Here is a 141,982-nt window from a genome sequence, read left to right on the forward strand (position 1 = left end):
CCAGCACAGAGCCTGCCACGGGTGTCATCCTGAGCGCCCAGCACAGAGCCTGCCATGGGTGTTTTGTTCATCAAAACACACAAAATGAAAGCTTTTTGCCAACAGCAGGGGAGGGGTGTCATTGTAAACAGTGTGACATTCGAACATAGGGACGATGTACCTACGTGGCGGCATTTCCTTGGGTTATTGAGACCGAGGGAGAGTTACCCAAAAAGTGAAGGGGAGCACTATTTTTAATGAGCTTTAGTTCAGAATACAAAACAAGGGGCTAGCTGTGGCCTCAGTGATGGTACAACCGTCAACAGTGACTTTTCCTTCCCCCTTAAAGGCAAGTTACAGAATTGTATCAGAGGGACGGGATGACACATTCCAGTCTGTTTCTGAAAAGCCACCCCGAAGCCGGGCACTGTGACAGTTTCAGAGGCCTTCCATGTCCTCTTCGCCCCACACCCACCCAATAGGGACTCAGATTCTGGGGCCTTTGGATCCAAGAGAGTCTGTGGGAGGATTTCTCTTTTGAGACTTTTAGAGTGCAAGGGTCATTTTTCTTGGTTTTGTGGTTGATCTCGTTGAACTTTCTGCCGCTGGCTGAGGAAGGGAGCCGGCGTGGTTCTTTATGAGTTCTTCTGAGGAACCTTGACTGTGACCTGTAAGAGGGGTGCGGAGAGGCTGTTAGATGTCACGCCGACCTGCAGGCGCCTTCAGCTGGGTGCTGCCCGAGCGTGAGCAGAGGGCTTCCTTTACTTCTAACGTCCGAATGGCCACCCGGCCAATCCCAGGGACCGCCGGGGCTGTGTTCCGCACGAGAGCACACTCTGCCTTCCCTTAGCCCAGCCATCTGTGGTTATCTCGGGGTGGGGCGGCCGGGGGGAGGGATCCCTACCAGCAGCTAGAGGCTAAAGTCAGGGATGCTGCTCAGCAACCCTGCAGTGCACAGGACGCCGCGCAGCAAAGAATTATCCAACCCCAAATGTCCAGTGCCAAGGCTGAGACCCTGACCTAGATCCATATTTTCCTCCCAAAGACTCAAAGGAAAGAAAGAATGTGCCGAAGTCTGCAGGTGTCTCAGTGGATTAAGTGGGAAAGCTCCAGATTCAGATGGCTTTGGGGTTGAGTCCCAGCTTTACTCCCTACTGGGCAAGAACTTCACCTCAGCTTGCCCTGTTTCCTCCTCTGTAAAATGGGGTAACAATAGGATCTACTTCATGAGATGAATCAAGTCCTGCCACTTCTTTCTTTAAAAGCTTTCTCGTCTCCCCAACACCTCAGTTCCCGAGGCCTCCAGTGTCAGCAGCTTGCTACCTCTGGCTTCCTCCATGAAACGCCTCAACCCAGGCCTCCCCCTTTCAGGCCCTCCCCCTGCCCTCCAGCCCGGCCGTAGGTACTGCAATTGCTCGGGCTCAGTCCCAGCCCTCCCTGTCCCCTCCCTCCGCACCTACATGACCTCATCCATAACTACTGTTTTCATGAACAGCTACTACAGGCCAGTGACACATCAGCGTCAACTTCAAACCTGGGTCTCGCCTCTTGTATAGACAGGGAAAACTGTACAAACAAGCAGATGCTGTATCTGAGTGTCTATATCTGTGCACACAGTTTTTAAACTGGACTTACACTGCACGTATTACTTTGTATCCTGCTTTCTTATGTTAAAAGATGAGCATTTTCCATATCAAATATTCTACAGAGATATTTTAATGGCTACTTGGTGCTCGATGACTTGGGAGTTCCACAATTAAGGAACATTTGTTACATCCGGTTTTCCCTTTTAGAGAGAGAGTGCTGTGATGAACATTTATGGAGCTAAGGCTTTCTGTCTTTCTCAAGTTCTTCAGCTACATTCCTATCACTGAAGTTGCAAAACCGGCATGGGTATGGATATGGGTCCAACCCAATCATCCGGTTTCCCTCGCTGCCTGGGCCCACCGGGCTCTGCCCTGCCTCGCAGCTCCTATAGAGCTCGGCGCACAGCAAAGCCCAGCAAACGACTGTGTAGCAGCCAAGCCTCTGGTTCTTTCTCACGAGACAAAGCGCAGGTTGGGTCCTGACCGTGTTTTGTAGCTTCTCTGGCTTAAAACAAGAAACTAGTAATCAGTACTGATGGGCTGCGACAGCAGAGAGGGCGGAGAAGGTGACACTCACGGTTTTCACTTCAGTGTACGCCTGCAGGCCATACTCTCCCAGCTCCCGGCCATTCCCAGACATCTTGTAGCCACCGAACGGAGACTGGGCCCCAAACACGTCATAGCAGTTGATCCTATAATTTGAAACAAGATTTCTGAAGTAACTCTTTGGGCATGTGTATCATACCGCTCGGACCTCCTATGTTGCACTAAGATTTTACTGAGAAAAAAATGGGTAGAAAGAGGCACAGTAAGAACCAGCCGCTTAGGAGCTGAAAGCAAGTTACGTGACATAAAGCCGTGGTCATCTTTGCCCTTCATGACCTGATCACGGGTGGGTGTCAGTAACAGGGAGCACCACGTGACAGCGTCCCATTTTTATAACTCGCTTTTGCTAATTAAGTACTAAGGTGGGTTTTTTTGGCAATTTAAAAAAAATTATTAAACTTTAATTGAATGTAAAACTCACCATTTTAAGGTGTACAAGTCCGTGTTTTAGAGCATATTTACAATGCTGCCCACTAAGTAATTCCAGAACGTTTCTATCACCCCAAAAAGAAACCCTGTACCCTATAAGCAGTCACGCCCATTCCCCCCTCACCCCAGGCCCTGGCAGCCGCTCCTCTACTTTCCGATGTTATGGATCTGCCTGTTCTGGACATTTTCTATAAGTGGAATTGTACAATATGTGGCCCTCTGTGTCTGGCTTCTTTCACTTGGTCTCATGTTTCCAAGACTCATCTATGTTGCAGCACGCGTCAGTACTTCTTTCCTATGGCCAAATAATATTTCATTGCGTGGACGGACCAGGTTATGTTTACCTCTTCATCAGCTGATGGACTTTTAGGCTGCTTCCACCTTCTGGCTATTGTGAATAATCTGCTATGAACATTCGGGTACACTCTTCTGTGGGTGTATATTTCTATTTCTCTTGGGTATGTGCCTAGGAGTGGAACTGAGGGGTCCTATGGTAATTCTATGTTTAACGTGTTGAGGAACTGCCAGACTGTTTTCCATAGTGGCTGCAGCATTTCACATTCCCACCGGCAACGTGCAAGGGTCCCACCTTCTCCACATCCTCACCAACTATTGGTACTTTCTGGATTTAAAAATTACAGCCATCTTGATGAGTGCGAAGTAGGTGCTAAGTTCTTAAGATCCTGTGAAGGGCCCTTAGCTCTGGTCTCCTACCCTGGTTACAGCTCGGTAAGGAGCCCCGGTTGTCACCTGCTTGCCCACGAACAGCTGCACAGGCACGTGTACTGCGGGGAAGGGCAATCTCCTGGAGGCCAGGGGAGGGAAACTCTCGCCTCCCTGCGGTACCGCACAGCCCCTGCGCCCAGAGCAGCTGAGCCCAGTACCCCAAATTCCAGGGTGTGAGCACTGGGCTCTGGAGGGCGCTGGCTTTGGGGATCCCTGCCTGGGTGTGAGGGGCTGCTGGGAGGCCCTTACCACACAGTGCCAGCCTGGAGCGCTTGGGACAGATAATTGGCTTTGTCCAAGTCCTGTGTGAAGACAGCGGCAGCCAGCCCGTACATGGAATTGTTAGCTCTCCCGACGACTTCCTCTATGCTCTTGAACTTCAGGATCTGCATCACTGGCCCGAAGATCTGGGGTGAGAGAGCAGAGTGGGTGGGCATGGCAGACGTGGAGCCACCGGCTCCCCAGCTTTCACAGCGCTGAGCAGATGGTTCCAGATGTGGTAACGACCCCCCGGACATGCCCTCGCAGTTCCAGAGGGAGACGACAGCTCCCAAGCTCATTGAAACACAAAAGGCAGGAAGCCAGTGGGGATGAGCTGCCTTCTGTGTGCCTCGCACTTTACATACTGTATCTTATTTCTAAGTAGTTCTGCAATGTTTGCATTATTGGTGTGCTACACATAGAATCAGTGTCAAAAAATTTAAGTCAGTTCATTCAGCAAGGCATACAACCGGATGCTGAAGGAGCAGCCGTGAACAAAACAGTCCCCCCTCTCAAGACAGTCCAGGCTTCCCCTGTACTCTCCCTGCCCTGTTCCTGGAATGAGCCATTTCTTCAAAGAATCCTGGTTCTTTCGTGTGAAGAATGGGATTTAGAAACCAAGATGTGGGGACTGAGTGTGCTGGTTGCTCTCTGCCCTGGGGGGACTTTAAGTGATCAAAATGTAACCAGGTCACTAGAAACTAACCATTATAAGCAGTGTACTGAGTGGCAGGAGCCCGGAGGAGCCCCGAGGAGCCGCCTGGCCTGACTGAGGGGTGGGGAGGAGCGGTATCTGGGAAGGCTTCACAGAAGTCACAGTCGAGCTGTGACACAGGCACAGGAACTGGCCAAACTAGAGTGGGGGTAAGGAGCAGGGAGGAGGGAAGCAGAGATCCAGGCACCGGCACACCCAGTGCCCCTTCTCATGAAATCCCAAAGGAAACTAGGGCTTCTTGAGAAAGGGCCGATCCCAGGCCTGGAAAGGTCGGAGGGCACTGCCAGGAGCTCCGAATGGTCGGAGCAGTGGCTGTGAGCCAGGCATTGTGTGCTTCAGGCGCCAGCGAAGCAGAGGCATCCAAGTACTCACGAGGGGAAAGGAGGCAGAACTCTGTGGGGCTTTCCTACCCTGATTTTGCATTTTAATATTATTTTACTTTGAATTACACATGAAAGGGGGTGGCACTATAATGTTTTCCCTGAGAGGGCCGCTCTGGGGCTTAATCCAGCTGGTGGAAGTGGGGCAAAGGCAGGGGACATGTTTTGGATACCCCTGGCTCTCCAGCGTCTGCCCTCAGACAGCCTAGCACATAGTAGGCACTCAGTAAATATTTATGAAATGAATGAGTGCATGAGACCGAGCTGCTGCCCTGTGCACATAATCAGTGGTGAAGGGGAGAACACCAAAGAGAGACTGGCCATGTGGGGACATGAGCCCTTTGTTCTAGTCCAACGTCCTACTTATATGAAGGCCACAAGAAGGGCTGGGCAACGGCATTGCTTGATTCACGGCTCGCGGGGACCAGAACACAATGGGCCTGTAGGCTGTGCCAGGGACGGAGGCAGTGCTCCCGGGCAGTGGGCAGCCATGAGAGGGACGAGATAGGGTGTGAACTGTAATTGCCCTGTCCTGGCCCAGAGCCAGGATGTGGCCCAGAGCCAGCTACTGGGTGACAGGGTCAAGGCGCTAGACTGGAGCATCCCCGAGCACCGGCCCCGCGCCCACCTCCTCCTTTGCAATGGTCATGCCGTCCTGCACGTCTGCAAACACGGTGGGCTGGATGAAGTAGCCGCGGTCAGCAGCCGCCCCTCCGCCGCACAGCAGCTTCGCCCCCTCCTCCTTCCCCGACTTGATATAGCCGAGGATCTTCTTGAACTGAGTTTCGTCCACCTGTGGGAGAAGGAGTCCAGGGTTACAGAGATGCTCGAGCCAGATCTCGCCTTGTTCCAGGCTTAGAGCCACACGGGCAAGGAGACAACTGGGAAACGGGCGAAGGTCATGAATCAGCAGGACTCGGAGAGGAAAGACAAAGGGCCAATAAACAGAAGAAATTACTAAAAATTTACAATAGCAAGAAAATACATTGATGGCGAAGGTCTGTTACACACACTGTAATATTCATACACCATTAGGACTAATCAGTACATTCTACGTCACTTATATCTCAATTTTAAAAAGGGCTGTAAGCTGGTCTAGCTCTTTTGGCAAGTAGCTTATTAATATCAGTCAAAATTTAAATGCTCATACCCTTTGAGCCCGCTATTTAACTTCTAGGAATTTATTCTACACATGACAAAGGAACCTGAACAAGGATGTTCGCTGGGGAGCACTTTGTAAAAGCAAAAAGTGAAACAATTCTAAGTATACATGAGTAGAGGGGCAGGTTAATGTAACTATGGTACATCCATATGTTGTGTTGTCATTAATAACAGATCTGTGAACTGACTGACACAGAAAGATAGCCTAAGATATTTTGTAAGGAGGAGGAGAGAGCTTATAGAACAATATATATTATATAACCCTATTTTTGTTAAAACAAACATACAGACACCTAACTATGTGTGAGTGTGGCCACCTATAGGGAATGGACATGGAGGGGAGCAAGGGAAGGTCTTATATTTTACTTTAAACACTTTTTTATTAAATTTTTATACAAATTTGCATTAGCTTAATCATTAAATAGCCACAAACCACAAAGAAAAGAGAGGAAAAAAGATGTTGAGATTCTTAGCAGCACTATTCACAATAGCCAAAAAGTGGAAACCACCCAGGGGTCTATCAACAGATGAGGGGACAGCCCTGGCCAATGCAGCCCCGTGGGAGTGTGTCGGCCCGTGCACCCAAGGGTCTCGTGTTTGATTCCCAGTCAAAGGCTTGTTGATTCCCAAAGGGTTGCAGGTTTGTTCCCTGGCCCACGTGTGGGAGGCAACCAATTGATGTGTTTCTCTCTCCCCCTCCCTCCCATCCACTCTCTCTAAACATCAATGGAGAAAATATCCCCGAGTGATTAACAAAAAGAAACAGCAACAGAAAATTAGATGAGTGGACCAGGATGCAGAGGAAATGGTGGAGAGAGGCACTGTATTTCTTTTTCTTATAATTATCATTCACTAGAGTTTTATTGATTAAAATGAACACATCCTCCTGGTTAACAAAAATCAAACAGCTCAGAAGAGTATAGAGTGAAATAAAGTTCCTCCCCTCATCACATCACGGCCCTCCCCCGCCCCCCCAGAGGTGGCCATGGTTAACAGATCCGCATGTATCCTTCTGGTAGATGCATTTTTATGGGCCGCCAAGCTCCAGGAAACAAGCATTCCCTTTTGCCCACTCCTAGTATTTATTATATGTATGTAATTTACAGAGTGCCTTCCATCATTAATTCCCACTCCCCAGCCACCCTGTGAGTTATGAAGGGCAGGTGCCAAGGATGAGAGAATGGCAGCTCAGAGAGGGCATGGGGCTTCTCAGGGACACACAGCTGGTGCGTGGCAGAGCCAGGACTTGAAGCCGTGCCTGCCTGCCTGCCTGCCTGCCTCTGAGTCCGGGCCCTTTCTGCTTCTCCGTGTTGGTGCCAGTCACCTGGACCCACCTGCGGCTGCCGGCTTACCTGCGGCCCCTGCTCAGTCTGGCTGTCAAAGGGGTTCCCAACCACCCGAGACTTGGCGCGGGCGACGCTCCGCTCCACAAACTCCGCGTAAACATCCTCCTGCACAAAGGTCCGGGAGCCCGCACAGCAGCACTGGCCCTGGTTGAAGAACAGGGCGAAGTGCGCCTGCTCCACAGCCCAGTCCACTGGGGAGGCAGAGGGACGGCCGTCAGGAAAGAAGGACCCCGTGGCCGCCCTCCTCCTGAACCCATTCGCGCCACCAACAGCATGGAGCCTGCTGGGTGCCAGACCATGTGCCCAAGCAAGAGGGACCCGGCCTCTCCCTTCTGTGAGTGTGGAGACCAAGTGGCAGGCCCACCCGATCGCAGGGGTCACGGAGCCGAGGGCGGCGGGGGGACCAATCCAGCCGGCCTGCGGCGATCAGGGAAGGCTCCCTTGGGGAGGGCACGTCTGGAGCTCCTCAGCAGGACCAGGACAAAGCATGTGATGGGAGAAAAGCGGTCTGGTCCAAGGAAGCGTGGGCCCAGCTGGGCAGCTAAGCACTCCGTCTGGCTGGGCTGCAGGGAGCAGGGAGGCGCGGCAGAAGCGGCCGGACCGTGCTGGCTGGAGGGCCACACGGGGAGCCCAGCCTTCGTCCTGAGGCCCTGGCCCAGAAACCGACCCCGATGATGACGGCCACTGCCAGAGTCAGGACCACAGCGTGGACAGCTAGTGGCCGCCTTCCAGGCCAGGCCGCCTCCCCCGGAAAACTTACAATCAGCATCTGACATGATGATGTTGGGGCTCTTCCCTCCCAGCTCCAGGGTCACTCTCTTGAGGTTACTGCTCCCCGCGGCGACCTGGATCAGGCGGCCAACCTGTAGGGAAACAGGCACAGAGACAACCTCTCCGTAAGGGGAAAAGGAACCAAACGCTCTCCTAGGTTCAGGACAGAGGACCCCACACCTCGAGGGAGAGGCCTTACCTCGGTGGAGCCTGTGAAGGCCACTTTGTCCACATCTTTGTGGGAGGCGATGGCAGCCCCAGCCGTGGGGCCAAATCCGGGAATGATATTGACCACGCCAGGGGGAAAGCCAGCCTGCGGGCAAACAGCCAGAGACACTGCGCACCTTCCCCTGCGAAGGGCTGGACGGGGAGCACGCCCCTCCCCGGGGAGGCCAGGCAGTGCGCCCGCACACGGGCGAGCAGACGCAGTCGGGGTGCGGCTCAGGGAAGCTGGACGGTGCCGCAGAGCTCCCCGTGGCTGTGCCCCTCTCGCCATGGTATTCACAGAGGACAGTTTCACTATTCAAAGGGGCCTTAAAGTGAAGCCCGAGGCAGAGAACAGGGACGAAGGGGCCTCTCTGGCTAAGCGCGGTGATGGGGGTGCTCAGCTCCTGCTCTACAAACCCCCCATCACTTTGGGCCAGAGGCGCCCCCCTCAGAAAGCCTGAACAGGAGCATTCAGAGGTCGAGAGGGACAGCCACGCACCTCCTTTATCAAGTTGGCCACGTAGAGGGCGGTGAGTGGAGTCTGCTCAGCCACCTTCATCACAACCACGTTGCCGGTGGCCAGGGCGGGGCCCAGTTTCCACGCTTGCATCAACAGCGGGAAGTTCCACTGCGGGAAACAACGGTCACTCCCCACACCCAGCTGCAGAAAGTGACTCCCCAGAGAGCAGACGCGGCAGTGACTTCCCTGAGTCCCGTCCGTCCCCCCACAACTCAATGGTAGGTTTAAGACAGGTGGGCGAGCAGGTGGAGGGTGAAATAACAGCGGCTCCGGGTCACGAGTGCTTTTCCACGCTAAGCTCCACGCTAAGCCGCTGCACTCGGTCCTCCCTACCCTCCCCCCTCCACTCTGGGTTCCCTCCCACTTTCCAGGTAAGGAAATTCAGGCTTAGGGGGACAGTGATTTGCCCAAGGTCACAGAGTTCACGAGTGGCAGGCCTGGGACCTGAACCCAGGCTGGCTCTGTGAAAGCCACGTTCTCAGTCACGAGCCTGCTGGAGACGGCCGCGTCTCAAGGTGCTCCCGACAAACCTTCAGGGACACTCACCGGGATGATCTGCCCACACACCCCCACAGGTTCGTGGCGGGTGTAGCTGAAGAAGTCCCCATCGATGGGGATGGTTTTCCCATGGTACTTATCAGCCCAGCCGGCATAGTAGCTTAAAACATAAAAGTCAAGCTTAATCAGTGACTGTCAGGGACCCGTGTAAACCCTGGCAGGAAGGAAAGACTCATACTGTCTAACTGGGCATCTCTGATAATTGCCCTTGTTCCCAGGATGACTTAACTGCCAAGGTCACAATAAGCCACCCCAGGGAACTAACCTCCAAGTCTCAGAATCACCTGAGATGCTCATAAAAAACACCAAATTCCAAGAGCCCACTTCCGACTCTCAATCTGGCTCTCCGGGGTGGATGCCCAGGAGTCGCTATTTTTAATAAACAGTTACTGTTCCCTCTCTCCCAGGTCTGTATTACATGTTTTGTGTGGCTCAGAATAGTTACTTAATCAGCCCAAAGGCACACAGCTAAAACTCGGAGGCCTGGGGCTCTGCCGAGATTCACCAGGCTGCTCTCTCTGGGGCAGCCTTGTGGAGCGAGGTTCTTGATTTTGGCCCTGTTGACATGTGGGGCTGGATGATTCTTTGTGGTGGGGAGCTTTCTGGTGCATTGTAGGATTTTAGCAGCATCCTGGCCTCTACACACTAGATGCCAGTAGTACCCCTTCCCGCCCAGTTGTGACAACCAAAAATGTCTCCAGACATTGCCCACTACCTCCCGGGCGACATAACTGCCCTGGTTGAGACCCCGTTATGTTCCCCAACCCCAACTTTTCTGGTACTGCTTCTCAGTTCACATGGTCACAGGGAGCAACCATTATTTGTACAATGATCTCCACCCAGACCACAGCTGGTCAGACTCAAGGGTCCCTCCTCCAGGAATCTGGCCTTGGGACTAAGAGACTGTCACTTGGTCCGGGCTGGAGTCACACAGACAGAAGCAAGCCCAGGTGTGGGCAGCCAGGTTCCAACCTGCAGACCGGCCTGAAGGAGGTTGGTGGGGGTCGAAAGGAGAAAGAAGCTGGGGGCTGGGCTGGGCAGAGTGAGCCTCGGGCTTTAAGAGTCCTGGCTCTGTGCTGCCCGGGTTAGACTGAATCTCTGTTACTGACCACCAGCCCTAAAAAACCTCACGCTCCTCCTCTTGTATTTCTCGGTCGCTAAAATGTTTAAGATCAAACCAACGCAAAGCTAGCAAGGGGAAGGGAATAATAAAGATTAGAGCAGAGAAAGATGAAATGGAGAATGGAAAAAACAATAGAGAGCATCAACAAAACCAAAAGCTGGGTCTTTTAGGCCAGGAAAAAAGGGAGGCGACACAAATAACTCGGAAATGGAAGCGAGGACCTTACGATCGACCTCACAGAGGTGAAAAGGGCTATGAGAAAATACTACAGACAATGGGAGCCAGTAGATTAGATAACCCAGATGATACGGACAAGCCCAACTGAAACGTAAATTACCAAAACTGACTCAAGACGCCAGAGAAACATGACCAGATTACAGTTTCAGTACTGGGATTTCCCAGGAGACGGTGTCCAGAGGAACACGTGTCTGCAAGTCTCGTGATCCACTTACATTACCCTATTTTTCCTCCCCAGCCATACCCCCGCCCCTTTCGCGCGGCCAGAACGAAGGCCAGGAAGCCTGAGCCCCTACCGGAGACATTTGAGGACCATGTCCAAATCCACCAGGTAGGAGATGACGTAGGGCTTGCCGTTGTCCAGGGTCTCCAAGGCCTGGGAAAAGAGAGCACGGTCAGCACAGGCCTGCTGGCGCGGGGATGAAACAAAGCGGACGGGCGACAGGCAGCGCAGAGGCGCGGCGTGGTCTGAGAAAAGGGCGCGTGGCCACTCTGTGCCCCTAAATGTCAAGGCGTTTCCGGGCCAGTGGCCCTCCCTCTCCAAAGGCGGGGAGAGTGAGGAGGGGGATGGGAGGAATGATGCTGCAGCTTCTCATTTCAGTCATTTCACAGACGCAATTTTTTTTCCGTTTCTACTCTATGCAGGATCCGGGTGCTGGGGATACAGAGACAAACAAGGAGCTTGCAGAGCAAAGAGCCAGTAAAGAAAGACATGAGTCATCAATCACGTGGGTTAAGAGTGCTCGCAAGGAGGCGGCCAGGCTGCGCAGTCCAGGGTGAGAAACTCCAACCTGAAGGATATGCAGGAGGTGACTAGGCAAAGGGGGAAGGTACAAACAGCGATGAAGGGAAGAGCGTGTGCAAAGGCCCTGATGCTCAAAGAAGCTTGGTAGTCAAGAAGTTGAGGCAGGCAGGAGCGCAGCGCTGTGTGTGAGGGCCACGGCACAGCATGAGCCGGGAGATGGGGCCAGACCAGGCAGGGCCACACTGAGGAAACAGGACTTTATCCAAAGGATACAGGATGCCATGGGAGGCTTAGGAGAGGAGCTCCACGGTCTAATTTGCCTTCTAGAAGGTTCACTCTGGCTGCTATGTGTAGAAGGGGTTGGGGAGAGGAAACGGCACTGCCTCCTGGTTTCTTCCACCTCTGACAGCCAGGGAGAAGGCCCAGGAGAGGTGTCCATGCCTGGGGGTTTCTCTCCTGGGAAGGCTCCCCAACATGGCTCCCCTCTCTCCCCTAGTCTCCTCCTTTCTTAGCCAAACCCACTGCATCATAGGAGAGACTCCTCTGGTTGGTACAGGGGCATATCCCAAAGGTGCCCAGCCTATGCCATTCTGACCAGTTGTCAGCAATGTGGCTTCTTCGTGGCTGTCTGATGGGATGCTCTGAACCCATTCGCCATGTGGGATGAGAGGGAAGGGGGCTGAGAACTCACTGCCAGGTAGGTCCGGTCCCGCTCGATCAGGTCGGCCAGGCGGTACAGCAGCCGGCCCCTGTGGGACGCATCCATGCGGCGCCAGGGAGAGCCCAGCTGGAAGGCGGCCCGGGCAGCCTTTACTGCCCTGTCCACGTCTTCCTGGAAAACACCCAGCGAGGCAGCTCAGCCTTCTCAGCAATAACCACCTCTAAAGACTGCGCACCCCACTGCCCAGCAGCCAGTGCCATGCAGAAACCTGCCCCCACAGTCCTTCCCAGCTTCAATGGGCTCTGCCTAGCCAGCTTCAGACTCTCCTTTCCAGGAGTTTAATTTAAAAATTTTTAAATTACTATTACTATTTAATAACTATTCATATATATACATATATAATATATATATAATACAAACAAAACATACTGCCAACACCAGAGCTAGATCTCAGGAGACCCAAATTCTACTCAACAAGATTTCCATCTAGCTGTGCACTGCCCTGCAGGTCTGGAAAGGAGAGATTGGATTAGATATTCTCAAGTTCAGGTCCAAGTCTATAGTCCACAACAGTATGAACTGTGAATGCAGATACAGTCTAGCACCTGTTTGCAAGGGAGAGTTTCTGTTGATCCATTTACTCAAAAATTTTAATTGGCATTTTTTAGTTATGAAAGCAATACACACAAGGTAAAGTCTTGATCATACGAAAACACATTAAGTAAAAAATTAAATTACCTGGGGGGGGAGAAAAAATAAATTATCCTTGCCTGCCCCGACCCTGTTCAGCCCTTCCCCAAGATAAATCACCAGTTCTCACCTTGTCCCCTTCAGCTACTTGACAGATGACTTCCCCAGTGGATGGATTGACAGTGGGGAACGTTTTCTTGCTGATGGCATCGTGCCACTCATTATTTATGAAGATCTACAATGAGAAGGCAGAAGGTTCTCAGGACCAGTTCTCAACCCAAAACTGACTAAAAAAAAAAATCAGAAGGAACAAGTATGAATTAGCTTCAGATCGATGTGACCTGTTAAAAGCACAGACCTTGGAGATAATCCGAGCTGGAGTGCCCACTCTACCAACTGACCCTGGGTAAGTCATTTGATCTTTCAGTGCCTTGGTTTCTTTGAAAAATGAAGAGTTATCCTCCTAACTCATCAGTTATCTAATCTATTGCTGTATAACATCCCCTCAAAATGTGCTGGCTTTAATTGACATTATTATCTCACAGTTGTGTCCATTGATTGGGCCCACTCATATCGTTGCAAAGAAAGGGTGCCTGGGGCTGGATGTGCAAGGCTGCCTCTTGACTCGCGCCTGTGCCACATGGCTGCTTGGTCTTCCTGACAGTATGGTGGACCCAGGCTTGTCAGACTTCTCGCATGACAGTCAGCTTGCCCAGAAAGAATGTTCCAAGAGACCAGGGCAGAAGCTGAAAGGCTGCTCAAGATCTAGTTTCAAAAGTCACATGGCCTCATTTTTGACACCGAATCCCTTTGGTCCAAGTGAGCGACAGGCCCGGCCCAGACCCCTGGGGAGGGGAGGAACCTCCACCCCTCCTCGGGAGGAGCTGCAAAAAATTTGCCACCGTCTTTCCTTTAACTCACTAGGGCACAGGGTTGTGGTGAGACCTGAGGTAGATGATTCTTTTGTCCACTCAGCAAATATTTAGTGAACACTGGCAATGTGCTAGGGCTGGGGACACAGTGGAAACCAAACCCAATAAGGACCTTTCTCCCACGGAGCTGGCGTTCTGGTGGGCACAAGAAATAGAGAAGCAATCAGTCAGATACACAGGTCAACCTCAGACTGCCGTGGCGAGGGCAGAGCAGAAAAACAAGATCCGGGGAGAGTACTAAGGAGCAGGGGGAGATAGAGAACTGAAGCTGGGGTGACGGGAGGGCCTCTGAGAAGCAGACATTTGACCTGAGCCCTGACTGATAAAAGGGAACTGCCAAGCAAAGCTGAGGGCCTGGCTCAGTCCAGGGCCAGTAGGGCCCGGAGGGGGGAGAATGGGGGGCTGGCCCGGCCCAGTGCTCGAGAGCAGGGATCGAGACTAGAATCCGGATGAATCCGGGCACTTTTCCTCCTACTTGTGTCCCATGGGGCAAGTCAAATCACCTCCTGGCGCCTTTGGGGATCACTATGGTACCCTCATAAACCGGCATGTGACAGTTCCAAGTACTTGCGTCAAGCCTCTCGTGGAGTAAGGGTGCAATGCTGTGACAATGATGTGGTAACAGGCAGGAGCCAGTCAGGAAAGGGCCTGCCAAAGGTCACTTTCCCAGGCTCAAAGGTGGTGTTTGAGCACAGTCCCTGCCCCACCATCACAGAGGAATCCACAGCTTTGCCCCTGCAGTAAAAGGCTCTTGGTATTTGGCAGGAGAACATGGGTCAACATCAGTCAGGTTCTTTGGAAACATGCTGTGTGGTTTCAGATTAGTTGGTTGATCATTAATCTTAAGGAAAACGACAACTTTGTTTCTTCCCGAAAGAGGGGCAGGGGGCTGAGGAGTGGGCGATGAGTAGTTTCAGTGGGGGAACAGGTGTGGGAGAAGCCAGGTAGGCCTGAGTTCAAGTTGGGCTGGGCCATGCCCTGGGGGAGCAGCCTCCTCCCTGGGGGCGGAGGAAAAGGAATTTCATGGGAGGAGTAGAGCTAAAGCCTGGGGAGGAGGGGGTAAGGGGAGGGCCTGGCACAGGCTCTGCCACCCTTTGCTGAGCATGTGTCCCTTTGCCACCCTGAGTTGGGGCTGGAGCCTCGCTGAGGCAGCTGAGAGGGGGGTCAGGGAGCGCGCAGAGTCTGGCTGGCCGTGCACTGTTCCATCCCTATGCTTTACTTACCGCCCCACTGCAGGTTTGACTTTGCATTTTTACTCTGGGTGCTGTAAGAAGCACCAGCCTCTACACCAGACAGTCCTGGGTTGAATCTCGGCTCTACCCCTGTGACCTTCTAGATGGTTCATCAGTCCCTGGAGATGATATGTCTGGGGGCTGATGTGAGGATTAAATGCCACAGGGAGTGTAAAGTTTCTAAGCCAGGCCCCCCGCTCGCAGTGGGCCTCACCCCTGCACATACACTACTCTAGATCCTGTGGCTCTCTCGGGCATGACTCCTAGGAGCATGGGCTGGGTAAGTCCGTGTATCTCTTTCTGTGTTGTTCCCTGCAGAGCAGCCTACTAAATCAGTTTGTCTTGAAAAAGTGTTCATTGTTATTTTGCAAAGATAGGAATTTAGGCCAGGCCAGCTAAATTCCCGCTGTCCGCAGCCCTTCCTCCTCGGCAGGGCCACGCTGTTCCCCTGACCTCTGACCAAGAACCTCGGGAAGTCCACTCCCCGGCGTCTATCTGCCTTGCAGAGCCCTGAATTTGCTGGGTCAGTCTTCCCTCCTAGCTGGTGAGATAACCCTGGGTTTGCAGGAGGCTGGAAGCGGCCTTCGGTCTGGAGTTCCCGCTTCCCTTCTCCTAGGGCCCAGCTCCAGCGGTCCTCCCCTCCCCCCGGGGGAGGGGCCTGGGTAGGAAGGTTCTCTGGCTGAGCCCAGTGAGGAGTTTCCAAGCTACTTCTCTCGAATAAGCACAAGGGCAGAATCCAAGCCAAAGGCCTCGTGACCTCCTGCCAGAAACCCAAAGCGTGACTTACATAACACGCTTACCATGGCCACCCCGGGATGGGGGGGCCTCCCAGCGCCCACTTCCTCGTTATAGTTTCTAGAAGCAGAGCGACACTCTAGCCACCTCAGGATGTGACGCTTTGTATCTGGACTGTTGTCAAAACTCATAATGCTTTTCCATCAGAATGCTCTATTTTCCTTCTTTCTTTTTTTTAAAGTTGGAGTCCTTTTGAATTTTTTTAAAATATGTTTTTATTGATTTCAGGGAGAGGAAGGGAGGGAGGGAGAGAGAGAGAGAAACATCAATGATGAGAGTCATGGATTGGCTGCCTCCTGCACACCCCCTGCTGGGGATCAAGCCCGAAACCTGGGTCTGTGCCCTGACCGGAAATCGAACTGTGGCCTCCTGATTCATAGGCTGGTGCTCAACCACTGAGCCACGCCAGCCGGGCAGAATGCTCTGTTTTCTATATATTTTAGTAAATTGTAGAAGTTGGATTCACTCATCCTCACAGTCACTACGTTTTCACTGAGTGAACAGCCAAGTCCTGCCTCCCTGAGCTACCATCCGGGGCAGGAAAGACTCAGTCAACCAGCAAACCAACAAAGTGAGAAACCACAGACAGCAGTCGGGGACAGACCCTGGGGTCAGAGGGCGCCAGAGGGGGACCTGAGGGAGAGCTTGGGGACAGGAGGAACCAGAAGGGCCCGATGGCTGCAGGTCGGGGAGCCGGGGGAGCAGAAGGGGCTGCAGGTGTGTGCCCATCACCGCCTGGGTGGCAGATGGCAGGTGTGGGGGGTGGCCGTTCTTAGCAGGGGTCGTGAACTTCTGGCTGTCACTTGAGCTCCTCAGTAGTAGTCCTCGGGGAGGACAAGGAACCTGGGGAGTACCAGCTGAGAAAGACAAGTGGGCCCGCTCCGCTGTTCAGCGAGGCCGCTTCAGGACAGTAAGTGCAGGACTCTCGTTCATGTAAAAAATAAGGCGCCTCACCCACACTCCCTCTCTCAGTGCCCCCCCTTCTTCTCTTTCGAGTTCCAGTTTTTTCATCTCCGCTTGTTGACATGGGGGCCTTGTTGACATGGGGGCCGTCTGAATGCAGGGAGAATGTCCCGCCAGACCACACCCCTGTCTCCTAACAGCGCGGGTACAGGGGACAGTTGACAGTACTCTCTGCATATTTATACAGTGAGCACACGTTGCTTTTATGATCGCAAAAAAATCTGATAAAAAAAGCCACAGGGTGAACTCACTCCAACCCCCCCCCCCAACTTACATTCCCAATTTACGTTCCCTGACTAAACCTGAAGAACAGGACTCACGCCATCCGCCAGTCCTGTGTGCACGCTTGTGCTTTTTCTCACTTCCACGTGAGCACAAGGGAGGAAGATCTCAATTAGATCCTGTGGCCACAAAGGCTCCCCTCGAAGATATTTCTGCTTGATCTTCTGACGGGCAAGTCTTTTGAGCATGAACCTCTCCTTGCACAGCCTACCAAGGGAGCTACAGCTGCTGCACTTCGGGCTCAAGGACATTTTGTTTTTAGTCTCTCTAAACATCCCACAGCATCACATGGATGTGCCTTTACCCATCACCTGTATGTGGATTTGGAGCCAAACTCTGGGCCTGACAAGCAGGTCCTCTGTTGAGAGTAGTCACCCATGGCCGGCTCTCAGCATCCTCGGTCAGCAATGACCCCTTTATCCCACCCACAGGTGCATCAACAGCACCACAGAATGGTCTGCTTAGGGGGTCCCTCTTGGGAACCTAGATGTGAACCCCAACTTTGCCACTGACCTCAGTCACTAAACCTCTCTGTAACTCAGCCTCTCCGTCTGTGAAATGGAGATAACCACAGAACCTCCCTCAAAAGGCTGCTGTGAGGATTAAACAGCAGACCAGGTAAATGCTTAGGATGGTTCCAGGTACACAGGCGGTGCACGGAACTGTTCCTTCCGTCAGTGTCCACAGGCGCCTGTGAGCCCTGCGCAGACGGAAGGCATCCCCTCCCGCCCCCTTCCCACGCCACAGAAGAAGGGAGGGAAGCTCGGCCAAGGGCAGCCACTACACTTACTGCACACACACGAAAGGAACTCTTTCATAACGATTTCCTTCTCTGTGAATTCCAGCTCTTCACCTAAACTCAGAGGTTGAAACAAAGTATCACAAAGCCCTCTTTGAACAAGAAGTCGGCCACTGGGAATCTGTGTGGTCCTCGAAATCCCCTCCTCCGTTTGGTCCAAGAAAGCCAGCTCCTCGGGAGGTGGGCACTGCTGGGGAATTGCACCAGGAGGCGATGGGCCCCCACCCTTTCCCGGTTCCCAGCTGTGAAAGCAGCGGGCAGCGCCCGGTGGCCCTGGCCTCTGCCTTAGCAAACTAATGAACCTGAGCTGAAAAGGCCCCCGCCTTTCCTTGTGGACTTCCTTCTGGAACTTCCTTCTGGAATTCCTTAGACAAGAGCATGAGTCGAGGGGGAAAGAGATGCCCAAGAAAAAGACCTAAAAGTTCCTGCAAAGAGGGACTTGCAAAGACGTCCTTCGAGTGGGTGATGATGGAGGCTCTGCGCAGACACGGGGGCGACTAAGAGGCCTGAACACCGAGGACGACAGGGGAGGGCTGGAATACTCAGCGTGGGCGCCGGGAAAGGGGCTGCGGAGGTTGCAGGAAAACCAGTAAGCGACCAAAGTCACAGCTGGATTATGCAACAGGGGCGCGCTGTCAGAGGCGGCGAAGGGGCCCAAATGCTCGCTGGAAGGGGAGGGGGCGCTAAGCCCCACCGCGGCTAACTGGGTAAACTGAGGCCCAAAGAGGCCCAGGGCCTTCCCACCCAGCGGGCTCGGTCCCCTGGAGAAAACAAAGCGCCGGCGGTCCCCGGAGGCCTCACCTGGTTGTAGAAGACCTCGGGCTGCTGGTTGGGGGCCGGCACCGCCTGGGTGGCAGCCGACAGGAGGCGGCGGCCCAGCAGGGGCGCGCGGCGGGCGGCGAGCTGGGCGGCGGCGCGCAACATGCTGCAGCCGGGCTGGGGGCGCTGGTGCGGGGAGCAGGCTCGGGGCGCTGGCCGCGGCCGCCGCCTCTCCCCGCCCCCGGCGCGCCCGCCAATGGGCAGGCGCAGAGCGGGGCGCGCGGGGGCCGTGCTCGCCACCTCCCCGTGGTCTCGGGCGGAGCTGCCCCGGCGCTGCCCGTGTGCCCGCCCTCGGAGGGGAGCGGGTGGGGATGGCGCTGGGGACGCGCTGCCCGCCGCTGATGTCCCCCCCGGCCGCGCCCCCGAGCGGCGCCCCGCGCGTGTGGGATGACCGGACCTCGCGATTTGGGCGCGCGTGGGTTGCACCTAATGTGTACAGGCCTGAACCGCAGGGTCCCTGGCCCTGACTCCTGGCGGCTTACAGTGGGAGAGGCTGAGGTTAAACCAAACACGAGGTGGGTTCAGATAGCGACCAGGGACCGGAAGGAAATTAATAGGGTGGAGACGCGGTCGGGGCAGAGGGAACCGATGGGTACATCCCATGGTCAGGACGTGACATGGGAGACCTGAGATGTGAAGGTGAAGAGCTAAGAGCATTCCAGGGGGAGGGAACAGCACGCGCAAGGGCCTGGAGGTGGAACCTCCCTGGCACCTGTTAAGAGAAACGGAAGGAAGGGAGCCCCGTGAAGAAGGGGAGGGTGGGGAGGGGAGGGGAGGGGAGCGAGGGGAGATGGAGAGCTGGGCGGGGCCAGGCAGGTAGCGCTTAGGAGGCAGGGGTGAGGGGTTTAGAACTAGGAGGACTTGATTTGCATCCTAAACGTACTGGTCTCATTCTGTGGAGAGTGGACTACAGGAGGGCAGGGGTGGCCATTAGGACCTTGCCATCTGTTTCATTCCTGGGCACTGAGGGTGCTGGGAGGAGTGAGATGTTGGAAAGGGAGCGGGATGGGTAGGGGTCGACTGTGTGCATTCCAACCGGATGACCAAGGTGTGCCAGGTATGTTTTGACAGTAGAGGAGCAGAGGAAAGGGGCACATTTAGGCAGCAAGTGACTGGGTAGCAGTTTGAGGCTGGAGCCCCAGGACCTGAGGCCAAAGAGGTTGACCAAGGCCCAGCTGTGATGTACCAGGCTCAGGTGTTGATCCACAGTCTGAAAGAAGCCAGCAGTGTGTGTGGTTGTTTTGCTTGGAAGTGCTAATGTGGTATCAAAAGGATATCGAGATAGTTAACAGAGCTCCCACAACAAATATGCTGTGAAATGCCAGCGGCTAACGACAATGAAGTCCCTGTTCCCATTGAGTCTCACTGGGAAGGTCCCCTCCAGGCAGGAAGGAGGGACCCCAGCGCTTTTCTTTGTGTGACTCTGATGTCATCACCTGATTCCCAAAGTCACAACCAGAAGAGGGGGAAAAAAGCATTAAGGATGGCACATGGGACGGTTTTGTGGGCTGAGCCTGTTTCATTAGCTAGACTTCCGTCGCTTCCGTTCCTCCATAAACAGGAGGCTGGGAAGCCAGTCAGTCAAGCTGTGTACCCAGAAGGAAGAGGAAATGGGTTTGGAGATCAGCTGCAGAAATAAACTGAAAAATGAGCCTCCCTCTCTTCTCTGAAGGCACCCCCCAGGCTCCGCTTCCCCTTTCCCCAGCCAGCTTGCTTTCTCCCCTGGATGAGGTGGGGGGAGATAGCTCTGTAACAGCGCTCAGGGAGTGGCCCATTTCCTTTAACGGCTACATAGAATGCCATGGGATACATGTATCATTTTTATTTAATGAATTTCCTGTGGATGGACATTTAGGTTGTTTCCAATCTTCTGCCAATACAAACAACTCTGAAATGTATGTCCTTGACATTCTTGAGAAATCCATAGAACTGCTTAAGAAATGAAACTGCTAAGTCAGAGGCTATTTACAATTTAAATAGAGATATTATATTACCCTTCATAGAGGTTTGATGAAATTACATCCCACCCGCTGTCATGTCTGAGTTCCCTCACACCTTCACTGATACAATTTATCAGATTTTTTTTTTTTTTCAGCTTTGCTAATCAGATAGGTGAAAAGAAGCATTTCTCTTCTTAGGAGTGAGCCTAAGCACCTTTACGGATATGAAGCCATGCGTCCTTCCTCGGCTACAAGCTAATTGTTCGTGTCTGTTGCTCATTTTTTTTAAATTTATTGGACTGGTTGTTGGTTTCTTTTAAAATTGATTTGTAGGTGTTTTATATACATATCAAGGCAATTAACATTGGGTTTGTCATATATGATGCAAATAGTTTCTGCCAATCTTCACTTATCTTTTTACTTAGTTTATGCCTTTTGTTTTACAGGGGGCTTTGTGGGCTTTTTTTTTTTTTGCCAATCCTTTTTGTTGTTCTTGTTGATTCTCACCTGAGAATATTTTTTCCTCATATGATTGTGGCACATGTGGCTCAGTCTGTCCAAAGCATTAAATACAATTAACTCTCAACCCGCATTTCTCCCTGACAGTCTGTGTTGGTGCTTCTCTCTCCCACCATTCTTTCTGTTTTCTTGCTTTCAGATGTCTTTGTTCTGGTTTTTTCTCTCTCTTTTTCTCTAGGTCCAACTTTCTCTCTTGTTTTCCACTATCCCTTGTCTATGGACTCATTGCCAAGAGTGGAGCTGACAAAAGCAAAGTATCCTTAGAGGGCAGCCGAGTAAGGAGAGGTAGAAACTAAGTCTGTAGCCACGTGGCGCCACAGAGGGCAGGCAGGCAATACAGATACAGACGCAGGCGGCTCGGAGACTCTGCCAGTGCTTCAGCCTTGGGCCTGTGCAACATTTTGCTCTGACCACAGACAGCCCGGGCGTCCTCAAGGCCTCGCTAGGAAGCTCTGAAGGCCTGGGTGGTGACGGACAGGGGCCGTCTCTTGGGCAGCCACAGAGGACTGAACTGGAAGAGCAATGGAGCCTCTCCTTTCAGCACAACTCCCAGCGTGCCTGAACAGGCCCCACGTAGGCGAGCAGCTTGGAATTGTCTCTTTTCGCCTCTAGGATTATTCTGGAATTCTCTGACAGTATCTGAAATCAGGACTCAGGGCGCACAGGCAGCTTGCGGATGCCAAGACCACAGTCTGACACACTGGGAATGAGGCGGAGGGAGAGCAGGAAAGGGTGAAAGAGTTGGCATCTTTTTTTTTTTTTTAAATATGTTTTTATTGATTTCAGAGAGGGGAAGGGAGAGGGAGAGAGAGGGATAGAAACAGCAACGATGAGAGAGTCATTGATCACCCCCCACTGGGGACTGAGCCCACAACCCAGGCAAGTGCCCTGACCGGGAATCGAACCGTGACCTCCTGGATCCTAGGTCGACACTCAACCGCTGAGCCCCAAGGGCCAGGCAAGTGTTGGCATCTTTGATGGGACCCTGTGGTCCTGTGACTGTCACAGGACTGCTGGGAAGGGCTCAGTCTAGCCCCCTGTTTGCCAAGAAAGCAGCATAAAAATGTGTGTTCAGTTGCTTTGGGACAGAATACTGCTGTAAGAAGAAACAAATTATTAGTATGTTATGATCACATTTTGTTCCCTTCCCCAAGACAGGCTAATGAGGCAGGTCCAACCACCATAGGGATGGTGTCACAATGCTGTGCTCCACAGGTAAAACCAGCCAGGCAAGATCATTCGCACCCAAGCACGCACCCCCAGCCACACACTGCCGTCCTCCCCCTCCCCGAGGAGCACACTGCCAGCCAGTAATGCCTACTGTTTGCTGAAGGCGTAAAGGATCTTGGTATACTTTGTTCAGATCCTCTTAAGGCCCTGCCCCACCCTTCCTTTTTTTTCTTCTAATTTCGCAGGTGGTTCTTTTGGAGCCCTCCGCAGTGGTAGGGAACCTTAAACTGGCTGCAATCCTCCCTTATTCCCTCTTTGTCCTGGTGAACTTTGAAGAGCGGAGGATATTTTAAAAACTCAAATGAAGTCCCATCAAACCACTACCTAAACTCACATTTAGAATCAGCACCAAACTCCTGACCAGGGTCCCCGTGGCCCCACGTGACCGGGCAGCTCCTACTCTCTGCTCATCCCACACGCAGGGCCAACTCCCCAACTCCCCAGGCCTCTGCGTTCGCTGCCCCCTCTTCTGGAGCACCCTTGCAAGTCCTTGTGCAGGTCTGGCTCAAACGCCTCTTCTGGAAAGAGCCTCCTCCTGCGCCCCAGCTCCCCAACCCCCCAGCAGTGCCTACCACACTGCCCCCCACAGTCTCAGGCACGCACCACCATGCCCCACTTGAGATCCCAGAACAGCAGCTTTACCTGCTTTGGTTTCCTGCGCATTCCCCAAGGCCGAGGACAGCGCCAGGCCCGGAGCTGGGGTGCGCTGACAGTGGCGAGTGGAATAATTGAACAGAGTTGGAGGCCTGGCGGGCTCCTGGAGGCCGCATCTCTGTGACTCTGCCTTCCTCAGGCAGCGTTCGCCGCCCTGCCCGAGTGCCTCCCACCTTTGCAGCAGCATTTCTGAGGGAGACGTGCAGTCGCCCCCAGCACGGCTTCTGTTTTCATCCCTGCAGCTGCACTAGCTTGTGAACTGGTTAGGCAGGGTTGCCCCCAGAGGCCACCAGAGAATTTCTGGGGGTCATGTGATATGTCAGGTCCCTGGCCAAGGCATTCCTTTCCAAAACGTGCTCGTCCCCACCCCCGCTGAGGCCTGAAGCAAGCACTGAGGCGGCTGGAACGCTGACAGTTTCTGCAGAAGGCTCTTTGTCAGTGTGGCTGATGTGATAGCAGTTAGTTTGGGGGTTTGATTTGAACTTGACCTTTCATGAGCAACAAGCATTATGGTTGGAGAGGCCTGCCTCCCCAGACCACTGGGGCAAGAACAACTGGGTAGCCCTTTCACAAGCCCCCCAAGGCTCTCCAGTACCCAGAAGGCAAGTGGCTCTGGCTGAAGCAGGTGGGCACACTCCTGGGTAGAGCAGTCCCCTTGACGAGGTCAAGTCTGCAATGCAACAGACAAGGGGGATAGTCCCTGCCTGTCTGGTCTGACCTGAAATGGGCAGCTGTTGGCCACATCCCCATGAATTATGAGACAAGGTCCTGACAGCTGGGGGCTTGTCTCCGCGTGCTGCCTGGGTTCCTGGGGCATCCATTTCTGGAAGAACTCAGACCTTGAGTAAGCGAGGACACTGCTCTCTATGGTGTAATGGCCTATTGCCTGCCACCTCCCCTCCCCCCATATGTTCTGACTGCGGAGCGGGTGGTGTGTGCAAGTCACAGGGGGCCTCACACACCAGACAGCCACAGTTCTTTGGTAACAGTCATGTGAGCAGTGGTAAGGTGGCCCATTCGGGACCTACCCCACCAGACGTCCCAGCGTCTATGCCCCCCACACGGGACTTCACCTATGGACACAGGAGACAGCTTGAGCATGGGGCTGGTGCCCTGCAGAGGAGGTGGGGGAGGGCGCAGGAGTGTGCAGCTCATCTGCCAGTCTGCCAGCCCTCCAGCCACAGTCAGTTTCCAGGAAGAAGATCCAGGCCTAGGCGGCATTCATGAGCACTGCAGAGCCAGTCAACACGATGGCTGCACAGATTACTTCCAGGACTCCCTCGACTCCAGTGATTCAGCCCCTCTGGGCTGCCAGGCAGGAACAGTTCTTTCCATCTGAGCCAGCATCTGGTCCAGGGCTACTCTGGGAATTAGGTGCTGACCGTGGGCACCTCACACTGGTGGGGGGCGGGCGCTCTCTGCTGACTAAGGCCCAGCTTTACGTCTGGGTGCCAGAGCCCCATGGTGGGCAACTTACTGCAAAGGGCATTCTAATCTTTGAAAGTCACCAGCAATCAGAAAAGCTTATAAGGGATTCCTTATCGCTTTTGTTTCTTTAGTTTAGCTTTAACTAAAAAAAATTATATATAAAACATAATATATCTCATGGCAGAAAAAGTGTAAATTTTCGGACAAAGTTAGAAAAGCCTGCTATCCCATCATCTAGTTACTTACAGTGGTTATCCTTCTAGACTTTTTGTATGCATTTTTTTTATAAAAACGGAGCCAGACTCTCCACACTGCTTTGTAGCCTGCTTCTTTTCATTCAAGAGGAAGCACTCACACAGGCCTTCGTGAGCGCCGGCCCTCTCCTAATACCCACTCAGCCGCGTGCTTTAGTTTTATTCTCCCCTGTGGAAAATAATGAAAGGGATTAGAGGGAAGAGCGCGGACAGCCAAAGATGAGGTGTGTGCCAAAAATCATGACGTGAGTCTGCACCATCGGGCTGGCTGTGGGGGGCCATGAGCCCAAGGAGACCTGGGACAGCTCAGTCCTGGCACTGACGGCAGCAGTCAGCTCACCCCCCAAGTCTGCATTTCCCAGATACCCCACGGGTGCCCCCTGCCATCACAGTGGGCATTACTAATGGTACAAGGACGCATCTCCTGAGGACACGCTTCATGCAGACAGGAGACTGGAGGATCCTCCAGCACACCTGAGAGGGACCGGGCCAGGACACATGGTACAGCCTCAGCCACCCTGCTCTGGTGCCTGGAGATTCCCTGAACCAGCATGTACTGTCTTCTAAGGCTGGGTCTTCTGCCTCCCTGTCCATGTTAGCAGCTTGCTAACAGCTTTTGCTCCCTCACTGACCCCAAGTTGGCTCCTGTGGCTTGCACCAACACCCAGTGTCCCTCAGGCAAGGGGAGGGCGACAAATCACGGTGCACCCACACTGCAGAACTCCTCGGAGGTCAATCTCCAGGTGCTGGCATGGGAGGGGATATACAGTTAAGTAAATAAGCAAGCAGGAGATGTGCATGTATAGATAGTTTCATTACAACATAGAATAATAACACATGTTGGTGTACAATAGAAAAGAGGAGCTGGGAGCCTAACACCAAATTGTAGACTGATTATTTCAGAGGGTGGAGAGTTTTAGAGAGTTCTTTCTGTTATGTACTTTGTCACGTCTGAGCTTTGGTTAATTTTGCAATAGGTTTGTAACTAGAAAAAAGTAATAATGCTATTTTTTAAAAAAGCAGATGATGGTTGTATCATAGGCACAGTATGTGCTCCTGAAGACCTCGAGTACTTAAGAACTAAGACAAGTCAAGACTAACCCTGACACAGAAAAGTGGGTACTTCTGTTTCTCAGCTAAAGTGGTGTCGCCGTATGAGGAGAGCACAATTTACGACTGATTCAGCCCTTTAGCTTTGACAAATGGATTCTTTAAAGAGAGGCTTTATTAACGGATGTATTTAATATGACACTGTTTCAGATTTACCGAATTCAAAAACCGCATAAGCCCATTGCCCCGGGTTATACACCACAGGCAGGGAATGGGGGGGGTGGAAAGCGAAAACCATTCAGCTCAGCGCCCCGTCTCACCACTGCCTGGGGAGGGAACAGATCTGCCACTTTGATGAGGTCTTGCTCACTCTTGAAGGGCTGCTTTACCTTGAGCTCTTTGACCAGTGGGAGGGAAGGGGTCCCCCTTTCTATGGAGGCCTGGTGACCGCACAGCTCTGGCTCAGCCGGGTACACGTATGGTTCCATGAACTGCTTTAGCTGCTGACGCGGCTCCCTGACCGGTGGGGACAGGCCCACTGGGGAGATAACCGGAGCTCCCTTTGCGACATGAGCTGAGGAAGATTATGGAATGGGGATATAGCTCCTCCTTCCTGGGATGCTCGGCAGGGCCCGTGGGCCAGCCCACGTGTGGTAGGACCTCCTTAACGGCACTGTGGCTGGTGTCTCTTTGAAAATCCGGAACCCTTCTTTGACGGCAAACTCCCAAGCCAGGTCAGACATGAATTCAGTAAGCTTCCCGCTTTGTTCAGCAGCTGCCGAGCTTGCTTGCCCTAAGCGAAGAAAAACAGTGGTTACTCCCAAGCCCCTAATGCTGCTACTAACACACGAGAATATTGTTATATTAGCAGCTACTGCCATTTGCTGAGCGCTTACCATGGATGAGACACGGTATTAAGTGCTTTACGTGTGTTATTATAGCTTACTGGATTGCTGGAGCAATTTGACTGTTTTAATCCCCACTTTAAGACAAATATTTGAGTCTTGGGAAGGGAGGAAATGTGCCCAAGCTTTCATTAGCAGCCTGGGAGCCAGAAGTCAACCTCAGTTGGTGTGTCTTCTGCTCTTTATCTCTTCTTTTCCTAAAGAAACTAAATCGGTAACACCCCAAATGACTTCTGCTGTCTGCCTGGGCTACAGGAAGCCCTGGGCTACCCTGGGTTACCCAGTGTCACAGTGGTTGGATTGAGAGCCAGTTTCTGGGCACCGCTGTGATAGATCAACACCATCGCCAGCATCGCAGAACCCCCTCTAGTCATGCTCTTACCATCTCTTTTGCTTTCTTTAATGTGCTCATCAAGAATTTTCAAAAAGGGTTAAAAAAATTTTTTTAACTAAGGTATAACGTACATACACCCTCTTTCTGAAGTGTATATTTCTGCGAGTTTAGTCAGGTAACCGCCGCCGTTATCAAGATACAGAATACTCCCATCATCCCCAAACTTCCACAGCGTCCCTGTGTACCCGACCCCTTCCCCGGCCCCTGCCAACACTGCTATCTGTTCCTGTAGTTTGTCCTTCCAGAATGTCACAAATACACCACAGGGTGCATGGTCTTTTCAGGGAGGCTTCTGTCACTCGGCATAAGGCATCGCAGACCCATCCGCTGGTGTGTGTATACTGCCTCCTTGTGGTGGGCCTCTCTACCCGCTCTCCTGGGTTATTTTCAGCATTTCCATGCTCTGAACAGACTGTTTCCCTGATTCTCTATGGACCTTCCCGGGGGCCTATTTTTCTTCTGGCTCCTGCCATGGCCAGCTTCTCAAAAGAGCCATTTTCATGCAGCCGTGGTGTTAAAGATGTGCTATTCTTTACAAATCAGGAACCAGATCCATTTGCTACATAGCAGAGTGCAAACCACTGGACCTCAAGTATGGACCTGAGGCTTAGGGGGCCACGCGGGAACCAGACAGCCCCCTTCCCTGTGTCGCTGATGCACAAGGAGGGCCGAGGAGCACAGTGGGCTACGTTTTCCCTCATTACTCAGATTGTGCATGCCACTTCAATGGATTATCACATTTTTATAAAACTTGGAGAAAGTGAGAGAAGGTAGACATATAGAAAAAACTGGGTGGCCCAAGAAACTCTTAACAGTAGTGTTGAACTTTGAGGAATGCTGCTGTGAAGAAAGGAAAATAATTTTATATTCTTCTATATGACTGAATTCTTATCATATGTTTTTACTTTAAAATTTTTGTGGGTTTCAGGGGAAAGAGCTGATTTGGACCCTCAGGCTGGCTCTCCCAGGTCACCCACCCCATTACCTGTGAGTGAGCACTTGTAGACTCCCTGTAGGATGGCAGCCACTCGGAAAAAGGAGAAGGCCATGTAGAAGTTCCAGTTCTCAGCAGGAGAGATCCCCATGTGAAGACAGTACATCCTGAAATACTCCTCTGCACCAGGGATGCCCAGCTGACTCAAATCATAGTCCCTCAAGCCTGTGGTGACAGAGCCATCCTGGGCGTCAGTGACCCCACACGCCTCTGTAGCCATAAGTATTTAAATTCTGAAAGTCACTTCCTCCCTTGGAAGTCAGCTCCATAGCCAATTCAAAGGGTTAGCTCCTTATTTCCAGGGTTCGTCCTCCCTCAGATGGCTGCACTCCAGGCACAGAGCTGGTGTTCCCAAATCAGCTCGTAACAGTTTGGGACTAAATTGGCAGTCAGAGGAGTGAGGGGCCTCCAACTCCATCCACCGAGTGTGCCCCAGTGCTTTGGGAACAGAGCTGGCTCAACCCCTCCCTCTCCCACGAGCAGGTCCTACCTCGCAGTGTGGGAAAACTGGAGGGCAGGTAGTGAGCCATGCAGCTGCAGGCCACATCCGCAAGGGGATCGCCCAAGGTAGAAAGTTCCCAGTCAAAGACAGCCAGCACCTCGTTCTTCTCTGGATGGAAGAGCAGGTTGTCCAGCCTGAATAAGCCACAGAAGGAATGGAGAGATGGAGCTAAGATGGATCGCCAAGGGCGTACTTTGTGCTTGTCATTTTCCATTTACTCTTCTGGCCCCTCTGCGCCTCTGGAGCCTGAGCTACAGAAGCTGTGGCCATTTCCACCGCCTCCCTTGCCCTCTGGCTCAGCTGGGCTCAGCCAATGGGGCCCCCAGCAGGAGATTGGAAGGGGCCAGCTGCATTCCTCTACCGAGGGCCACAGCTTGGTCAGGTAGCCCTCTCTGCATAGCTAACCTCTCTGGGTCCTGGTAATCCCGCCTTCCCTGGGATGATTTAAAACAGGTCTGTAAATTCTTTGACATGCCTTCCACAAAAGGAAGAGTCTAATTCTTTGCCTCCTGAAGCGACTTGCTTCTAACAAATACAATGCAGGTGGGAGTGATGCTGAGTAACACTGAGGCTAGGTCAGAACAGGTGATCAGCTCCCGCTCGGCCCTCTCTCTCAGAACACACACTTTTGGAGCCCTGAGCGTCCACGTAAGAAGTTCTCCTACCCAGAAGCTGCTGTGCTGGAGAAACCATGTGGGAAACCACAGACAGAGGGAGAGGCCCGAGGAGTCTAGCTGTTCATGTCTCCTCTGCCCCAGTGCCAGGCCTGTGAGTGAGCCTTCAGGTGGTTCCAGCCCCCAGCCTCAGAGCCACCTCAGTTGAAACAAGCTCTCCTGTCCCCAGACTGCAGATTTGTGAGCGGAAAACCTGCTGTTGTAGTTTACAGCCATGCAGTTTTGGAGGAGCTGGTTATGCAGTAAGAGTAACTGGAGCACACCCTTGCACCTTGAGGCCTAAGTGTGGTACTGACCCCCTCAGTTGCACAGGATAGCGCCCCAGCATAAAGAATTATCTGGTCCCAAGTGTCTGTGGAGCCAAGGCTGAGAGCCCTGCCTCACAAGGCCGTGCACAGGGAGATCCTTTGTAAAGGGACTAATTCGCAGCTATAAACTGGGCCAAGAGCAGCTGCTTGATTTCCTCTTAAGATGCCCTTCCCACCACTTTTCACACGTAAACAGTAACCCCTCATCGCATCTACCTGAAGTTCCCATGCACCACTGCGATCTTCTCTTGCCTGGGGAGATGAAGCGGCAGCCATGCGATGAGCCTCTCCATGGCCGGGATGGTGCTGGTTTCCGAGGCTCGATACTGCTGAATCCAGGTCTGCACCTGGTGTGGGGTGTCGTCCCCTGAGTGAAAGAGAATTAGAGCATGATGCGCGTCCCAACAACCTCTACAGTTTCAAAAATTACCCTGGGCGGTGAAACCCTTTGTAACAGTCCGTAGCATCTCCGTGGTCTGACGGATGTCCCACAGGATGCTCCTGCTGCCCCGGGGACAGCCGCCGCTGCTTTGTCTTGGCTCCGTTGGTGTGGGCTGGCGTCACTCCCGGCCATGTGGCCTCCGAGCCTGGTCGCTGGCCTTCTAGGAGGTCCTACGAGCCCCCTGAGAGCTTTTAGGAAATCTCTCTTTGGCTAAACAACAGTGATCGGCTAAGAGCACGGGCACGGGGCCGGCTGCCTGGACCTGAGTCCCAGCTCTGCCGTTGTCTCTGTGCCTCGGTTTATGCTTGTCGATGGCATGGTCCTCACAGAGTTGCCGGGAGGGTGAAACATAGAAAGAAAGCCCTGAAGCTCTTCCCAGCACCGGGGGTTTGCTATTACTATTTAGCTGTTTGCTAAGAAACCCAAGAGATACAACAGCTGAGAAACTTGCAAGTTACACCTGGGACTGGACACCGAAATTCCTTTTGGAATTGTGGAGTTAACGTAGCTCACAGTCAAGGTCTCCAGCTGATTTAACCTCTCTGAGCCTCCCTCCCTTGCTTCCTCTGTATGAGTGTATTGACGCTAAATTCTGTAGACGGTCATGAAAGTGTCTTAAATACCCTGGGCCAGTATCAGAAAAAAGATTTAAACCATTTAGTGAGACAAAAGTTGCTGGGGAGAGAGATTCTGTAGTCCGCAGAGAGATCTACCCTAGGACAAAACGTCTAGGTGAGCAACACCTCCATTCCAGTGAAGTGGATTTCCAAGCAGGACGCTAAGAAACCCACCTCACAGGCAGCAACCGCTTGGCGCATTAACCCCCTGACACCGTGCAAATCCCGAAAGCAGAGGCCACAGTGAGGAAATACTCAGCATGAAAGACAAGTGGCCCGGTGCTCACCGTGTTTCCCGTAGTCTTCTAGGCCTGCAGCCTTGAAGTCCACGCTATGAATTTTGCACAAGACTCTGTTCATGGCAGCGTATATGGCCCGCCTCTGGCTGGGCGGCAAGCCTGGCAGGGAGGGGTCTTTGTAGATGAGGCCTGGGCAGTACTCCATCAGGTAGAAGGGCGCGCCGATGACCCTGGGAGGGACACAGACAGCGTGTTCCAGTGGCTCACAGTGTGGAGGCTGCTGGTCGTGGCACTGCTCCTTCTACCCTGTGTGTGCTGTGGGTGCTGGGGAAGGATCCAGACCCAGAGCACTGGGCAGTTCCTTGTTCCACTGCACATGAGCACAGGGGTTAGAAGGACTCCCTCCCAAGCCAGTCCCCACACACCGCCCTGTCCATACTTCAAGAGAGCGAATATATATGGAGTGCCTGGCGTATGTGTCTGTTCTAATGAGGGTTCGATAAATATCCCTTCTTATTATTGTTGTTTGGTCATTACCCAGTGGTATGGATGGCACATATACCGGACTATAGGGTTAAGGTGCCATGGTGAAGGGCCAGTTTTCAGTCATTTTTAGGAATAAGTTTACGACTCTAAAAAATTGTTTTGAAACTTCTACCATCATAACTTCATCCTGAGTTGACATGAGCTAGGTATTAAGTTATATTATTAAATTATAGTTAATGATCTTAGGTGTAATAATGCCGCCGTGGTTATGAAAGAAAATGTCTTCACTTTTAGGGGATGTATGCTGCCTGCAACTTCCTTCAAAGGTTCAGCTAAAACTATTTTAGGCATATACATAAAATATACTTAGTTATAAAGTAATTACATGTAAAATAGTTACATATAATTATAATATATAAAGTATTTTATAATTACTATTTATATAAAATGATTTTATATATGCAATCCATGTACACACCTATGTATACACACATATATAAAGGAAATGTGGCAAGATGTTAACAATGTTTAATCTAGATGAAGTGTAAACTGGTGCTCACTATACTATTATTTCTTTTTTTAAAATACTATTTCTTTCAAGTCTCTGTATGTTTCACAATTCTCATAATTATATAGTTAGGAAAAAGGGACAGACTCAAAAAACATATTATAGCCCTAGCCAGTTTTGCTCAGTGGTTAGAGCGTCAGCCCATAGACTGAAGGGTCTCGGGTTCAATTTCAGCCAAGGGCACATACCTTGGGTTGCAGGCTCGAGGCAACTAATTGATGTGTCTCTCTCACATTGATGTTTCTCTCTCTCCCCCTTCCACACTCTCTGAAAAGCAATGGAAAAAATATCCTCAGGCGAGGATTAAAAAAAAAAGATGTTTTCTACCAATTCTCACAAAAGCAGGCATTTCTTTACCTTTCAGGATAACTTACAGATCTGTGTATGAACTTCTGGGGGAGCTGCTATACAGTCTCTTTTCTCTCCTACCAAATTACTGAAACAAACTGGAATCTGAGTTAGGGTACCGGCTTTTCTCTTCTGTAGCGTGAACAGACAATGGAAAGAATACATCTGAACGTCACCTTGAATCTTCACAGAGGTCAAGGACTCTGGGGACAGGCACTCCAGCATTGGCAAGGGCTTTCATGATCCTGCCGGAACAAGGGGAGATGAGCACCACTGCAGGCTGAGCTGATGAGGCTTTCAGTGATTTTTCTGATTTAAAAATCAGTCCGTGCAGAAATTAAAATATAATTCTAAGAAACATTCAACTGACCCAAAAGTAGGCAAGATGTTCGACTGACTCTTGTTTTAGTCTTAGTAAGTGGTAATTTCCAAGGAATTTGTCCATTTTATCTAAGCTATTGAATTTACTGATCGTCACTATTTCTTAGAGACTCCCCTAGTTGGAATTATTAGGTCCAAAAGTATGACTACTCTAAAGTTTTTAATAAATTGTGCCATAGTGTTTTCCAAAACAGTTGTTCAAATGTACAGTTGGAATTTTATAAGCAGATACCATATTAGTTTCATATTCAAATGCACATTTTATTCCTTTACTAAAATGGGAATTCTGTGCATCCCAGGATTTTTGGAATGTCACTCTAGCGCTCCAGAATTACTCAGCACCTCTGGGAATGGTTAGAGGGAGTTCACAAGCCGGATGCATAACACAGAGTGGTGGTTTTACACTTTAGGGTCTCTCTTCCATAAACACCCACTGTCATTACGTGACACATATACAAATGATCAGAAAGAGCTCTAGGTTTTCTCCTCTCATGAACCCCCGAGGCTTCATAATCATCAGTTGTCAGTCCCCGCAACACTTGGAGAAGTCAAATTTTAGGAACCAGAAATTCCAGAGGAGAGACGGTGAACAGAAAGAAGGAGAAGGGGCCAGGAGCCAAAATCGCATCCTTCCTGCTCTCTGCAGCTTTCCTTCTGCAGAGCAGCAAGAGACTGGAAGAGGAAGCCGCCCAGGAGGGTAAGACGAAAGGTCTTAGAGTCTTTAAGACTAAAGGGTAAGGCTAAAGAGTTTCTTAATGAGGCCTTTTTTCATCTAAAAGATCCAAAACAGTCTAGTCTCCTACAGGTTTAGGTACAGAAAAGAAAACAAACTTATGAATGAAACTAGGTTACTGTTCTCACTGGAAATAATTCTGGAGAGCCACACGTGCAGCTTTAAAGGTCTCAAGGCCTTGGCGGAGAGCTGACTCCATGGGGCCGAGCTCGGAGGCTGGGGGGGCGAGTGCACCCTGGCCCGAGGATTTACCTGAATTCCCTCTCCACTGCGTGGGCCAATGGAAGGAGTGTCCCCGGGGGCTTCTTCCTCAGAACCAGCTGATGGTCAGCCAGCCGGATGTAGTAAGTGAGATTCGACTGCCCGTGATCAAACTGCAGGACTTCCAACGGGCCTGCAAGTTTGAAAACAGAGAACTCAGACCAGCTCTGCAGAGCAGCCCTGGAAGGACCTTCTTTCTTTCTCGTGAGTGCAGCGTGCGGGAGGCACGGAGGGATGGCGCCGCGCCCCAGCAGCTCGGTCCAGAACCACAAGCCACCACAGTGTGGCGGGGCCTCTGGATTTACCGCGATGTTCTCACTCTGTACGGTGCCCAGTTTTGCCCTTCTTGCCAGCTCCTGCTCCGGGAAGAAAGGACTTTTGTTTATAACCACACGCAGTCATGCAACCCATCTCGCTAAGTGGGGCGCTTGAAGCCGAGGTTGAAAAGCGCCCTGTGCGTCCCTTAGTCCGTGCTCAGCCCAGCTGCGCCTGACACTGGGGACAGCTGGAAGGAGCCGAGCAGAGGCCCACAGCCGGAGCCAGAGCTGCTTTCGCGAGATGCGATTTCCCACCCAGCACCTTGGACTCTGCGTCTCCCTTACAGAAACATCCTAATGAGCCCTCAGCGTCATCATATGACTACGCTCTGGACACAGATGAATTTCACTGGATCAGAGGAGCAGGAAATGGGAGTTTGCTCGAGTTATCTGGCTTGTGAGAAAGGGCCCCTCCATCGGGCCGCACTACCCTCAACGAGCCTAATGGAACAGAGGGCCCCTCGGCTTTGCAGAGGCGCTGAGAACACGCCAGTCGCTGGGACACCTCATAATGGGAAGCGCCACACAAAAGGCCTTTTTCAGGGATCAACTGGGTGAGGCGAAACCTTGTCACCAGGTAGAAATTCCTTCAAAAGCACATGAGGCATCTGTTTTTCTGAGGCTGGAATGTGAAGAGGGGTGGGACCTCTGAAGAGATGGAGACAACGTGTCACATTTTCTATTTATGCAGCTTTTAGGTTACCTTTACAAACAGGCTGGCACTTCAAAAAAATTAGCATTCAAGCGCCCCTGGGCGCCTACAGTCCCCGGGCTCCCCTCCTCAACAGCTGTGGGCAGGCTTCTGCAGCCCGTCACACTCTCGGTGGAAGAGCAGGCAAGTATATCTTCGGGGATCCATAAAAAGGGGGTGAATGCTTTTCTCAAGTGAAACTGAGAGCAGTACTCAGATCTGCTGGGCTCAGTGACTGTTTTCCTCGCCACCGTGCCTGTCTCTGGTCCATTCCAAAGTTAGAACTGGCTTGAAAGCCCCGCCTTGGAAAGAGTTCCCAAAATACAGAAACATAAATACCTGTGGCTTGGGTCCCCAGTAGGTCTTTGAGGTACTTCTCCAGGGAATCCTTTGGAATTTCCATTGTCTTTCTCACAGGGCGAGTGTTTGGAATCACCGGTCTCAAAGTAAAACCCAAAAGCGTTTCTAATTCCTGCACTGCAGCCTCTGGGTTATTAACCTGGTTCAGAGAAAACACTGAATATGCCACCGGTCAACCTTGACCTCTCTTCCTGCCTGTTCTCTAGGGTGGCAATTTTTAGAAGGAAATACCCAAGAGCTCAGTTCTCAGAGCAAAGGCCTCAAAGGCAGGATATTCAGCTAATGAGGAAGCCGTAGAATGAGTTTCCTCTCCCCATTTAATTCCTAACCACATTAAACTTTCTATCTACTGAGGAGAGTTCCAGGTAAGACCCCGTGGTGCTCCCTCGTGCCAGGAGGAGCGAGGACTGTGCTACAGCATCCACTCTGTCCCTGTGAGCCCATGAGCGTCTAGAGGAAAACTCACGTGTGGAAAGCTGGACCAAACCCTGCTCACGGGGCCTCTCGTGCTTCACGGTCGTGACCTGGGGTGGTCCGTGTGGCTGGTAGCTGCTGGCTCCCCACCCAGAGGAGCGTCACTCGGACAGCGGACAGCCTGACTGCCATCCCGAATGTCAGAAGCCTGCCCTTGGCCTCCTTGTATAACTCTTCTCAAACTGCCTTCTTAGTACGTGTCTATCTTACTTCCCATTAAAAATACAAGCAGCTAGTCACACAGATTTCATAATAAAAAGACTACAGCGACATGGAGGAAAACCACTTAAGGCAGCTACAACTATGAAGGTGAGAGAACTGCCCAGAAATGCTCACACTGGTGTCTGGAGCACAGTAGGTTCAAAGAATAGTGACATTACCTTAATGGTGTGAATGCCAAGACTGGCAGCTGCTTTGATGTTGTGTCCAAGGTCATCGAGGAAGATGGCCTCCGCAGGCTGCAGGCCGAGCCGCCCCAGGCACAGCTCGTAGATCCTGTGGTCTGGCTTACAGATGCCTTCCACACAGGACTCCACGACCTGAGGGAGGGACAGGAATAGATAAAGGTCCCTAAAAGTGGTGCTCTCACACTCATGCTGGTATTGGTTTTTAAAGCACAGAAGGCAGGCAGTTGAGATTTTGTTATAACAAAGAAACTTAAGAGTATTATGGTAGAAAATGCTGCTTGTTTAAGTTGAGTGGTTTGAGGATACTGGATTAAAACCCAGGGGCAAACTCAGAAAGCCCAAGTTCTGGTTCAGCTACAGTGACCTTGTGCACACAGCGGGGCCACGGCAGAGCCAGGGCGGAATCGCAGGGGGCCTGTTTCATCACCAGTCAAGTGGGAATACTAATGGCCATCTTATCTCTCTTCGTGGTTGTTGTGAAACTTAATGAAACTTGAATGAGTTCCAGAATGACAAAGCGTTTTGCTAATGTTAGCTATTGTGCCCACACCAAGCAGAAGAGAAGCTGTACCTTTCGGTTTTAGGGAAAGTATTTCACCATGGTTTTTTTTTTCCCCCAAAAGAAGGCACTATTTACTGTTATAAAAGAAACACATGGCTTTGATGTCTGTATTTCAGAAGTTAAAGAACAGCCATACTCAGTTTATACAAATAAATCCCACCCAAGAGATCATCAGTGGAAAAGACGCTTTCTGTCCTGTGAAGAGCCTCCTGTATCCTGACAGCCTCGCTTCCGCTGTGTCTCTGATCTGGGAGGGAGGGGGGTGAGGGTTCAGGAGAACCCTGAAAAAGCTGCCTCAGTGTCAGGCTCTCTAATCTAGCACCCCCTGAAGTCCCTTCTTACACTGTCCCCAGGGCTCAATCTCCTATAAAGTGGGCCTCAGGTGGCCAAAGAGGCCTATAACCAATAGCCTCTGGTCCACCCTTAGAACAGAACCAAATCCCCGGCTCAATGCTGGAGTGACGCACGCTCTCCAAGACCAAGGACAAACCTGACGGCCCCTCCCTCTGCTCCACGTTGGCATTATTCAGGGTTAGCGAGGACTGCGCTTTCTGGTACATGTCCTGAGTAAACGGGACCTCTCTACTGACTCTTCCTGGTCTCCTGAGGACCTGAATGAGCTAAAAGAACACCAAGAAGCTCCTTCTAAAGAAACCATCAGTAGCAGGTAGCAGAGAAGCTGGTGTCTCAGACACCCATCAACGTATCACGCACAGGGAAGCACACAGCAGTACTAGCGGAGACAAGGAATTCTGTTGGATAGTGCTATTTTAGGACATAAAATCCAATAGAATTGACATCTAAGGATTGATGTCATGGAAACAGGGCACCATGGTTGGTCTTTGAAGAGAAAAGGTCAGAGGGCCCATTAAGAGGGCTGATGGAAGTGTTATGTGAGGACTCAGGTTCAAGTCCGGAATGGAAGGAAGTCTCTAACCCTGAGGTTTCAACCAGCTATCGGATCCCATAAATGTCTGACTGTGCTAAGAGCTCAGTGATTTTAAAAGCCCTCTTTTCAACCCGTTATGTCTAAACCTAACTCATTCAAGTGTCTGAATAAAAATTTAAAAACCCATTCACTCAGGACCTGCTGCAGGGCAGTGTTAGATGCTGCGTGCTGAGGCCAGGACAGACTGTTTGATTGTTGCTTTGGATCACTTCACACTTACCACATCAAACTGTTTCCGGTCCAGGGGCAGAAAACTTTCGCCATTGGAAAGATAGAAATTATTGCTCAGGACGGCAGTCTGAAGGCCTTTTGCCCGAATTCGCGTTATGGCCTCAGTCATCACTGGGAACTGCTTCGCCACGTGCTCGCTGGTCAGCAGAGAGAGGAAGGAGCCCACAGGCACAGAGGTCTCTGACTGGGAAGGGGAGGGCAGGGGCCGCGCAAGCGTGAAGAGCAAAATCAGCTTATCAGCGGCAGAGGAAACACGGTTCCCAGCTGCCTGCTGCTCCCCGGCGGGAGAAGCCCTGGCCTTTGGCTCCTTCCTGCAGGACCCTCTTCCTTGGCCGCTGTGCAGAACTTTGCATATAAGATTGTAACCGGTGACTTAGAATTAGAGTTCCAGTGGTTAGGGAATGGAGTTATTTATGTCAATATTCCAGTTAAAGGAGTTCTTCATTTCACTCATGGGCTGTCAATTTTAAAAAGCAGCAGGATACCGTAAGAGGATACACTAAACTCTAAAAGTAGATGTAATTTAATTTTTAGCAATCCGGGAGACATTTAATGATTTTGTATGGCCTCAGCTCACCATTACGAACTTCAGTTTCTGATCAATTTTTTTTAATTCAATCTGTGTGGGTTTTGAAAACTCTTACTTTATCGGGTTTTAAAATCTGCAAAGGCCTGCCTGCTATCTTATGCACACACACTCACATTTTACAACAGCTTTAATGAATTGCAATTCACATACCACACAACTCACTCATTTAAACCATACAATCCAGTGGATTTTAATATAGTCACACAGTCGTGCAGCCATCACCACTATCAGTCTCAGAACACTTTCATCACCCTAAAAGAGACTGCACACCTATTAGTAGTCACACCCTCCATCCCCCCAGTCCTCCCAGTCTGAGCAAATCACTAATCTAGTTTCTGTTTCTTACAGATTTACCTATTCTGGACATTTCATATAAATGGAATCGTACAATGTATTTTTTTTTTCCCACTGGCTTCTTTTTTTCACTTAGCATAATTTTTTCAAGATTAAAATTGTGGTAAAATATACATAACGTAAAATTGACTATTTTAACCACTTTAAGTGTACAGCTGAATGGCATTAAGTACATTCGTTGCTGTGCAACCATCCAACCATCTCTACCATTCAGCCACAGAACTTTATTTACTATAATTTTTAAATTATACTTTTAGCAGGGTTATTGTGAAGGTTACATGATTTAATATAAAGAGCTTAGAAAAATGCATAGCACAGAGCAAAGGCTCAATATTATTATTGCCTGAAACAAGCTTTCTGATCAAAGCCATTATACAGACAGCTCCTGTTTCAGATGCACAACAGCTGATGGAGGCGCTTAGTAAAAGAATATTTTTACTTACTCATATATACTGTTAAAGTGAGTACCCAAGGATAGAATAGCTTAAAAACTTACAATGGATTATTAGATTTTTACTTCTTTATTTGCAGTTTAATAAATATGGATGAGTGTTGTTACATCCATTACTGAAGGCAAAAAGAATATAGAAATTCAACTATGTTTACCACTCACAATTTCAGAGCAGAGCCTCCCAAATTCTTGTAAGAAATCCTCTGTTGTTATTTCTCCTCGCATAAATTTCAGCCAGGGCCCATTTTCGCCACCTGAGATGAAGGCCTTCAATATAGTTCCGGAAGGGATATGATTTTGTGCCTCCCACTCTATAGGAAATAAAAGATGCAATAAATGAAATCCACTAACAAACGGCTGGCGTTTAGGGAGCTCAGGGGAATTACTGTACCAGTTCCCATGGCATCGCTATCGTGCCAAGTGGGCTCTCCTGGGAATTTGGAAAAACTCAAGAAATGCAAATCTCAGCCTTAGATCTCCAAGGGAATAGCAGCACTAATTTGTGTGACTGAGGGAACATTCTTGCTAAGTCTCATATCCTTACCACCTGCTTGAGATGACACTGGACACTGCATTATAAATTTCCTTCTCTGGTTTCTCATTAGGTGGCTCATATATATTAGGCGACTCACACAGTCCTGGCCACATAGGAAGAAAGTACATGTGGTAATAAGCCAGATTCTGACAGCACTCCAAAACAAACTCTTCATTTCGTAAACTGTGGAACTTTCTACAGTGATGGAAATGCTGTATCTCCAATACAGTAGCCACTAGCCACCTGTGGTGACTGAGCACTTGAGCTGTGGTAAGTGCGTATCCCAGAGGGCAGGGACTGTGTCTGTGGCACTGAACACAGTATCCCTTCACTCCTAGCCACTGTCCAGCACATACTAACTGTTCCACAGGAATCTGTTTTCTGACTGAGTGAAGTTTAAGCAAGTCATCTACAGAGGAGGCAGGGAAGGGTAGCTGCCAGCAGAGGGAACAGAACTTGCAAAAGCACTGGACTATACATGTGTTGGGAAACTTTAGAGAACATCAAGTAGTCTACGGCAGCTGAAACGTGGACACACAGCGGGAAATGGTGTGAGGATCCAAGGCTAATCATGAGAGGTCCTGAATACCAGGCGAAAGCTTCTGACCCTCATGTAAGGGACAAAGTGCAGGCACTCAAGGATCCAAAGCGGGGGAGTCAAGGATAAGATCTGTGTCTCAGACAGGCAATTCTGGGGGCTGCGTGGACAGTGGTGCAAACCCCAGAGGGCCAGAGGCAGAGAGAGCAGTTAGAAGGCTGATGTGATCATGCAGGTGGGAGAAGACAGGGACATACTTGGGTAGAGGCAGCGGGAGTGGCGAGGAGCGAATAGGTTCTCAGGATATTCTAGAGAAAGTCAAGAAGATTCCTGCCCGGTGGTCTTTATGTTCTCTGTCTGCCAAGTATGAAGGTCTGGGGCGGGGGAATGTGATGACTTGTGGGGGTGTCTGGAACAGCCCTGTGGTAAAGCGGGAGGAATATGAGTGGAGGAATAAAGAGGCGGAGGGCCCAGCTGCCCCTGGAGCTAAAAAAAAATAGCTCACTTGGCCAGTTTGCATAGCTGGGTAACTTTTTACCCAGGAGCATAGAAAAATCTGCACTTGAGTCCATTTAGCATGGAGAACTGCCAGCCAGCCACAATAGGTCAAAAGGATAGGGACAGCTGTTTGGCCCGTTTTCCTTCCTGCTGGCTACATGAGAAAGTAATGGCAGGCGGTGAGGCAGCCAAGACAGACTTTGAGGTGAAACTGGAAATGAACTCACAGCAGAGCAACACAGCAGAAAGAGCCTGAGTCCCTGATACCACGGAGCAGCACGCTAGCCCCAGGCCACACACCTGGGCTTTCTTGTGCAAAGGAAATAAACCCCTATCTTGTTTCAGCCACTGTTTTGTTTGGTTTTCTAATGCCTGGAGCCAAAACTAGTCAAACTTAAGTCAGTTGAACTAAGTAGGAAAAAATGTAAAACCAGGAGGGGGCTGACAAAGAAGGGATCAGAGACCAGAGGTTTGCTCTGGCAGGCTCAGGAGGAGGTTGCTGGAAGGGGGAAGGTGTGATCAAGGGCGGGGGTTTCAGCACTCAAGATCTCAGAAGTAGTACAGTTCTCAGGGAACCGTAACTAATCCTACCAGTAACAGTGGCAGCTCATTGAGAATTGTAGGTGAGCCGAACACTCACTGTGCTAAACAAGTACTTTCCGTGGAACATCTCATTTCAATCTCCCCAAACCCCAAAGAGGTAGGTACTAATATTAGTCCCAAGTTAATGATGAGGAAACTAAGACCCAGAGAAGGTGACAAATTTGCCCAACATAGTCAACCACTAAGTGGTGCTTGGAATTTAAGAGCCAGAATATTACCCACTGGGACAGTGGAACACTGCTGCCCAGATGTTCCCCTCTGTCTTCCCTTACCACCCTCCACTCCCCCACTCCCCCACTCCCCCCGTCTCTGGAAGTAGAATAGAACCAAGAGCTCACCTGCAGCCAATTTCCCTGGAGAAGGAATGAGAACTCCTCCCATGTCAAAAATGACCGCTCGGTAGGGGCCACCTCCAGAATGTGTCCATCGCCAGGCTCCCTGCTGCCCACACTGATTGGGCTTCTTCAGGAAGGCTGTCCTCCAAGCCCACCGGAGATGCGAGGACTGGAAAAGCAGCCTTATGTACATGTTGAGGCCAAAGCTGTGAAAGAAGGCACAGGACACAGTTTGCCTTCACTGCCTCCGATCCAGACCTCAATCCTGGAGCTCAGAGTGCCAACTAGACATCTCCACTGATCTCCAAATGCTGCAAACCACAACCAGAATTGAACTCTATCTCCACCCTCCCTCCCTGACTACTCCTTTTTCTGGGTTCCTTAGCTCAATGAAGGGTTCCATTCACTACACACACACACACACACACACACACACACACACACACCTATAGATACATGTAGAGACAAATCAAATGTGGCAAAATGTTAATCAGTCAATCTAGGTTAAAGGTATATGAGGAAGGGTATTGAGAGATCTTATACTATTCTTTAAACTTTTCTGTAGGTCTGATATAAAAAGCTGGGGGGAAAACAAAATAATTAAAGCAAATTCTATTTGTAGTCATTTCCTCGTGAAAATCTTTAAGCTTTTTATGTGATTTCTACAGTTAAAAAGCTTACTGAAAATCAGGTTACAGCGAAACAGGTTGGTAAGACAGCTTACAGGTTTATGAGAGTCACTTTAGGGCCACCGTAAAGATTCAATAAACCAAGAATCTAAAGACAAGACTCTTAAACGCAGTAAATCTTCAAGATGATATACCGTGTGTCTCATGTAATCGGAAATTTGCTGAATTGGGCAGTGAATTTTCAAACGAAAAATTTAGAGGTTGTGTTTTCAGTTTTATTTAATGTCCCTATGCCAAGACCGAAGTTTATAATGGAAGGAGAAGTTTATTTATAGGCTCCTAAAAGCATCAACACTTTTTGTGCGAGGGCTTAACAGAGACGAAAGGTGTCTCTGGGGCCTGAAGAATTGAATTTCGTCGTCACTGAGGACACCGTCGTCTGCATATTCCCACTAGTGGACGATCGGGCAACGCTCCCATGACTGGCATGTTCATTGTTTCCACTGAGAGATGACATTAGTAAAACAGAGATCTGCTACTTACACTACGCTATCATAAATAGGCACACACACTGTGGGTTGTCATACATTAAAGAGATGATTTAGTAAAGAGATGGCGTTGGCTCTGGAATCAGATAGGCCGGGTTCAAAATCCTAGCTCTGCCACTTACTAAGTGTGAGATCCTGAGCAAGTTTCTCTCTCTGAGCCTCAGGTTCCTCCTGTATAAAATGGGACTAATTTTAGTACCTGTCTCATAAAGTCATTGTTACTCTTACGGGAGGTAAAGTATGGAAAGCACTCAAGTTAGTTCCTGGCACACTATTAAATGCCACCTACTACTGTAATGAACCTATACAGTGCTCCCCCGAGGTCTCGTGTTGTATGCATATGCTATCTACACATGGCATATGTACTTTCACCTACGCCCGTGACTCTTAACGGGACAATTTTGGCCCCAGGGGGACCGTTGGCAATGTCCGGAGACGTTTCGGTTGTCACCACTTGGAGGGTGCCACTGGTCTCTAGTGGGTCAGGCCAGGGATGCTTATAAACACTTTACAAAAGTGTTTATCCGGAAGAATTACCAGGCCCCCAAATGTCAACAGTGCGGAGGTTGAGAAACCCCGATATAAACAGTGCACTCCGAAACGTGTTTCCTAGCGGGTACCTGCTACGTGCATATATACTCTGTATACCCGCACACGTGCAGGATGTGCTGTGACACACCCAGATGTCACCGCCATTGCATCCCTAGAATAGCGTCTGCTCATGTTTGCGGCACAGGCACTGATCGTGGCTCTCCATGTTGACCTACGTGCTGAAGACACACTGGAAAGAATGCTGAAGCTCAGAGAGCCTGCCGTACACGCAGCCACAGACCGTCCACTTCATCCTCGCAGCTGCACGAGGACAGCGCGCCAGCCTTACCCAAACCCACCGATCGGCCTAACGTGGGGGGTGGGGGGAGCGCCCGCAACGCCCACGACGTAGCCGCTTCCCGAGCTCTTGGCGGTGGCGTCCCGGGGGGCTCGGGGTCCACGCCGCCACGCCAGTCACGTAGCCGCCACCTCAGCCAATCGGGGCGCGCGCTGGGGCCCGCGCATGCGTAACCCCGCGGGGTCAGCGACGGCGGCCGGGAGGCGGAAGTGGAGGTGGTTGTGGCTCTGAGGGTGGTGAGAGGAGCTGCTGCGCCGAGGCGGCGGCCGCGGCGCTGAGGTGGTGGCGGCGCTGCCCGCCTCAGGCTGCTCGGCCTCTCGGCTCGTCTCCCAGCCTCTCCTGAGCCCGCCGGGGCCCGCGCCGGCCAGCGCCTGCCCTATGAGTGTGTCACTGGTTGTCATCCGACTGGAGCTCGCCGAACACTCGCCCGTCCCCGCCGGCTTCTGCTTCAGCGCCGCGGGTGAGTCCGCCGGCCTCGCCGCCTTCTCCGTAGCCCGCGCCCGGGCCCCGAGGGGACCTGGGCCTCCCAAAGTACGCGCCCCGGGAAAGGCCGCGGCGAGGGCTGTTACCTCAGGAAGCAGCCGAGAGGGGGTTGGCTCCCTCTCATCCCGTCCTTCCTTCAGAGGCCTTCCCGGGGGTCGCCTCCGGGAAGCCCCTCCTGGGCCTCCCTCCTGCCACCCCCTCTCCCCGCCGGGAGCTCTGTTTACACCCGGCGCGGCGCGTCTCCGCCCGGGGGTAGAGTCTGTAGGTTGCTTTCCTCTGCGCTTTGTGGAGGCAGGGACTGGGCTCCCAGCGACGCGGGCTGTCCCTGGTTTAATTACATCGTTCCTCCTGGAAAAAAATAATCCACTTAGGCGCCTTGTAACAACGGCAACGATTATCACGAACGTTTGTGCACATATCACAGCACTGTACCGCGTGCGGTGTCTTTTATCTAAACAGCAACTCTATTAGGTCAGCTAGGTGGGTGCCGCTCTTCGCAGACTGGGAAGCTGAAGCCCAGAGAGTCAGTGACTGGCCCGCCCGCGAGTATCTGGGAGGCGTGAAACGGGGGTGTTCTCGTTCAGGGAGCTGGGCTTGAGAGGCCCAGGTCTTCCTCGCCAGCCGCCTGCCCTCCTCGGGTTGGGGATGCAGCCCTGACTGTTCCTGGGACCTCAGTCAGTGACCTGACCATAGCATTCACTCAGGAGGTACTTAACCGCATGCGCCCGCCCTGTCTGCTGCTGGAGCCTTAGTTGGTGTGCAGAATGGGACGCGGTCGCTGCTTTGGTGGAGCCAGCAGTTCAGTGGGGGAGGCAGAAGCATGAATTACAGGGTAAATGTGGAACTACAACGGTGAGGGTAAGGAAGGAAAGCCTGGAAAACTGTTACAGGAGGACCCCTTTGGCTCGGGGAGGGGAACCGAGGCAGGTGGGGATGGTGTAGCCGGGAAGCTTTCCCGAGCATGTGAATTTTGGAGCTGCAAGTTAAAGACCAAATGTGATTTAATGAGGGATGAGCCCTTTTCAAAGGCTAAAAGTGATCTCTGACTTCAGACCTTCACCAGATCTACCCCAGCCACATTGTCACGTCTACATGGGTGAGTCACTGATGCATTTAGTCATTTGTTCAATAAATCTTTAAAGAGCTTCCAGTGTGTGGTGTAAGTGGTGGGCAAAACAGGCCTCGTCTCCGCCCTGATACAGCTTATATTAAGGACATTTCAGTCGATTCTCCAAATTCCTTTTTTGTGTGTTTCATTGATTTAAGACGGTGAGCACAGATTTGCATGATATGAATCATGAGTCTAAGGCAGGGTGTTTAAGAAAACCACCCCTAAAGGTTTTTGGAGGTTTTATTTGTTGATGATGACTCAGTTCCTTCATTGTGGGCTCAACACACAGTTGCGCTTTACTAGGTATTCAGCAAGGTTGGTTCCTCTGGGTGTAGTCGCTGTCAAATCTTTAAGCCATTACTCTCATTGAATTGGTGTAAAGTGAGTAATTTCCCTAGAACAGTCCTGCATTTCTGCATTTATTGCACCGAGTGTTTATTGACTGTCTCCTGGGCACTGCAGCAGCCCAGAAGTGAGATGTACACTGCAAAGGCATCTTAATATCCTGAAGGAAAAGCAGCAGAGAGAAAAGGGAGACCTACCGGTGGTAGATACTTTAAGAGTGGAGAGGAGCCTGTTTTATTATCAGGTATTAATCATTCGTGTATTCTTTAGCTGGGGAAATGTCCGATGAGGAGATCAAAGAGAAGACACTAGCTTCAGCTGTAGCCTGTTTAGAAGGGAAGTCGCCAGGGGAGAAAGCAGCAATCATACATCAGCACCTTGGCCGCCGAGAAATGACAGATGTGATCATTGAGACCATGAAGTCCAACCCAGGTATGCTGCCTAAAACCCTAGACTCTCCTTTGTAACATAAACCCCTGGTTGCCTGTTGTACACATGTTGGTCAGTGAGCCCATTGTTTTGACCTCTAGCATACTTTTGTCTTTACTGACTGTGCCTTGCACGAGATTGTCAAGCCACATTTCAACTTCCCCAAATATTTCTCCTAAATTAATCCTAACAAGCTGGGTTGACAACTCTATTCAGTGAAGAGAGCTACTTACCACCTAGGTCAGTGGCAGATCATGAATGAATCCGGATAAGCATGTTGTGTCTCCCCCTGCTCTGCCAGCTCACTCCAACCAGGGGAGTGGATGTGTACTACATCTCCAGCATGGAGGTGGTCAGAACTGGTAGGTTTGGTTTCCAGACTTAATAGCTGTGAATGTTTGTCCCACTTAAAAGTGCATGATGTAAGGCACCTGCTTTTATTATGGCATTGCTTTTATTATGGTAAGAGCCACCTTGAGGGTAGTAATGAGGTTTTTATGGGGCAGAGAACACTTTCAAGTTGAGATGCCCCCAAAACATGGCTGTCTGTGACTATACTTCTTAAAGCAACACATGACAATTTCTGTTAAAGTTTGTTCCTCTGCCTCAAAATTTTAACCTAATCAGAATCCTTCAGCATATTTCCTATCAGTTTATAACCTGCTAATTTTTGATTTGTGAAAGATGAGCTGAAAGCTACAATGGAAGAAGGAAAGTCTTCAGAAGCATCCCCTACTGCACAGAGAAGTAAAGATCAAAGTAAAGAAGGCATAAATGCTGCTCCTGATTCTCCATCCAAACAGCTTCCAGACCAGATTTCATTCTTCAGTGGAAATCCATCAGTTGAAATAGTTCATGGTATTATGCATCTTTATAAGACAAAGTAAGAAAAACCTTTTTCCTTTTGAGTTGGTCTATTTTTTGCTTTAGAGAAGAGAAAAATATTTTGCCCTGAAGGGAAGTGGGTATTTTGTTTCAAAAAGATGGTATACTCTTTTGTGTGTTAGAGAATTCTTAAATGTTTTACATTTGGTTAATCTTGTAGATTGGGTCTTCTCCTTATAAAAGAGATGTGTAAATAAATAGCCTTCCTAGGAAAATATTCCCTGAGAAGGCAGGCATGCAAGGTGATTGGAAAATTGAAAGGAAAGAAGATAGAAAAGAAAAATTATAAATGATCCATAACATCGCAATAGTCTCATATCTTCACCAAATCTTTATGAAAGAAACTAGGAAATCAGGTAATGGATAGCAATTTCATCACCTCTTTTTACCCTTTTCTGTGATCCAAGCAGAAGGCTTACAGGAGGCCAACAGAAAGGAAGCATTTGGCTAAATATAAGCTGGGCCATCAGCTTCTGGGATAATTGGTAGCTGACTTTTTTAAGGGCTGTCCTTGTCCTAACTGGTATGTTAAACTCCTACCAGGAAACAGCAAATACTCAGGTAGCCATTTGTAATCGCAGCTGTTGAAGTGAGTTTGCAGCATTTCAAAAGCAAATTGTAGTGAGGGAGGTTTCTTTCCTTCTCCTCTATTCCAGCTGTTCTGACCCAGCAACACTTTCTATAATCTTCAGAGTCACATCCACATGGTTCAGAATTCTCATTCATATATTTAGAGCTCTTTTCTCTTCTAGATCCTTTAAAGAAGTCCATAGTTAGAATTGTGCTTCCAAGTTACATAATGAGAGATGATTATTAAAAAAACTAATGAGAATAAAATACAAACTGCCAATTTGCCTGATACAGATTTGGAACCATAACAAGCCTTTAAACAGAATATTAAAAATTTCAGTGGTGGTATAATGTAGAACGTTTTGAAGCTTAACTTAAACTCCATGGTAGATATGTTTAAGGGATTCTGCATTTACCCATGTAGTGTGGAGTTTTAGTCAAAATAATAAGGTTAAATGATATGTGAAGTATTACAAGTTTTATTTTTTCCTATTTTCTTGGACATAAAAGTTGTCAGTGTTGTGTGAACTAACCATACCTCATCTATTCAAGACAGTCTAATTATTGTCTTATTAGTAAGATGACCTCCTTAAAAGAAGATGTGAGGCGCAGTGCCATGCTGTGTATTCTCACAGTCCCTGCTACAATGACCAGTCATGACCTTATGAAGTTTGTCGCCCCATTTAATGAAGTAATTGAACAAATGAAAATCATCAGAGACTCTACTCCAAATCAATATATGGTGCTGATAAAGTTTAGTGCACAGGTAAAAGTTAAGATATTAAAAATCTCTTTGCCACAGAAACTGTGTTTTTGAAACTGTATGATACTAGCTGTGTGTGGTTTACAACATTTTGTACTTTAGAGTCGTATGCATCTCCTAGGGTATTGTAATTCTAGAAATATTTTTAAATTCATTAGCAGACACTAAATTCTAATTCATACCCATGCTTTTTTATAAGTCAGATTGGGTATGAAATCTAGGATTGTGTTTGTTTATTTATCCAGTAGTAACTATTCCAGTAGAACAATGGTTTCCAAACTTTTAAAAGTTGACACCAATTATTAATTTTCCGTTATAACACTGTGCCCCTGCTTCTAATTTTTTATTTTTTGGTGACGAGGGATTTTTGTGACATTCCTTGAAGTATTAAAGATGCTTTAGAGTTCTGATTGGAAGTCACTGCAACGAGAAACTGAAACACTGAAAGAATGGCGATAAATTTTCAGTTTTTAAAAGCACTTATGCATTATAATATGTACTTTTTGAAAGAAGGTCTGCCATCCACTCTTTCACTAGTTGCATTAAGCAACATTTTTCATGTGTCTCAGTTCTAAAGATGTTAGCAAGATAGTCTCTTGGTTTTACATGTCATTCTAATGAGTATGCATATTTCTTTGTGAATATAAAAATGAGGGAAGCTTTAGGTATTTTCCAGTTTATTAAAGATCTACCTTATCTGTAGGTTTCATTCCATTTGTTTTTTTTTAAATAGCTTTTTATATTTGTCCATTAGTTTTGAAATGCAGCTTTGTCAAAAATTACTTCCATCTCACCTCATTGATAGACAGGTTTCCTGAATTCGGCCCAGATAAACAGTTTCAATTTGCAAATTGACAAAAATGGGCGTGCCTGTAGGATCATTTGCCATTGCCTCTGACTGGTCACCAAGATTTGTGGGTGAAAAGGAGCCCATGACACAAGGCCCACTTTGTCATTTCCTTCTTCCTCATAGAAATCCAGAGTTGACAGCAGTAGCAGCCATTCATTTGCCATGGGAAGGAAATTAAGAGAAGTGAGAGTTGGCTTATAGTGTGTACCTGTTCCATGGCCCACAGAAAGAACCCTTAGTGAGGAGTTCTGTGTACAAGAGGGTGCACAATTGTTTTCTTTAACTTTTCAAAGCACCCTACCATTGAAGGAGACATTTAAAACAAGTGTTTCAACTATCCTGGAGACATAGACTTAAATTGAGAAAGGAAAAACGCTTAACTGCTTTCATTTGTCAAGAGACCTTCCAAGATCACTGAAGAGCTTTGCAAACAATGGGCAAGTGGTATGATAATCCTTGTAAATCTGGTCACAGATGGAAAATTAGGATAGCAATGATGATATGCAGCCTTTATTTACTACTCTTCCATACCACTCACCGTGCTAAGTGCTTAATGTGCGTTACCTCATTAAATCTCTCTACAACCATTGAAGTAGACAAGTACCGTTGTTACCCTTGTTTTACAAATGAGGAAACTGACTGCAGAGAGGCTGGTGATTTGCCCAGGGTTACACTGCTTGAAATAAGTGACTGAACTGGGATTGAGCCTCACTTTTAATCCCTAGGGTGTATCCCTCTTCCAGCAGGAGTGGGATGAAAGTGTGGGAAAGGGAAGACAGTCACTGTCTGCAAGAAATTGTGTAATGGCAATAATTTAGTTACTGCCTCTATTTAACAATTAAGGCAGCATGTAACACAGGAAAAGTCACAGAAACAGATTGGAGAAAATGTTTAAGAACATATTAGACTTGTTAAATAGCCTGAAGCCTAGTAAACCCACAAATTTTCCTGTAACAAGTGCTTCATAGTGTGCAGATAATGCTGTGGGAATTTTCTGTTAATAGATTTTCTTTGTACTCACACACTGGCTCTCCACCTCTGTCAAGTTGGTGGGTGTTTTCTGAGACTTTGAAACAGCTTGCTGCATGTTCTTCCCAATGGGGACAGAACCCTTGACCTTGGTATCATGAGTTGTATTTATTACTAATGCTGGATCTTTGGGTCAGAGGCTCATCCTATCAGGGATTGTTTAAGGCCTAAAAACACCCTCCTGCCATAAGACTTGATGTTGTTAAATTAATATTGGGCCCTAATGAGAATAATAGACTCAGTAGCTACCAAATGTTGAACACTTACTACATAGATGCCAGGCCTGTGCTAAGTGCTTTTCATACATTCGCTCCTTGAATCCTCTCAACAGTGCCATGGGGTAGCTGTTGTTTTGGTACTTTTGTAATTGAGACAAATGTGGCTAAGTCACTTGCCCAAAACTACACAGCTAGTAAGTGCCAGAGTTAGGAATTCAAACCCAGGTGGTCTGACTGCATAGCCTGGGCAGCTAACTGTATTCTCACTCCTTTCTTTTTCTCATCAGAGACTTCTTATTAAGAACTAATGGGCCTTCTTATATCTTTTATAATCTCTTGAATTTTCTTTTGGCCTCGGCTTTATGCTGGAGGTGTTATAAAGAGATGTGCTTACAGAGTTGTACTGTGACCTTGAGGAAACCTAGTCTCTAGTTAATTTGTAATTCATCAGGGCACAGGAAGGCAGGAGGGGTTTGGTTTTGTAGTGTGTTGGCTCGTTTTCACGTGGGTGCTGAGGATAGCCTTGAAGAGCCCTATTTTGAGAAGTGAAAAGATGGTCTCAATACTATAGTGATCATGACAGTAAAGGAACCTTGATCATAATGGAGTTTTCTTTTTCTTGAATTTATTCTGAAAACAGTAGGAACAAGGACCAGGAAAAAAACAGAAGCCGGGTTTCTTTAAATTGTGGGCTCTATACAATGCTAGCATTTTAAATAAAAGAGTTGTTTCTTCTGTGTATTCTGCAGTTAGCTTCAGGCTGTTTTGTGCATATCAGTGGTGGGCCGAAGTGGGAGCCACATGTATTTTTTCCCCTGCTCTTGTTCTAGTGCATAGACAGTGCCTGACATGCTAGGTGCTCAGTAAGTATTTGGAAAAGTGAAGCTACATTTCCAGTACCAAGATTTTAAGAAGAGATCAGTGTTCAAAAGGTCCATTTCTTTGGTATAAACAGCTCCCTCAAGAAAGGATTAATTTATCTGGTGTTGAGTAGATTTCATCACATGCCCAGTGTCACAAACTTTGTGCCTTCCTCTGAGGAGGCATAGTTGCTTAGTGAGCATTTCCAGAGCTGGAGGTCCGAGGAGGGGTCTCCCTTTTTTCACTCAGCTGGCACGGCTGCAGCAGCTCCTGGTGGTGCTTGGGACCCTGAAGAGCTGCCCAGTGGCCCTCATTCAGTACATGGATCCATTTGCTCACTGTGCTGCTTCCTTGTCCATGAGCAGTTCAAGGAAAAGCCATTTCTCTTAAAGAATGGGGGAAGAAGCCATTAGGTTGCCTCCTCTTAGTATTAGAGAGAAGTATTATCCAAGAACTAGCTTTTAACATTTTGAAGTTAAAATGCACTGTACCCGATACACTAGGTTGTTTCCTGAAAGAAAACCCCTTCTTTCTCCCCGCTAAATATAACTATGGTCAGAATTGGTCATCCTTCCTCAGCTGTTCCGCTCCCTTGCTCATATTAAGAAAGCATAAATAATCAAGAATCCACACTTGACTACATCATCAGGGTGACATTTAAAGCTGCCGAAAAGCTTACAAGCTTTTGCTGTTAAGATTCAGAACCCCATGAGGGTAGCCCTGCAGGACAATTTTTGCCTGGTACTGACTTGAACCTATTCCTAGATGTTAACAATGTGGCATTTCCTTTCGCAGAACACCCTTCCTCCCCACCAGCAGCCTTGACAGGGCCAAAGCACACAACTTCCCATGTTTGGGCTAATGGCCACGGAGTGAAATCCAGACAAGCTTTGGCCTCTCAGCTGCCTCTAAAAATTGCTGAGTTTAAAAACTGAAGTCATCTCTGTTGCTTTCTGCTAAGGCTAGGCTAGAAGGTTCGATTTACGTGTGTCCATAGTCGCAAATGCACATGCGCTTTGCAAGGGACTGTTTCCGTATGGCATCCACCTTCCACTCCAAAGGAAGGGGAGAGTATTAGTATTTCAAAGACTAGCTCATCTTGAGTTTGGCCAAGAGTTTTGCTTTTGGTATTATACACTAGGTTGTTTAAAATCTCTTAATGGGATCCTTATCTATCATGTATTATTGTTTATTGGTTTATTGAAGAAAAGGAGTTAGTTTTTCACTCCATACCAGTTCCATTGGTCCTTTATTTTTTTGAACATAGATGCTGACATTTTTTAAAAACGACTATTCCCCAACAACCGTCAGTTATGATTTGGTTCCAAGCTTTGCAAAAATAAGTGTTTTACTTTCAGCTGCTGTGAAAGTGCTGACTAGAGGAAAAAATACTGCTATCAAGGGAAATGTTGACCGTTGCTGGTCAAATATTAAAATTATACTAGCTGTCAGCTTATTGAACATCAGTAGCTGCTGCTTGTTTTCCAGTAAGCCCATCGTGTATCAGGAAGAATCGTAGAGATGTAGGATATTGAGCTGCAGAGTTCGATTAGCCTGTGAACCTGCTTCCTGCTTCCATAGATGTTACTTTTAGCTGTAGTTCTCTTTCTCCTAAGTATAAGTTTTAAAAGCCAGTGAAGAGAGTAATTGAAGCTATGCATCTTGAATGTAAAGCACGTTTTCAGGCTCTTAATTTTTTCCCTTTTCCCCATTGATGTACCTAGGCGGATGCAGATAGTTTTTATATGGCATGCAATGGCCGCCAGTTTAACTCAATAGAAGATGATGTTTGCCAGCTGGTCTATGTGGAAAGGGCTGAAGTACTGAAATCTGAAGATGTAAGTATGAATAATCCTTATATTTGATATACATGCCAGAATGGTATAAAGTTGAACGTTAAGGTATCTACGGAAATATCCAGAATAGGCCAGTCCATAGAGACAGAAAGTAGATAAATGGTTGCCAGAGGCTGAGGGAAGAGAGGAATGGAGAGGAACTGCTGATGAGTACGAGGTTTCTTTTTAGGGTGATAGGAATGTTCTAGAATTAGGTAGTGGTGATGATTGCGCAAACTTGTGAATATACTAAAAAAACAACCACCCACTTTGGTGAATTTTATCTCATTTAAAAAAAATTGTCCAAAAATGTAAAAAAAATAAAAGAATATTATCTGTATTATTGAAATTGAGCATTCATCTCCAGATCAATAAAACATTGTCTGGAGCCTGAAGGAAGTGTTTTTGTTTTAAATATCAACCTTAATCCCCATCGTCATTCTCCATTCTGTTTTGATAAGTTTGTAATTGCTCTGATCTGCCACCCTCCATGGGAACCTTTCCTACAATATGTGCTCACCTGAATCATTTTATAAAGTGGTAGATTCAGCTCTGTTATATTTTTTAAATTCCTTTTCTTTCAAAGTAGACCTAAAGGTCTGTATACCTAGAAATCAGGTTCATGGAAATAAGTTCTGGTTACATTGTTCTACCATTAGATTAGGTGCCTGCCCCAGTCAGGGCACATGTGGGAGGCAACCAGTCGATGTGTCTCTCTCACGTTGATATTTCTCTCTCCCACCCCTTCCATTCTCTGAAAAGCAATGGAAAAAAATATCCCCTGGTGAGGAAAAATAATTAGAACTGGTGGGTGAAGAGCAAGGCTTATGTGAGATGTTTCACTGTAGGGTGCCAGCCTACCAGTGATGGACCTGACTGAGCTCCCCAAGTGCACGGTGTGTCTGGAGCGCATGGACGAGTCTGTGAATGGCATCCTCACCACGTTATGTAACCACAGCTTCCACAGCCAGTGTCTGCAGCGCTGGGACGACACGACGTGAGTACAGAAGTTCATCTCTCATCCTGTCAAGCCCACCATTACCCTTCCCCAGATGTCAGGGAAGGGCATTCTGGGAGGGTTTCCCAAATATCTCAAGAAAATAAGATGACAACTCAATTATTTTTGAAAGGGAAGGCAGGAAGAATTGAATAAACTGTTAATTATTTTTTAATAGACAGATGAGATGGTGTATCATAGAATGCTAGTTGTATAGTACAAACAAGTTTATTTTTTCTTCCCTTTTTCTTTTTTATTCTCAAGATCATACTTACATTTCAGAAAGACCATTCTGGTACATGGAGAAAAGAATTAGTTTATTGTTTTCTTATCCAACCACTACTGTAGCTGCCATTTTTATTGGCTTTTTGTAAATTGAGACTTGAATACTCAGAGAGCACTGGTATCTTCTTCCACATGATGTTCATTGTATGGAAAAAGGTCATATGCATTTCAGGAAGTACATTAACTTTTTTCTTTTCATTTATTTTGTTGAAATTTACTACAGAGTTTAGTTTCAACTCTCAGGAACAACCTTGAAAGGATAGGATACATTGTAAATGATTTAAACCTTTGGGAAGTGGGGATGAGGCAGATTGTTTAAAGTTAAAATACCTTATGGATAACCAGATGTGAAACGAAATTAGTAACTTGTCTCAAGTCCCTAATTCTAACCTGTTATTTAATTCTTTGATTATGTAAGCTTTAGACAGAAGAGTGGGGAAAGGTATGAGGCAGATCAGGACTTCTCCCTTTTCCTCTGCTTTATCAAGATTTTTGAATTTTTTCATTTTGTTTGCAAATAGTTCCACAGTGTATTTTGACTGCTACTTTCAGTCATGATAAAAGTATATTAGGGAGGATTTAAAATTCAGTGTTTGGCTTTTGGGTTGTATGACAGCTGTTTTATATTTAATCTGTCTCATTCTCATGGTGTCCTGGGTAGGTGCCCTGTTTGCCGGTACTGTCAGACTCCAGAGCCAGTAGAAGAAAACAAGTGCTTTGAGTGCGGTGTTCAGGAAGTAAGTGCTGGGTGGCGGGAAAGAAGAATGAACCCAGCTTTAATTGTCGGGCTTTCTTCTACCCTGCCCGGCTTGAAGTCATGTAAAGTCTGATTTAAGACGGATTTTTGTTGTTGTTGTTCTAGTGTCAGGCAAGAAATGTAACTATAAAAATTATTTGACTCCAAAGCAAAATACTTTATGCTTTTATTCTTTGTTCTTTGAAAAAGCCTGCACTGTCATTGATGAATTATGAACATTTTCTTTGCTATTTGCATAGAGTTCCATTAAAATCAGAATGAGAAAATGACTGACCCATAGAAGCATCCTTGCCTTTTGGGTTTTAAACATATTTATTCAGAACTCCCATAGAAACAATTCTAAATCTGTGTCGGTCCCCTTCCTACTGTGAGTGGGGCAGATCATGTATTTTTATATTATTAAGGTCATACCTTCTTCTCGGCAGAACCTTTGGATTTGTTTAATATGTGGCCACATCGGATGTGGGCGATATGTGAGTCGACATGCCTATAAGCACTTTGAGGAGACCCAACACACGTACGCCATGCAGCTCACCAACCATCGTGTCTGGGACTACGCTGGAGGTGAGCACCACTCTCATCCTCTAATTCGGGTTCATTCTCTATGGAAACATCTCCCTCAGCACTTCTCCACTCTCTCACAGCTTGAAACCTTGCTGCTGACGGCTGTGGCAAACTCAAGCCGTGGCAAACTCAAGCCGCGTGGGGCACCACTTACTGTGAATGGCCTGCATTGCACATTATAAAGGGAGTTAATACTTCCACTCTTGCTCTCTCACTCTTTTTAAAATTCAAATGATGTAGCCCACTTTTAAAGAAATACTGCAATTTAGATCTGTGAAAACAAAAATTTTGTCCATTAAAGTACCATGGAGACCCTTTTCATTCTGAGAGAAACATGCCTGGGTCGACTAATCCTTTTTTCAGATAATTATGTCCACCGACTGGTTGCAAGTAAAACAGATGGAAAAATAGTCCAGTATGAATGCGAGGGCGATACTTGCCAAGAAGAGAAAATAGACGCCTTACAGTTAGAGGTAAGATGAGTTATTATTAATTACTAAATAGCTGTTTCTACTGCTTTTTACTATTGTAACTTGGGCTTTTAATTTTGTCATTTACTCTGCACGTCAACTTTTTTTTAAAGTTCTATTACTGCTGTGAAGGATTATTAAAATATCTTTATCCTGAGTTTCTTCTTTGAAAGTCTGTTTCACTGTGCCTTATTTTCAGTGTGATGATCCGAGTTGCCTCAAGGTCAGGGTTAATGTTGTCCTCTAGCTGCCATAAAACTGGAAGTTAAGAATCTTCCTGTTGGCATTATAGCAGTGGTTGGAAACTGTGCAGACTTGGTCAGAATGAGGAAACCCCAGTAGTATCTTTCCATGCCCGAGGAGCTATTCCCTATTTATTGGGCTGGCATTTTATGAATTAGAGGTTTATATACACAAATGTATACGCAAAGTATATATTTTCTGAATTTGAAGCTTATACACACAAAGCCATTTTTGTGTGTTCGTATATTAGAAGAAACATTAGCACAATCTGATTTTTCTCCATAGCAGTAAATCCTGTCTACTGTAAAATTGATGTTGCATAAATTTTATGTTAATGAAGAGAAGTTTAACATGAGTCCTGTTTTATATAAATTTTTAAAGGCTTGTTTTAAAAACAAATACTTTGCCCTGCTGGGCATGGCTCACTAGTTGAGCATCGACCTAGGATCCAGGAGATCGCGGTTCAAGTCCCAGTCAGGGCACATGCCCAGGTTGCGGGCCCATTCCCCAGTTGGGGGCATGCAGGAGGCAGCCAATCAGTGACAACTCCCTCATCATTGATGTTTCTATCTCTCCCTCTCCCTTCCTCTCTCTGAAGTCAATAAAGGTATATTTTTTAAAAACACACAAACCCAAATACCTTAACCTTGGGAGGAAATAGAATTTGAACACTTGCTCATCTCCAGGCTTTTGAGGTCTGATAGATCAGTAGAGTGGCCTAAAATAAGGCTGATGTTGTTACCATTAATAAATTATATTGATATGACCAAAGTTCAAACCTTTTACATTAAGTTTTTAGATTAAGTAACCCTTCCATAATAACTGTAAGTATGTCCATTCAGTGAATATTTATTGAGGGCTGCTGTCTGTCAGCCACTCTACCTGGTGGTGGGAATGCAGCATTAAACTCCCTGCCCTCTTGGAGTGTGCATTCTGATGACACGCACGTTCTCCCAATTGTCCTTTCTCTCTGTTACACTTTCCATCTCTTCTCTAGCCTACAAACATATTTAGAGCTCTTCTAGTCTCCTAGAATAGTCTTTCCAAAATACAGATGTGATCTGGCACACCTGGGCCCACATTCTCAATGTAATACCCCAGAGACTTCCATAGACCCCATCTGTTCATACCCTACACCCCAACCTCATTGGTGTTACTTTTCATCTCTGAAGAGACCTAAACATCCACAGCTTACATCAAAGTCCAATCGTTCTCTGGAATCAGACCTCTCTCTTCATTTCTCTCCTCCTGTCTGTTAAGACCTCTCTCAAATCTCACTTCCTTTCAGAAGTCCTACCACATCCTACTGTCAGAAGCTAGCTGTCCTTTCCCTGTGCTTTCACAGCACTGTTCATTCATCCATGTAGTCAGGCAGCAAATGTTTCTTAACATGCAGCTTGTGCCAGGCACTGAGGATACAGAAATAAAGGTAGAACCCTTGCTTTCAAAGAGCCCAGTCAAGGAAGATAGGCAGATAAACCAGCGATTAAGTGCTGGTGTTTAAGTGCCATTAATGACAGGCACAGTGCTGTGGGAGCTGAGAAAGGCGCTTAGCCCACGGCTGGGAGAGACAGGGTCAGCCTCCTGCGGAGGACAGGCCGGTCAATAGATGAGCTGATTTGAGTTACACTTTGGTTTAAATACTGCATGGTCCTTAAAGTCAGCTTGAACAGAATCCTAAGTTTTTTACTGTACATTTCTCTGTTTGTCCCTGACTAGACTGTAAGCCCCAGGAGGCCAGGAGTATCATTGTATTTTAGTGGGTAGAGCGGGACCAAGGTGTAATATGTATCGATGGTTCCTGTTACTCTCCTGTAGGTCATTCACAGTCAGGTTTTAGTAGTGTTTCAGAGACTGAGGACAGTGACTAATGGCTTCTTGTTTATTCTCTATATTTTCCAGTATTCATATTTACTAACAAGCCAGCTGGAGTCTCAACGAATCTACTGGGAAAACAAGATTGTTCGGATAGAGAAGGACACAGCTGAAGAAGTAAGTTTTTGGCTTAGTGACCACTGAAGTGCCATGTGGAGGGCAGCCTGATGCCGGTATGGGGAAAGGCAGAGTACAGGACACAGCAATCTTTGAATATTCCTTCTTAGTCTGGTAGACAGGTAAAGAACTGTTCTGCCTCTAGAAAGAAACCTTTGTTCTACGTATGTCAGTTATCTCTCAATAAAGCTGGAGTTAGGGGGAAGAAAACAGAAAACAAGCATGTGGCATCAGTTGGCTCACCCCGATAACCTAACTGTAGGTAAGGATTCCAGGGGGAAGTGGTAAACACCTGAATTTTCGTTATATTAGAGACTTAGTCTGTGAAGACGCTATTGTGGGACAAGCACTTTAGGCCACAATGAGAGTGAAATTAGTCAAGAAGAGGAAAAGGAAGAGACAGAAATACTCTATTGCAAATGCATTCAACTAAGTATAATTTCAGAATGGGAGCGAAGGAGATATATATTCTCACCTAGGCTTACCAAATTAAGAAGAATCTATTGAACTCTTACTGCAAGCTGAGCTCTAGACCATAATAAGTTAAGGAAGAAATAAAATACCTGGTATGCACCCTAAAAAAAAAGAAAACAGAAACCTTGAATTTAAAGGCTTTACTATTTGGGGGTTGAGGTTGTTGTTTGTTAACTTCAATAAGGTTTTCTAGTGCCTTGTGTAATTCTATTTAAAAAATAGAAGTATGTGCATGAGGGTTTGTAATTTGAGTCAGCCAGTTGGTTTGTCAACTTGGGAACAGCTGCTTTGGGAGCTGAACATGGGCCTCTAAGGCAGCAAGATGTTACTTCAAAGTTGATGGGAACAAAATTGGGCAGAAATGCTGGAACTTCAGTGGTCACTGTGGTTCCTTACTGGTCCAGGACAGCGATTTTCAGCTGGTGTGGTGTGAATTTTTAAAACGTGCAATACCTATTTAGTCAGGGGCCCTGGCCTCTTTTCCCTTAGATTGTCAACTTAAAAAATGACAGCATCCATTTGGTGTGAGTGAATCAAAATTAAACCTATATGCTTTTTTGTCAGATCAGTAAAATATGTATTTTTTGGTGTGCTGCAGAGTTTTAGTAACTAGTTTATGTGTGCCACAAGATGAAGAAGGTTGAAAATCACTGGTCTCGGGCAGTGGTTTTCAGATTTTGACAAAGATGCCATTTTTTAAAAGATGCCATTCACTACTCCAGCCTTTAAAAGAGAAAGGTGGTGCGATGTTGGTGGAAACCTGGATGGAGGGCCCAGAGCTCCACCTGCTTGGTTCTCCCTTTGTCTCCGGCATGTACAAAAAAAGGGAGTTTGAAAACCAGTGAGCACTGCAGGGTTCATGTATAGTTAGGATGCCAGGAACCATTTTCTGGACCTACAGACAGTATTCATAATTCATTGATTCCCTTAGTATTAAAAAAAGGCTTTGAGATTTTTTCAGTGCTTATCTGAATAACTTTGTGAATCCCCACCAGTAACTCGGCCTTCACATGGAGACTGCAGAACTGGGCTCGGGGCTCACCTCCGAGGAGGATTATCCTGGAGCTTAGCAGGCAGGGCCGAGCTCTCACTTTATGCCAGGCTCAGGGGCCCTAGTTTCTGGGTATGCCTACAAATGAGGAGAAACCAGGTCTTTTAAAAGAAGGCTTAACACTAGCTTTGAAATGATGTTTAGTTAAATGTTCTTGATGAAGTTCTTATAAGAACCTTCCAAGCAATGGAAATGCCTTTCCAGACACATTCAAGTTCTGAGTTGGGCTTGATTGGAGCACATGGAGAAGGACATGCCCCTGACAGCACTCAGGACAGAGCACAGGTCGCTGCCACTTGGTGTCAAGTTATGGACTCCCGGGGAGGAGGAGCACTGGCAACCTGAGCAGCCTCACTAATGGGTTTTTCCATGGGCTCTACCAGCGTGACCACAAAAGTGCTTCGTGCAGACCCTTGAGAGCTAAGCTCAGGATTCTCTCCCTTTTAAGATTCTTTAGGATTAACTACATTCTCTAACACATGCCCATGAATAGTCTCAAGGGGCAGGGAAGCTAAAAACTGAAACTTGTGTTTACGTTTAGGTAAGGGAAGATGGAGGCAGGGGCAGCCCTAAAAGAAAAAACTCAAAGGGCTTGGAAAGGATGCTTTGTTTTCTAATAACAACTGTTGCTATCTATAAGTTAATGGATGATGCAGCCCTTTGTTCCTGCCACTGTCCTCCTTTTGACCAGTCCTCTGTCCACTGGCACCTCCAGCAATAGAGCATGTGCGAGGATTAACAGTAACCAACCGTGGGCTTCACTGACAGAGATTCTTGTTCATGGGTCTCATAAAAAGTTAATGTGTGGGGGGGTGAAGGTTGAAATTCACTGTGAGCTTCAATTATAATAGTATTCCTGTCCCCCAATGCCTTAGGTAGTACAGTTGTAGCATGTGAACAGTCTGTTCTAGAAAATGAAGTTCATACCCACTTGAAGATTCTTAGTTTTAATGGGATCATATATGGAGAACACAGAATAGGCCATCAGGACAGGTGCATTCCCCAAGTCTGTAGACTTCACACCTGAGTGAATCCAATGTCTGCCTAGCTAGACTTCAACAGACTCAACTAGGATTGCTGCCATCTGAGACATAATACACTAGAACTTTCAGTTCTCTTACTTTTTAAGACAGTGTAAAATGAATTAGTTCCAAATAAATTGCCTTTATAAGTGAACTCAATAAAACAAGAACCGATTATGTTCCATATGGCTTCATGGTACATGAGAAATGTAAGAGTTGGGGGTGGGGAACCTCAAACAATCAGTTACCACACATTTCTTAGATTAGATGAGCCTCTTGGATCATTTGGATAATGGCTTTTGGAATGTAGACTTAGAAAGAAACGATGGTGAGTCAGGAATGGGAGCAGAGGCCCTGCTCCAGGGTCTCTCACAAACCGTCCCCTGCTCTGCTGCTGAAACTCTTCCTTTACTTCCGAGCAGCTTCACTTGACACTCAGCAGCTCCCGAGCCTTTGTTCATCCTGGTATAGAGAAAAGTAAGGAAAAAAGGATTTCTCGAATTTTTTATTCCTATTACAGGAATTCTTTAAAATAATTGTCTCACCTTTTCTGTGTTTGGTTCGTCAAAGTTATACACACGTAATTGGAAAAAAATTTTTGAGAAGTTAGCCCCAAAGACCACATAGCTTTTTCTTTGTGAAATGAAACGGATCTGTTTGCTTTTTCAGATTAACAATATGAAGACCAAGTTTAAAGAAACAATTGAGAAATGTGATAATCTGGAGCACAGACTAAATGACCTTCTAAAAGAAAAGCAATCTGTGGAAAGAAAGTAGGTATAATTGCCTGTTCTTTAAAGTGGGTATTTTATCTTAACAGGCAACAAAAACAGATAGTTTCCATCATTCCTTAGGAAATACTCATTTTCAGGTATATCACCAGGTTTTTTAGGGGTCTACCTATATGTGTAGCAAACTTAGTGACTTCCTATTTATTAAAAAACATGGTGTTTCGTGCCAGATGGATGCCGTGAGGAATGCAGTGTTCTCTCCTGATATCTGTGTGCTAACGGCATGTGCAGATATCTTCCACATTTGCCTGAAGAAAGCAATTTCCTTGTGTGCACAGCCTGTAACTTCTCTGAGCCATGGTGGCTGAGAAATGGCATTTAGGAAAGACTGTGTCTAAGCTGGAGATGGCATGTGTCCCAACCTTGGACAGGAATTAAAGGCCAAAGGTGTTAACTATGGAGCAAAAGACTCATGAACAGCATGGCGAGACGACAGTTTAACTCTGCTGCTGTTATGTGGGAAGATAGTGACTGATTGAAATTGCCTTTCTCGTTTAAGTCATACTCACAAAAATAATTGGATTTTTATCTCTAGATAAATAGATAAAAATAAATTTAAGGGGGCTAATTGTTCTTTTAAATGATTTTTTTAAATAGACCTTTTATCTTGGAATAAGTATAGATTTACAGAGGTTGTAAGGATAGCACAGAGTTCCCGTATACCCTTCATGTATTTTCCCCATTGTCTAATGTTGAATTTTTTAAAATAGTTTTTTGTGTGTGTGTGGTAAGAATCTATGTAACACAAATTTTCCATTTACCGTTTTTAAATGTACAGTTCAGTGGCATTAAGTACATTCACAATATTATACAACTGTTACGACCATCTGTTTCCAAAATTTTTCGTCACTACAAACAGAAACTCTTTACCAAAGGTGGGTTTTTTTTAAACTGTTATAAAAACACTACAAAATTAGTAGAAATAAAAACCAGAAATCCTCCTACACTTTCAGGTTGAATTGTATTAAAGAATTAAAAAGTTAAAACTGGAAGTTTTCCTCGATCCTGATATCTGGAGGTTACCATTATTAACAGTACCAGTGAATATTTATTCTAACAGATCTTTTGCTGGACCTGTATAAACATTTCACATACATAGTTGTTGTTTTTCCTACAAAATTAGAATAATACTAGGTGTCCTATTTGGTAAAGTACTCTGTTTTGGAGATTTTTTTCATGTTCTCACATTTAGGTGTATATTGACCTCTGTCATGGCTGTATAATATTCCATCGTGTGGAGGTCCCATAATAGTTTCAAGTGGTTCTCATAGATGGACATTTAAGTTGTCTCAAGTCTTACACTACTGTAAACAACGTTGCAACGAGCATCTTTCTCCATGTGTCTTTCAGCGCAGTCCTGAGTATATCCATTTTGTAGGACAATTTCCTAGAAGTAGGGTGTAGCTATGTCAAAGGGTATGTGAAATCTTGACTTTCTAGTTAGCTCTAAGTTGACTTCGAGAGCTTGTACCAGTTCCCACGCTAGTGCCATGTGTGAGAGCCCCTCTTTCCATGTGTGAGCTCTTTGGCATTCTAATACATAAAAATTATGTTTAATCTTGTGATTCTTTACTTATGAGTAAGATTGAGCATCAAGAGTAGGGCACTCCCTGTGTTTGAAAACCCTCTCCAATAAATGCAATAAGGTCAGATCACTTGACTCTCCAAGAATGTCACTTTTCCTCATAACTTCCTTATCACCACTTATCCTCTCTAACCACCTATTTAACCACTGACTACAAAACAAGAGAAGCAGTAGAAGTTTTAGCATAAACCATGAATTACAGAATAGTATTTGCTATGGAAAAGTTTCTATGCTAAAAAAGAAAAATTGTCTCAAAGCTATACTTGGGTTAACTAGAGCAAAATTCTTGTTTTGTGTAGCTGTTGCAATGGCAGCAACCAGACTGTCTGAACAGGAAGGGAGGAGTCTGCCTTAAATGGATTCGGAGGTCATGGCTCCTCTGTTCAATCCCAGAGCAGAAAGGGGACTGTGTCAGAAATTGAAAAATGTGCTTTTGTCTTCCTTTGTTTTGCAAAAGGTGCACTCAGCTAAACACAAAAGTAGCCAAACTCACCACAGAGCTCAAAGAGGAGCAGGAAATGAACAAGTGTTTGCGAGCCAATCAGGTCCTCCTGCAGAACAAGCTGAAGGAGGAGGAGAGGGTTTTGAAGGAGACCTGTGACCAGAAGGATCTGCAGATCACCGAGATCCAGGAGCAGCTGCGTGATGTCATGTTCTACCTGGAGGCGCAGCAGAAGATCAACCACCTGCCTGCTGAGACCCGCCAGGAGATCCAGGAGGGACAGATCAACATTGCCATGGCCTCGGCCTCAAGCCCCCCCTCTTCCGGGGGCAGTGGGAAGCTGCCCTCCAGGAAGGGCCGCAGCAAGAGGGGCAAGTGACCTTCACAGAAACAGGTGTCCCTGAGACTGCTTTCCCTGGCACAGCGAGGGTGTGCTGGGGCCTAAATGTGAGGGTGGGCCCTAAATAAGTACAAGTGAGGATCAGGCTGCAGTTGTTTGGGTGTTTTCATTTGCTGGTGTTTGGTGTAATGAATGTAGAGGGTTGATGGCTAGGAGAACGGATGGAAGGGGCGGTATTTTCAAAGGTGACTGGTTTTTCAACCTAATAGTTCACTAACCTCAGACATTCTAATGGCCATTTTGCCTTCCTACTCAATGCCCCAAATCTGCTGTGCGTTTTTCCGTTGTATTTATTGAGTTGGTGTTTTTGACATTCAGTTCTGGGGTTGGTGGGTAACGTTCCCTGGTACTAAAGCACCAAACCTCCCTGAGTCATAGCAGCTGCCTTAGAGAGAGGTTTGCATTGGCAACTGAGGATTTATGAAAATTCTGGAGCATTAGTCTCATATTGTCATCCCTCCCTGCCTCTGGGGAATTGCTTCAAGCACTGGTTGAATGTTATATGAAAGAGACTGGGCCTGTAAACCAGGCACTGGCTTGTCTCCAGCAGCCATATCTTCTTGCTCTAGGGCTAGCCAGGAAAAACAAACAACCCGGGGCAGACTGAGTAGACCCAGTGTAGGAAAAATGGTGGTGTTTCCACTTTGTTTTTGATGACTCTACACCTCCCTATAAACCTCAAATAAGGAGGAGACTTAATCGGTGACTCCAAGACTCAAATCACAGAGTGAATTTCCTTGCATCCAGCAAGAATGAGCAGGCAGATTTATCATCCATGTGAAAATGTAGAGTGAGGCCTCTGACTAGCTGATTGTGTATTTTGCTGGGATCAGTATTTTTTGAATGTTTACAAAAGATTGGGCTGCATGTTCAGGTTGCGGCTAGAGGGAGCTTGGGCAGATTTTCAATTATGCTTTCAAGCTATAACCAAAGGCTGTTTCTAAATCCGAAAATTAGAATTTTAACAGAGCCCCCTTTAAAACAGTCATGTGATGCTTGTTGTGGGCCAACAGAGGAGCTGTGTACTTTCTCTAGAAACATAAATGTCAAATAATTCATAATATGCAGTAATAAGCAAAATTAAACTAAGAGCCGTTGGAATTTAGTTTCCAAAAGAGGTAAGCTGGATAGATTAATACATACTGTTAAATGATGAGTTTGTTTTCTGCTTTATAATTATCCAAAGTTCAAATTACCCCATTTCAGAATTTTTTAGCCTATGGTTAAGCCTCATCCCCTTTGACCTAAATGTCTTACAAGTTCCTTGTTAGCACACCAACTGTTTTCCTAATCACCACCCATTGTTGTGGGATGTGCTGCAGCATTTCCCAAAGAACCTTACCTGTAACTTTGCAAAATGAATGTACTTAGACATTCTCAATTTTTACATAGGACAGACTGTCTGTAAGTCCTTGGACTTACCAGATATCACAGATATCTTAGAGCGAGAGTGGGAATGTAAAGCATAACCTAATTCTCTTTCCTATAGAGATTCTATTTTATTTAAAATCTATTTTTACACTAGTTAGAATCCTGCTTTTTTGGCCAAGTACTTGTCTTGCATGTCTGACCTTGCAGAAGCTGGGGTGGATCGTAGCATACTAATGAAGAGAATTACAAGTAGTTTACAAAGTTCGCACACTCCCCGTTTCCCTGTGATCACCTCCATCAAGCAGCTCTACCACCAGCTGGGAGAAGGCAGATTTTCTGTACAGGTGGGATAAGTGCTCTGAAAGGCTGTACCCAGAGGAATGAGCAAATAGGCAAATGTTTCCAAACCACTTGAAGGTTTCTAAAAAATGTGGCAGAAAATATCTTATTAAGATATGTAAAGAAAATGTTTTTTAAAAACCAGTTAAAGAGTTACGTTTGGATTTGACAAAATTACATATGATAGAAACTGTCAGTGTTTTCTTCAGGGTGGAAATGAACCACGTAACATACCCTTACTACTTTGAACAGTGACATTGCATTAAAGTAACCAAACTTTGAAATAATTCTGTTTCATGTGAAATTTGTGTCTCTCTGACATTTGCTGGGAGTTTGTATCTAAATACTGTAAGAACGTATCAGTGGCCTGAATTTCAACATCACAACAATGTAGTGAGCAGCCAGATTATATTCATCTTTCCTCCCTTTGCTCCAACTTCCCTAACTATCAATAAGTACCTGAAAAGAGACAGGAGATGAGGAATTATTTTAATTCGGAGGTTTGCAGTAGGAGAAGACGCAGGCGCAACTCATGAAAACTAAAAGCCATGAATTTATACACCTAAGACTTTCCCAGACCCAACCTGATGCTGAGATTGCTTTATTTTTGGAAACTATTACAAATGTGACTTGTTAGGATACACTGGGTAAGATAAAGCACGGAGGCAACCACCCCCTCCTTGCTTGCACCATGAAAGTGTCCTCATCAAAAGGGCTGAGAAACAAGTAGCCAGCCGAGTGTGGAGAACTTGGCAGATCACGAATGAACAAACCTTCTGTCACCACTTGGAAACCCCTCTCCCAGTGCAATTGGGATCCACAAGCTACAAACACCACCCTTAAGATTTGGCCACTGTGCTTGATGCCACATTGCTTGGTCTGGTGGCAAGCTCTGGCTCATGTAATGAAGTCCATTGGGCTTATCTAAAAAAAGGAAAGCCACTCAAACATTTGAGGAAAGCTATTTCGTTTTCTCCAGGATAAAACCTGTCTCGGTGATTCTGCTGTGGTACTTCTCTCTTGGCAGCAGAAGGGACATTTTTCAGGAGTCTTGAGCCCTGACTCCTGCTGCTTTGTGGCGCCGAGGGACAGCTAAACCACTCAGAGACATCACCTTGGCCCAGTTCAGGAGCCACCAAGTAAGTGTCCCCTGGCGGGCCTCTACTGCTGGCCAGACTTCATTCTTGCCTGGGAAAATTTCTGAAATGGGAGTCCTAGAAAATCTACTGAGTGGCCTCACCAACAGGTGGAGCCTTTAATGTTAAATGGTAAAGTGACAGGAAAGAGGGAAGTGGTAATAGGGAGAAAGGCCTTTCCCTTCAGGAACCCCGAGTTTTACCTCCAGAGCCAAAACCAAGTGTGTCCTCTCAAGTTGATTTCCCCCCCAAATGCTGTACTGCATGTACTTCGGTCAGCTTGGAGCGAATGGAAAGATGTTCTTTGCATTTGTGCATTAGGGGACTTGAGGGAACTTATATAAGGTTGCTTTTATTTTTTTACTCTGGGGGGTGGCTGTGGGGAGGGGTTGTGGCCTGTTTATCCTGATTAATCTCGTATCGATTCCTTTATGTGCTCTTTTCATTGTTTACAGTTAATGGTAACATTTTGCATCCCTGAAACTCTCATGCCCGCCCCAGAATGCTCAGGCACTTTTAATCGATAATGGGTCCCATCAAACATTAATTCTGAAAGCTGTAGTTCCAGAAGCCAAAACTATTTCAGAATCGTTTTCGCCAGTACACTTCTGAAGCAGCCTCTCCCTGCAATTCTGGAAGCTTAGGAGAACATGAAAGGGGTGGCTGCAGTTGGTTCTTAATCTGGATTTTGCACTCTTACTGCATTAAAGAAGGCCAGGGGGAGAGGAACAATCTGTTGTTTTATACAAGACGACGACAGTGGGCTTTGGGGGCCCAATGTTGAATGGCTTTGGGTCAGAAACTTCTCACTGGAATCATCCGGAAAACGTGGGTTGGTGCTTGGCACGGGGCTGCGCTGGTGCAGATAACACTCGTTACTCCGAGGCTGATTACCAAGCACACGGAGTCGGCTAAAGCCGCTTTGCTGCTTTTCAGACGGTGTTCCAAATCCCCTGACCCGAGGCTCCTTTCAGATTCAGCCTCTCAAAATAAACGCAGCGAGGTTTGTCCAGAGGGTGAAGTCAGTCGAAGAGTGAAATCACCTGCAAGGTCTTAGAGCATGAAGGTTTATGATAATACTCAGGGTAAATCTACCCTAGTGCATGACTGATGGTGCAATTTTTTTTTGAGAGTGCAGAATTTTTTTTTGCTTTTGCTTTAAACGTATGTTTTTCTTGATTTCAGAGGGAGAGGAAAGGAGAGGGATAGAGAGAAACATAGATGGAAGAGAAACATCAATAGGCTGCTTCCTGCACATCCCCTACTGGGGACGACCCCGCAACCCGGGCATGTGCCCTGACCTGGAACCGAACCACAATCTCCTGGGTTGCAGGTTGATGCTCAACCACTGAGTCACACTGACTGGGCGGACAGTGCAATTCTTTCTGAAAGATAAACCTGTAGCACTGAGATTACATGTTGAATAGGAAAAACAGTTCCGACTCGGCCTCCACGTCTTTTGCCATCTTTGGCCTTGAAGCAGCAGGTCCCAGAGTAAATCTTGTACTTCCCCCCTCCCCCCACTTAAAAAGGAAAAGCCCACTGAGACCCCCCCCCTCCAGCTGTATCAGTTCCTGACTGTAAATTCTCAATCCCTTGGTTGTGGCCCAATGGGCCAAAAGCTCTGACCTTCCCCAGAGGACTGGGAAAAGTTGAATGTCATTAAAAGAAAGAGGCAAGAAACTCTCCCCTATCACTTTACACCATTAACGTAATGCTTAGCACCAAAGGACTTTGGGTGCTAACTGGAAAGAAGAAACACAGACTAGTTTCTGGGCAGAAAGAACATGTCACAGGGAACAACCTGGAGGTGAAGAGTGAACAAAAATTTTTAGGAGGAAGGAAGAGAGCCGCTGTCTTGGAAACATTCCAGCAGAACACAGATTGTGATTTATCGCACGTAGCCCGAGGGTCCTTCAGCAGCATTTTCCAGGAATTGGCTTTTGTGAAAGACTCAGCCTTCATCACAGCTATGCTCACTCACACATCCTAACTGATTAGTTTGTGCTTACACAGAAACTATGAGCCGGAACGGGTTTGCAAATGGGACTGCAATGGGAGAGCCACGTCACAGCTCCCCCCACCTCTCCGCTCCACCTGTCCTCAGGGGGAAAAATTTTAAATCTTCTTTTCAAAATGCACACCTCCGGAACACAGCTTCGTCGCATTTGTTTCCACGCTGTGGAAAATCAACACTAACTGGCTCGGATCCCAAACAGGGCCAACAGCAGAATGCTGAGATCCTGCAGCCAGGAAGAACCCGGAGGCCGCCTCCGGCCACCCTCCCCCCACCACATTCGACTTCAATTATGTGAGAACATGCCTGGGCTGGGGGCTGCTGCCAGGACTCTCCTGGCCCTGCTGGAGGAGGCCCCGCGCTGTGGGCCCAAAATCTTTCCTAAAAGTCCGTGCAGGATCTCTTGGTTGCTGCCAATACTGCACTTTCTCTCTGGCGAGATTCCTGGCTCTTTTGATCCCCAGTGACTCTAAAGCCCTCCCCCCCGTTCCTTTCTCCCCATCTGCTGGGTACTCCTCTCCCTGCAGCCCCACTGCCCCTCACAGTTGTAAATGTTCCTGCTTCTCAGGACCAGAATCATCTCAAAAAAGATAACCCACACCAGGCTGCACATACACACACACACCCATCTATCTTCTTGGTTAGCCCTCAGGAGAGAGCTGCCTTTTTGGTGACCTCTTAAAACCAGTGTTCTTTCCACCTTCTGAGATGACATTCTTGTGGGAAGGGAGGTAATTGACGACAAAGAACACTGATTGGATTACTGTCTGCTTGTGGGAACCCAAGTGGACTAGAAAAACCTAGAAGAGCATTCCTATGAGAGACCTCTTTTCCAGTGCTGGTCACCCCAAGTAGGCAATCTGGAGGGGCCAGGCCTAAAATGTGTTTTATTTGGTAGGACCCAAAGCACTTGCTGAGAATCATTGGCCAAATCAAGTCCTGTCCTGTCAAAATGTCCGACTCCAAGGCTAGCTGCGCTTCTTGAATTTCGAACCACTTACCGAACTACAGTTTACTGGGCAGAGTACCTGCCATGTACTGTTTCATTCCATCCTCAGCGCCAGCCTGTGAGGTAGGTAGTTGCCCATTTTACAGATCAGGAAGCCAGGGCTCAGTGGGAGACAGCTCAGGACTTGACCGGCAGCACTGACTCGAGGTCACATAGCTAATATGTGAGAGGGTCGTGCGCAACCTCAACATTGACCCGGAGATCTGGGCTCCTTGTCACTCTACTCCCCTAATTTTGAATCTTAGGAGTAGAAAGGACACAGTTCCCAGTTTCTGTTCTGTGGTTGCTTTATTATTATTTTTTTTAATCCCCACTGGACGATATTTTTCCTATTATTTTCCAGAGAGAGTGGGAGGGAGAGAGGGAGAGAAACATCGATGTGAGAGAGACACATCAATTGATTGCCTCCTGCAACTGCTCCGGGGTCGGGGATCAAGCATGCAACCCAGGTACATGCCCTTAACCAGAATTGATCCACAGCCTGACACTCTAACCACTGAGCCAAACCAGCCAGGACTGTGGTTGCTTTATAGTTCTCTGCTTCACGCAGCAGAGTACTGAGTTAAGACCTTTTTTTTTACTATATCTTTATTGATTTCAGAGAGAGGAAGGGAGAGGAAGAGAGAAACATCAATAAAGAGAGTCATGGATTGGCTGCCTCCTGCATGCCCCCTGCTGGGGATCGCGCCCACAACCTGGGCATGTGCAGTGATCGAACCTTGATCTCCTGGATCACAGGTCAATGTGGTAATCGAACCGGTAATCGAACCTCGATTGACTGGATCACAGATCAGTGCTCAACCGCTGAGCCACCCCGGCCTGGCAAGACCACTTTTGTGTGAGTAAATAAACCAGTCCTGTATACCCACCCTGTTCATGGAACTTTCTAACTTCTCACTGTCCTCTCTCCCACTTCACTGGGACCGAGCCAGAGCTGATAAAGGAGGTTGTAAACAATGCCAGTGACTTTCCCCACGGTACCCAAGGGCTGGCTTTGGGAAGTCATTGCGATGCCTGTCATGGCCCCTTCACCCTGGGAGGCTTGGGGCCCGGTTCACACCAGCCAGCCGTTTAAGCCAACACCTCGGTTCTTTTATACAGAGCTTCATGGAAACCGAGGTGCTTCCCTAGCTGGAAAAGTTGCTTCTGGAACAAAACTGTCTGGACTCTACAGAGTCCTTTCTTTGAGAGCGTAGACTCAGTTACTGCCCCCAGAGGCACAGTCAAACAGGCGTCAACAGGCTAACTGGAAACTTTAGATTCTTGAGCGCTCAGCCTAATGCATGGTTTCAATTTATTACAGAAAAATAGGGAGAGAGAAAGCCTAGAACAAAATTTTTATAAACTACTGAGGGATGCTATAAAATAGCGTTAATTTGGCAGGTATAAAGTGGTGTGTGTGCTGCATGCAAATGTCTCAGAAGAGCTTTCTTCTTTTTCCAAAATATAACAAGTCAAACTTAATTTATAATATAGATCCAATACCTATTTTGTTATGTGACTCTTATTTCCACTTATGCTATTTATGATTATATATTCTAAATGCTATAAGACAATAGCAAGAGCGTTATCTTTTAAAATATCCAAGTATATTTTTTGTATTATTTTTATTTTTGAGGTGTAATTAACATATGATAGAACGCAGCTCTGAGATGTGCAGTTGGATGAGTTTGGAGAACTGTATACTGCTGTGTGATCAACACGTAGAACATTCCCATCTCCCTCCAAAAGTAGGATGTTTTATTTTTTACACAAAAATGTAGAGAGAGGAGAATTAAAAGCACACTTGTCTCAACAAAGGAAATCATTAGCGGTTTAGTGTTTCTTTCAGCATTTTCTATGCACATTATTTTTAAATGGTTTATTTGTCTTTTCGGTAATTACTTAAAGGCCTACTAAGTGCCAGGCACTGTCTAGATTCTGGAGATGTAGCAGCAAACAAAACAGTCCCAGTCGTTGCCATCCCAAAACAAACAGATTTCATTCAGATCATGAAAAATGCTAGGAATCAAAACGAGGTGGTGTAAGGGGATAGGAGGCAGGGCTATTTTTAGGTAGGCCAGTCAGGGAATGCCTCCATGGTCGATTATATGCAAAAAAAATTGCTTCAGTTGGACTTCTGGCCTCCAGAACTATGACAATCAACTGCTGCTGCTCCGAGCCCTGTAGCTTGTGGTACTTTGTGATCATAGGAAACTAGCACCCTGGGCTTTGCTTCTGTTCCCTCTGACAGCTCTTCTTTTCCCCTAGCCAACGCCTATTTGTGCCACCAGCCTGACTTCCAACTCTGCTTAAGAGTTGGAAAACCCATTAACAGTTTTCCTGGATCTCAGAATAAAATCCAAAGCCTTACCTAAGCCTACAAGGTCTCGTGTGCTCTGGCCCTGACCTGCTTCTCTAATCTCATCTCATACCGCTCTCCTTTTATTCCTTCCCGGCTACCCTGAGACTTACACAGTGTATTGCTTTGCTAGGGCCTCGGTAACAAAGTGCCACACACTGAGTGATGTAAACAACAGAAAATTACTGTCTCACATTCTGGAAGTCAGAAGTCTAAGATCAAAGTATCTACAGAGTTGGTTCCTCCTGAGGGCTGGAGGGAAGGCTCTGCTCCAGGCCTTTCCTAGTGAGCAGAGATGTGGTGAGTGTACCGCCCAGCTTGGATAGGCAGCATTGTGGGTGCAGAGGTTTGTGCCCAGGCCTGGAGTTGGCCTCCCTGGGCTCAGACCCAGCTCACTACTATCTGGCTGAGTGATGTAGGGAAAGTTATTTGACATCTCTGATGATAGTAATATCTGCCCCTCACAAGATGGTTGTGTAAGTGGCTCCTTTCCTGCTCCCTGGTAGCTCCTGTGCTTATCTCTTCCCTTTCCCCCAGCTAGACAACATGCATTTTGAAAGCGGGGACCATTTTCCTTCGTCTGCACTAAGGCCTGGCCCAGAGGAGCCCCTCAACACAGGACTGTTGGAAGGGATGAAGGAGTGAACACGGGCCCAGCGGAGTAAAAGCAAGCAGACTTTGAACGACTGAAGGCAGGTAAGGGGCACCGTCACCTGTACCATACTAGCACCTCCCACACCCCCGGAATGAATTGGGAAGGACATGAGAAAAATGCACAAAACGCCTGAGGGATTCAGAAGGCAAGGTGATTATGGCTGAGCAAGCCAGGAATGGCCTAGGGACACCATGGCCTGCCCTGTGGCCTCTGTCCCCTGAATGGAAAGGCAATTTTGGAGAGTACTGCCTCGAGCAAATTCTGCCTGAGTTGGAGGAATGGATCCATGAGATACGCCTTCAGCTGCACGTAACAAAAGCCCAGTTCAAAATGGTTTCCACTATGAGGGGATTTATCATCTCACAAGGCAAGACTGGAGGTAGGTCAAGCTCTGCATTGGTTAAATGAGCGGCTCAGCAACCTACCCGACAAAGACCTGGACCAGAAGCACTCCCGAGAGACTTTCCCTCATGTTCCATGAGGCCAACCGTGATTCACCTCCCCAGCTTAGGGAAGGGCCTCACCACCCCAGTAACTCAAAGAGGGTGACTGTCTGGACAGTTGTGCTGCATTCCATCAAAGAGATGAATCATGATGAGTTGTAGCCGGTCGGATCGATCCTGTTCCCCTATGCAAGAGATTGGTCAGGGATAGTCATATGATTTTGGCCGATGAGATGGCATGAGAAGTCAGCTGGAGGTTCTGGAGCAGGTTTTACCCCCCTGGGGGGGTGGGGAAGGTGAAAGTGAGAATGCTCCTTTTGCTCCTGCCTCCTTCCTTCCTTTGCAGGATGCTTGTGCGGGGATGTGGTGCTTGGTGTCACAGCAGCCATTTTGTGACCCAGAGGGACATTTAAAAAATTTTTTTTAAAAATTAGGCGGAGATCTGTTGCTTTCACTTTCTCCCTCCTCAGTGCAGTTTCCCTTTGGAAACTTGATCCACATAGCACAACTCTGTAAATATACTAAAAACCACTGAGTTGTACACACTTTAAAAGGGTGAATTTCATGTCCACAAAGCTGTAAAAAGAATAGTCCAAGTTGGGCATCTTAGGGAATGTGCCAAGCTAACAGCGTCTCTTCATTCATTTCCCTCATTCCTTCTCCTTCCTCCCTTTCTGGCCTTCATCTACCTGGACATTTTCAAGCACCTACTATATGCCTTCCCGCCCCCCCTTTTTTTTTAAATCTAGTACTGTTGGGTGTTCTGATAACCATGAATGCCCTTCAAGGAATGGGGGGAAAGGAGAGGATTTTAAGGTCAGCCTGGGGTAAATAGTGTATTTGTAAAATGGTGTAATAATATTGCCCAATAAAACGAGATCAAAGGGTTTAATCAGGCCGAGGAGAAGTGAAAGTTGAAAAATCACTCAAAGACCATGCCAGAAATCTGGATGAAAGCCGAAAATCTCATCACCATGCCTGGGCGTCTCACCCCTAGGAGCAGGGCTTGGCCCGTTCAGCGTGTGGCCTGTTCTTTCATTTTCCTGCGACACAACCTCTGAGAGGCCCTGCGCAGCTCAGGAGCATTTAGCGCAGCTCTCATCGCCGATCAAGGACAGTGAGGACGACCTTCCCAAGGTCACGCAATTGCGTTTCCAGAGAACCAGTCTATGAGTCAGGGTTCATCCAGAGAAACGGAACCAAGAGAATATCTGTATTCTATTAAAAGCTGAAAGTTGGTGGTATAGTTCCAATCTGAGTCCAAAGGCCTGAAAACCAGGAGAACTGATGGGATAAGTTCTAGTCCAAGTCCAAAGGCCTGAGAAAAAGGAGTGCTATGGTGTAACTCATAGTGTGAGGGCGGGAGGAGACCTGTGTCCCAGCTTGAGTGGGCAGGCAGAGAGGGTTCTCTCTTCCTCTGCCTTTTTGTTCCATTCAGATCCCCAGTGGATTATCTGCTGCCCACACACATGGGAGAGGGCAATCCGCTTTACTAAGTCCACCAATTCAGATGTAAATTTTTTTTTTAGAAACACTCTCACAGGCACATCCAGAAATAATGTCTAATGAGATATCTGGGTATCCTATGGCCCAGGCAAGTTGACATAAAATTAACCATCACGACCAGCGTTGCAGAAACTACACCTGGTGCTGTTTTCATCGGGATGGTTCTAGCAGTCCTGAGTGAGATGACCAAGGACTGGAGGTTTAAAAGTCATCAGATTGCTAAAAGTAGGCTTCTCAGCTTTCTTCTGAATCCTGGGAGGCATGTTGTTGTTTTTAAAAAAAATTTTTTTAAATTGATTTTCAAATATCCCATCTTACTATGATAGGTTACCAAAAAAAGGGCCACAAATCGTTTCCTCCCTGCATGCCCTTCCTTTGCAAAGTGATTTTGCAGCTCATTCCAGTCTATTTCCCCGCTCATATCTGGGTGTGGCCATGTGTCTTGCTTTGACTTAATGTGACATTAGGAAATGGGACACAAGAACAGACCTGAACAGTGCCTGTGCCTTGGGGATTGTCTTTTGCTGCTCTTGGGAACCTTGTGACCACCACCGTGTGAACACGCCCAGGCTAGTCTGCTTTATGATTAGAGACATGTGGCCACGTCACCCTTACCTCCCGCAGTGGACAGAGAGCCAATTGCCACACGTGCCAATAGGCCATCCTAGAGCATTCAGCCCTAGTCGAGCCAGCCCAGAACGGAAGAATTGTTATGCCAATCCACAGAATTTTAAGAAATAAAATAATGTTTGTTGTTTTAAGCTACTATGTTGGGTGGGAGTGGTTTGTTACACAGCAAATGCTAACTGATACACAAAATATTCAGGATGTTCATAAAAAGGCTTACATGATGTACATGAATTTTTAAATTTTTTTTAAAAAATCAGGATTCCTGAGTCATTTTCAGGAAACCGGAAGCCTAGCATTTGCTTCTTGCTGCATGAAGACTTGCCCGGTATTGACCCTCTGAGGACAGAAATGAACCACACATGCAATGGAAGAGAAAACCCTGATCAAAGGAAAGTGAAACCAGTTCTCATAGGGCCTCACTCAGCTCCAGCTTACTTTAAGCCTGCAAAAGGCTAGTGACTAAAAATAGTTCCCAGAAGGCACCTCATGGTTTCCCCACTCCCTCTGATGAACAGGCCTTTCTCTTCTATTTATTTTTTTTAAAAAATGTCTATTGATTTCAGAGAGAGGAAGGGAGAGGGAGAGAGAGAGAGAGAGAGAGAAACATCAATGATGGGAGAGTCATTGATCGGCTGCCTCCTACATGCCCCCTGCTGGAGATTGAGCCCACAACCTGGGCATGTGCCCTGACCAGGAATCAAACCTCGATCTCCTGGATCCTAGGTCTGTGCTCAACCGCTGAACCACCCCAGCCAGGCATTTCTCTTCTATTTTTAACATGACCTAGGATTTACTGCCCAGAGCTTGAGCGTGGCAGCTTGCAGTTTGAATAAAACAAAATTAAAGTGGTAGAGACAGGAACTGATCTGAGCGTGGGGAATGGAGGAAGGGCAGCATGTGGGGGAGCTGGCAGCAAGTGACCTTGGGTATAGCTCATGCCACTTCTCTGCTCTGGCATTGCCATCTCTGGGGCGAGCACCAGAGAAAACAATGCAAATAAAAGTGCTCTGTAAACCATGAAGTGCTATACAAATATTAGTTATTCCTTCAGATGCCCTACCATTTTATTTTGTTATTTTTTTTTTTTGGAGAGGCAGCACTTGTACATGGTAAAATACATTTTCAAAAGTAAAATTTCAAATAGTCAAAAGGTGTATGGTAAGTACGTTGTCCATCTCCCTCGTATCAGTTTTTTTGTGACCTGTCTAGAAATAGTCTATGCATATACAGGTAGTAAAAAAATATATACATACACACACACATCTATACATCTATATATCTATACTCTCCCACATACTTCCCTTTGGTTGTTTATTTTTTAATCCTTACCTGAGGATATTTTTTCCATTGCTTTTCAGAGAGAGAGAGAGAAACATTGATGTGTGAGAGACACATCAATTGGCTGCCTCCCACACACACCCCAACCGGGGCTGGGGATCGAGCCTACAACCCAGGTTTGTGCCAGAATCAAACCCAGGACCCTTCAGTCTGCAGGCCGACGCTCTAACCACTGAGCCAAACCTGCCAGGACATTCCCTTTGATTTAAACACAAGTTGGCTTATACCATTAAAAATATTCTACGCATTTTACTCATTGTTTTATTATTTTATTTTTAAATTTTCCTGCTGTTTGGCTTAACAACGGGTCTTTCAACCCCCACCCAGCTTTACTGAGGTATAACCAGCAAATAAAATTGTACGTATTTAAAGCGTACAACGTGGTTTGATATTTGTAGACGTTGTGAAATGATGACCACAATCTGGTAAATTCACACATCCGTCTCCTCACAGTTACCTCCCGAATTTTCTGTTTTTAAAACAACAGGTTCTTAAAGATCCTTTTGGATCAGTACGAAGATCTACCTCTTTGTCATCCAACAGCTGAGAACATTCCGTATTCCCTTGCACTTGGGACTCCGTCCCCTGCTGATTTCCTGTTCTTTGCCCCCATGATTATCCCTGTACGTTCAGTGTTTCACCCTCTTTGGGAGGGAGCTATTTCAGTTTTGATAGGCACTGCTAGCTCGTCCCCTGCAGATGGTGACTTTCGCAATAGTGAGCTCCCTCTCTAATCAAGAAACAGGCAGAGGTCGGTGGTGCCAGCTCCCTAGATGCTTGCATTTGATGAAACCAATGAGAGAAGTTTATTTTTCCCAGAGAGCCCCTTACGCCTTCATTATTTCATGTAGCTAAGTGGCTGAGAGCCCAGATGTTGGAGACAGACTGCCTGGGTTCGAATCCCAGCTCTGCCATTTAATGAGTGCGACTGAAGGCAAAGTCACTTAACCTCTTTGTGCCTCAGTCTTCCCATCTGTCTGATGAGAAGAATCCCATCTACTTCATGGGGTTACGTTAGGGTTTCTCAACCCACCTCAGCACCACTGATACTTAGGGCTGGACGGTTCTCTGTTGGGCGCGGCAGGGGGATGTCCTGTTCACTTAGCAGCATCCCTGGCCTCTACCCCCAAGATGCCAGCAGCATTTCCCCTTGAATTGTGATAACCATAAATGTCTCTAGACATTGCCAAGTGCCTCCCAGGGCGGGGGGGGGGGGGGGGCAAAATTCTCCCCTCCCATTGAGCATCTGTGAGGATTATATGAGTGCGTTACATCAAAAGCACTTAGAACAGAGCTGGCACATAATAAATGTGATATAAAGGTCTGCAGTTATCATCATCATACCAGAGCCCCAGGGCTTCCCTCATGGGAAAGAAATCGTTTTGATAACATGGGGGCTGGAGCAAGGCGATGAGCATTGTGAAGCCCGCGTCCGATTCCACTCCGGAGCTAGACTCCGAGGCCCTATTCTGAGATCGTGGTCAGCGGCCTTGGTATGTATTATAGTCTGATCCCTCAGGGGTTCCACTGTGGGGCTCCCGGGACCCTGTAGCAAACCTAAGGGGACCCGTGCTGATGGCCTCGGGTGCTGCACACGTCCATTCCACATCCCCGCCCGAGTTCTCCACACGGTGCACACTTCGGTTTTCCACGAACCCATGGCCCCTGGAACAACAGGCTGTCCACAAGGCTCACCCCCCCAAAAAGGGGGCAAGCCAAAACAAAAAGGGAAAACGCAGAAGAACAGAAAAGACCGAGTTTCTGTAAATTTCTGGCTCTGTGCAGCACAGGCGTTTCCACTGAAGAATAAAGAATTCTTTCTTCTGTATCTCTTTCAGCTGGCACCCAGCTTTTGCCTTCTGAATGTCACCGCATCACTATTCTGTCCCACAAGGTAAAACAAAATGAGCAACTTCACCACCAGAAGTGTGCTTGCTTGTGTGGAGGGAAAGGGCTCATTTAAAAGCTTTTTCAAATAATGTTGCAGTAATGTTGCTGTGTTCCCTAGTATTTTACCACACAGCCTCAGTTTTTTCCAAACCTGTGAGAAAGTTGTTACTTTGCATACAAGGTGTATAAATAATACCTCTTGGAAGCAGCCTCCCCCCCCCCACACACACACATACACAAACTTTTTTTTCCTTCTTTTTATTGCTTTTAGTCTTGGGATTCCTGGAGTGTCTACAAATAGATTAGCCTCTAAGAATTCCGAGTAACCATGGTTAGAAAAAAAACAACACTGGTTTAATTAGCCATGGTCCTATTTTTGAAATTACATCTGCTCTCTCTCTTTTCTTAAATGAGGATTGGTCTTTGCAAAAACTTCAAGAGGATGGATTTTTTTTTTAGTTAGGGGGGAAGGGACAGTGCATGTTAGTTTTGATTTGAATTAATTTTCATGCTTTTGAAAGCAAAATCAAGAGTATTGAGTGAACAGTGTAGCATCATCCATTAAACATGATCAAATGAAGAGCGCTGAAGAGAAATGATTGCAGAGAAATGAATTGCTGGAAATACCAGATCACCGGATGTATGCCACTGTTCTGAGTGATAGCAAATCATTCTTTGCATTTGTGCTTTGCATGGCTGCATCAGTTTTTTCATTCCCAAATCCCCAGACTTGATTAATCATTGAAGTGATGAAAATTAGAGGGCCACGTGGCTGGCTGAAGGGTCATTGAGAATCAGAAAGCAAATATAGAATCCACGGGACTACATCCCCAAGTTTGAAAGTCTTTATATGGCTTCTCACTTGATACTATTTTTCATTCCTGAAATAGTGGTTGAGATGGCCATTGCTTTTTTAGAAGTTCAAATTTCAGCAATACTTTTAAGTATATATATATTTTTATTGATTTCAGAGAGAGAGAGAGAGAAGCATCAATGATGAGAGGCATCAATCAGCTGCTTCCTGCATGCCCCCTACTGGTGACCAAGTGCAAAACCTGGGCATGGGCCCTCACAGGGAATTGAACCGAGACCTCCTGGTTCATGGGTTGACACTCAACCACTGAGCCCTGCCGGCCAGGTTCAGCAATACTTCGTAATATCAGAACTCTTTCAGGACAGTGTTCCTCACTGCCTTCGATGGTAACTCTCCAGTGATACTTGGTTTTGTTTAAATCGCTGCCCCAAAATCATTTGGGGTGGGTGGGTACTCAACAATTCAACTTTTATTGGCTATATTAGTTCCTGACTTCAGCAGGAATTTGGAATGCACGTGGAAATCACTTTCTGGGGTCATCTATATTAGTTATCTATTACTGCATAAAAAAACTACCCCAAAATTTATTAACTTAAACAACAAAAGAGTTAGGAATCTGGTGTGGCTTAGCTGAGCATCTCTAGTTCAGGGTCTCTAACAAAAAACTAATTAAGGGGCACAGGACAGGGCTGAGGTCCTATCAAGGACTGACTGGGGGATGATCTGCTTCCAATCTCACTCATATGGCTGTAGGCAACCATCTGGTCCTCACTGCTGCAGTTGGAGACGTCAGTTCCTTGCTGTGTGGGCCTCTCCATAGGGCAGCTCATAACATGGCAACTGTCTTTCTCTAAAGCAAGTAAGCGAGAGGGGGCCATCCAAAACAGAAGCCACGGTCTTTTTCTAACTTAATCTTGGAAGTGAAACCCCCTAATTTTTTCGTTAGAAGGAAGCCACTATGTTCAGCTCATACTCAAGTAGAGAGTATTTCACAGGGTTTGAACACCAGAACAGGTTCATATGGGGTCATTTTTATTTTTAAATATATCTTTATCGATTTCAGAGAGAGGAAGGGAGAGAGATAGAAACATCAGTGATGAGACAGTCATTGATCGGCTGCAGCCCGCAACCGGGGCATGTGCCCTGATTGGGAATTGAACCCCGATCTCCTGGATCCTAGGTTAATGCTCACCCGCTGAGCCACGCCCGGCTGGGCCGTATGGGGTCATTTTAAAGGCTGCCTGCCATAGCACTTGTCTTAAGGTGCATTATCCTGTCATAAGATAAAGCCCTCGGACACCACGGTGGCTGGTAAATAACCACGACTTCAGGGCAGTTCAGGCGAAGAGTTTGCAATAATAGATATTCCCTGGCTTTGGCTGGTAATGGTTCCATAAAGAAAAATGCGGGGGGGGGGGATGTAAAATAGAAGTTCTCTCCGTTTCCATCTTAATATGAAAGCAGAAATCAAATTTTAATGATGAACCCTCAAACATTCCAGGTGTGAATGTAAAATGGCACAGCCACTTTTGGAAAAAAGTTTGGTAGTTATCTTTAAAAAGTTAAATATAACCCTGGCAGGGTGGCTCGGTTGGAGCATCGTCCGGATGTGCTGGGGTTGTGGGTTCCATCGCTGGTCAGGGCACATGCAGGAATCAATCAATGGGCGCATAAATGGATGGAACAACAAATCTCTCTCTCTCTCTCCCCCACCCCTTCCTCGTTGTTTAAAAAAAAAAAAAGTTAAATATAAATTTACCATATCACCGAACAATTCATGCATCTACTCAGGAGAAATGAAAATGCATCCACATGACCACATAATGTTTACAAATGTTCATGGAAGCATCATACATAATAGCCCAAAACTTGAAACAATCTAAACCGGTTGGTGAGTAGATAGATACACAAATACAACCAAATACTACTCAGTATGTATCAATGTTTCACTCATTATCACTAAGGCATGGATAAACTTGAAAAACTATAGAAAGAAGGAAGACAAAGACCACCTATAGAGGATTCCTTCTATATGAAATGTCTAGAATAGATAAATCCGCTGAAAGTTAGTTATTGGGGCTGAGGATGGGAGCTCGGAGCAATGGCAAATGGGTCTGAAGGATCCTTTGGGGGCGAGGGAAATGTTCTGAGATCAGAGGTTATGGTTGCACAACGCTGTGAATTTTCTGAGAATCACTGAATTATATAAAATGGGTGAACTTAATGACATGTAAATTACACCTTAATAAAACTGATAAAGCTTTCTCGGGGTAAATGAAATCAAGTTCAGCTGTGTCAGCTTCCGGCCTTCTTACTGCACTTCCCTTTTTCCTCCGGTCCGTCTGGAAGTCGGTCCTGAGATTGAATTCTGGGAACTTCGCCCCGGATATGGCTAATTGTCAAATCATTAAACCACAGAAAGTTGATCGTATTTCTATCATGGCCCTTCTACTCCCCCCCCATCTGTTTTTTTTAGTCTCAATTTCCTTTGGGTTAATTTTTAAAGGATTTTGCAACTACTGGTTTAAAAGAATACTACCCCCCATCCCAATATCCTTTTCACCTCAGATGGGCGATAAAGCTGATTTTCCTCAGGTGTTTGCAGGACATAATGATCATTTCGGCCTGGGCTTGTCTATAGAGATTAATTTTCAGTTTGGCTGCTGGAGACGCTCGTGGCTCCTTCTCCAAGCTTTTCTGAGTCTTCACCTTTTTTGCCTGACAGTTCTGGGACGCTGAGGGGGAATTACGGTGTTTTCCTCCTGACATTTCCTAAAGTGATTTCGCTTTTTAAAAAATGAGATTCTTCACTTTGGGGGGGGGGGGGGAGGGAGTTACCTTACTTGCTTCCAGTTTAATTGCAACACATTTTTAAAAAACGGACTACCGAGGGACTACTGTGCTGGCTAGCAACCTAAGTTAAAGTAAAACTTCTAAAGGGGCCAAGGTCTAAAGTTCGCACATTCTTGCGAGGTCTGTTCCGTCTCCACCGAAGGAAGGGGGACCCCGTTATCGACAGCTCTGCCAATCACGTTCATTTCCTTCCGAGTCTCGGGAAGGAGAAAAAGTTCAAGCGGGGGGGTGGCGGGGACGGGTTCACGTGAAGGTCAGACACCCAGGAGTTTTCTGGTTACTATGTTGCAGGGGCGGAAAAAGTGGGGAAAAGGTAACCCGATGTGAGCGGCCCCGCGAGGGTGCTTGCCTCCAACCATTAGCCTCGGCAGGAAAGGGGGGACGGCCTGCCTTCGAGACGCCCCGCGACCCTGAGCGTGCCCGGTGCCGGGGGTGGGGGGGGGTGTACAAAGACGACTACGGGATGCTTGAGCTCAAGGTGCTTTGCACGTATCGAGACGCGGTGCCCGCCCCGAAGGCGCTCGCAGTCCTTTTTTTAGGCTGCATCAGGTGGGGGCAATCTCGGGTTCTCCAAGCAGCCTGAGGACGGCGAAGGAACGCTGGGGGGCGGGGAAGAAACGCTCCCCTCGCGTCTGCCACACCAGGCCGGCCCTGCAGGCGAAGACAGACACGCCCTCTCCGAAGGGCAGACCCGCCTGGAGGAGGGCGGGTCCGGGCCCCGAGCGGCCGCCCGGCCCTCGCCCGACCCCCGCGAACGCGGCCCAGCGCGGCGCCCGCTCCTCACGTGTCCCTCCCGGCCCTGGGGCCGCCTGACGTTCTGCTTCCGTCCGACCCTTCCGACTTCCGGTAAAGAGTCCCCGTCCTGCGCCTCCGCGCCCACCCGGCAGCGCCACGGGGCGCTTCTCCGCGCCGGGCCCCCGATGCGCTCGGCGGCCGCAGGTCCTCGGGGCCCGGCCGCGGCCACCGAGCCTCGCCGCTTAGCCGCCGCCAGGTGGCCCGGGCGGCGCTCGCTCCCGCGGCCGGAGCGCCGGGGCGGCGGCGGCGGCGGCGGCGGCGGCGCGGCGACGGCCCCGTATCCCTCCGCCGCCCCTCCTCCGCCCGGCCCCGGCCCCGGCCCCCCTCCCTCTGGGCTGCGCTCGCCTCCCTCCGCCTCAGACTGTTTTGGTAGCAACGGCCACAGCGGCGGCGGCGCGGCGCGGCCCGGCTCCCGGCAGCTCCTCGGGTTCGGCGGGCCTGCCCGCCCCTTCGTCGTGCTCCTGCTCCCCGTCGCGGGCCCGAGCGCCCCCCCGGCCGCGCCAGCCCGCGCCTCCCCGTTCGGCGCCCGCGCGTCCCCGCCGCGCTCCGGCGTCTCCTCGGCGCGCCCGGCTCCCAGCTGTCCCCGCCCGGCGTGCGGGCCGGTGTATGGGCCCCTCACCATGTCGCTGAAGCCGCAGCAGCAGCAGCAGCAGCCGCCTCAGCAGCAGCAGCAGCAGCCGCCGCCCGCGGCCGCCAATGCCCGCAAGCCCGGTGGCGGCGGCCTCCTCACGCCGCCCGCCGCCGCGCCGTCCTCGCCCGCAGTCTCGTCGTCCTCGGCCGCGGCTTCCTCCTCCTCCTCGGCGGCGGCGGCGGGCGCAGGCGGCGGGCGGCCGGGCCTGGGCAGGTGGGTGTCGCGCCCCAGCCCCCTCCGCTCCCGCTCCGCTCGGGGCCGGACGAGCCCGGGCCTCGCGTCCCCTCCCCCGCGGCCCCACGGCCGTCCCCGCCCCGTGACCGGCGGGCTCCGGAGGGGGGGGCTGGGCCGGGGGCCCGCAGTGGGGGTGGGGCTCCCCGCTCCCGGCCGGAGCCCGGGGGGTGGGGTGGGAGGCGCCGCGGGCTCCCTCCGGGAATGTCAGGCCGCGTCCACCTCCTGCAACCCCCACCCCCTCCCCCAAACGGTCAAGATGGAGGGACCGGGCAGCTCCCCGGGCGTGAGTGTTCGCGGGCGGCTCGCGGGTCCCCGCGCTTGTCAGCCCCTGTGCCCCCTTCTTGAAGCCGCCTGCGCCCCACATTGGGGGGGATGCTTGGGCAGCGCCCCCACTCTCGGTTTAGACGGTAACGTGGAAGGCTCGTGAGGTCTGGGCTCCGTGTCCCGAAACTTGCCCGCTCCCCCAGTGGGGATGGACGGGGGGGGGGGAGTTAGGGCTGCGCCCCCCCGCGCCCCCCGTAACCGGGCAGCCACAAGGCACATCTGGAACCGCTAGGGCCTGTCCAGTGTCCTGAACCCCCCTCCCCGCCCTGGGGGAGGCCGCAGGGCCGCCCCGAAAGAGGAGGGCGGGCAGTAGCCCCCGCAGCCTCTGCATTTTAACCTCAGGGGCGGCGGGGGCCCCCGAATTCCTCGCAGCCGCCCCGCGCGGGCTCCCGCCGCGTCCCGCCTTCCCCCACCTGGGGAGGGGCCGGGCGCCCCCGCCTGCCCCGCAGGCCGCCTCGGCGCGGGGGGTGGCCCAGCCGCAGTGCCGGGGGCAGGCGAGGCCGCGGGAGAGACGGCGCCTGTGGATAGCGGGGGGCGAGGGCCCGGCCCGGGGCGCGCGTCCGGGGGCCGGGCCGGGGGCCGCGCGGGGCGGCGGCGGCGAGCGCGCACGCTGCGCATCCCCCCCAACCCCCGCCCCAGTTTTTGAAATTTCGAGGGGCGAGGGATCGCAGCAGGCGGCATGGTGGGGTTCCCGAAGGCAGAAATGCGGGTGTCGCTGACTTGCGTGGCCTCCCCTCTTTATCCGTAGCCCCATCACCCGGGTGTGCGGCAGAAACGGGGGCGCAGTGTGGTCTCGGGTAACGGGTCTGACTCCGGAGGGTGTGTTTGTGCGGGAAGGCCTGTGGCGCGCGCGCGCGTGTGTGTGTGGGGGGGTGTCAGTTCGTGTTTCAAGAACTAAGAGAATGCTTAGCGCCCAAACGGGGCAGCGACCGCCGGGAGACGCCATTCCATTGTGGCCGGTGCCCTCCACGGGGAGGGCCGCCGCGCTGCCCAAGGGCACGCGGGCCGAGGCGCGGCCGCAGGGCGGCGACCGGGCCCTGGGCTGCAGAACTCGGGGTGACGGGGTGTTTCCCACCCCCACCCCCCGCACTGGGCTTTAAGAATCCGTTTCCAAAGAATTTTCATTTATGGCAGAAGTGACCCATCAAGATGGAGCTGCACTGATTTTTGGTCGCGCGGCTCCCTGCGCTGGGGGAGGGGGCGTGGGTGTTCCCCCCCCCCCCCGTTCCCTCCTCCGAGCGCCTACCGAAGCTCCCGGCTCAGCTGGTTCACGGGAAGGGCCTGTTTCCCAGCTTTGTCCACTTGGAATTCGGTAACCTCAGTTTCCCTTTCTCAGTGGCGTCCACAGTGAAAAATGGAAAAAATTTGAGTATAATTGTTCTAGAAAAGGGTGCATTGATTTTTTCCCACCTTCTTAGGTATCAGAAATCTGGCAGACTGTGTTCAACTCGTTCAAATAAGAATTAAAACTAAGGCTTTTAACTTGCATACGCTCTCTCTAGGCCTTAAGTTCTTTTACTTGAGGCATAAACTGTAGCCCTGACTCATTTTGATAAATACGTAGTTTTGTTCAATGTGTTGGATTCCTATGATGTGAACTTTTAGTCTTGTGCAGATCTTTAGTTAATGTACTTGTAGAATTCTTTCTATTTGAATCACTGTTACTGGGTTCTTTATAGACCAATTATAATTTCTCAAGCGTCCTCACTTGTGTTCGAGCGTATCGGCAGTTAAAATAAGTTTCTGGGACCAAGGGTGAAAGAAAATGCAGCATTGGGTTTGCAGTGTTTAGAGATAGCTAAATATTCTTGAAAGTCTAGAAATCCACTTGTCTGCTTTAAATAATACAACATTTCTCACATTTTACTTTTGGAGGGGGGTGAATAGTGGATTTGGGTGGCTTTCAAAAACTTATTCTGTCATTGTCATATGGAAGGTGGCTTTTTTCTCTTAGAACAGTGTAACCACAATGTTAAATTTTACCTTAATCCAATTCTTATTTTGGCTTTTTACCTTTTCATTTTTATGTAATTTTAGTGAGTGGGTGTCTTGTGTTCCGCTCTTTTTCCTCAACATTTAAAAAAAAAATTTGTATTAGGTTTCTTCGTAACTGTTATCTTGTTGGGAATGGGGTTTCCACATTTTTGCTATTATAGACAGTGGTGCAGTAAACATCTTTACACTAATAGCTTTTTTGTTCAGTCTAATTATTTCCTTAGAGAAAGTTCCCAGGAGTGGTTTTACTAGGTCAAAGGGCTTGAAGGTTTTTATGGCTCTTGCTAGCTGGGCCATATTACTCTTCAGAAGACTTGTGTAAGTTTGCAGTGCTGAGAAGGTGGCTCTTCTATAGAGTGGTGTCTTTGTAGTTTGTCAGACACAGTGAGGATTTTCAAGGGAAAAGTTGCACTTACAGGCAAAGTGTATACCTTATTAAGTGCTTCTGTTGATTATATTTGAGTTTGAACTTGGTTTCTCTGAGGAGTTAATGAAATAACATGTGAAGCTGCTTTGAAAACGGACTTGCTACGGATGAGGGTACATGGTTTACCTATTGTGTTGGCTGTGTCTATTGAGTAGAGGAACGCAAGTCCTGAGGAACTTGTTCTAAAGCTTTTTGGTGGTTTGTTTTGTTAATTTTCTTCATTCATCAAAGTATTTTTTATTAGCTGCTACCTACCCTATGACCAGTTTATTGTTGGTAACTTTTATGTAGTTTAATGGCACTATTGGAAATTAGCATTGGTTAACCCATACCTTTTCCTTTTCCCCATTAGAAAAAAAAATAGTGGGTTCACAATTGATAACCATCGTCTCAATTCTAAATAATCTAACATTAGAATTTCTTTGATGGGTTTAAAGGTGAATAAAGACTTTATTTTGGTAATTTTCACTTTAGTGCTTTTACTGCTTCTTTCTCTGAAGGCCGTGCAACTTAGAAATTATTCTGCATTTTAGTGTAAATTGCTCGTTATGTTTCCATTTAAATGTCAGTGAGATGTTTATCTCTTTAATAAATTAAAAACCTTTAGAGGAGCCTAAAAACATCTACATTTATTCACATAAATGTATTGAAAATATATGTATAAGGCAAGTGTAGGTGCTTGGGATATATCAGTGAATAAAAGCTGCTACCTTGATGTTTACATTCTAATGTCATTAACCAGACCCATAAACATGACATTAAATTAGCAAACTGTATGTACTATTAGATTAGAGGGGAGCATATTAAGGGTGTAATATGGGAGTGTGGGGGAAGAGGGTTGCAATTTTAAGTGGGTTGGTGGGCCTCATTGAAAAGGTAACATTTGAGCCAAGTTTTGAAGGAGGTAGTTTGCCATTTGCTTCTTATCTGGATTAGTCACATAACCCCATTTGTAATTTATAAGGTTTAAACTGCATCATCTTTTGTTAATTTTGTTCTTTTATGTGGTTACTGATAATAACCAAATTTGAAGTTGGACCAAAAAAAGTTAATTGGCATTTAGGTCGTTAGAGGCAAGTTGTGAATGACTGTTTAAAGAGGTACATTTTGTTTTTCTTTTGGGCTTATTTATATTACCTAATCAGTTTAATTTTCATTCCAAGTACCTAGAGAAAATATACTTTTTAAGATTGGGCAAAAACCTACATCATATTGCTTATCAAAAGAAAACGTCTATAGTTGCTTTTAAAGATTTTGCATTCTTAAAAGTCAAAACATTAATGATATCAGTCATGGTGCTCCTTTTTTGGTTAAATGTAAACTTGTATTTTCTGTGTTTCTCTAATTAGAGAGACAGTTAGTTTTACCCAGGGGATGTTAACTCATATCATAGCTATTTAATAGCCATATGTTTCAACTTAAAGGAGAATCTGATTTTATTTTTTTTGACTTAAATAGCTACAGCTGTGTTAGAACTTACATTCACCATAGCAGAGTGTTTTTATACCTTGAAATGGATTTTAAGTTTTTAGAAAAAATTTTTTTTCTAGAACTGTAATTTTCTATTTTGGCTACATAGTAATAGTATTTTGATTCTGTGTAAAATGTGGGGCCTCAACAAAACCCTCTTTTTGTAGCGATTTCAAATGATTGTGACAACTTCAGTGGTGATGTAAATAGACCTTATTAACAGGCCTACCTGCTACTGTATCTTTTTAAATTAAGCTACTTTTCTTTTTTTAAAGCCTATAGGGGTCATCTATGACTGTTACCATACCAAGAGGTTGATAACAGTGGTCTTTTTAGCAAGAGTGTTACTGACTGGGAATTGAACCATGAGCTCCTGGATCCTAGGTCGATGCTCTACCACTAAGCCATGCTGGCCAGGCAACATCCCTCTCTTCAAATAAATGTAGACATAGACATAAACAAGATAATGGTGTATTTTAAAGAATGTACAACCGTAGATAGTCCTTGCCCTTCAGGATATCTTTTTGTAACATTGAGTTTGTCTTGCTAAAATAGGAAGTCTAGTCCTTTATCTTTTAAAAATATGTATGTAATTTTGTATGTAATATGTGTTATGAAATCTTTAATGTTAAGTCCTTAGTTTTATTACTTTAAATGGTTTAGTAGTGTTATGGATTTGGGTTGTTTATGAAAATTTGCCACAACTATTATTAACCTTAGGTTTTATTTGCTGAAAATTATTTGCAATTGTATGCATATGAAAATTTGAAATTACCTTTTAAATTAAAATTTTTACATAGATTGCTTATACTCTAAGCCTTGAAGTTGAGTCAAGTGGCTATAAAATATCAATTTCATGCCATGATTACTAGCTAACTGCATTTGGGAACTGGATAAAGTGGCATTCTGTAATGGAGTCTTTGTAAGTTCCATCACTGTGGTATGAGGCTTGTCTGTACTGTAATTACAAATGAGTGGCTTATTTTTATCAGCTGTACCTGAACTTTAGAATGTTGTCCCCTTGTAAGTAATACCTTCAGAGGATTTATCTAACAGTGTTGTCAGTATTTATGATTGCCAGTTTATGTTCATAATGCTTTTTATAAGTCACATGTTAAAAAATGTTCTTAACAGTAATTTTTGTAAATAGTGAAGATTAATTTTGATTATCGTTTTAGTTAAAAAAAAAAAAAAAAAGGCTGGCTTTGAACCAAATGATGCATTTTTCTTTTTGGGATCAGAAACTTTTTTGTGGACCTTGTGTAGTTTACTATTTTCATTCCTGAAACACACTTGAAAATCAGGTAGAGAAAAGATTTAAGGTCTTTGCAGATTACAGAAACGGGAGCTCTTCAGGGAATCTTTCAGAGTTTATTTGCTTTTACTTTACACATTATTCTGTGTAGTTTACAGATAATGCCAACAAGTAGAAAGGTAAAACTTTTAGAGGTAAATATATTGACAGCAATTAGAAATAATGGCATGATAGGAAGTTAAGAGATGGGAGACTGATAAAAAAGGGACACAAAAGCTCAAAAAATGGATCCATGAGTTGCTTGTTACGGGGATACGTTCGGAGAAATGCATCATTAGGGGAAGTGGGTGCCCACACAGATCTAGGTGGGATAGCCCGCTGCTGTGATGGTATGTGCTGTACTCCCCTACTCCTGGCCGCACAGCAGGTCTGCGGACGCCAGCTTCGGCTCAGGCACCTGAGTAATGCACTGTTAGGTGATAGGAGTTTTTCAGCTGCATTATAACCTTATGGGTCCACCATCATATTGTCATATTGGTCCCTCGTAGACTGAAATGTTGTATGACGTGTGGCTGTATACCATCCTGGTTAACTGAATTTTCAGCTCTTTGCCGTAGTACATACCCCAGAGGTGTTACTAGCTTATATAAAGGACGGTGTAGTTACTTGGTGTGCTTGTGAGGGTGATTGATAATACAAGGTTAACCTGCTTTTCATATCTCTCAAAGAAATATTTTTTTAAACTGCAGATTATCCCTTAGATTGTAAAACCCACTGTAGTGGGTCATGACAATATTTAGAAAAATGAAAACAGAAGAAGTTAAAATGCATTGCATTGTTACAGGCTTACGAATGGTTTTAAAGAACTTCTGTTTCACTTCATGTATATAAACTGTTGCAACATAAACTAATTTTTCATTGGTATAGTCGGAGTCACCACGTAAAGATACACTTAGATGCAGTGACAGGATTGAGGGGAGGGTTTTGCAGTTATGTCTGGATGGGGTTGCCAGATTTAGCAAGTAAAAGTGAAGGATGCCCAGTTAAACCTGAATATCTGATAAACAATGACTAATTTTTTTAATATAACTATATCTCAAATTGCATTGGACAAAATTATTCATTATTTATCTGAAATTCAAATTTAACTGTACATCCTTTTATCTGGCAACCCTAGTTTAGGCTAGAATTGGGGTTCATTCGTAGTGACTAAAATCTGAGGGTGGGAGCTTCATCTTGTTGACTCCCAAATCCCGGTCCCCCGGGGCAGGCTTGGCGCTGAGAGAGCCACGTGATTGGATGAATGAACTGGCAAGTCACTCACTCTCAGGTTCAATCTCTATATCTGTCAAAAGGAGAAAAGAATACCTTCCTTCAAAAGCAAGATACTACATTTTTATTACATCCCACTCTTGGCACGCAGTAGGTCCTCAGTATTTTAGAATCACACAGATTTGGAGTTGGAAGTGGTTCTGGTGGTTTCAGGTCTCATCCTCACAGGCACAGACATTATTTGTCAGAGTTCTCCCATCATTGGCTGCAGAGCGAGCTTTAGAATCTTGTTCCCTAATATAACATTTGTTTATTTTTTTTAAATTATTGATTTGAGAGGGGGAGAGAGAAATCAGTTTGTTGTTCCAAGTATTTATGCATCATTGGTTGCTGCTTGTGTGTGCCCTGACCAGGGATGAATCTGCAACCTGAGCATGTGCCCTGACCGGGAACAGAACCAGGATCTAGATCCTTAGGTCGATGCTCAACCGCTGAGCCATGCTGGCCGGGCTGCTTGTCCTTTTTAACTCAGAAACTTTAGTTCAAAATAAAGCTCCTCTGGAGTGTTTCTACCGGGCGTTTTTCCTTGCCTCTCTGAGTAGCCTGTCGTGATCCTTAACCTCGGCGGCAAATAGGTTTTACCTCATACCAGTTCTGATTGGTTGGAGCATTATGTAGAGACTTTTGATACTTCTTTTGGCTTTAGTGTTGTGCATAGAGAAGGAGGTGGGGTGGTTTTATCTGTCCTGGGACCTGAGGGTGTTTGCTGACCAGCTTAGCCAGACCCCTGACTGGTCACTTCTTGTCCAGATCTGTACACACCTCACAGCCGCGACAGCTGCCCCAGTCATTTTGTCCTGTCCTCTGTCTGCTGAGAAACGCCGCGTGGCGCTCACTACTAGCTGCGTCAAATCCAGGCTGTTCTGCCTGAGTCGAGTCCCTGCGCAGACCGCGCACTGCGTTTATTCCCCGCACAAATCAGGTTCCCCCAGGCTAGGCCTCTTGTCCTCTTCAGCATCTGTCTTTGAAGGCTTGGCCAGGTCGCCTCTTGCACAGTGTCTCACCCTGTTTGCTCCAGGAAGATGTGGTTCCTTCCTTTCCCGTAGCGTCGGCATTCATTGCACAGCACCCTGGACTTCAGGGCAGCAGCTCCTCCACTGAGAGCTGTCTCCTTAGGGTAGCCTGCGATAGGAGCAGAGCTACACCCCAGAACAAAAGTGGGTTAACGCCACCAGCGTTTGTTTATGGTCATTTCACAGCCAGCCATTCCTGTCATTTTAAAATTCTGTGTGTGGACTGTGTTTAAACTTGGTTTGTTGTCAAAGTTACCACTTTGAACAAGTGCAGCAGAACTGAGCATTGACTGTGTCAGCATTTAATTGTGATAGAAATGAGAGGTTTAAAAAATTGTAAGGAGTAAGGAAAATGATGGCTTGGAACAGGATGAGTTATTCTGAAGGACAGATCAGAAAGTACCACCTTCAGTGAGTAATAATCCACAAAAGATAAAGAGAGTTGATGGATGGAATAGGAGAACTTGGAAGTTCGAGACTAAAGATGGGAGAAGTTTGGGAGGGGGTTAAAGCAGTTAAAGCGGGACCACTGACTGTCACCTGCAAGCGGCGCTGCAGCCTCACAGCCGTTGAGTAAAGGGTCTGAGGCATCTCCAGTGACACCTGAAATTTTTTAAGAGAAGGTTATCTTTTAGGAAGAGATGCCCAATAGAATGTTCACATACTGGGTCTGCCTGCTTCAAAACCTCCCCCTGTCCATTTTGGACCTAGGAGCACATGGATATAGAGAAGAGACTTAAGAAATTTTTTCATTACTCAGTGCACTGTGATTTAGTTCAAATTACTAGACAGTTGTTCCTTATTGTGGTAGATTGCTGTTTAATGAGATGTGTTGAGGTATAGTTTACATAAACTTCACCCTTTTTGTGTATAGTTCTTGAGTTTTGACAAACATGATTACGTAGCTGCCGCCACCACACATAATATGACCCCATAAAATTTCCTTGTGCCTCTTTTCAGTCCCTTTCCTCCAGCCCTGGCTATTACGGACCTGTTTCTTGTCATCATAGTTTTGTCTTTTCTAGAATGTCAATACCTGGAATCATACAGTATGCAGCCTTTTGTGACTGGGGTTCTCGCATAGCGTAATGCTCTGAGGTTCATTGGTGTTACTGCATGTGACAGTGACAGCAGGCTCTTCGTCTTTGATGCTGAGTAGTCCATTGTACGCATGTTCCGCAGTTTGTTCAAGTGATGGACATTTGCGTCAGCAGTTTTTGGCTGTTATAAATAAAGCTGCTATGAATATTTGTGCAGACTTTGTGTGATAACAATTACATAACAATTACATTTCTCTTGGTTAAATATATAGAAATGGGATTTCTGAAGTTGTATGGCAAGTATTTATTTAATTTTAAAAGTAATTGCCAAACTGTTTGCTGAAGTGACTGTACTATTTGTATCCCCCTCAACAATATATGAGATTTCTTTTTAATAATTTATTTTCCAATTACAGTTGACGTACAACATTATATTAGTTTCAGGTTAAGATTTCTAATTGCCCAAATTTTTGGCAACACTTGTTATGTTAATCTTTAATTTTAGTCATTCTAGTGGAGGGGTGGGGAACCTTTTTTCTACCAAGGGCCATTTGTATATTTATAACATCATCTCAGGCCATACAAAATTATCAACTTAAAAATTAGCTATGAAAAAAGTTCCTAGATTTATTGTATTTTGAGTCCCACCTGTGGTTGCCTTGGCAGGGCCAGACCAAATGATTTTGCTAGCTGGATGTTCCCTACCCTGCTCTAAATTTCACATGAAGAGGTCCCGTCCCGTCCCCCCCCCCCCCCCAATTCATGGATGTGCTTGAATGTGAGGAAAGGAATTGTATCAGCTCACCAACTGTACAGGTGCTCAGTAACATGCCAGATGTTCTTAAGCCAAACTGTGTGGAATATCATTTAAGTCTCACAACTTTATGAGAAGATACTTTTTTTTGAGAAGGTAATATTTTTTAAAATATATTTTTATTGATTACAGAGAGAGGAAGGGAGAGGGAGAGATAGAAACATCAGTGATGAGAGAGTCATTGGTCAGCTGCCCCCTGCGCGCTTCCCACCTGGGATCGAGCCTGAAACCTGGGCACATGCGCTGATCAGGAATCGAACCACGATCTCCTGGATCGTATAGGTCGATACGCGACCGGTGAGCCATGCTGGTCTGGCAAAGGTACTGTTTTTTTAATCACCATTTTATAGATGTTGAAGTTGAGACCCAGAGAGCTGAAATCATGAGGTTAATGTCCCAGAGCTGGGAAGCGATAGGGTCAGAATTTGAACCCAGGCAGTTTGCAGACAACTGAAATTATTTCTTGTGCAGATGGTAGTTTTTCTGTAACACTGATTCTAGATATTTGTGACGGGATTAATCTAGTAGTTCTGTGTAAATTTAGAGATGCTAACCCTCTTCAGTTTGCTAAAAAAAAACACCCACAACTAGCTAACCCTAGAGTTCTGCTTAAAAAACACCTCTGTGTTTGGGTTGTCATGACCTGCTTCCTACTGCCACCTTATTTGATTCATCTTTGCAATGAGGAAATCGTTATTCAGTAAGTATTAGTTATAAAGCTTCCCTTTTTATTAAGAAAACGGAACTGGGAAGAACAAAATGACTCACCTGAGTTAACCAGAAGAGCTGGAATTAGATTTCTAGTGTTTAATTGTCCTTGACAGCTGTGGTTTTTCTGTACTGTAAAGAGAAATTGAATTAGCACTTGTCATAATTCACATAAACTGTGTTCTGTACCTATTTACCCTACAGTTTAAGAGTATTTACTATGTGCCAGGCTGTCTTCTTAAGCCCTGGGCACACAGTGGTGAGAGACAGAAGTGTTTGCCCTCATGGAGTTTTTATTCTGGGGTTGGAAAGTGAACACATAATAAACAATTTCAGATAATAAGTACTATAATATACTAATACTAGTCAACTAGGCACTAAAATGGTGATTTAATAGTGGTTAGGGAGCTACTTTTGATGGGGTGGCCGGGGAAGGCCTCTCTGAGGAGGTGACGTTTAAGCTGAGATCTAAGTGTAACAAGAAGCAGTCTGCCATGTGACTACCTGGGGGAAGAGCATTACTACAGCTTTATGGGAGGGAGTTGGAGGTACGTAGTGTTCTTGCTATGCCAAAAAGTATTAGGTACATCTGTACAACTAGTCGGTCCTAGAAATCTGGATCAATGAAATACTTGGGTTGTATAAATTTGTTACCCAGGCCTGTTGAAGTAGCTGTAGAAACTAGTGTCTGACAGGACGGGTAGAGTGTTGAAAAATAGGTGATGAATGAGCAAGCAGGATGGTGAAAAACAAGATGTTCTCTCATCATATTGCATGGTGACAGTACCAGCAGGAATCCCGTGGTTCCCCCAGCAGCCCCAGAATTTGGAGCCTGCTGATACAGAGTTCATTACCACAGGTGGTTCACTTATTCACCAATGCTGGACATTCGGGCTGCTTTCGGTGTTTGGCTGTTATGAATAAACCAGCTTTGATTTGAATAATTATCTAGGAGTGGGATTGCTAGGCTGGCCTGCGGGTTGAACTTTGTGAGAACCCCTGCCAAATTTCCCCCCGAATGGCTGTCATTTCCCTTCCCACCAGCAGTTCGTGAGAGTTCTAGTTGCTCAGCATCCTCACTAGTAGTTGGTATTGTCAGTCTTTAATTTTAGCCAATCTTGCTTGGTTAATGAGTGTGTGTTTTGCACAATTGTTGGGTTTTTAATTGTTTTTATTAAGTTACATGAGTTCTTCAGTATATTCTGGGTATAAGTCTATTATACATTTTGTAAGTATTTTCTCATCTGTGGATTGACTTTTCATTTTAACAGCATCTTTCAAAGAATAGACTATTTACAAATTTGATAAAGTCTAATTTATCAATTTTTTGTTTTTATGGTCTGTATTTTTTCTGTCCTATCTGAAGTCTTTGTCTAACCCAAGGTCATAAAGATTTTCTCCCATAGTTTCTTTTAAAAGTTTTATTTAAACCTTTTATGATGATGTCATTGATCCATTTTGAGTAGGCCTTGCTAAGCTCTTTTATTTGTAGTAGCTTTTTTGTAGATTCTCTTGGGGTTTTCTGCATAATGATCATGTGGCCTTTTTTAAAGACAGTTTCCCTTCTCCCTGACTAGTCATTGTGCCTTTTCTTTTTCTTACCTTTATCACACAATCTAGAAGCACCATTTTGATCGTCTCATCTATTTGTATCTGAATCTAAAGTATCTTTTTTAAAAAATATGTTTTTATTGACTTGAGAGAGAGAGAGAGAGAAACATGGCCCTTAGAGAGAAACATCGATTGGCTGCTGGAGCCCGCAATCCGGGCATGTGCCCTGACTGGGAATCGAACCCCGATCTCCTGGATCCCGGGTCGACGCTCAACCTCTGAGCCACGCCGGCCAGGCCACCTCCACTGTTTTGAGAGCACTTGTGTGCATGAACTTCTCTACACACAGTTGCAAATGAGGTTCCTTTGGGAAGAGAATCCAGTCTTATGTTTTATTTTGTTCTTAATTGTGGTCATATATACATAACATGAAAGTTACCATTTTAAAAATCTATTTTTATTTATTGGAGGAATAACTGGCTAATAATGTATACATTTCAGGTGTACGACTCTGTAACAGCATCTGTGTGCTCATCGCCCAAGTCTCCGTCCTTCATCTTGTCCTTGACCCCTTACCCTTGTCGTCCTTGCCACCCCCCCCCCCCCCCCGCACTGCCTTCCCCTCTGGTAACCACCGTTCTCATCTGACTTATTTCACTTAGCGTAACACTGTCAAGATACATCCATGTTGTTGCAAGTCGCAGTATTTCATCTGTTTTTATGGCTGTGTAGTATAATTATTTTTATGTAGTTTAGTGGCATTAAGTACATTCACATTGTTGTGCTACCACCATCTCTTTTAAATTTCAAAACATTTTCACCCCAAAAGGAAGCCCTGTACCCTTTAAGCAGTGCTTCTTATTCTGACCATCCCTCAGCCCCTGCCATTTGCCAGGCTGCTTCTGTCTATGAATTTGACTACTTTACATATCTCACATAAGTAGGATCGTACAACAGCTGTCCTTATGTGTGTAGCTTGTTTCACTTAGCATGTCTTCAACGTTCATCCATGCTTAGCATGTACCAGAGCTCGTTACCTGTCAGCCAGCTGTAACAGTTACCAACTTATGCCATCTTATTTTGTTTTTAACCCCACCTATTTCCTTCCTCCTGTATTATTTTGAAGCAATTTAAACTATTATTTCTGTAATTTTTTTTGTGTGAATTTGAATCGCATTTTAACCACATTTAATAACTGTTGGAAGCTTAGAATCCTGGATATAGTTTTGTTAAATCTGATCAATCTAATCATAAGTATATTTAAAACTAGAATGTGGTCTTGGCTTTTCTTTGAGATTTGTTTTGTAACTAAATGAAATATTAGGATACTTTGTTTCAAAATACTAAAGAGAGAGAGAGAGAGAAAAAGTAAAGCATAATCTGAGTAGATTCAAAAAGAGAAAAACAATGCGTTTGGGGTTTTATCAGTTTCAGAGAATGCTGCTGTGATTTGCTGCATTCCGCCTTGGGTGTCCAGCCACCTGGTGTGTCGGGGAAGCCAGTGGTTTCCAGGCTCTGTACACTATATACCACTGGGAGTCCTTTATTATTTCCCCTGTTGAACTATTTGTTCTAAATAAATTGGATTGTCAAAACAATTGCTCTTTATTAGTCAAAGATATAAATGTATAATCAATAAAAAATAGTGTGACTAGTATAAAAGAGTTTTATGTAAATAGCTTTGTGGGGATGCCACAGGAATTTAAAGGCATTTGCTTAAGTCTTTTAACTGCTGCACCTCAGCAGCCACTAAGATGAGATAATCCTTCTAAACAAGATTTAGCCATTTTTTTAGCCATTGGCTACAGACTACAAGTAAATAGAAAAACCTAAGAAGCTCAAATAATGTTTGAAAAAGATGTACAAACTTGGTTAGGCTTAATTGTGAGGCTAGTTTATCCCCTGTGATTCAATTTCAGAGAGGCAGCATAACCTAGAAATGAAAAGCTGGACTTTGGATCACCTGGTTCAGGTACCACCTGCTGCTCATGAGCTGGATGATTTTGGTCAAGATGTTTAAGGTTTGGTTTCATCACCTGTAACGTAGGGGTGAGAGATTTGACATTGTGCTTACTATAGTGTCTGGTTTTTAGTCAGTTCTATAAATGGTAAATTATTGGTGGTATTCCTTAGACTTTAGGAAGTTCTCTGTGCTGTGTGTGAGGCACAGAATCACAGAATCAAAACGTTAGAAATGGAAGGAACCTCAGGTGATTTGGATCAAGACATCATTTTCTAGATGAGAGAAGGTAACAGAGCTGGAGACCAAATTAACCCTGGCCTCAGAGTGCCAAGGTCAGTGCTACTTTGCTGGGAATTGGCACCATTCAAACTGCTAGACTTTTTGGACCTGAATTGTGCTTCTCATTGAGTGTTTTAAGTTTGTAGCTCAATTTGAGACTTGTGATTTTATTAAAATGAGATTCCAGTTCTGTTATTTCAGAGCAACGTTTATGAGGAATATAACATTTCACTAATGGAACAAGCCTGAGGGTGTATTATGTTCTGTAATTAAATTAACTTGAAAATAGAGTCCACATTACTGGAAATTACTTGACAGGAGCTTCATTGGTGTACCGCCTTGTTTCAGGAGAAGAGGGTGCCAGGGAAAGGCCCTTGTTACATAGGTTCTGACAGCCACTTACTATTTAGAAGTGAAAGCACTTTGAATGGTTTGACTTATTTTCAGATGTTTTTCTGCAGTTGTTAACACAGTACCTATTCTTAGAGGTGAAGGAAAAATATGGGAGGTGACTTGATGTCGGTCACATCAGGAATAGAATCTCTGTTTTGCTCCCGGGTAGCTTTTTATATCAGAGTGGTTGGTTACTTTGGAGTAAAGATTATTATATTTAGTATTGCTTATTTCTTCTAGTAGGCTATTTTTATTTTTTACTTCATTTGTTTGAGTTTGATAAAGTTCAGTTTCTTTCCTGTTCCCTCCCTTCTATGACCCATACCTGTTCTGGGCCTCTGAGCCAGCAAAGCACAGAGAGAGCCGTACTGTTCTTAGATAGCTTATAATATTAGATGACCCCACACCACAGATCCATCACTTGTGCTTTATTTGAATGGAATTATAAGATATTTTAAATTTGAAAATATGTTTAGCCTGTTGAATTTAATAAACATAATATTTAATCTTTTCAGAGGTCGCAACAATAACAAGGGACTGCCTCAGTCTACGGTGAGTAATTTGAATGTTATTTGTTTGGAAAAACTGGCAACTAAAATGTGATTTCAAAACCGTAGAACCAAAAACCAAGGCCAAAAAAACTCCCCCCTCTTCAATTTTTCTCTCTCTCCTCTTCTTTAAAAATATGTTTTTATTGATTTTAGAGAGAGGAAGGGAGAGGGCAAGGGGGAGAGAGATAGAAACATCAATGATGTGAGAGAGTCATTGATCGGCTGCCTCCTACAAGCCCACTACTGGGAATCGAGCCTGAAACCCAGGCATGTGCCTTGACGGGGAATCTAACCAAGATCTCCTGGTTCATGGGTCAACACTCAACCACTGATCCACACTGGCTGGGCCCCCCTCTTCAGTTTTATATCTATATCTTTTATAGGTCAGTACTGATGGGTATAAAATTACTAACTCTGTGGTTTTTGATGATGACTGTATAAAATGTAAACTTATCTATAAATAAATTTTCCATGCATAGCAATGTCATTTGTTCTTTTATAAATGACTAGGGGGAAACCTAACTCCTATAAGATAAGTGGAGCACCAGAACTGGAGTTTGCAGAGCTCTTGGAGTTACTGATTTTGAATTAATGTGCTATCTTTTATTTTCATTTTTCTCCCTTTGAAAAGGACCTTTTGGTTTTAAATTTCAGAACTTTATCAGTGAAGTTAAATTGGGCATGAACAGGAGAAGGTGTAAGTTCCACATCATGGGAGAAATAAATGAGACGCTCACTGATTTTTGAGACTTTGTCTTTATTGGGCAAATTTTTGTCTTTAGAATCAGGAGGACACATGCTTACCTAGTGTGTAATAAGGAGTGCTTGGCTGGTAATCCTTAGAGTGCTCTCATTGATGCATATGTGTTGGGAGCAGATAGTCAAGGATCTTCTACAAAGACTCCCCCAATCTACCCCATTTATTTATCACAGTTTTCTTAATAACCCTGTTCATTGTACAGGCCTGTGAGTTTTGGTGCGTACAGTTGTGTAACCACCACCATAATCTAGATAGTAGAACAATTCCATCACCTCCAAAAATCCCTCTTGCCCCTGTGTAGTGAAACCTACTCCCCAACCATTGATCTCCCTTCTGCTCTTATGGTTTTGTCTTTCCTCATCTGTGTAAGTTCACTTTTGCTTTTTATATCATGTGCAGTCAAAACATTGTTAGTTGATATGACTGGTTTCACTTTTGAAAACCTAAGCTTCTATTCTCTAAGGAAGCAAAAGACTGTAGTAAACCAAATCTTTAATGCATGTACGGTATTACAAACCCAATTAAACATTTCATAACAGAGTAAGTGTTAACTTCAATATATACACAAGGATAAAGACTGATTGCTAATAGTGTTTTTCTTAATATTCCAGATTTCTTTTGATGGAATCTATGCAAATATGAGGATGGTTCATATACTTACATCAGTTGTTGTAAGTTATCAGATTATTGGGGAGAAACTGCCTTGGGAGTGGAATAAAGTAATTTCATGAAGTTCAGATGTGGGTGAATGATTCTCTGTGTAACATTTCTTAGATCACGTTTAATCAGGGTAATTTAGAAAAAGATTAGAGTTCTACCCGTTATTGTAACTCACTATAAAAAGCATTCTTGTTAACCCTGCTGTGTACATAATAATATTAGTAGCTGTTTACAGCACACTATTTTGTCACCTAATAAAGCTGGAATCAGAATACTTAGCTTCAGTATTTAAGTTCTTGCTGTAAATTCTGAGCAGGATCCTGTGAAGAGTCTTGAGAATTGTGCGTTGTTGATGTTTTAAAATTTTTTTATTCTGTTGAACACCTGACACGTGGAATGAAGCTATAAAAAGTAAATTGAAAACAATTACCACCGTGACTGTGTGGCATGCTGTTTCTTTGATAAATTAATTATGTGTTTTTAGGGATCCAAATGTGAAGTACAAGTGAAAAACGGAGGTATATATGAAGGAGTTTTTAAAACATACAGTCCTAAGGTAATTTTCACTCTTTTTGTAAGTGTGAAAGCCCGTGAATCGTTAACTTCTGTATGTCAGTTTATAGTCAGGAGGTGGGTGTGTTTGTCATATTTTCATGCTCGGTGCTTTACCTTAAAAGCACTTTTTAAAACCACTTTGAATGATTTTGCTCTTCAGTTTCAAATACTGATTATTTTATAGATGGTATGTATAATCAACAAGACTTCTTGCTCTGTGTGCTTATTTAAGTATTTTGGCCTTGTCAAACATTGTGGACCAGAAGAGGGAGAGGTGGGTGGTTCATTTGTTTTCCTTTTTATTACTGTTAGTGTGCTTGAGGCACACCATGGTCGCAAGGACCAACTCTTAGGTGAGAAGATATTTGAATGATGGAATGGGAAACAGGCTGTATTTCTGAGAAAAAGATATAAGTTCTCTTGGGATAGATTATTTTTGCTGAAGGCATGTAAGAATAGTGCCTTGATGTGCTAAAGAAGTCCTGTCAAGTTTTATTTTATAAAACTTGAATAGTTACTTGTGTTTTTCATTTCAGTGTGATTTGGTACTTGATGCTGCACATGAGAAAAGTACAGAATCCAGTTCAGGACCAAAACGTGAAGAAATAATGGAGAGTATTTTGTTTAAGTGTTCAGACTTTGTTGTGGTACAGTTTAAAGACATGGACTCCAGTTATGCAAGAAGAGGTGAGTTTTGATTTCCTAAGTTTGCTTCATGGTTTATGAGCTTTGTTAAGCAACCTCTACAGACTTTTTAAAGAAATACAGGCTTTTTAAAATAACCTAATTAAGACAAATGGGAATTTCAATGCATTTTTGTTGGAAAATATTGAAAACTTTAGTGGAAGATTCCTTGGTACTTTTACTAAGATAAATAACGAGAGTTTGTGTTCTACTAAAAAATAGTTTGTACAGGATTTTCTACAGTTTCTTGGTTCAGCATGCTGCTGATTTACTCGGCTGAAAATTTCTTGTCCCATTTGTTCTGCAGTGCTTTAGTTTTTAAATTTTTGTTTTATAATGCTTATAAATAATGCTTATCATTCCATTATACTTATAGTTCTATAAATGCTTTAGTTTCAGTTCTATAAATGCTCTGGAAAGAAATCAAAAGCACAAGGCTAAGGGAGAAAGGCAGAGAGCTGTGAGTAGAAAACAGTTATCTAATGACGATAAGTGGTAACATAGAACCCATGTATTTGAGCATTTATTATTAATATGTGATAAAGATAATACTTAAATATAGAGTAAAGGTGGGCTATTCAGTAAGTGGTGGTGGGGCATTTAGGAGGAATTAGATTCCTACTTCATACCTATCACCAAAATAAAACCTGAATGGTTAAAGAAAAAAAAAATTTTTTTTAAACCCTATAGGAATTCTAGAACAAATCTATGAATTTATATTATTTTGAGGTAGGGAAGGACTAACCATCAAAGCAAAAATTTATAAAGGAAAAGATTGAAATATTTGATTATAAAAAAATTAAAAACGTTATGCAGAAGTACCGTAACATTTAGAAAACATGGTCCAAACTGGGGAAGGAGAATTAGGGAAGTTTTACAAATGGCTGGTGGACATGGGAAGATAGTTCACTTCACTAGTAATCAAAGAAATATAGTCTCAAAGCAGTGGGATGTGACCGTTCACTTCTGAGCTTGCTGAACAGTAAAGTGAGAAAGATTAATACTACCTTATAAGTTGTTTCCTGAGTAGTGAGGGGCTCGAGAAACGACTCATACTCTGCTAGTGGGGCAGTGTAAGTAAAACAAGGAACGTTCCTGAACTCTCTGGTGGGTAATTGAAGATGAGTCCTGGACACTTTCAGGAAGACAATTTACTTGGTAGTGTTGTGTGATGCTAGTATACCCAGTACTGTCTGGTTTTAGTTTTATTTTCTCTTGCTCTGTGGAGTCTCACTGCTGTCTTAGGAACTGCAGATATATTAAAACTAGTCATGAAGCAGGGCAGTGAAAAATGTGGGTAAATTGTCTCCATTTTAATTTCAATTCCATCTGACTAAATAGGGAAATTATCACATCCTTACCCAGATCAGCCCTGGCAGTTTTAAGTGAGCATTGTGCATTTGAACAGTTCTTCTAATTTATATTAGAAAGGAACAGTCTGAATCTTTAAACTGTTCTATATGTTTGCCAAGGAAACAGAAAGATGTGCATATAGCTGTAAGGATGGGAATTCTTTGCATTTATTTTCTCTGTATTTTTGAACAGGTTTGAGAGTGAGTTTTTGTAAGAAGACTACTGTGGCTAATAGTACTGGCGGTTCAGTTCCTAAATTCTGTTTTTTGATTCCTGAATATTTCTGAATTTACTTTTTCCCCCTAAATTTTCTACAAATTACTTCATTTCCTTTTTCTCTCATTCTTTAACTTTGAGATGAAAGCAGTAGCTTTTATAAAAAACTGCTCGAACAGTGATTAGAGCCATTTTGCCCTTTGCAATGGCACAGACTAAAAGCTTCTCCTTCCCCTCAAAACGGGGCTCTGAACCCGGAGCCAGAGGAGAAGCTGAGAGCAGAATGCCCACTCCCAGTGCCTCACCACAAAGTATATCTTTCTCTCGCCTTCGTCGTTGTTAGAATTTCTTCTGATGTCTTTTGGAGATAAGGCAGGAATGAGAAATCTAACATTGTGTGGAATCTGTCAGCTGCTGGGATGAGATGATAAACAGGCAAGGCTCTTTTGTTTGTTCTGGGAGTACGTGTGCTGCAGGGACAGGTCCCGGCTTCCTGTCCCGCCCGACCCTACTGTGTGCGAATTTAGGGTGACCTATGCTGTGCTTTTATTACTTTATACTAGTTCTTCCTGATTCATTCTCCCCTAAAAAAATTCCATTTGAAGGAAGAACTTTGGGACTGACCTTTATGAATCTAACCTCAAAGTCTTGAATTTTATTGTTATATAACTGTCATCTCCATGGTATATCAAATGAACCACTTCTAATATAAAATAGTTCTGCTTGATAGGCCCAGAATTACAATTAGAAAATAGTTGTGGTCATTTAAAATAAACAGTATCCACTCCTGCATTTTTTAATAGGCAAGTGCTTGTCTGGTATATTTTGTAATGTAACTATGATTTCTTGGTATTTACAACAGAGGCTTTCAAGTTTCCCATAATTTTGTGGCTAAGACCTGATACTTTGAAATGCTACTGGGCAAATGATATATTTTACAAAAATTTGTTTTCAAGTTGGTTATTTGGAGCAGAGCACTATTCCTGTAGAAACTTAGCCTTCGGAGCTGCTACATCGCCATCCCATTTTAGCAGCCTGCTTTCCTGACTTTTGTCATCACTCGTAACTGTTTCTATTCCAGAATGCCTTCCAAGATCTACTCTGACCACAGCCAACGTAACCCCTACTCTCCTACTCCCTTTCTTCTGTGCCCCTCCCAGGGCTCTCTGACCCTTCCATCTGTTTAAATGAAGAGATGAGGTCATGTGTCTGATCCTCTGGCCTTCCATTTTTAAACTCCCCATCTACTCCTGTGGCCAGCCTGCTGGGCGTGGCTGGGGAATCCCATTGTGGTGCAGCTCAGTTAGGAATGGAGGGTTTCTAGCTCTTACTGGAACTTCAGGAGGGCTCAGTAGACCTTTTTTAACCTGTCTCTGCAGCCTTAATAACCACTTCTTTCAGTCTCTTACTCCAGCTACCTCATTTTTATCCACAGCAGGAAACTTTCTTCCTGCTTTTTAGAACATACAGACACAGTTCTTAACCTGGATCCATAGATTCCCAAACGGTTTGTGGAGCAATTCAGGGTATCGCTGAACTTGGATGGGGAAAATGTTATCTCAGAAAATTACTTACATTTGTTGTCTCTTTGAAATTGCCGTGGTTATTTACTGTTAGATCTTATTGTTTACTGAATTAATAAAGAAGCACATATTACTATGGCACAGATTTGATTTTTTAGATTTTGATAACTGCACTTCATTGTAATTGATTTCCTATGCATTTTATGCAATTAAATCCGTCAGCTCCCCTAAAATGCCAAAGGAGTACACGGATAAAAGAAAAAAGGTTAAGCCAGAGGCCCCACCTCCCTGCAGTCCTCCCCTATTCTTCCAGTCCTGCCTGAGGACATTGCCTCCGCTCCTGCACCTGGTTCTGTCCTTCCTGCCCCCCCCCCCCCCCCCCCCCGCCCCACACACACTGTGTTCATTATCACCACCTTGTTTTTTCATGCTGTTCTTTAATGTTTTCTGTATAATAAAATACATGGTTCAGTATATACTTACAATGTTAAAATTCATAAAATAGATGAGTAGAAAATACAGAGGTAATCTCACCTATGGACCTGTGTACAGTTCAGAGAAATTTTATTTTTAATGCTACTCTAGTCTATGTTACAGCCCCTTTACTTCCCCTACTTAATCTTTGCTTGTGTTTTTGAAGTTGCTTTTAAAGCCACAGCCTCTTGTTCTCAGAACTATGTTCTTAAACTTTAGCACTTTTCACATGTGATTCTAGAAGATTTGCTTCATGTATATAACCACTCTTCTGTACCTAGGAGCTCCTGCAGAAAAGGCAGGGGTTGTATCTTAGTCAGATATAAATTCCCAGCTCATCTAAACTCAGTGATACTCAATAAATGCTGAAAATGGCCTCTAATTTGTGAGGTTGGCGCACACTGAGACTGTTGTGTATAGATTGGTTCATGTATAACTGATGGTACATGATGAGAAAATATGTTTTTAAAGTCATTGAAAAAAGCCACATTATCAATAATTGTCAAAACGGAGCAATATTATTGAAACGAGATTTTTTATTTACCTAGAATTTCAGTGTTTAACAAAAAGCAGATTTAATTGAAAGATGAAATGGATAGTTGAGGATTTTGGTGAAGACTTTTTGGGAAGCCTATTTGAGGGTTTCTGATGTTAAGTCTGATAATGATTTTTAAACTTCTGGTTGTATGGCATTTTGTCGTTTTAATACATTTAATTTATATTTATTTTATAGTATGTTACTAGCATTTAACTTATCTCACCGCTATTCTAGCTTTTTAAAATATTCTCAGACAACTCTGCTTTTTCAGAGTCCTAATTGACGTAGAGGAGGAAAACTTAAGGAGATCCTATTTCCCTGGTGTGGGGCTGAGGGGTACCTATAAGGGGGTTGGGGGACAGACTGGTTGATGCCTTTCTTTCCAGTCACCACCAGGTGGCACCACTGGCTCAAAAGGAAGGGAAGGCTTTGAGAGCCCACCTGCTATAGGGGTAGAATAGGGGACTTAGAGGGGGGTCGGGGATAGTCTTGTACTCCTTTTTCCTTATAGTCCAGAGATTTTTGTAAGTTGAGTGTTTATAAAGCAGGGAATTACGCACATGATGAATTTCTATCCATTATTTCATCTGATAATTTTTGTGTTTTTTTTTTTTTTTTTTTTTTCTTTCTGTACCTGTAGTTGCTTCAGAAACAGGTAATATTTTTCTAACAGTCACTTTGTATTCTTGCATCTTGCCTTTGTAATGCTTTTGTTTCTTACCATAGAGGATAATGGAAAATTAATATACTCTGACTTATGGCACTGGAAAAATACATGCAAATTCCCACCATTGCAATTAGATTATAGTCAGTTGATTTTTTGAACTTTGCAGACATTCTTGATACAACATTGTACTGTGTAATACCAACAATGGGTTTTTTTTTTAGATCCAAACATGGCTTTTGATAAAAGCATTTTTAGAATTTACAGTAGTGGGTATTGGTAACAGTGTGGAATGAACTATCCAGGTCTTGCTTCCTTCTAGCTAATGATACAGTGTTGATCCAAAATAAAGTATTTATGACCAGGGTGTTCCCAGCATCCAGACACGATAGCCTCATTTTGTGCTGACTCCCTACTTCTGCACATCTTTCCCTAAATTCTTCACTCATGTTCATAAAGGGACTTTCTTTGGGGGAAATTTTAAAAGGAGTATCATTCCTTATTAAGAGAAACACTTTTGCTTTCTCCCTTCCCCCATTTCTGCCTTGAAAGAAAACTGTAATGCTAAGTAAAAACTTGAATAGTTAATTCCTCTTATAAGGTTGGTGTTGTAATCAGAAGATCTAAGATAAAAATGTAGCATTGGAAAGAAATAGGGTATTTAATAAATGGCCTCCTTATTCTTCTTGTATATCCCAGTTTTTCAGTTTCAGGACAGCTTGGCTCAGTCTCTAGTCTTTCCAAATACTTCGCCCTCCCCTCCCCCCCTACACCTCTGCAGTGAGAAAAAGTCCATTTATGTGGTTTTGTTAAAAAAAAAACAAACAAAAAAAAAACTTGCTGCTTTGAGCTTTAATTTTGTGAATAAAAATAATGCTACTTTTAATACCGGGTTTCCATCTAAGTATGTGCTTTATTCACTTAAATATATGCTTTTCTAAAATTAGTGTGATTAAAACATTAACAGGACCTAAACTATGAATTAATAATCCTGTTGCTTCTTGCAGAAGATAACTGGTTTGGAATTTTCCTGTAGTCTAATTTTCTGTTCTAGTTTTTTGGAAATTGAACTAGTGAATTTCAGCCTCCTAATGTGAGTTATTATGTGATGTTTTTTAGAGCATTTCACAATCTTGAAAATACACATGGCAAAAGTAATTTCTACCAAGAACTTTTGTAACTTTAAGGTGCTGTAGAGTAGGGCTTGACTCAGTAACTGAGTGTCCTGTAAAACCAGGTTTTAGGACCACCAGTGGCTTCCAGCTGAAGATGGCATTATGAAGATAGCATCAGTCTGTTAGGATCTGTTAGAAAGCTTTTTCAAAGTGCAGCCCTCTTCTATTGAATAGTGTGTGGCTCTGGGGATTCCCCATGTATGCTCTTGGCTCTTAACAGCAGGAGTTGTGCTGTGGGTAGAGCTAGCAGCTAAGCCCACTGGTGCAGTTACGCTTTTGTTTCCTAGTGGTGTGCACACCCCTATCCACCTGCACACACACCATCCACCCCTGGTTTGGGATGAGAGGAGGTAGGAGCTAGTTAGGTTTGTAGTGCCATCTCTAAATTTGCTGGCAGGAATTTCTCATTTTGTCATCACCTTGCCCACTAGGGAGGTGATATAGTTATAGAAGCAGAACCAAATCAGAAATCCCTCTGGAATTGGGAGGAGACTAGCTGTTGATTCCTCCCTTCCTCCTCTTCCTTGGTGGCAGCTTGCCTAGGGGTGAGGGCACGTGACTCGGAGCCAGCGTGCTCTAGCAGAGCCAGAGCAGCAGAAGTACCCCGGCCTAGCCTTGCAGTAGGTGATACCCTATGGGTCCAGCCATTAAATGAAAGCTTTTATCTCCAAAGCATGTCCTAACACTAGCATTGCCCAAGTGGACCTTTATTTATCTGAGTCCTAACTCCCAACTAGAGAAAAATTTCCTTTGCCAGATAGCTGCTGTCGATCCATAGATCATTCCTGTCAGCTGAACGTACTGATGCCATGTTGCTTTCACAAGCTGGTGCTTCTCAGCAACATTAGCACAGGAGAAGGGCACAAGTGAGAAAGAATTGATGGGAAGTTCAGGTAGGCCCACCTCCGGAACCCTCTGGGGACAAGTAACACTGCAGGGCCTGAGCTTTGTAAGGGTGGCTGCAGGGAAAAACGGGTTCTATGAAGGGGTAGCTCGCTTAGAATAGCTCCAATTACCAATGGCAAGAGGATGTTAGGACACTGATGCTTGCATGCAGACTTGGGATCAGAAAGTTAAAAAAACCTTCCTATATTTGGCTGCAGGAGCTCTGAGTATATATCCCTACTGGGTTCATTAAACAAAAGAGGTTTTGTTTCAGGTGGATGGACAGAAATTTTCTGGATTACTTCTAAAACACAAAGTAATTATTTTTCTTGTAATTTAATGACTTGTGAATACATGAAAACGTATTTCATGTGACTTAAAATTATATGAAAAACATCTTCGTTAGTTATCTATGGTGTCAATTAAGTTTTTGGAAGGTTATAGCACTAGAAGCATCAGACATCTGAAAGCATGTTGTTAGTGAATGTTATTCTTTCTGCATTAGAAGTTCCTTTTTCATAATTATTTCTTAACAAGCATCTTTGTTGATCATTTGTGTGTGTACAGTGTAGTCTGGTTGGTTGTGTGAACTTTCAACCAAAAACACCCTTTTCCAGATGCTTTTACGGACTCTGCCATCAGCGCTAAGGTGAATGGTGAGCACAGAGAGAAGGACCTGGAGCCCTGGGACGCGGGGGAGCTTGCGGCCAGTGCAGAGCTAGAAGCTCTGGAAAACGATGTGGTGAGTCAGGCCTTGGGTTAGCCTCGGGCTGAGGCCCTGCGATGGAGACAGCCTGCCGCTTGGGTTTAACTTAAGTATGTGGTGGTTGTGAGTATGTTTAAAGCAGCAGTTTTATTGTGTAACATAGATTGTTGACTGTATCCCCCCCCTCCCACGGGGCAGTAAATACAGAAACATGGTTTTTTGGGATGCTTATGAATTATTTCTGTGTTTTTCAGGTAAGTCATAATAAGCCCCTTACACACCTAAACCGCAGGAAACTGGAAGTGCCGGCATATTTTGCTTTGCATGCTCGTCCTAGTAAGGCAGCCCAAGGCACGGGGTATGGTGTCTTAATTGTCTTTGTCAAAGTTGTACTTTGACCTGTCCGGAGAAGTACTACTAAGTATTAAGGTACATAGTTAGGTAACATTAGAATTAAAGCAACAAATAAATTTCTTGTGGAGAATGATCCTAATTTAGACCAATAATCTACTTATAAAAGCCTCTTGGCAAATATTTTTACTTTTCCTATAACACATCATCTATAAATCAAATGCTTAATAAAGATTCTGTCTTTAGGACTCTGTAAATAAATTTTCTACACTGTAGAGATAGAAAACAAAGTCTCTTGCCAAAAATGAGTGTTTAGGTAATTTGAATTGAATGAAGAATCCTCCATTGAATACTACAGAGAAGTCTTTATAATAAGCCTGTGATTTACCTTTTAAGTCATTGTTCAGTTATAAATACATAGGCAACACTCACTATTAATTTTCAAACTTTAAAGAATCATATATAACCTGTGGAGGTTCTCAGGTCTGTGTGGCACATCACTTGTGTAGTTTCGTCCTGACCAGGTAGCTCGGTTGGTTAGAGCATTGTCCCGATGTATCAGGTTCAGTCCCCGGTCAGGGCACATACAAGAATCAGCCAATAAATGCATAAATAAGTGGAACAACAAATCTATACTTCTCTTTCTCCCTCTTCCTCTCTCTAAAATCAATAAATAGAAAACTAAAAAACAAAAACTAAACTGCTTTTGAGAATGGTAGTTTTCTCATAGAATTGTAGAGTTATCTACACTGAGGTTACAGGTTAGGGCACCAAGGCCTAGAATTTCCTTGCTGAGGACCTGTAGCTTTCAATGGCAAAGCTGGTTCTGAAACCTAGCTCTTGTGACTCTGTCCAGTGACTGCCTGTTCACTCGGTCACACTGCCTTCCCTGTGAGCGTGTCCAGGAGGAGGGGGCAGGGGGCAGGGATCTAGCACCAGGCTCCACCTTGAAGTAGCGATGCAGAGGGAAAAGCTTTGACTTCTCTCTTCCTTCCCCAGAAACACTGAGAATATTTTTGGCTGTCAGAAAACACCCCTTGTCCTGCACAGACCTGATAATCAGTCAACTCAGGAAAATTTCCAGTAAATACCCTATAGAAAGATGGCTGTTAGGGAGTAGGGAAAGGAGAGAATCCTCACCTGAGGGCTCATATTTTATGAAATAACTGAAGTGTTCTAAACTTTTACTAATAACCTCTCAATTATTTTGTATAGTTAATTACCAGCTTGTAGGGCTGATGTAGAAAAGTTTTTCCTTAACACATTGTTTGCGGGTAGTTTTCATCACGCGTTCTACTACCAGTCAACGTAAAACGTATAAATACGTTTCCCGCATACAATGTGTTAAGACATTTCTGAAGGAAAATTTAGCCTATTTTAGTCTGCTAGATTGTGCTAGTGTAGTAGGAGAGAGATTGTTACTGCAGAGACTGACTACACTGAATTGAAGACAAATACTTGGTCATTTTGAAAAATGAGCTTCATTTTCTTCTAGTCTAATGGATGGGATCCCAATGATATGTTTCGATATAATGAAGAAAATTATGGTGTAGTGTCTACATATGATAGCAGTTTATCTTCATATACGTAAGTTTAAAAAGTTTGCTTTTATTGCATTTGCTTTGATTATAAACTTAAATTATGATGTTGAATAAATTTTGTTGGATTTTAAATTAAACAATTCTGTGAAAGCATTACCTGTTATTGCATGAGCTGATAAATTCCCACTAAAACGGAATGCATGTGGCTGACCTATACTCTAAATTTATGCTCTAAACAAGCTTTATTTTTGTTCTGTTTTTACATTGTAAGAACTAAATTTGCAAGTGTAGAAGTTATGGGGGAATAGTCCATTTAACCATTTTGGGAATGCTATGTTCCTCTAGGGAAAAGGTAACAACATAATTCAAATTTTGATTTACAAATAAACAGATCACTGTGACTCTCTTACAGTTTTACCAATATTTCAAACTCTAAACCCCCTTAATAGTTGATTGTGACAGGTACATAAACTATGACTTTGAAATGCTCACCTGGTCTTTCCTTTTCCTCGTGTTTCAGGGTGCCCTTAGAAAGGGATAACTCGGAAGAATTTTTAAAACGAGAAGCAAGAGCAAACCAATTAGCAGAAGAAATTGAATCAAGTGCCCAGTACAAAGCCCGGGCAGCCCTGGAAAACGATGAGAGGAGCGAAGAAGAAAAGTACACGGCGGTCCAGAGACACCCCAGTGAGCGCGAGGGCCACGGCGTCAGCACCAGGTACTCAAGGGTCGTGGTGCGGTGCTTCGGGTGCACAGTTCCAGGGCTGTGTGAGAGCGTGCGTCATTGGTGTTCATCTTCTTTAGTGTAGAGTAGGGAGAAAATGCAAACGGAATTGCTTTAAGGTTCTCTTAGAAGATTACAGGAATCTTGGAGAGCACCTTCGGGCATCAGCCCTGTGTTGTCCAGCGTTGGATATACAGCGACGGCGAGGCCGAGGTGTGGAAGAGCTCATTTAGGTTCTAGGTGTGTTCAGGTAACCGGGAGCGTCCAGAGTGAGCAGGAACTAGCAATAACCTGCAGGGTCAGAGGCGGCAACGTCTTGTGATAGCCTCGACCTGTCACCACTCAGAGAAATAAGAGGGAACTCCTCACGTGGCAAAAAGCTGTGTGGAAGAGCCCAGCCAGCTGAGGAGAAGGCTAGTGGTTTCGTGTGTCTGGGATATAGGGGGAGTGTTGAGGGGATGGTGTGAAAGGAGCTCCTCGGGGACGTTGAGCACTGGCTGAAACATGGGACCAGTTAGTGAGTGTTTTGAAATAGTTCAAGTGTGAGAACTTGGTAACCAACTAGACCAGGGCTCGCGATAGAAAGGCTAGAAACGCCAGGGTGACCCTGAGGTTTACTTGATAACTAAATGGACTGGTGGTTGTACTGGTAATGGAGATTGAAGACATCTCTCTCCATTATTTGGTTTAGTGTTTAACCTTTTTATAAAGAATTCATTTCCTTCTGCCTAAATTACTTTTAGGTTTGTTTCATTGGCCTGGTGCCTATTAAGATAAAATAATTTAGAGGATCTCTCATTTTCAGGGAAAATAAATATATTCCTCCTGGACAAAGAAATAGAGAAGTCATATCCTGGGGAAGTGGGAGACAGAATTCACCACGTATGGGCCAGCCTGGATCGGGCTCCATGCCGGCAAGATCCACCTCTCACACTTCAGATTTCAATCCGAATTCTGGTTCAGACCAAAGAGTAGTTAATGGAGGCAAGTATTTTGACCAAATTTGTCAATGTTATTGATTAAATGTGTAGCTTTCTAAGTTATTACAAATTTGCATAATGATAAGAATTTGATTTGCATACCTTAATCTCTGTGGAGTAGTTTTCACTTCAAAAAAATATTTAAATTTACCTTTGTGGGTATCAAATTAGTAAAAATTAGTATAAGCCGTTGGAATACATTTAGCATAATGAGAAATACTCATGTAAGATAAAGTGCTAAATTTAACCAAAGACATTCACTTGGCTAAAAAAAAAATTCGCAAAACACTCCACATATAAAGAAATTGGAAACTTTGGATAGGTTCTCAATTTTAAAAACACTGGATAAAATTATTTACACAAAATTTAAATGGAAAACCCTATAGATTCACTTTCATTTACTGTTTGTGTATATATTTATATCTGCACACTTCAAGGAAGGGTTTGAGGTGACTTGTGACACAAGACATGACCAAGAGTCGTGAAGAGCAAAATGTTTTCATTGTTTCTGAGCACACCTCTGAGTGTAAAAGTGGTGGTTGTAAGTAAAGTAAAAGAAACTTGCATCTTTAGTAGGAAAATACTTTTCTGCTCTGCCTCTAAGTCTAGATTGAATAGAGCTCATAGGTCATGGATCTTTCATATAAGGCTGATATCCTGCTCAGCAGCACCGGAGACATTATGGAAATGCAGTAATTAATAATAGCAATAGTATGTTACTAAGTTAGGGGGAAAGTGGGTGGCCAAGTTTAGCTGTTTAAGTTTGGAAGGTTAGGAGAAAAAACAGAGAACACTAAGTTTCCAATTTCATTTGTTTTCATTGAGTCTTTCTCCAGGATTCCTCTCCAACTGAACACTCCTGAGTATTCTGTGTACTTAGTATTGGGGGTGAAATTTCTTTGCTCAATGAGTAAAGAATTTCAGGGTTCTTGAAGAGAATTTTTAAAGTAAAAAACCTGAAGGGGGCTGGGAAATGTACGATACTCAAGTGTGTGGCAGCCTGTGGAGAGGAGACCTGGACTGTTTGCTAATTCAGGTAAGTGATATGCTGTGTTACATGTTAGCTGTATTTTGACCTGTGCGTATCCATCAGTGTCAGTTTATTTGGTGATGACTGCTCTGTAGTTGCATTGTTTATTAAGCAGTCTCTTAGATAAGTTAATTATCTTTTAGATAAGTAAAGCTGCATAATTATACAGAAGGTGTCCCCCCTTTTCTAGTTTGATAAGATTAAAATGTTTTTTTTGAAAAGGCAATGAATATTAACCTTTGTCACTCCCGTGACTCTAGAAAACACGGGAAGTAATGTTTTATTTCTATTTAAATGAACTTGCTTAATGAGATTTCAGACTGAACCTTATGATCAAGTATAAACTAGATGAAAATCATAGATGGTGATGAGAAACCAGCATCTTTAATGGGATTTTATAGCTGATGCTTATTTTCATTATATTTCAAAAGCTTAAACTAACGTAACCCTTATTCCTGAGCATTGTGACTGATGTGGGAAGTTCTCTAGTGTATGCTGTACTCCTCTTACTTACTGATACTGAGGAACAGTTAACAGAAGTAGGATTAGTAGTCAGAGTCTTAACTGTCTTCTTCAGTAGTGTGTGTAGATCCTAATTAACCCTTTGGGAACGTGTATTCATTTAAACAGATTAACTATAAGGAGGTTAAAGTAAAATGTGAATTTATGTCAGTTTAAGTTATGCTAAAACTTATCACAGATCAAATGACTGTCCTCAAAGGGTTAAAATGTACAAGAAATCATTTTTGTCATTTTACTTTTTTTTCTGTTTACTTTTTTCCCTCATTTTTTTCTTTAGTTTTTATACTTTCCTTCATATCATTTGTTCTGTCAGGTGTTCCCTGGCCATCGCCTTGCCCATCTCCTTCCTCTCGCCCACCTTCTCGCTACCAGTCAGGTCCCAACTCTCTTCCACCTCGGGCAGCCACCCCTACACGGCCGCCCTCCAGGCCCCCCTCGCGGCCATCCAGACCCCCGTCTCACCCCTCTGCTCATGGTTCTCCAGCTCCTGTCTCTACTATGCCTAAACGCATGTCTTCAGAAGGTACAAACCACAATTTGTTCATGGTTTTGTTTGTCTTTGTTTAACTCCTATGTGAGTTTATAATTAGAAAAGTTTCCTCTTCATTATTTGATAACCTATAATTTCTGTGTTTTAACTTTAGTTTATTAAAACTATTTCTATTAACCTTTTATTCATTGGAGAGAAATTTGATAAAATGCTGTGTGAAGTTATGAACTATCCTGAATTGTAAGAATGGGGTTTATCTCTGCCTGGTAATGATGCTCCTTCACGGCCCCAGAAGGTCTGCCCAGGCCTCTACCCCTAGTGTACAGTGTCTGTGGTGGGTGATGGTGAAGAGTCTTGGACTTTCTGTAGAACTTGTCATTTTACAGCCCCTTGGCCAAGGTACTAGTGACCCTACCTGTTGGCCGTAGGCAGGAGTAGTGAATTAGGGATACTTTCTGAGATGGACAGTTCCATGTAGCTGCCTTTGTGTGTCAACCCTTAGATTACAGTAGTGTTTGAAAGTCTACTTGAATCTGGAAGAAGTTCTGGATCTAAGTTAAAATAGTTAATAAAAACCATGTATGAATTTTAATCTTTAGGTATTTTTTTTTTGCCCTTGTCAAAGAATAAAATCCTGTAATTCTTGTTCACTGTGTGATGCTAATTCTCCATTGCTGCATATCACATATATGCATATGTTGTAGAAAGGTCACATTTTAACTTAAACGCAGTACAGACATTAAAAACCTGTTTTCTGAATGATAATGTTCTCTTGATCAGAAATTTGTGTTAAAATTTTAACCTGATTTATTTAAATTGCCATTGATTAAACGCCTGTTGAGACTAATACGGTTTTCTGGCATAAAGTGCTTCCCTGGAGAAAACTGCGTTGGCTGCTTTTTTTTAAATCCTCACCCAAGGATATTTTTCTGTTGACTTTTAGAGAGAGTGGAAGGGAAGGAGGAGGGGGAGAGAGACACTATGCGAGAGAGAGAGACATCCATTGCTTGCCTCCCACACATGGTTGGGGCCAGGATCAAGCCTACAACCGAGGTATGTTCCCTTGGCCACAGTCGAACCCGGCACCCTTCAGTCCTCGGACTGATATGATGCTCTAACCACTGAGCCACACCAGCCAGTGCTGTTGGCTGCTTTTTAATAAATTGTTGCCATCCAGTAAGAGAAGTCATGTGGTTTCTACTAAAGTGGCTGTCGTGCTGATCTGTGGCTTCCTTACTCAGAAGGGCCTGTAATGGTGGCCACTAAACAAAAAGTTAAATTCTGTCCAAGTATTGTCACTGGCTGTTGTTTAAATAAGTGATGTTCCTATCATGAGACTGTGTTGAATAAAACAAGACTCCTTAATGGGTGTGAGCATTTTTACCACATTGCTGGTCGACTCAGTGATCAGGCAGGTGCAGGGATGCTACTTTCAAGGTTTCTTTTTAACTATTTGAATTAAAATGTCTTATAATCATGTAGTTAGGTGACACTGAAGCATTTTTAAGCGTGAACTTCAAAATTAAAACTATTAAATATGGTGGTTTTCTGTGCTTAAATACAGGGGAACATATTTTGTTTCTGTAGTGTTTGATATATTATCAAAAAGAATGAGTTTTTTAAAGTTGCAGTTTGATTTCATTGAGCTATGCCAACCTACTTTATTGGTCTTTTTCTAAGAGATGTAAAAAAATATGTAAAAGTATGCAAACACCCAATTCTTAAATCATTCTTTGATATAAATCAGTCGTGTCTCCTGTTGAAAATTATGATATATAAGATTAACATTCTTTTTACGATTGTATCCATGATTAAATTCCTACTGAGGACACAGATTAATCTGACATTATACAAAGTTTGGCAGCGAGGTGAGGGTGAGGAACTTGGGCTCTGACATGAATGAGTTTGCCAAGTGTTGGCACTGTCAGGCTTCTCTGATGACAGCTATTCTGTCCAGTTTTTTACCTGTTTTGTTTGAAAGTACAATAGACTTCTCTAGAAATAAAAATAATGGGGTGACAGAATTAAAGATGTAGAATTTTGGTAGTTCATATAGTGCAAGTTTCTTCCCCAAATTCAGTTATTCTGGTTTTAAAAGTCATGCCTTAACAGTAGACTTCTCAGCCCATAGCCTGTTGAGTCTGAGGAACTGCTTATGGGTGAGAACTGGTGAAGGCATGGGCTGTAAAATTGGTCACCATGGCAGAAGAAGTAGATAAACCAGGATTTTGGAGAAATTTAAGGAGGGTATGTACATACATTTCAGTAATACAAAAATATATAGGGATTAATAGTTAATTAAGAAGTAATATAGCAAATTTGAGGGGAAAAGCTAAAAGTATATGGTAGAATAAGTTATTCCATCATGTAGCCATAACTTCCGTTAACACTTTATTATGTTTATTTGTATATGCTTACAAATAATGGATATAGGTTAAACAAATTGCTAAAATCTTTAAGAGTTACAACATTTATTGTTTGATTTCTTACCACCAACTTCATCCCTCCCTTTCTTTAAAAATAAAGAGAAGTAAAATTTGTTTATGGAACTTCATGGCACAATTCTATAAGAATATGGCCGAAAACGTGTGACTCCCACCCCTTCTTAAACCAAGGAAAACGGAGGGGGGAGGGGGGAAATATGTGTGAATGGGGCATATGTGTGTTTAGCAGAAAAGTTTACTGATGGACATTGTGGCATTTATGTGATGTTCACTGTTCCTTTCTTAGGGCCTCCAAGGATGTCCCCAAAGGCCCAGCGACACCCTCGAAACCACAGAGTTTCTGCTGGAAGGGGTTCCATTTCCAGTGGTCTAGAATTTGTATCCCATACCCCACCAAGTGAAGCAGCTGCTCCTCCAGCAGCAAGGACCAGTCCCGCGGGGGGCACGTGGTCATCAGTGGTCAGCGGGGGTAGGTAACGCTCAGCTTAGAGCATGATGACAGTGTTCGTTGTGTAATTCTATGAAATGTTAAAAGGGCTGAGCTTGTGCTGTTTAAGGAAGTATAAGTTATATATTAAAATTAAGTAACTAGAAATTGAAAAATGTATATTTTTATTCTGGGCTCCACAACTTACTCTCACCATATGTTAGAGCAAACCTTGCGATCATTCTGAATTTCATTTTCTCAGTGTGTAAAATAATTTTTGCCTAGCCCTCTATTTATGGACTTGTGGTGAGATTCATGTGCTACTCATAAGTATGATTATACCTTTTATATTTAAAGTACCACTGAAATATAAGTCAGATACAGAATGTAGCACTGTTTGGAGGGACCATATTTCCTATCTTCATAGCAGCTTGATTCATTCCACATACATTTATTTTGGGCTTACAGTGGTATGTGTTTCTGTAGCATCTGTATATGGCACTAATCCCTGACTGTATTTCCCTTACAAGGAATATCAAACACATAGGAGGGCCCCAAGTTTTATCTGTGACTAGCCTACAGAATGTGCTGACAGCAGCTGTAAAAGTATAAAAAATACACTTTTACTAGATCTTATAATTAAACTAAGGCTGCTCTTTCTACGTCAGTTTTGCTGTCATGATAACTGGAGAGTTAAAGTATGCAGTGATTGCGGTTTTGGTCACAATTTATCAGTGCATTGAACCTTTAAAAGAAAAAGTATCTTTAAGCTTAACAAACAGAAATATACCCAGCTCTGGTAAATGTCTTCAGTTGATACACACCGCTCAGCTCATGAATGTGTAATTATCTTGTAAATTCCTTTGCACTTTCTGTTTTCTTCTTTGGTCTTTAATTATAAGGAAATAACCATTCAATTAACAGAACAGAATTTCTAAAAATTGTGTTTCTTCCTTTCTGCCATCAATCACTCGACACATTCAGATGATCTGGAAATGAACTTTGAGGCTAAAACATGATTATAGGAGCGAAAGAGTGAAAACATAGTTGTTAGAAATACATACAGAACAGTTAACAAATTTGTTCTTTATAATTAGAAGAATGGCAGGTGTTGAAGAATAATTTCTCTCCCTGACCCTTGTATGTTAAAAGTAAAGAACCACTAATGTGAAGCAAATTGAACCATTTTCTCTAAATCTTTGACTCCGAGCTCTACAGATGGGTTTATAATGGAATAAGAAACCTGTTAGATACTCTTCCCCTCTTGGCTAAATTGGATCCCCGACTTCCTTAGTTACAGCAGAAGATATTGACGTGGCAAGAAAGAGCATGTACAGTTAGCCACGAGCTGCTGAAAGGTGTCTGAATTCATGTCGGAAGGAGAAATGTATAAGCCTACTTAGGGATCCCCCCACATACCTTTTTTAAAGAAAGCATCTCACTTCTTAGTAGAGAGTATTGCTATCTTTATTTTATTTTATTAATTTATTTTTTAAAATATGTCTTTATTGATTTCAGAGAGAGGAAGGGAGAGGGAGAGAGAGGGATAGAAACATCAATGATGAGAGTCATTGACCGGCTGCCTCCTGCAGGCCCCCTGCTGAGGATCGAGCCCACAACCCAGGCATGTGCCCTGACCAGGATTAAACCTCTACCTCCTGGATTCTAGATGATGCTCAACCGCTGAGCCACGCCCAGCCAGGCATCTTTATTTTTTATCTTGCCTTAGAAATCCAATTTCTAACTTCATTTAAAATACTGCCTTTAGAATTAACATTGAGTTAGAAGGGAAAACTACAGTTCTGCTTAGGTCAGTGTAGTCTCAGTCACCAACACTATTCCTAAAACTTTGGAAAAGAAAAACGGTGAGGGATAAAGAGGAATTGGGAATGGGGTTGGGTAGGACTGTTCTTACCTAGATCTTCAGAGAAGCCTCTTTGAGGAGGTGACATTTGAGCTGAGAATGTAATGGGTAACTTTTCTTTTTTTTTTAGTTCCAAGATTATCCCCCAAAACTCACAGACCCAGGTCTCCCAGACAAACCAGTATTGGAAATACTCCTAGTGGACCAGTTCTTGCTTCCCCCCAAGCTGGGATCATTCCGGCGGAAGCTGTTGTGATGCCTGTTCCAGCTGCATCTCCTACACCTGCCAGTCCTGCATCCAACAGAGCTGTTACCCCATCTACTGAGGGTACGTAAGAAGGGCTTCCAGTTCCGTGGTGGTTCAGTGCAGCTGTAGTTTTCCCTTCTAACTGAATACATTAATTCTAAAGGCAGTATTTTAAATGAAGTTAGAAATTGGATTTCTGAGACAAGATAGGTGTCACTCTAAAATCACCACCACCATTACAGGCTGAACATTATATGAAAAATGCTGTGTTTTATTCAAGGGTAGGTATTTGGGTGCACATTTAAAATTTTATGTAAATGAAGTTAGCTGTTGAAGTAGTACTGCTAATTTCATGTTATTTTTATTTTTAAAATATATCTTTATTGATTTCAGAGAGAGGAAAGGAGAGGGGGAGAGAGAGAGAGAAACATCAATGATGAGAGAGTCATTGATCAAGCCCACAACCCGGGCATGTGCCCTGACCAGGAATCGAACCCTGATTGCCTGGATCCCAGGTCGACGCTCAACCACTGAGCCATGCCCGGCCGGGCTCATGTTATTTTTGAATGTCTTGTTAAGAGGGTTACCATTCTTGAGTAGTAAATAATAATATAAAATAAAATTATTGCTGTTTCATATGCCTGCAGAGGAGAAAAGCCTCTTTAAATGGAAATATTCTTTTCTAAAAAAGTAGGAGACAAAAATTGTTGCATATTTTCCCATTTTACTTTTCTAACTTCTATCTAACTTTGAATTTTTAAAAAAATTATTTTCTAGCTAAGGATTCCAGGCTTCACGATCAGAGGCAGAACTCTCCTGCAGGGAGTAAAGAAAACATGAAGCCCAATGAGACATCACCTGGCTTCTCAAAAGTTGAAAATAAAGGTTAGAGCTTTAAAAATTCTTTAGCTAAAACTGTAGAAATAGGAAGGAGGATATCTGATCACATGCCCAATATAGAGTGTTCTTGGTCAACACTTTTTCTTAGTATTGTGCATATTTAAATGCATGTGACAAATGCAAAGTCTATAATTAATATGTTAAAATTTTTATTGTTTTGATAGAACTTATTTTCATTTCTAACATCCCATCCTAAAAGAAATTTAAGTTAAAGATTAGAAATAAATTTGTACCTAATAGTTATTAATTTTACAGGTATATCACCAATTGTTTCCGAGCATAGAAAACAGATTGATGATTTAAAGAAATTTAAGAATGATTTTAGGGTAAGTGTTGCATTAGAATGTTAAAAAGTAAATATTAAACATCATTAAGATTTTTGTTATCTCTTTAAAGAAACATGGGTTATGAACAACCACTAGGCATTGAACCGTGTGCATGGGAAGCTAAGCGTTGGTAAAGTTGTCTGCCTGTGCTTTACGGAGGGTGATAAAGTCAGGAGATTTGATGAGAATAATACAGATACAAAGTGAAAGGGAATATAACTTTGATATTGGAAGCTACTCTAACATAAATTATTATTTGGGATTCATTTGGTTACTTTATTCGCTAAAGAGCAGAGCAAGGCTAGGAGTTGATTATCCGATGTGAATAGAAGATATCCTGTACCCTGGGGTTCTGATGTAGCTGCACATTTACATTTTGTGCACAGATTTCTTGTGGTAGAAATCTTTGATAGGCTTGCTGAACATACTCTAATCTTGCCTGAATAACTGTTTCATTCTTTTGCACAATATTTGCTAATATACTACTGTGCATGTCAATGTATATTTTGAGACCCACTCAAGAGATCGTCCTAAAATTCTACAGATAGGAAATGTGGCAGAATGCTGAAAAGCATGAATTGGGTCTTAGTTTTCCCTTTTGTAAGATGATAGTAACATCATCTATATCAAATAAGGCTGTTGTAACTACTGACTGAGTTTGTATATAGTTTAGAGCAGTGTCCAGCCCATAGTGAGTACTGTAGATATGTTTACCTTCATAGGAACAAAAGCCTCCTTTGAGTGCGTAGGTGACTAGGTTGTGTTGTATAGATATCCTGTTACTGATAAAGACATTACTCTTACAGTATGAAACAGCCTTATTCAGTGTATTTCATGCTTACAGGTAATATTTCATATGTGTTTGTGCTCATGGAGAAAATTGATTACTAGAGTTACTTAAACTATTTGAGTATAATTATTTCCTTTATTTAGTTACAGCCAAGTTCTACTTCTGAATCTATGGATCAACTGCTAAACAAAAGTAGAGAGGGAGAGAAATCAAGAGATTTGATCAAGGACAAAATTGAACCAAATGCTAAGGATTCTTTCCTTGAAAATAGCAGCAGCAACTGCACCAGTGGCAGCAGCAAGCCGAACAGCCCCAGCATTTCCCCCTCAATCCTCACTAATACAGAGCACAAGAGGGGGCCTGAGGTCACATCCCAAGGGGTTCAGACCTCCAGCCCGGGATGCAAACAGGACAAAGAGGAGAAAGAGGAGAAAAGAGACGCAGCTGAGTGAGTACACCTGTCACGTATCACGCCCTGTCATGTGCTGACCTTCCTTGAGGTGTCCAGGGCTCCCCAGCTCGAGAACTTAACCTGGACGGTGCGCTCTTTCATAAGTAGCTCTCAGATGACAACCAACTTGTCTAAACAAAGGGCATCTTAAGTAAATTAGGTCATTGCATCCTGGACTCTTCCCTTCTCCCCCATTTTTGCATCTGTTGGCAAAAAACAAACAAAAACAAATCTAGGCATAAATTAAGAACAGCTTTTCTGTAAATGTACAGGGAGTTGGAAACTTACTGGCTGTTGGACCTTTATCCCCTGTATGCTTGTCAGAAGCCATCCCCTGGCTGTGCTGCCAGCGGGAAGAACTGCCACTGCCAGCAAGAGGGGTCTCTGGGGCCCTGCTCGGATAAGTGGTCCATCAGAAACTGTGTTGTAGCTGATGGTTAGATGCGTTAAGGTAGACTTAATTTGGCACGTCCAATATATGGATTATCAATTAAATGGACTTGTAAGGCCTAGCCTCAGAGCCTAACTTAAGCACCGTGGACTTATTTGTTCTGGGTTCCCTACAACACAGTTACAGCTGAACTTTTGGAATGCAGCTTATTGATAAGTTGGGGTGCTTATTCTTGATGTAAGGCAAAAAAGATTTTATTAGTAATATGTTTTCCTGTGGTATGTCATGTAGGAAATGCTTTGCCACATTAAAAAATAGTGCATGCTAGGGAATTGGTATATTAAGGATTGAGTTCCAGGATGTTTTATAAGGGGCTACTACTGTCGTTTCAGTTAAAGTATTTGTTGATTGCCTTTGAGAGAGACATTATATATCATACTTTAAAAAAAAGTCGTCCTGTTTTGGCCAGCCTTGACCAGGTTAAGGAGTGGTATACACGCGTCTGTGTGTGTGTCTTGTTTAATGCCAATCCTCATCTGAGGGTATGTGTCCACTGATTCTTGGGGGGCGGGGGGGGGGGGGGGGACGACGACAAATATCCATGTGAGAAACATCGATCGGTTACTTCCATATGCACCTCGACCTGCAGTTGAACCCGCAACCTAGTTATGTGCCCTGACTGGGAATGGGGCCCACAGTTTCTGGTCCGTAGGAGGACGCTCCAGCCAAGCCACCCAACCAGGGCTCTGTGTGTCTTAATGAGGTGGATTAATGATCTTTTAGGGAGAATTGTTTAAATATGTAATACATGTTTAGCAATTAAAAAAAAAAACAAGAGTGTCGAGTATAAGACTTTAGAGACACGTAAATTCCATGCAGATTTCACTGGCCTGTGTGTTCTGGTTTAGGCAAGTGAGGAAATCAACATTGAATCCCAATGCAAAGGAGTTCAACCCTCGGTCTTTTTCTCAGGTAAATTTATTTCCTCTTTGAAGTCATCTAACCTTTAAAAAAATGGATTTATTCCTATTAGTAATATTTCTTTTCTCATACCTGACATCTAAATTCAATTATAGTATGCTAAAACAACTTTGGTTTAAGTCCCTTTTCTTATGGTCATTAATGAATATTTTTGAGCCAGAAGAAAGATCTTTGTTTTGTCATCAGTAGATACTGTCGGGCAAATCTTTCAGACTTTTTACTCAGAATTTGAAGACAGCTCTCAGGTTCATAGATATACTGTTACTATTTTACTGAATTTATAAGGAAATAGATTTCTTTTAAAAAATATTTTAAAACACTTTCTCCAGTTTCTTAAGTCACTGCTACTATTTTTAATAGTATTATTGAATAATTAGTGAAACTTGACTTTAACTTTCTACCAAAGTGTTTTTTCTTTTATTTAAAACCTGTGAAATTTATATTCTATAAGTCTTTTCATTAAAACTTAAAATTAAAAGATGGGGAAAATCAGTCTTCAAGTTGGAGTAATAGCGTTTCACCTTACGAGAGTTGGTTTTTGTTTTTGTAGCCAAAGCCTTCTACCACCCCAACTTCGCCTCGTCCTCAAGCACAGCCTAGCCCATCTATGGTGGGCCATCAGCAGCCAACCCCAGTTTATACTCAGCCCGTTTGTTTTGCACCAAATATGATGTATCCAGTCCCTGTGAGCCCAGGCGTGCAAGTAAGTCATAGAACCTAACGCTCCTTTGCTCCCCATGCTTATTTGCTTTGGACACCGAGGGCTCTGCGGGTGCACAGAGACTGGAGGCGGCAATGGCGTAACAAGTGTTCGGACAGGGGAGACGTGCAGGGGTGTGGTGTGTGGTTGGTGTAAGGACCTAAATCTGAGAGAGTTTCTGATGGGAAAGATGGTTTAGATTTACTGTAGTTTGGGGTTTGTCCTTCTAGTTGTGGGTGTGATTTTGTTTTTTAATGATTCATAGAAAATCAGGAAACTTCAGAGCCAGCTCACTAGCAATATACAGCTGAGAGAGAGGTAAAATGGGTTCCTGTTGTTTTGAGAGCCTAACCTTCCTTCTTTTTTTTAACCTCTCAAGCCTTTGTACCCTATACCTATGACGCCCATGCCAGTGAACCAAGCCAAGACCTATAGAGCAGGTAAAGGTGAGAATATTCCTGCCTGTGTTTGCTTGTAGTCTGCATGCTGCATGAATTAAGTAACGCAGTTTATAGTGAAGAGACACTTGCGGTTCAGCTTTGACTTTGATGACCGACATTACATAAGGTATTCAGATGCATTTTTCATGAACAAAACAGGAGGAGAAATACTCATCAGTTGTGAGTATTCAGGATCTTAAAAAAAACAACTGATTTTTGACGTTTTCAATGTTAAATTTGAAAAGAGGGTTTGCTAAATTAATCTACCAAGGTTCCTGACATTCTTACTTTATACTAACATATAATTTCCCCCCCAAATCCTGAATTTCTTTTAAAGCAGAGGGCAGCTTATTTTAGATTCCATCAAAATCCCTCTAGAGGGGTGTTTCCCCGTCTTTAAAATGAGTGTTTTACCTCAGAGACAGACAACAGTGTGGTGATACCAGAGGGAAAGGGGTGGGTGGAGGTAGAAGAAGGCAGCGGGGGATAAATGGCGATGGAAGGAGACTTGATCTGGGGTGGTGAACACAATGCAATATACAGGTGATGTATCATAGAATTATAGCCTTAAAATGTATAAAATTTTATTATCACCCCAATAAATTCAATGAAAAAAATTAAAATAAGGGTTTTATAATGTAGTTGTATAATCTAGTATTATATACTTGTTGATGAAAGAGTCTTCATAGAAAAAAACAATAGAAAGTTGAATGATTTGTATAAAAGACATTTCTCGCCATGGCTGGTGTGGCGCAGTGGTTAGAGCAGCGGCCCGCACACCAAACAGTCTCGGGTTCGATTCCTGGTCAAGGGCATGTGCCTGGGTTGCAGGTTCGCTCCCTGCCCCCTGGACTGGGTGTGTGCGGAAGGCAACCTGTCGCTGTGTCTTTCTCACATCTGTCTCTTTCTCCCTTCCCCTCTCTCTGAAATCAATAAACATATCAGATGCTTTTTTGATCTGGGGAATCTCAAGATTAAATTCAGAAAAATGTTAATGTATTGATCTCTTCTGTTTTCAAGTTTGTTTTTCTAAATAGATAAAACATATAACTGGTTTTCCTACTAAATTTTAGCAACAGTTACTACATTTTTAGCAAAAAAAAATTCAGATATTTAAAATAAAAACCATATTCTGTCTCTAAACTAGCAGCTACTTTTGTAAATAGTTCTGATGATTTTATGAACATACCAAGTTATACCTTTTTGTGCCTCGTACCTGTTGTAAGCAGTGGTTATGACTCCTTTCCCCAAGTGGCTTGTTTAGCATCGCACCATAAACCCATTACAGAACAGTCAGTGCGGTAACAGATGTGACGAAAGGGCACACACAGCTTGCAGCCAGCTCTTCTAGGGGAACGGGAAGGGCATATAGAGAAAATGACATTTGAGCAAAAATCTTTTTTTTTTTTTTTTTTTTTTAAACATATGCTTATTGATTTCAGAGAGAGGAAAGGAGGAGGGAAGAGAGAGAGATAGAAACATCAATGATGAGAGAGTCATTGATCGGCTGCCTAGCCTGCAACCCTGGCATGTGCCCTGACCGGGAATCGAACCCCGATCTCCTGGATCCTAGGTTGGTGCTCAACCACTGAGCCACGCCTGGCCGGGCGAGCAAAAATCTTAATTGGAGCTTTAATGGGGGGACGACCAGAGGTAGATATCTGTGTGGAATAATAAAAGACAAAGTAATTTTTTAAAAGAGCTATTACTTGGAAACCTACATGACAGCATGTGATTTCTGTGTTTGGGAGAGCAAGAAGTTGTTGGAGAACACAGTGGTGGGAAATTAAGAGAGATGGAGTTAAGATTAGTGTTGGGTCTATTTTGGCTTTTTTGTTGTATGTTAGTTTTTCTTTGAATAAATCCAGTGCCCTTCTCTAGCGAGTGGTATTATAAAACAGGGATTCTCTAAGAAGTAGTATGAAGGAAATGTCTCATAGTGTGGTCATGTTTGGGGGTTCATCATAGAGGCTCTCTCTAAGGAAGTTGCTTTCAAGCTGAATTGCCAAAGCTGGGAGTTGGGGGATCAGTGTTTGGGGCTGAGGAACAGCATGGGTGGTGGGAAAATGACCCAGAGTGACTGAAGTGGTGGTGGTGGGGGCGGTAATAGCCTGGCACCAGAGAGGCAAGCAGGAGGGCCAAGTCCTGCAGAGCCTTGTGGACGTGTCCGTGTATTTTGTGCCATGAAGATGCTGGTTTTTTACGCTGTTACCTTTCCTGCAGTACCAAATATGCCCCAGCAGCGGCAAGACCAGCATCATCAGAGCACCATGATGCACCCCGCCTCGGCAGCAGGCCCCCCGATCGTGGCTACCCCACCAGCTTACTCCACACAGTACGTTGCCTATAGTCCTCAGCAGTTTCCAAACCAGCCTCTTGTTCAGCACGTGCCACATTACCAGTCACAGGTAAGGCTGACAGGACCTAACCCATAGTTTTTGTTCCATTTAAATAACTTCTGATTTTAACTTTTACTATGGTCAAGGGGTTTTCCGTTACATCTGGTGCTTTTTATTATGCTGTGGCTTTTTTTTTTTTTTTTTTTTGCAAAAAACTCAATTACTGTGTTTATTTTTTAATGTTTCTTTACGTTTATTGTTGAGATCATTACTGATGTCCCCCCTTGATCCCCTCTACCCCACATCCATCCCACCCCCAAGCCCTCCCCACACCGATGTCCGCATCCATGGGCCATGCCCATAAACATTCAAGTTCCCTGATTAATCTCTCCCCACCCACATCCCTCCCCGCCTTTCCTCTGAGATCCCTCAGTTTGTTCCAAGCTTCTATGTCTCTGGATCCACTATGTTCATCAGTTTATTTTGTTTATTATATTCCACATATAAGTAAGATCATTTGGTACTTGTCTTTCTCTGCCTGGCTTATTTCACTTAGCATAATACTTTCTAGTTCTCTCCATGCTGTGCCAAAGGCTAAAAGGTCCTTCCTCTTTACAGCTGCATAGTATTCCATGGTGTAAATGTGCCACTCATCTCCTGATGGGCACTTGGGCTGTTTCCAAATCTTAGCCATTGTAAATTGTGCTGCTATGAACATAGGGGTGCGTAGGTTCTTTGCAATTGGTGTTTGAGGTTCCTTAGGATATATTCCTAGAAGTGGGATCACTGGGTGGGGACTTTTAATGTATATTGGAAGGTTGTTGATTATTTTAATTATTTCAAAAGAAATAGCCCAGAAAAGTTCTAGATTTTTCAGTTGTTTTTGGAAATCCGGACACCGTGGCATTAAGACGTCTAACTAAACTCTGCTTGAATGCATCTGCTTGATGTTTGTCTTTGTTTTTGTCTCTGGATGCAGCACCCTCATGTCTACAGCCCTGTGATTCAGGGCAATGCCAGGATGATGGCACCCGCAGCACACGCCCAGCCCGGCCTTGTGTCGTCTTCCGCGGCTCAGTACGGGGCTCACGAGCAGACGCACGCGATGTATGGTAGGAAGCACTTTGTCTATCTTTCTCAGTGTGTGACTATTTAAAACTGTGTTTTAAAGCTCTGAAAATATACTGTTTGAGAATAACGTGGCCTTTGAATGACATTGAGGGTCAAGAATCTAAAGAAAAGATGGACCCATTTCTATCTCTTACCTGCTTAAGACTTGGCCGGTTATTTCTCCTTCTTTTCCTGAAATTCCTCTGTTCAAACATCTCCCCGTTAACTGAGCATAACAGTGTGTGTCAGAAAGCGTCTTCTGTGGAGAAAGGTGTCTTTCTCCCCTTCCTCCGCAGTGCTGTCATTTGGCATGTCCTGCGTAAGGCACGCAAGGAAGTTTCACCACAGCAAGCGCTCCTCCCAGCGCTCCTCACCTCCTGCTTCGGGGTCACTGGCTTTACGTGCGTTTATTGCTGTTTGTTATAACGCTATCATGTCATGCTGTATTTTGAGTGGTCAAAATTGTGTAATATTAGATCCGCTTTAGACATTTACACTTTAAATATAATCAATAGAAACAGTAGTAAAATGAAAATAAGTTTTCTATGTAAAATTAAATATACGTAAGAGTAATTACTAATAAGCAAAAATTATCGTCGTAGTTTCATAGCTGGAGAACTTTGTACAGGCCAATTTAGCAGCTACCTAAAGTTCTAAAATAATACAGTTTTCAATGCTGAGAATTTTAAACAGATTTCCACTTACATCTGTGTAATATAGAATTAATGGGTTTTCCCACCTTTATGTTTTAGTAAAGATGTTTTCCCATCTTTAGTGCCAGTTTTAGTAAGATGTAGGTTTTGTCTTGGGCCTTTCTGAGGTTTTGGCATGTCCAGCTTTGGGAGTGCAGGAAAGATTTCAGTTTCTTCATGCAATAGAAAAGAACGCCACAGCAGTGAACTTACAATTACATGTAACCACATGGACGTTTCATTTTTTAAACCTTTTTCAAGTCTTTGAATGACTTGAGAATGTAAAGATTTTCATTTTTTAACTTTACAGGAAGCTTTCTTGTCACTCGTAGCCCAGCGCTATGCTTTCTCCCTGGAGGCGGCTCCTGTTGCACAGGGTCACTGACCTGACACGGTTAAAGGTGTTATTTTTATAATGTGCAGATGTCTGATTTTACTTTTTCTACATTATCACTTAAAACTTTCTATTGTGGATTATGCACTTTAAATAAAAATGATGTAATTGCTACATTTCTTTCAAGAAGCCCATCCATAATTTAATTGAAAAATATACCGCCAGACTGATTTGAAGTGTGATTTTTTGTTGTGATCTCCTGTCATTGGCTTGCCTTTCGTTGTTTTAACCAGGACTGAGGATGTATGAAAAGGCACCATTGATTTCTCACATTGGCTTTTATGCAATTTGTATACATTTCAACAATTTTCCAGTTTGTTAAAGGCTTAGGTGAAAAGTTCATGGTGATTGTTTTATATTTCTGGTGAATACATCATGATTTAACAAATGGGAAAAAGACATTTCTTCCCTTCCTTTTTCTGGCACACTCCTCTTGGAATAAGACCTGAGACTTTGAGCTAAAGTTTCCATTGCTTTTAGAAGCTAGCTGTTTTGCGCCCGTGATTTTGAGACTTTGTAGTGATACTGTAATGTTGAGCAGGATCTTTCTCCTCAGTGCCAGCATCTGGCTCTGACTTTGGGATGGGTGTTCATTGGTTTGAAACAGCCTCATTGGTTCGAAACGGCCTGCACAATAAATACTGTTATTTGGGGCCCTAGTGGTTTTTATAACTACCTCCCCAGAACATTTCATTTGAGAAACACTTGGCCTTGAACCCTGAAGTCCATTCAAGTACTGGTAAATAGGAAATACTGCAAACAAAACAAAACAAAACAAAACACTAGACTTAATATACTAGATATCAGCGGCAGTTTTTGTTGTGTGTTTTTTTTAATATCTTTATTGATTTCAAAGAGGGAGAGATAGAAACATCAATGATGAGAGAGTCATTGATCGGCTGCCTCCTGCATGCCCCCTACCGGGGATCGAGCGCACAACCTGGGCTTGTGCCCTGACCAGGAATCAAACCAAGATCTCCTGGATCCTAGGTCGATGCTCATCCGCTGAGCTGCGTCGGCCGGGCATGGACAGTTCTTTAATGCCAGGAGAAAGTGGCTCAACCAAACCTGAACTACTTTCCTGCAATTTACACAAGTTGAATTTCCTGGATACCTGTCGATGAGGCTGGTGAGGGCAAGGCTGTGGACTTCATATGATTGCTGCTTGTTAACTGAGGTTCTCTTGGATACTTCATACATTCAAAAGAACACTAGGGAATTATTTTGTTCTTTGCTGTCATAAACCATAATTTAATCTGCTAAAGCAAGTTCATTAATTCTTCAGTAACTCATTTATTTTAGATCTTCTAAATCCTAATTATTGTCAAATACAGACAAATTTTAAGTATGTTATTTTAAACTAAGACAAAACTGTTGCATAGAAATGCTAATTGTATACTCATCTCCTTTGAATACTTTATATTTTGTATTCCCAAAAGAACCAAATATTTTGATTATGTGGAGGTTTATTTTTAAGCTACCTCCTCTCTAGATTTTTAAAACTTTTTATATAAACAATGTTAACAGATGTTAGTGATAGTTATGTCACCCTTTTGTCATTCATTAGTTGGTATGGTCGTAGCAAAGGCTTTGAGACTAGAAAGGACCAGTAATGACTGAGAGGCTATTTTAAAATTTTTAGTATATTTAATATAAATATGCTAACATTACTGAACAGTTGTTAGGAGATACACGTACATTCTGAGTGATTGCTGACCCTGTTCTCTCCCTAGCTCTCTTAGAGAGGACTTTGATCACAGACTTCATCTCTCTGATCCTAATGTTAACTTTTATCATTGCCTCAGCCCCTCCCTCCTAAGAAGTTACTTTTTGTTTCCTTAACATCTAGTTTTCTAATTCATCAGCTTTGTTTTATGGTGGCGGTGTTTTCCCTTTCAGAAATAGCACTAATGAAGCTTCCTCTACATAGAGCCATCAGGAAGAGTTAGGTCTAGAATCCTTTTTTGGTTTGTTTTTGGTAGTTTAATGCAGATAAATGAGAAAATACAGCAGGCAAAAAAACTTAAAATGCACCTATTATCTCTCCACCTGAAAACACCTGTTAACATTTTGGTGTATATCCTTTTCGACTGTATTTAAACACACACCTATATGTAGTCGTTGTAATAAGAAATGATACCATACCCATGTTTAACGTTACTGTTACTATGTTTCTAAATGTTTGGATCCAGTACCAGAGGCCTAATAAACATCTTACAGAATGATGACATTCTATTAATAGTGATTTGCGGAATTGTCTTTTGAATTAAATTGGGTAAACTTTATTTTATTTGGTATCAGGTTGTTTGGTGGAATGCCACGTTGGTCTGTTTATTAGATAATAATTTTATTACTGTTATTTAAGGCAGTTAGCCTGCAGACTTGACACCCAGCACAGAAGAAAGTGTCTGCCTTCAGCTCTATCATATTTAACTTTGTAGCGATCTTTAAAGTGCTGTCGTCTCTTATAAAATAAGAATGAGTTATGCATGAATATAAAGAATTCACTAAATATGTCAACCTTTCCAGAAAATTAGGAAAATGCAGACCTCAAAAGGCTAATTTACCTTTCTATTTCCCAAATTCAGCATGTCCCAAATTACCATACAACAAGGAGACAAGCCCTTCTTTCTACTTTGCCAGTGAGTTGGGTTTTTTATACTAATTTTAATTGAACAGTAAAACACTTTTTAAAGAATACATGTTAAGGGAATAGACTTGTTGAGCAATATTTTCCTTGTGCCAGACAAAATTATTAAAAATATGTGTATCTGTAACTAATTCAGAGTTTTTAAAAAGGAAATATAACCCAGCCTAAGAAAGCTGGGGTAAAAAAATTGAGTTGTTTGAGAAATTAATTTTTGCATACCAAGCAAACATGTGACTGTTTTGGAAATGCCTAATATTTTCCTTGTGTGAAAAACTTCTGAATAGCTTTTTTTTTTTTTTTTTTTTAACCAAGCCACAAACTTAGTCTTAAAAAAAAAAATCTTTAAAATGGGGGTTTTTTAGTATTCTGGTAAGAAATTTATTCTTACAAGAGTTTTGAATTGAAGAGGGTTGAAAAACTAGGGGAGAAACATTTCTGTCTGTCTTTTTAGTCTTTGCATGACTGAAGGTTTAAAATATTTAGGTAGCAACACCTCAGGATGTCTTGAGTTTAAGCAGGAAAGCATGACCTACCAGAGATTATCTTTGGCAGCACCCGCCCCTCTCACTCCAGTGAAAGGTAAATGATTGCTCCTACAGGGAGGAAGTCTGGGCAGAGCTTTTGGAAATGAACCTGTAAGGTGTGTTTTCTCTATTTGTAGGGCAATTTTTCAATAAATCTGGTCATGGGCTTTTGATATTTGAATAGGAACGGTACTGACTTACAGAAATCCTTTAAAAATTTATGTTGGTAATGTGTCACTTTATGTGAAATACTATATTCTAGGGGACATTAAGGATTAAAATTTTATTTTAGAGACTAAATTTTGAATTATTTTAGAGTGACTCAATGTCTGAATCTACTAAATGCTAGATTTTAAAAAGCCTTTGGAAAATATTTGACTTAAATTTTCATTAATTGTGCCATGACTTGGTATCCAAAAATAAGTGTATAAATATTATCTGTGTGGTGCTAGGAAATGTTAACAAATTTAATCCTTTAATAGATGCTCTTTAAAAAGGAGTCTTGCTGTGTCTATACTGTTAAAGGAAACTGTGTATGTGACGTACTATGTAAAAGACAGTGCCAGCAATTAATTGTATTATTTACTCAGTTTGAGGTCTCACATATAGTTATCCTCACCATCTTACTGTCTCTGTTAGTTTTGGAGCCAGTTTCCTGGTAAGTAGCTTAAAGGTCCTTAATCATCACACCTAAGCATTAATTCCCTTGCACAACTTCCCTTAAAAAGGAGCATCAGCACTTGTTAAAAGAAACTAACAGCGGGGCTGCTATTTGTCATTAATTTGCCACTTCAGACTCCCCTCTCCCTTTTCTAAGCCATTTTGTCATGGTTTGGTCTAGTTGCCTTTTACTCCCCTTTTAAAGAGTTTTCAACTTTCCTTCACTTCCTTTTTTCTAAATTTAACAGCAGATTTAAAAGTTGGAAGATTTTGTTTGGCTTTGTTTCATTTTTAAAGTTGTGCAGTGCTGGTGATCTCTCAGAGCTTGTGCATCCAAGGTCAAAACGAAAAAACCTACTTACAAATTAAACACATGGCTTTCTGGACTGAATTGGCTTCAGTAAGATCCTGGCTTAGTAAACTATTTTTGGAATGTGGTTAGTGTTAGGAGGATTTGAAAAATCATGTATTTGGAGTTTTGAACATTTATATCAAGGAACACAGCAAGTAGGAAACTCGTGGACCAGGTCTGGCCCAAAAAAGGGACACTTCTTTGACTTGCTTGACCTAATTCAGGTTTCATGAAGGCAGCTGAAGTTTTATGAATAGAAGTGTTTAACTGATGAGTAGCTAAATCAAACTGTTGAAGAAAATTCACTTTATTGTTAACCTGTCTGAAATCTTTAGCTAAATAACGAGCATGTGTAATAAGAGCAGCTAAATGATAAACTTCGTAAAGCTCAGAACTGCCTGCCCTTTGCTCTCCGCTGCTTTTTCTCCGATTCTGTTCAGTTGTTTCATTTACTCTAGATTGTTCCCTTTTGTTTCTTTTCTTTCCTTCCAAGGTTTTTCCCTCTCAGCCTTTTTTTTTTTTTTTTTTTTAAATCCTCACCCAAGAATATGTATGTTTATTTATTGGTTTGAGAGAGAGAGAGAGAGAAACATTGATGACCGAGGTCAAACCCACAACCTTCTGGTGTAGGACGCAGCACTCCAGTCCTGGGGCCACCCAGGCTGGGCCCCTCAGCCTTTTAACTTTCATTCTGTCCCTCCTTTTTTTGTCTCCTCCTTCTGGCCTTTCAAGGAACCAAACTACAGGGTGTCCCAAAAACATGTAACAGCTGATGGCTCAGTTTTGAAAATGAAATGTATTTTAATAAGCATTGCCTTTATAATTATTCAAAGTGTGTGTGTGTGCATTTTTTTGGGACACCCTATATATTTTTATTAGTATTGAATTAATTAGCAACTCAGTTTTCATATTTGAGGAAGAAAAGTTGTTCCTGGGAAAGGTACTTGCTTTGTATCTTTTAAGCAAGAAGATGAACAAAGGAAAATAATTCTAATTAAATTTCCTTCAGTTTTATTTGCAGCTTATGAACTATAGATTACATCTGCTTTATTTTTCTTATAATACGTTGCCGTTTAGGGAAGGGGGAGAAGGAGGGATTTTTAAACAAAAGCCTAGCTGGAAGTATATACGTACTGTGAAGGTAAACGAGGTATAGCTTCAATTACTTTATCCCATAGGCTTTAAATACTGGTAAACCGTCACAGAGATGCCTCTTAAAAATGCATAGTAAGCCCAGCCAGCGTGGCTCAGCGGTCGAGCATCAACCTAGGATCCAGGAGATTGCAGTTCGATTCCCAATCAGGGCACATGCCCAGGTTGTGGGTTCAATCCCCAGCAGGGGGCGTGCAGGTGGCAACCAGTCAATGATTCTCATCATTGATGTTTCTCTCTCTCTCCCTCTCACTTCCTCCTCTCTCTGAAATCAATAATTAAAAAATAATAAATTAAAAATGCATAATAAAATGTATTTTATCTTTAATTTTCTTTAAGTAATTTCAAGATTTTGACATTCTTCTAATTGGTGAATAACAATTATGAAACTTCATGGTCATGCTAGAGTTTATTTTTTTATTTTTTGTTACTTTTTATTTTCTTAATACTTTGGTTATAAGATAATTAAAAGTGAAATTTAAAACTTTTTAGTCCAAAAATTTCTTAAACAGTTTTAAAAAACAGGATCTCTGGGATCCTATATTCTATGAAACCTCATAAATAGAATTTGGGATTCAGGAATTTCCCCAGATTTAGTATTGCTGCAAATGAACCATTTAAGAAGCTTGGAGCCAGGGAGCATTTTAATGCCCATGATTTGAAGATGAGGGAGCACGAATGACTGGACATCACTTTCCAGTAGGACTCTGTGGCAATGGAATAGTGGTGCCTAATCAGCATTCGCTGCAGGAGTTCTTTCCGTTATTTAAAAATAAATTTGAAAAATATAAGTGTAAGATTTTTACAATAACAAAGATTCGAAGTTTATGTCAAATCTTTTAGACCAAGTCAGTGCCTAGACAATTGGAGGGGATCTGAAAGTTAACGAGCGTGATGGTAAAGCATGGCATAATTTTAATAAGCCCGTAAGTTAGAAGACAGACACTGACTGCTTTCATAGGCTCATGGAACTATGAAAGCAGAGTATTTTTCCTAGCTCCTAGAAAACAGTCACTGGCTTTTCTTAAAGAAAGCACCCAGAGAAATATTGTATATCAACTATATACTTAAATTAAAAAATAATTACAGGAAAAACTTTTTAAAGACAAAAAAACACACCCAAAGAATATGTTAACTCTTATAAGTTAGGCAAATTCCCCAATGTATAAACAAAAGTGCTTTCTTTGTTTAATCTGATCTGGGCATTATGCCCACTCTGGCGTTGGCAGTGGATGCACAGGTGATCCTAGCACTGGCTTTTTGCCTTGCCCTTCCCTCTTTTAAAGATACATATGCAGTTGGGGCCATAAACAGTTAGGCTAGAGTGTTGGTGGCCTTTGGCCCTGCAACGTCAAGCGTTGCAGAATTGCTTTGTGTGCCTAACCCTCTGCATAACACTGACATGGGACTCACCCAGAGTTCTTTATTCTGGTGGCCCTCACAGCCTTGCCTGTTAGACTGCTGGAGTTGGGGTGCCTGATCCCAAAGCAGTGCTTGCTTCTCCCCATTACCCCCCTATATGTCTGTATATGTTTGGGCTAGCTTCTCAGGGATTTTAGGAGTAATTTGAGAGAAAGCTGGGAGTCACGGGTTGCTAGAACACTGTCCTCAGCTCATTGCTACATCATTGCTTGTATCAGTGTGCTGTTGATAGTCACTAGAAGCAATTAACCCATCTTACTGCGCTTTTTATTCTCAAATCGCTTTTTGGAAAGACGTGAATAAATGCATCTAGATCTACTCTCCCTGTTTTATACCAAGTATGGTCCGTGCTGAGATTCACAAAGAATTGGCTTTGGGTTCTTATCTTTAATGAACATGGTTTTACTTAAACTGGCTCATTCTATTTCCTTTGAAGTTGCTCTAACTAGTAAAATTCTTTCTAACGGTCCGGAATCTTTGAAGAGACTTCATTTTCTACATAGTTTAGGTAATTCTATTTACTAGATTTTTATAAAGCAAGGTGAGAGATCCTTGAACGGGGAGTGCCCATGGGGCTTCTGTGACCGAGAAACCGTTGTGGTCATTGGCCTTGAGGATGGAGCCTCGACCTTGCCGCGTTCCTTGTCCAGCCCCTTACCTCCAGGCCTGAGGTAGTCTGTGCCATGGGACACTGCGCAGCTCCAGGGCAGTAGCATGGTGAGGTTAGCCAGATGATGGCCTTGAGCTACAGTGCGTTCGCGCGCGTGTGCGTGTGCGTGTGTGTGTGAAAGATTGAGTTGTTTCTGCCTGTATTAAGTTACCTTTTCAGGAAAACCTAGTGACTGTTTTAAGAGTAAATCTTAATTAGATTTTAATATAACGTATACAGTTGTGTTATCAGTAAAATGCTAGTCTGATTGTTAAGCAATAACTTCACATTTATTTTTTTCATGAAAATTGATGGTTTAGATGGAGTAAAATGTAGAGATCGATAGCAGCGTAAGTTAGGCTCTGAACATCGAGAGAGCTCAGTTGACAGGCATAGAGGAGCGGCTGGCGTCACCACGTCATTGTACACACTCCTTTTTCTTTCACTCCAGTTTCCACTGGCTCCCTTGCTCAGCAGTACGCGCACCCTAATGCTACCCTGCACCCACATACTCCACATCCTCAGCCTTCGGCCACCCCCACCGGACAGCAGCAAAGCCAGCATGGTGGAAGTCACCCTGCGCCCAGCCCCGTTCAGGTGAGGAGACCTGCATCCCTGCTTCCTCTCCAGGGCCAAGCATCCCCTTCCGTGCCTGGCAGGGGCTGGTACTCGTGAGCAGGACACCTGGCTGCCCTGCCTCCTGGGGCCAGTGCACCACTCTGCAGGCTGCCCCAGGCCAGTTTTAAGCCATATTAAGAGACATATTAGGAATATGGTGATTGCGTAAGTTTTGGAAACATCAGCATTAAAAAATCAAATTTAACAGGATGAGGAATTTGCTCAGGGATTTTTTTTTTATTCCTGATGTTACTGAGTTATTTTTCTAGTTAGTTTCTTGAATCATATTTGTTAACAGGCGGTTAAGGATCCCTGACATCTGTCAGTTCCCTGGGGCAGTGGTCTTGTTTCACCCCTGCCTGGTTGAGGGCTTGTACCCCAGGAAGGGTCCCTGAATAAGCCCTCCCCTGCCCTCTCACTGTCTGTCCCGCGCTTGCTGTTGCCCCCACCTTTCATGGGCCCAGGGGGAGCCTGTTCTCTTGCACAAGGCTCAGTTCTGGGTGACCCTTGACTGCTTTTCATTTAAAAAGTGTTTTTCTTCATTCTTTCTGTCACTTTGCAGCACCATCAGCACCAGGCCGCCCAGGCCCTCCATCTGGCCAGCCCGCAGCAGCAGTCAGCCATCTACCACGCGGGGCTTGCGCCCACCCCCCCATCCATGACACCTGCCTCCAACACGCAGTCGCCACAGAATAGTTTCCCAGCAGCACAACAGACCGTCTTCACGATTCACCCTTCTCATGTTCAGCCGGCCTACACCAACCCACCCCACATGGCCCACGTACCTCAGGTAAATCAGCTTTAGCCATCTTTCTGTCACCACCAAGTAGCATAGGAAAGTTATCAGATAAGCAGCAAAGAGCCGGATGCTCTCCAAGCTAGGAAGCCCTGTGTGTGATCTGCCTGTGTCCTTACTCCCGCTCAAATACATGTGATCTGGCCCTAAATGATGTTTGTGTGGTTTTGTAATGGATCAGTGAAGCTGCTGATTGGTCAGTCCTTTAACGTTTTCCAGCTGAGACCCTATAAATATCTATGACTCTGGAATGCAACCCAGTCCTTTCCTTCCTGTGTCTGCTTTCTATGTTTAAATAGCTTCATTGATTATATATATGTGAGTGTCTACATATATATATATATAATCTCTTTTGCACACGTACGCCTGCGCACACATGAAGTGTGTGGCAGAGAGGATGAACCTTCACAAATCTTAACTCCCTGAGTACCTGGGCCTGTCAGCTAGAATGTTGGCCACGTGAATTCCAGAGAAATCCCTCCTCGTTTTCTCTGGCTTTCCATACATCCGTTTTGACCATATGTTGTACTTCTTGAAAAGGCTGGTGCAGTGTAACGAGAGCTGAAAGCACCCAGGTGTCTCATTTTCTTACAGAGCAGCCCTGGGTGCACTTTGGAGCTCACCTCCAGGGTGATCTTCTAAAGGTTGAGAGGTGTGGTTTTTATCTCAGTGGTTGCTGTCTGCATCAGCTTCTGACAAAAGTCCAGTGCAGTCCAGGGCCAGGGTGGATTGTCTGAATGAGGAGAAGGGGCTGCACGAAGCTGGGCTCTGACACTGTCCTGAGGCCCGCCCGGAGCTGTGAGGGTGATTGGCTGTCCTTGACGTCATCTCTGCTGCTTTCATACAGCTCTTAGGCAGGTCTAAGCTAGACTGCCTTGCTGAGCTCCAGTTCATGTCAGACGGTGCCACCGCGGCTCTGGCGTGGTGGGGGCTGGCGATGCGCCTCAGTGGGTGCTAACTCAGGTGACCTTGTCATGGAGCCCACAGCTCAGGAGTTTGCAGTGTGGTGCATGGCAGTGGGCAGTTTGCTCTGGACTCTGGATGGTGGGGAGGGAGCTGGTTTGGTCAGGTGAGGGCCAGCGTGGTTGGCTGAATCAGGAGCCTCGTGAGAGCCGGAGTCCTGTAGATGTCTAGCAGAGGCTGGTGGCTACGTAGGTGTGTGAGTTTACATGGAGGTTGGGGTTCCTAAAACCTCACTTTTGTGTTTTTGTGCTGAAAGAGCAAAATGGATTAACACAGGGAAGCCCAGATACACCCTGGGCCCACTTGAATATGAAAGGTAATGAAAACAGCATTTGATTCAAGGCTTTTATGGTCTGGAACTGTGCACAGTGTGGGAGGCAGGAAAACGGCTCTTCCTGGCCCTACCCAATCCCTGCAGAGCTGGGAGCTGCCTGTTTGGGCTAAAACCTTCCCAACTCGACGGTGAGACCAGGTTGAATCCCTGTTGCTCAGTACTGGGACCCTGGGCTGGCCTGGATTGTTGCTTACTGCCCCCCATCACCCTGGAGCCTTCACTGCAGCCTCCTCCTCCTGCTGCTCCGTCGGCGTCTCTTTTAGCAGAGCAGAGCTGCCCGAGCCTCTTCTCACCGCCCTGGCTCAGCCTTCACTGAGGTGTGCTGGTGAGCAGGCAGGAGCGGGGGGCGGGGCGGGAGGCCAGCAGGGAGAGTGATCCCTAGGACAGGATCTGACAGTTTCCACTTACGTAACAACCTGCTTCCCTGTTCAAAAGGAACATTCTTGTAAAACTGCTTTGGGCCCCACGTGGAAGCCAGGTTCTGAAGCAGGGTTGCACCTCGCCTGCCAAGCTGGCCACACATCCTTGGGGTCGGGGTCTGATCTTTGCCCCACACACAGAATCAGTGATCAGGAGTCTTGGTGGCTCGGACATGCAGCCCTGGTTCTGCCAGGCTCCTGGGTGCCTGCTCCCTTGGCCTCGCAGGATTGAGCTGATGAAGGGTGAAAGTGTCTGTAGGTCAGTTATGTTCCACTAGGGAGCATCCCCAGGGAAAAGAAGGGGCCCTGAGGGCCCACTGGGGCCCTTTCCCGAGAGCCCCAGCCCCACGAAAGGCACAGTTGACATGTTGTTGAAGTGGAGATGTTGCCTGTATCCGTAAAAGAGCTCTCTGTTTCAGGCTCATGTACAGTCAGGAATGGTTCCTTCTCATCCAACTGCCCATGCGCCAATGATGCTAATGACGACACAGCCACCCGGCGGTCCCCAGGCCGCCCTCGCTCAAAGTGCACTACAGCCCATTCCAGTCTCGACAACAGCGCATTTCCCCTATATGACGCACCCTTCAGGTGAGGCGTGTGTGTGCAGGGGCCGCCGGGCACCCCAAAGCATTCTGCTCGCACAGGTCGAATGGCAGGCAGGGCAGCGCTTCAAGCCCGCATCTGAGAACTAGCAGACCCGTCAGTGTGCACAGGAGGGACTGTGATGCTCAGCCAGGGTCAGGGCCTGAGGCTCCGGGCCGCGTCTGTGTGTTCCGCTGGTGCCGGTCTGGCTTGGTGAGCAGCAGCGGCAGCATCTGTGGAGTGATGCCGCCTAGGACTCAGTTGGCCTTCCTTGTTACGAGAGGCTGGGCAGGGCAGCCGTTTCCTTCCCACGTCCCAGCAGTCTGCTTGGGGGGTCAGGTCACCACCACGAGTTTGATTGTAGCTCTGGAGAGGACTGCTGATGAGAAAGTGCTGTGTGTGGGTCGGTGTTGAGTGTAGCACGAGCTCCAGCCTATGCCCTGACAGGGAGAGGCCCTGACTGTGCGCTGATCCTCGATGGCTGCCATGGTGTTCCTCGAAAGCAGTACGGTGCTTGGCTAATATTTGGGGAGGGGGTATGTTACGGCCTGTTTTTCTACCCCATGAGCAACAAGTCTTCTGGGAGTTTTATCTGAAGTGGTTTTACGTCTTACTGGTTTGTTCTACTCCCCCCTTCCCCCCTTTGGTGCAGATGGGGGGGGGATGAACTAAATCTTGAGTCTTGCTCAGCTAGCACAAGAATAGTTTACAGTCATATGCTGCAGACACTAGGCTGATGTGCGGTGTTGCCAGTTTTCTGTTTAAATATTCACTTTTCTTTTTTACAGTACAAGCCCACCACCAACAGCAGTTGTAAGGCTGCCCTGGAGGAACCGAAAGGCCAAATTCCCTCCTCCCTTCTACTGCTTCTACCAACTGGAAGCACAGAAAACTAGAATTTCATTTATTTTGTTTTTAAAAAATATATGTTGATTTCTTGTAACATCCAATAGGAATGCTAACAGTTCATTGCAGTGGAAGATATTGGACCGAGTAGAGGCATTTAGGAACTTGGGGGCTGTTCATAATCCACACGCTGTTTCAGAGCCCCGCAGGTACCCCTCTGCTTGCTGAAACTGGAAGTTATTTATTTTTAATGACCCTCAAAAGTCACAAACACATCAGCTAGCAAAAGTAACAAGAGTGATTCTTGCTGCTATTACTGCTAAAAAAAAAAAAAAAAAAAAAATCAAGACTTGGAACGCCCTTTTACTAAACTTGACAAAGGTTCAGTAAATTCTTACCGTCAGACTGACGGAATATTATTTATAAATCAAGTTTGATGAAGTGATCACTGTCTACAGTGGTTCAACTTTTAAGTTAAGGGAAAAACTTTTACTTTGTAGATAATATAAAATAAAAACTTAAAAAAAATTAAAAAATAAAAAAAGTTTTAAAAACTGATACCCAGTTAGTGTGTGTTTCTATAAGCCACTAGTTAATATCAAGGCAGAGGGGCGGAGTGTGTTTTCTTAATGTCCTGGAAGGTTAGTTGTCAAATGATTTTTCTTCTTCACCTTCAGTTCTGGTTCAAGGTCTCTCTAGGAAAAGACAC

At 44.9% G+C, this 141,982-nt stretch overlaps 4 protein-coding genes across 7 annotated transcripts; 2 read left to right on the forward strand and 2 right to left on the reverse strand.

Moving 5' to 3' along the window:
* Positions 1 to 215: 215 nt before the first annotated feature.
* ALDH2 (aldehyde dehydrogenase 2 family member) lies at positions 216 to 18,628 on the reverse strand. Its single transcript, XM_016203082.2, has 13 exons — positions 18,506 to 18,628; positions 12,832 to 12,936; positions 12,042 to 12,182; positions 10,902 to 10,981; positions 9,234 to 9,345; positions 8,667 to 8,795; positions 8,160 to 8,273; positions 7,950 to 8,052; positions 7,196 to 7,380; positions 5,311 to 5,475; positions 3,576 to 3,733; positions 2,143 to 2,257; positions 216 to 647 (listed from the first exon to the last, which is right to left on the reverse strand). The coding sequence occupies exons 1-13, from the start codon at positions 18,626 to 18,628 to the stop codon at positions 615 to 617; spliced, it is 1,563 nt and encodes a 520-aa protein (XP_016058568.2). The 3' UTR covers positions 216 to 614.
* Positions 18,629 to 25,385: 6,757 nt separating this feature from the next.
* On the reverse strand, positions 25,386 to 43,490 carry ACAD10 (acyl-CoA dehydrogenase family member 10). Its single transcript, XM_016203081.2, has 13 exons — positions 43,412 to 43,490; positions 41,348 to 41,550; positions 38,998 to 39,146; positions 37,431 to 37,625; positions 35,673 to 35,831; positions 34,798 to 34,957; positions 33,442 to 33,583; positions 32,252 to 32,320; positions 30,722 to 30,903; positions 29,592 to 29,742; positions 28,382 to 28,527; positions 27,883 to 28,056; positions 25,386 to 26,391 (listed from the first exon to the last, which is right to left on the reverse strand). Exons 2-13 carry the CDS (start codon positions 41,535 to 41,537, stop codon positions 26,183 to 26,185), a joined length of 1,926 nt encoding a protein of 641 aa, XP_016058567.2. The 5' UTR covers positions 41,538 to 41,550; positions 43,412 to 43,490; the 3' UTR covers positions 25,386 to 26,182.
* Positions 43,491 to 43,666: 176 nt separating this feature from the next.
* On the forward strand, positions 43,667 to 65,859 carry BRAP (BRCA1 associated protein). 2 transcript variants are annotated; one of them, XM_087828607.1, is made up of 13 exons: positions 43,713 to 43,870; positions 45,620 to 45,781; positions 46,463 to 46,661; positions 47,810 to 47,999; positions 52,679 to 52,792; positions 53,638 to 53,786; positions 54,733 to 54,808; positions 55,254 to 55,392; positions 55,756 to 55,865; positions 57,394 to 57,468; positions 58,008 to 58,097; positions 61,314 to 61,417; positions 63,478 to 65,859. In XM_087828607.1, exons 1-13 carry the CDS (start codon positions 43,789 to 43,791, stop codon positions 63,839 to 63,841), a joined length of 1,854 nt encoding a protein of 617 aa, XP_087684733.1. In that variant the 5' UTR covers positions 43,713 to 43,788; the 3' UTR covers positions 63,842 to 65,859. The 2 variants fall into 2 exon arrangements, with proteins under 2 accessions (XP_016058566.1, XP_087684733.1); XM_016203080.2 differs by lacking the exon at positions 57,394 to 57,468 and having other exon boundaries at positions 43,667 to 43,870.
* Positions 65,860 to 83,124: 17,265 nt separating this feature from the next.
* Positions 83,125 to 141,339, forward strand: ATXN2 (ataxin 2). 3 transcript variants are annotated; one of them, XM_087828533.1, is made up of 25 exons: positions 83,125 to 83,843; positions 98,944 to 98,980; positions 100,351 to 100,410; positions 100,884 to 100,955; positions 101,491 to 101,641; positions 109,084 to 109,208; positions 111,019 to 111,110; positions 111,585 to 111,782; positions 112,594 to 112,772; positions 114,634 to 114,843; positions 117,541 to 117,723; positions 119,676 to 119,873; positions 120,570 to 120,677; positions 120,948 to 121,018; positions 121,952 to 122,256; positions 123,559 to 123,622; positions 124,182 to 124,334; positions 124,711 to 124,777; positions 126,995 to 127,179; positions 128,090 to 128,222; positions 131,895 to 131,948; positions 137,167 to 137,312; positions 137,896 to 138,123; positions 140,265 to 140,433; positions 141,216 to 141,339. In XM_087828533.1, exons 1-25 carry the CDS (start codon positions 83,125 to 83,127, stop codon positions 141,242 to 141,244), a joined length of 3,936 nt encoding a protein of 1,311 aa, XP_087684659.1. In that variant the 3' UTR covers positions 141,245 to 141,339. The 3 variants fall into 3 exon arrangements, with proteins under 3 accessions (XP_087684659.1, XP_087684660.1, XP_087684661.1); XM_087828534.1 differs by having other exon boundaries at positions 124,711 to 124,771; XM_087828535.1 differs by lacking the exon at positions 131,895 to 131,948 and having other exon boundaries at positions 124,711 to 124,771.
* The last annotated feature ends 643 nt before the right edge of the window (positions 141,340 to 141,982 follow it).

Source organism: Miniopterus natalensis, chromosome 20, assembly GCF_054644295.1.
Source record: "Miniopterus natalensis isolate mMinNat1 chromosome 20, mMinNat1.hap1, whole genome shotgun sequence".
NCBI lineage: Eukaryota > Metazoa > Chordata > Mammalia > Chiroptera > Miniopteridae > Miniopterus > Miniopterus natalensis.

Bases quoted from the DNA above. Each gene is read 5' to 3' on its own strand.
- ATXN2 (XM_087828533.1), top strand. From the start codon at position 83,125: ATGCGCTCGGCGGCCGCAGGTCCTCGGGGCCCGGCCGCGGCCACCGAG. The intron at 114,844-117,540 runs GTACAAACCACA...TTCCTTTCTTAG, and splicing joins TAAACGCATGTCTTCAGAAG to GGCCTCCAAGGATGTCCCCA. The intron at 124,778-126,994 runs GTGAGAATATTC...CCTTTCCTGCAG, and splicing joins GACCTATAGAGCAGGTAAAG to TACCAAATATGCCCCAGCAG.
- ACAD10 (XM_016203081.2), bottom strand. From the start codon at position 41,537: ATGTACATAAGGCTGCTTTTCCAGTCCTCGCATCTCCGGTGGGCTTGG. The intron at 30,904-32,251 runs GTGACGTTCAGA...TGTCCCTCCCAG, and splicing joins GACCTCTGTGAAGATTCAAG to GGTCATCGGCGCGCCCTTCT. The intron at 28,528-29,591 runs GTAGATGCGATG...TGGCTTATTCAG, and splicing joins GTGGTGCATGGGAACTTCAG to GCTGGACAACCTGCTCTTCC.
- ALDH2 (XM_016203082.2), bottom strand. From the start codon at position 18,628: ATGTTGCGCGCCGCCGCCCAGCTCGCCGCCCGCCGCGCGCCCCTGCTG. The intron at 8,796-9,233 runs GTGAGTGTCCCT...TGTTTCCCGCAG, and splicing joins TGTGTGGGCAGATCATCCCG to TGGAACTTCCCGCTGTTGAT. The intron at 3,734-5,310 runs GTGGGCGCGGGG...CTCTCACCCCAG, and splicing joins TGACCATTGCAAAGGAGGAG to ATCTTCGGGCCAGTGATGCA.
- BRAP (XM_087828607.1), top strand. From the start codon at position 43,789: ATGAGTGTGTCACTGGTTGTCATCCGACTGGAGCTCGCCGAACACTCG. The intron at 48,000-52,678 runs GTAAAAGTTAAG...TGATGTACCTAG, and splicing joins TGATAAAGTTTAGTGCACAG to GCGGATGCAGATAGTTTTTA. The intron at 61,418-63,477 runs GTAGGTATAATT...GTTTTGCAAAAG, and splicing joins AAGCAATCTGTGGAAAGAAA to GTGCACTCAGCTAAACACAA.